The sequence below is a fragment of the Hylobates moloch genome, unplaced genomic scaffold (assembly GCF_009828535.3).
Source record: "Hylobates moloch isolate HMO894 unplaced genomic scaffold, HMol_V3 SCAFFOLD_1, whole genome shotgun sequence".
Lineage (NCBI taxonomy): Eukaryota > Metazoa > Chordata > Mammalia > Primates > Hylobatidae > Hylobates > Hylobates moloch.
Window position 1 is genome coordinate 186,191,316 of NW_026652276.1, and position 130,953 is coordinate 186,322,268.

Consider the following 130,953-nt stretch of genomic DNA (forward strand, 5'->3'; position numbering starts at 1 on the left):
GCCTGGGCGACAGAGCGAGACTCCGTCTCAAAAAAAAAAAAAGAAGAATCAGGGCAAAGGAGAGGGAGGAGGGGGAGTAAAGCAATATATATATTTGCTTATAAAATAACAGTTATGCTTTCTAAATAACAAAGTTACCAATTGCATGGACTTATTTTTATGCGTAAAACACAGGCAGTCACCCTGGCACAGTGGCTCATGCCTGTGATCCCAGCACTTTAGGAGGCCAAGGCGGGAGGATTACTTGAGGTCAGAAGTTCAAGACCAGCCCGGCCAACATGATGAAACCCCATCTCTACTAAAAATACAAAAAAAAAAAAAAATTATCCAGGTGTGGTGGCAGTGCACGCCTGTAATCCCAGCTACTTGAGAGGCTGAGGCAGGAGAATCGCTTGAACCCAGGAGGCAGGAAGTTGCAGTGAACCAAGATGGCGCCACTGCACTCCAGCCTGGACATCAGAGCGAGACTCCATCTCAATAAATAATAATGATAATGATAATAGGGTTGGGGACGGTGGCTCACGCCTGTAATCCCAGCACTTTGGGAGGCCGAGGCCGGTGGATCATGAGGTCAGGAGATCGAGACCATCCTGGCTAACATGATGAAACCCCATCTCTGCTAAAAATACAAAAAATTAGCTGGGCATGGTGGCGGGCGCCTGTAGTCCCAGCTACTCAGGAGGCTGAGGCAGGAGAATCGCGTGAACCCGGAAGGCAGAGCTTGCAGTGAGCTGAGATGGCACCACTGCGCTCCAGCCTGGGCAACAGAGCGAGACTCCATCTCAAAACAAAACAAAACAAAGATAATAATGATAATAAAACACAGGCAACCAAAGTAAAAATTGACAAATAGGATCACATCAAATTAAAACGCTTCGGTACAACAAAGGAAACACAGACAAAAAAGTGAAGAGACAACCCAGAGAATGGGAGAAAATATTATCCCATCTGACAAGGGATTAATAACAAGAGTATATGAGGAGTTCAAACACTCAATAGGGAAAAATCTAATAAGCTGATTAAAAAATGAGCAAAAGATCTGAAAAGACATTTCTCACAAGAAAACATACAAATGGCCAACAGGTATTCGAAAAGATGCTTAACATAATTGATCATCAGAGAAATGCAAATCAAAACTACAATGAGATATTATCTCACCTCAGTTAAAATGACTTTTGACCAAAAGGCAGGCAATACAAATGCTATTGAGGATGTCGAGAAAGGGGAACCGTTGTACACTGCTGGTGGGAAGGTAAATTAGTATAGCCACCATGAAGAACAATATGGAGATTCTTCAAAAAACCAAAAGTAGGATTACCATATGATCCAGCAATCCCACTGCTGAGTATATACCCAAAAGAAAGGAAGTCAGTACATTGAAGAGATATAAAGTCCCATGTTTATTGCAGCACTGTTCACAATAGCCATGATTTGGAGGCAACCTAAGTGTCCAACAATGTATGAATGGATAAAGAAAACGTGGTACAGCTGTGTGCGGTGGCTCATGCCTGTAATCCAGGCACATTGGGAGGCCGAGGCAAGTGGATCACCTGAGGTCAGGAGTTCGAACCATCCTGGCCAACATGGCGAAACCCCCGTCTCTAGTAAAAATACAAAAATTAGCCCGGCGTGGTGGCAGGCACCTGTAATCCCAGCTACTCAGGGAGGCTGAGGCACGAGAATCACTTGAACCTGGGAGGCAGAGGTTGCAGTGAGCCAAGATCGCACCATACACTCCAGCCTGGGCGACAGAGCAAGACTCTGTCTCTAAATAAATAAATAAATAAATAAATAAATAAATAAATAAATAAATAAATAAGAGCTTGTCATTTGCAGCAACATGGAGGGAACCGAAGGTCATCATGTTTTATTTATTTATTTATTTACTGATTTATGAGACAGAGTCTCGCTCTGTCGCCAGGCTGGAGATGTCGGCTCACTGCAACCTCTGCCTCCCAGGTTCAAGCGATTCTCCTGCCTCAGCCTCCCTGAGTAGCGAGGACTACAGGCATGTGCCACCACACCCAGCTAATTTTTGTATTTTTAGTAGAGACGGTGTTTCACCACGTTGGTCAGGATGGTCTTGAACTCGTAACCTCAGGTGGTCCACCTGCCTCGGCCTCCCAATGTGCTGGGATTACAGGCTTAAGCCACTATGCCTGGCCAGGTCATCATGTTAAGTAAAGTAAGCCAGGCAAGGCTGGGCGCGGTGGCTCGCACCAGTAATCCCAACACTTTGGGAGGCCGAGGTGGGTGGATCACCTGAGGTCAGGAGTTCAAGACCAGTCTAGTCAACACGGGGGAACCCCATCTCTCCTAAAAATATGAAAAAATTAGCTGGGCCTGGTGGTGGGTGCCTGTAATCCCAGCTACTGGGGAGGGTGAGGCAGAAGAATCGCTTGAACCCAGTAAGCAGAAGTTGCAGTGAGCTGAGGTCACTCCACTGCACTCCAGCCTGAGCAACAAGAGCAAAACTCCACCTCAGAAAAAAAAAGAAATAAGCCAGGCACAGAAAGGCAATCTTTGCATGTTCTCACTCATTTGTGGAACCTAAAAGTTAAAACAATGAAACTCATGGAGATAGAGAATAGAAAGATGGCTACCAGAGGCTGCAAAGGTTAGTGGGGAGGGGGGAGTAAGGGTGGTTACTGGGTACAAAAATATAGTTAAAGATCTAGTACTTCATAGCACCACAGGGTGATTACAGTTAACAATAATTTGTTGTACATTTTAGAATAACTGAGAGAGAACAATTGGAATGTTCATAACACAAAGAAGTGATGAATGTTTGACGTGATGGATACCACATTTATCTTGATGTGATTATTACACATTGTATGTCTGTATCAAAATATCTCATGTATACCATAAATATATACATCCAACACATACCCATAAAAATTAAAAATTAACAAAAATTAAACTTATTTTTATATACTACAGTACTTGTTAGGTGTGCCTTTCTTCTGATTTTAAAAGTAATACAACTTATTGAGATTCCATTTACAGAGTAGTTAAAACAATCCACAAAACAGACTTTTTCATTGACAAAATTTTGAGGAAGCAGATATACTTAGCTATGAAATACAAATAAATTTATTTATTTATTTTCTTTTATTATTATTTTTTTGAGACGGAGTCTCACTCTGTCCCCCAGGTTGGAGCAACCGCTACCTCCTGGGTTCAAGTGATTCTCCTGCCTCAGCCTACCTAGCAGCTGGGATTACAGGCGTGTGCCACCACACCCAGATAAAAATAAATTTATTTTTGAATCTCTGGTGTGTAAGGCATATTTTGTGACTCATCACTCATGGACTTATAGCGAATGGATGTCTCTTCTCATGCAGTATTTATTACTGGAGAGGAAGTAAACATGCTGTGAAGTCTTCATGCAAAGTGATACAGGTTCTTTCTATGTCTGACTTCTCAGACATTTCTTCAGTTCTCATTCTCTCCCTCTCTTTTCCCTTTCCTGTATAATGCTAAATGTATAGTCCCCCAATACCTAAGGAGTCTGGTTCTCGCAAGTTGGGTATTGCCTCAGTTGCCTTTTGGTGTAAAAACAAACAAACAAAATTAATAGCTTAAGACAAAAGTGGTTTATTGTTTCTCACAATTCTGTGTTACGTTGATTCTCTGGGAGGTTTTTCTTCTGGTCTTAAGAGCTCAACCATCTTGCTGCATCCATCGGATGGGTCGGCTGAAGCTGGTGGTGTAAGAAAGCCTCATCCATATATCTGGGGGTTTGGCAGGACTGAATGGAAAGGTGGGCCCTCTCTGGCCATGTGGTCTTTCATCATTAAATCATCTGTCTGAGCTTCTTTAAATTTCAGTTCCCAAGAGAGTGGAGGCACAAGCTTTTGCAGGGTCTAGAACTCACAAAATGTTACTTCGACAATACTCTTCTTCTTCTTCTTTTTTTTTTAAAGAAGGGTAATGCTCTGTTGCCCAGGCTGGAGTGCAGTGGTGCAATCTTGGTGCACTGCAGCCTTGACCTCCTAGGCTCAAGTGATCCTCCCACTTCAGCCTCCCAAGTAGCTGGGACCACAGCAGAGTGCTGCCACACCATGCTAATTTTTCATTTTTTTTGAAAAACAGGGTCTTGCCATGTTGCCCAGGCTGGTCTTGAACTCCTGGCCTCAAGTAATCCTCCCACTTCAGCCCCTCAAAGTGCTGGGATTACAGGCATGAGCCACTGTGCCCAACCCTACAATATTCTGTTGGTTTAAGCAAACCCTAAAGCCAGATTCCCTTCAATAAGCAACCACACAAAGATGTGAATTCAGGGAGGTGTGATTCATTGGGATCATTTTACAACAATCCACCACGTGTGCGTATATATATATACACATATGTATACATATGCGTATATACGTATATATACACATACGTGTATATATACATATATATGTATATATATGTGTGGATATATATGTGTGTGCGTGTATATGTATATATAGGAATATATATATTCCTGCTGGACCTCATCTGAAGCTTGCTTCCCAATGCATCTATGTCTGTATGAGGTCAGCGAGTCAACAGATTTTTTTGAACAATCACAAGAAACTAAGTAATATAATAGAAATACATATTACATTTATTTATTTTTAAAATTTATTATAATGATCATTACTTTGAGACAGAATCTCTCTCTGTCACCCAGCCTGGAGTGCAGTGGCATGATCTCAGCTCACTGCAGCCTCAAAGTGATCCTCCCACCTCAGTGTCCTGAGTAGCTGGGACCACAAGTGTGCACCACCACACCCAGCTAATTTTTTTTTTTTTTGGTAGGGACAGGATCTCCCTGTGTTGCCCAGGCTAGTCTCAAACTCCTGGGCTCAAGCAATCCTGCTTTGGCCTTCCAAAGTGTTGAGATTACAGGAATGAGCCTCCTCGCTCAGCCAAGAATATTTTCAAATCCATTTTTTTGTATTGTCTCAAAATCAAAATAAGTAATAAGGAATAAGTAAGGTTGTCTGTTCCCATTTGCAGTAGACAGGAGAGCTAGGACATATACAATCCTTTTGCTCAACATACACTTCTTTTTGCACATAGATCCCTCTGAAAAAAATTATTTCATGAATCATAAGTACAAAGTATGAGTTATTTAAATGAGTTGTGCCATCTAAAGAAGCTCAAATAAACTACCTAATTGATGAAAGACAATTAAATCTATGACCAAAAGAAAACCGTTGAAGAGTGAGCGTTCTCGTGACAGCCATATCAGCAGGCAGATTCTCCAGCTGCAGTAGAAATTTCTGGAGAGAATCAAAGCTCTTGTATCCCAGTCCAAAGTTCCAAAGAGAAATTTGAGTTGATAGTGATATGTTTACATATATGCACATATAGCACCACTAAAAATGAGGTATTTAGGCTATCTGAAAACAAACTGAACATCATGACAGCAAACTTAGCTGCTAATAGTTCCTGGCAAACATTAAAATCAAGTCAGAGGCCGGGCGCAGTGGCTCACACCTGTAATCCCACCACTTTGGGAGGCTGAGGCGGGCGGATCGCCTGAGGTCAGGAGTTCGAGAACAACCTGGCCAACATGGTGGAACCCCTTCTCTAGTAAAAATACAGAAAAATTAGCCAGGCATGATGGCAGGCACCTGTAATCTCAGCTACTTGTGAGGCTGAGGCAGAAGAATTGCTTGAACCCAGGAAGCGGAGGTTGCCGTGAGCTGTGATTGTGCCACTGTGCTCCAGCCTGGGCGACGGAGCAAGATTCCATATTAAAAAATAAAAATAGACCGGGGGCGATGGCTCACACCTGTAATCCCAGCACTTTGTGAGGCCGAGGCGGGCGGATCACGAGGTCAGGAGATCAAGACCATCGTGGCTAACACGGTGAAACCCCGTCTCTACTAAAAATACAAAAAAATTAGCCGGGCGTAGTGGCGTGTGCCTGTAGTCCCAGCTACTGGGGAGGCTGGGGCAGGAGAATGGCGTGAACTTGGGAGGCGGAGCTTGCAGTGAGCCGAGATTGCGCCACTGCACTCCAGCCTGGGCGACAGAGCCAGACTCCGTCTCAAAAAATAAATAAATAAATAAACAAACAAACAAATAAATAAAATTAGCCGGCTGTGGTGGTGTGCGCCTATAGTCCCAGCTACTCGGGAGGCTGAGGCAGGAGAATCGCTTGAACATGGGAAGTGGAGCTTGAAGTGAGCTGACATCACGCTACTGCATTCTAGCCTGAGCGACAGAGCGAGACTCTGTCTAAAATAAATAAATAAAATAGATTTAGACATGATGGAAGTGTCCAGAAAATGAGTTAGCTGAGAAATGTAAAAGAAACAAAAAAAGCTTACCAAACACATTTTTAGTGGCATAAAGTCTGAAAATAGACCGATGTCTTCTAAAAGAACAAATAGGACTCCTTCACTGACCAGTGACAATTACAGAGTAACATCCTGAACTTTAACTTCTGTGGTACTTCCGGAGTCCCCTCACTTGCAGCACCTTGGACAGAGATGCGACTGGTTCATTTGCCTCAGCAGCTCTTAATAAAGATTCTATCATAGACCCTATGTGTCTATGAACATGCTCCTCCACTTTCTCATCAAACTGTCTTCTTCATAGTTTTTCCTCTGGATCACTTTGTTTGACAACTTAAAATTGTTGTTTTTTGAAATGCAAACATATAATCCAAGAAAAAAAAAGGTAGAAAGATTTCCACATTTGAGGCACAGGATTAGTATAATCACTTTCACTGGTTAACTAACCTCCTGATATCCAGCCTCTCCTTACTACAAATTTCCTACGCTACTCTTAATAACACTACAGCCAGACACTTTCCTCATTCCCTGCTTCAGACTTCTCACTGCTAATCACAGCCTTCTAGACACTTCCCATAATCCTTATAGGAAGAAAAGCTGATTTGCTCTTATTTATCCCGAGCCAGGCTTACGTTTACTTCCTTTCTTCCTTTGTCATTTATCAGTTCCAAACCAACTCCTTCCAGTAGCAGATGTCGTTGGATATCTACCCAGAAACCATTTTCCTCTTGCTCCATGCTGGCAGAGCTCTAGTTTTGGCTACATTTTCAATGGTCTAAGCCAGTGGTTCTCTAACTTTTGGTCTCAGGGCCTCTTGACACTCTTAAAAATGGATAAGAACCTCAAAGAATTTTTGTGGGCTATGCACAGTGGCTCATGCCTGTAATCCCAGCAATTTACGAGGTCAACATGGATCACTTGATTCCAGGAGTTTTAGACCAGCCTGAAAAACATAGTGAGACCCTGTCTCTACAAAAAATAAAAAAATTAGCCAGAGGTGGTGGCACATACCTGGAGACCCAGCTATTCAGGAGACTGAGGTGTGAGGATCACCTGAGCCCAGGAAGTCAAGGCTGCAGTGAGCCATGATTGTACCACTGCACTCCAGCCTGGATGACAGAGTGAGACCGTTTCTCAAAAATAACAACAACAACAAAAAAATGCAAAAACCAGTGGCGGAGCTGAGGGGAAATAAATGAAACAAAATTGGTCATAAGTGGATCAGATTGTTGAAGCTAAGTAAGGGGTACCTAGGGGCTTAGTTTTTGTTTTTGTATTTGTTTTACGGACAGAGTCTCACTCTGTCACCCAGGTTGATGTGCAGTGGTGTGATCATAGCTCACTGCAACCTCAAACTCTTGAGCTCAAGCAACCCTCCCTCCTCGGCCTCCTGAGTAGTTAAGACTACAGATGTGCACCACTGGGCTAATTTATTTAAAACTTTTTTGGGGGAGGGGGCTGGGTGCGGTGGCTCATACCTGTAATCGAAACACTCTGGGAGGCCGAGATGGACAGATTGTTGGAGCTTAGGAGTCCCAGGTCAGCCTGGATAACATTGCAAAACTCTGTCTCTACAAAAAGTACAAAAATTAGCTGGCCATGGTGGTGCACGCCTGTAGTCCCAGCTACTCAGGAGGATCATGAGCCTGGGAGGCAGAGGTTGCAGTGAGCCAAGATCCTGGGAGGCAGAGGCTGCACCCTGCCACTGCACTCCAGCTTGGGTGACAGAGTGATACCATGTTTCAAAAAAAAAAAGAAACACAAAATTTGTATATATATTTTTCTGTAGAGGCAGGGTCTGGCTATGTTGATCAGGCTGGTCTGAAACTTCTTGGCTTAAGCAATCTTCCTGCCTTGGCCTCCCAAGGTGCTGGGATTACAGGCATGAACAACTACACACAGATTTCAGGATTTAAAAAAAATTATTCTTTTGGCTGGGCATGGTGGCTCACACCTGTAATCCCAGCACTTTGGAAGGCCAAGGCAGGAGGATCACCTGAGGTTGGGAGTTCGAGACCAGCCTGACCAACATGGAGAAACCCGTCTCTACTAAAAATACAAAATTAGCTGGGCTTGGTGGTAGGTGCCTGTAGTCCCAGCTACTTGAGAGGCTGAGGCAGGAGAATCGCTTCAACCTGGGAGGCAGAGGTTGGGGTGAGCCAAGATGATGACATCACACTCCAGCATGGGCAACAAGAGTGAAACTTCGTCTCAAAAATAAAATAATTCTTTTGCATATGTTTAAGATTTCTCATATGAAACAGTTAAAAAATTATCTTAAAAACTGGCCAGGCTTAGTGGCTCACACCTATAATCTGAGCACTTTGGGAGGCCAAGGTGGGCAGATTACTTGAGGTCAGGAGTTCAAGATCAGCCTGGTCAACATGGTGAAACTCCGTCTCTACTAAAAATACAAAATATTAGTCAGGTGTCGTGGCATGCACCTGTAATCCCAGTTACTCGGGACGCTGAGGAAGGAGAATTGCTTGAGCCTAGGAGGCAGAGGTTGCAGTGAGCCTGGGTGACAGAGCAAGACTCTGTCTCAAAAAGAAAAATAAAAAAATTACCTGAGGTTAACATCTTTTTTTTTTGTTTTTGAGACGGAATCTTGCTCTGTCGCCCAGGCTGGAGTGCAGTGGCGTGATCTTGGCTCACTGCAAGCTCTGCCTCCCGGGCACGCCATTCTCCTGCCTCAGCCTCCAGAGCAGCTGGGACTACAGGCACCCACCACCACATCCGGCTAATTTTTTTTGTATTTTTAGTAGAGACGGGGTTTCACCGTGTTAGCCAGGATGGTCTTGATCTCCTGACCTCATGATCCACCAGCCTCGGCTTCCCAAAGTGCTGAGATTACAGGCATGAGCCACCGCGCCCGGCCACCTGAGGTTAATATCTTAAGAAATTGTCAGACATTAAAACGTAAAAAGAGATTAAATGCTCAAATTACTCTCCACTGCAACAACTTGGCTACAGGCTACAAAATGTGAGCTTTGCTGGGAAGAAAGAACAGAGGAGGCAGAGATTGCATGTGGTGGCCTGATGGCCATATCCAGCCTGGGCAACAGAATGAGACACTGTCTCAGAAAAAATAAAAGCTAAAAAAAAAAATTATCTGGGTATGGTGGTGTGTACCTGCAGTCCCAGCTACTCAGGAGGCTGAGGTGGGAGCATTGCTTGAGCCCAGGGGTTCAAGGCTGCAGTGAGCCATGATTGTGCCACTGCACTCCAGCCTGGGTGACACAGTGAGAGCCCATCTCAAATTTTAAAAAAGGTTATTGGATACAGAGATACAGAAGATAAAAAGACAGAGGGAAGAAGTCCATGTGATAATGGAGTCAGAAACTGGAGTACAGCCAGGGAAGGTTGTTAGCAGCCACCAGAAGCTAGGGAGAGGCAAGGAAGGAGGAAAGATTTTTTTCGAAGGAGTATGGACCTGCTGACACCTTGATTCCAGATTTCTAGCCTCCAGAACTGTCAGGGAATAAATTTCTGTTGTTTAAACCACCCAGTTTGTTAAGGCAGCTCTGGGAAACTAATATAGACCCCCATGATTGGAGAGGTCTTTTGAGTTCCTAAGTTCTGAGAACAAGGAGAAGAAAGACAAACCTCAAGTGTTATCCTTCAGTTTGGTCTTTCAACAATCTACCAGCACAGCTCCTAATTCTTTTTTTTTTTTTTTGAGACAGAGTTTCACTCTTGTTGCCCAGGCTGGAGTGCAGTGGCATGATCTCAGCTCACTGCAACCTCTGCCTCCCGGGTTCAAGAGATTCTCCTGCCTCAGCCTCCTGAGTAGCTGAGATTACAGGTGCACACACCATGTCTGGCTAATTTTTTGTATTTTTAGTAGAGACAGGGTTTCACCATGTTGGCCAGGCTGGTCTCAAACTCCTGACCTCAAGTGATCTTGAGGCCTGCCTCGGCCTCCCAAAGTGCTGGGATTACAGGCGTGAGCCACTGCGCCCAGCCACACAGCTCCTAATTCTATGTTTCATTCTGAGTAACAGCCTCATGACTCCAACCCAGTGAAGCAGACCTTAAGTTGATCAATGCACCATGTGAATGCACACATCCTTGACCAGAGAAACAGCCTAGTGAGCCCACCTCTGGCAAAGCTGCACCACCACTGCCTCGAACTTTCTTAGGCTAGGATATTGAGACACTCTCAAACATCACTGGTGTGGATAACAGCTGAAGAAACTACACAAAAGCTTCACTTCTGCATCCACCTAGAACCTAGGCCAATGCCTCTTACTGAACTGACACCCCGAGACTCATCTCTATGAATAAGTCTTTCCCTATGAAACCTACTCCCTAAAATTGGAAGAGGTAAGATTTCCACCAGATGTGTAGAAATCAATGTAGGGACATGTCAAACATTTAAAAAAGCAAAGAAACATGACACCTCTAAAAGAACACAATATTTCTCCAGTAACACATCCCAATCATAACGCAATACACAAAGTGCCAGAAAAAGAATTCAAAATAGGCTGGGCAGGATGGCTCATGCCTGTAATCCCAGCACTTTGGAAGGCTGAGATGGGTGGATCACTTGAGGTCAGGAGTTCAAGACCAACCTGGCCAACATAGTGAAACTCCCATCTCTACTAAAAATACAAAAATTAGCTGGGCATGGTGGTGCATGCTTGTAGTCTCAGCTACTTGGGAGGTTGAGGTGGGAGGATCACTTGAGCCCAGGAGGTGGAGGTTGCAGTGACCAAGATGAAACCACTGCCCTGTAGCCTGGGCAATAGAGTGAGACTCGATCTCAAAAAAAAAAAAAAAATCAAAATAATAATCTTTAGGAAGCTCAGCAAGATACAAGAGAATAAAGATAGGTAATTCAATGAAATCAGGAAAATAATTTATTATTTGAATGAGAAATTCAACAAAGAGATAGATGTAAAAAAGAACCAGCCAGGTGTGGTGGCTGGTGCCTGTAATCCCAGCATTTTGGAAGGCCGAGGTGGGCGGATCACCTGAGGTCAGGAGTTCGAGACCAGCCTGGCCAACATGGTGAAACCTTGCCTCTACTAAAAATACAAAAATTAGCTGGGCATGGTGACACACGCCTGCAATCCTTGCTACTCGGGAGGCTGAGGCAGCAGAATCCCTTGAACCCGGGAGGTGGAGGTTGCAGTGAGCCGAGATCATGCCACTGCGTTTCAGCCTGGGCAACAGAGCAAGACTCCGTCTAAAAAAACAAAAACAAAACAAAACAAAACAAAAAAAAACAAAGAGAACTCTTAGAGGTGAGAAGTTCAATTAAAATGAAAAAAAAAAAAATGCAATTGAGAGCTTCAACAACACACTAGACCAAGCAGAAGAAATAATTTCTAAACTTGAACACAGGTCTTTTGAAATAACATAGGAAGAAAAAAAAAAAAATAAATAAATAATAAAATTAAGGCTGGGTGCAGTGACCTGTAATCTCGGCACTTTGGGAAGCTGAGGCAGGCAGATCACTTGAGGTCAGGAGTTTGAGACCAGCCTGGCTAACATAGTGAAACCCTGTCTATACAAAAAATACAAAAATTAACCAGGCGTGGTGGCGTGTGCCTGTAGTCCCAGATACTCAGGAGACTGAGGCAGGATAATTGATTGAACCTGGGAGGTGGAGGTTGCAGTGATCAGAGATCTTGCCACTGCACTCCAGCCTAGGAGACTGAGCGAGACTCTCTCAATAAATAAATTAATTAAAATAAAAGTAAGAATTAAAAAGAAAGGGCCAGGTGTGGTGGCTCACGCCTGTAATCCCAGCACTTTGGGAGGCCGAGGCGGGTGGATCACGAGGTCAGGAAGTTCGAGACCAGCCTGGCTAAGACGGTGAAGCCCCGTCTCTACTAAAAGTACAAAAATTAGTTGGGTACAGTTTCGGGCGCCTGTAATCCCAGCTACTTGGGAAGCTGAGGCAGAAGAATCACTTGAACCCGGGAGGCGGAGGTTGCAGTGAGCCGAGATCACACCACTGCACTCTAGCCTGGGCAACAGAGCAAGACTCCATCTCAAAAAAATAAAAATAAAAAAGAATGAAGAAAGGTTCAGGATTTATGGGACAGGATACTGTTAAGTGAACAAATATTCACATTATGAACATTGCAGAAGAAAAAGAGAAGGAAAAAAGATATAACAAACACATTTAATGAAATAATAGCTGAAAATTTCCCAAGTCTTGAGAGAGAGATGAACATCCAGATAAAGAAAGCTCAAAGTGGCCAGGTGTGGTGGTTCATGCCTGTAATCCCAGCACTTTGGGAGGCCGAGGCAGGCGGATCACTTGAGGTCAGGAGTTCAAGACCAGCCTGGCCGACATGGTGAAACACGCCTCTACTGAAAATAGAAAAATTAGCCGGGCATGGTGGCACACGCTTGTAGTCCCAGCTACTCGGGAGGCTGAGGCAGAAGAATCGCTTGAATCCAGGAGACGGAGGTTGCAGTGAGCCAAGATCATGCCACTGCACCCCAGCCTGGGTGACAGAGCGAGACTCCATCTGAAAAAAAGAGAAGTAGAAATAAAAAGGAGAACAGCAGATACTAGGGGCTGGGAATGGTCGGGGAAAGGTGGAAGAGGGAGGGACTTGTTAAAGGATACAAAATTACAGCTGGATAGGAGGAATAAATTCTAGTATTCTACACCACTTTAGGATGAGTATAGTTAACAATAATATATTACATATTTTCAAATAGTTAGAAGGAGGATATTGAAGGAGGATATTTCCTAATACAAAGAAATGATGTTTGAGATGATGGACATGCTAATCACATTGATCACTATATATTATATGTTTCAAAACATCATTATGTATCTCATAAATATATACAATTTTTTTTTTGGTTGTGTTTTCTTTTGTTTCTTTTTTTTTTTTTTCTTTTCTTTTTTTTTTTTTTGAGACGGAGTCTTTCTCTGTTACCAGGCTGGAGTGCAGTGGTGCGATCTCAGCTCATTGCAACCTCCGCCTCCCAGGTTCAAGCGATTCTCCTGCCTCAGCCTCCAGAGTAGCTGGGCGTATAGGCGTGTGCCACCATGTCTGGCTAATTTTTTGTATTTTTAGTTGAGACGGGGTTTCCCTGTGTTAGCCAGGATGGTCTCGATCTCCTGACCCCGTGATCCACCTGCCTTGGCCTCCCATAGTGCTGGGATTACAGCCATGAGCCACCGCTCCCGGCCCTTCTTTTGTTTCTTTAATACAGAGTCTCATTCTGTCACCCAGGCTAAATTGTGGTGGTGCAATCACTGCAGCCTCGAACTCCTGGGCTTAAGGGATTCTCCTGCCTCAGCCTCCAGAGTACTTGCGACTACAGGCATATGCCACACACCTGACTAATTTAAAAACTTTTTCTTTTTTGTATATACGGGGGAGGGTCTCACTATGCTGCTCAGGCTGGTCTTGAACTCTTGGCCTCAAGCGATCCTCCCACCTTGACCTCTGAAAGTTCTGAGATTACAGGTATGAGCAACCATGCCTGGCTTTAAATATGTACAATTTTTACATGTCAATTAAAATGAAATAAAATGAATTTAATTTTTTAAATTTCTCTTTTCCTTATTCTAAGTGTGAAAAAATGAATTTTTAAGAGTAAATAAATACAAAATATAATTATGAGGAAGGTATCATTTCAGCAAACATTGAATTTAACAATGTGTCAGAAATCTTACCTGTGTAAAAGGCCCACTGACGCCCCATCCCAGCTGTCATTTCCCAGCAGGGACTGTGAACAAGTATTTTAATCTTTCTAGATCTTAGTCTCCCCCTCTGCAACATGAAAATGACATCACTTGTTTTCCGGGGTTTTTGTGGTTTTGTAAAGAATAGAGCTGATATATGATAGGCACCTAGTACAGTGCCTAACACATAGTGTCAATTATAGGAAGTTCTTAATAGCAGTAATAACAAAAATTCAACTAGTTTAGAGACAAGATAAGATGTAACATTCTTGGGCCATACAGCTGAGGTGGGAGGATCGCTTGAGTCCAGGAGTTCAAGACCAGCCTGGGCAACATGGCAAGACCCCAACTCTATTAAAAAAAAAAAAAAAGGAACATTTTTAAAGTGCCATACACATTTAGAACAACTATTTATTTATTTATATTTGAGAGAGGGTCTGGCTCCGTCACCTAGGTTGGAGTGCAGTGGTGCGATCTCCAAGCTATCCTCCTACTTTGGACTCCTGAGTAGCTAGGACTACAGGCACACACCACCATGCCCAGCTACTATTTTTGTATTTTTAGTAGAGACAGGGTTTTGCCATGTTGTCAAGGCTAGTCTCAAACTCCTGAGCCCTAGCAATTGACCAACTTGGACTCCCGAAGTGCTAGGGTTATAGGTGTGAGGCCACTGCACCCCAAAATAATAATTTATTTAGCTAGGACTTCTAACCTAGCTAGACTTTTTTTTTTTCCCTGACAGTGGCATGAAGGACTTTACATAAAATACTTGCCATGACTTTACCTTGAAAGGGTGGGAATATTTATACATTATAAGTTTGGGATCTATAGTTAATTTCCCTGTGTTTCTCACAAATTTATAAAAAGTTTGAATCATTATACCATCCCTGCTAGTAATATGTTCCATAAATGTGGCTGTTTGTAAAGTAGCCTTCTGGTCTTTTAGCCCTAAAGGAACTCTACCAAGATACAAAATTTTCTTTCATTCTAATATGTCACTAAAATAAATACAAAATGATATATTTAAGCAAAAAAAAAAAAAGCAAACTCAAAGGCAAAATAACAGTAAGCTCAGAAGTTGATAAACTATTTCAGTACATTTAATTAAATTGAACATTTTGAGGATTTTAAAACAATAGTTGGAGCAAGAAGAGATGTTCAAATAGTAGTTAAATAATTGCCATTTTAAATAATGAATAACTTTAAGCTTTGTTAGAAACATTTATAATTATGTACACTAAAAAGGTAAGGATAAGGGATACAACACCAAAAGCACAGTCCAAAAAAGAATACAGGATAAGTTAAACATCATGGAAATGTAGATCATGTGCTCTTCACAATTCACTGATAAGACAGTGAAAAGACTGGCTGAAAGTGGTGGCTCATACTTGTAATCCCAACATTTTGGAAGGCTGAGGCAGGTGGATTGCTTGATGCCAGGGGTTCCTGACTAGACTGGCCAACATGGCAAAACCCCATTTCTACTAAAAATTCAAAAAACTAGCTGGGTGTGGTGGCACATGCCTGTAATCCCAGGGGACTGAAGAATAAGAATCTCTTGAACCCGGGAGGTAGAGGTTGCAATGAGCCAAGATTGGGCCACTGCACTCCAGCCTGGGCGAAAGAGCAAAACTCCATCTCAAAACAACAAAAAAACATTAAAATCATGTGTATAAAGAAAACTCTGGCCAGGCACGGTGGCTCACGGCTGTAATCCCAGCACTTCAGGAGGCTGAGGCAGGTGGATCACTTGAGGTCAGGAGTTGGAGACCTGTCTGGCCAACATGCGAAACCCTGTCTCTACTGCAAATACAAAAATTAGTCGGGCATGGTGGTGGACGCCTATAATCCCAGCTACCAGGAAGGCTACGGGAGGAGAATCTCTTGAGCTTGGGAGGTGGAGGTGGAGGTTGCAGTGAGCTGAGATCGTGCCACTGTACTCCAGCCTGGTTGACAGAGTGAGACTCCGTCTCCAATAAGTAAATAAATAAATAAGTAAATAAAAGAAAACTCAAGCTGGGCATGGTGGCTCACACTTGTAGTCTCAGCACTTTAGGAGGCTGAGGTGGGAGGATCACTTTAGGCCAGGAGTTCAAGACCAGCCTGTGCAACATAGGGAGACCCCCACTGCTACAAAAAGTAAATAAAAATAATTAGCTGGGTACGGTAGTATGTGCCTGTAGTCCCAGCTACTTAGCAGGCTGAGACAGGAGGATTACTAGAGTTCAGGAATTTGAGGCTGCAGTATGCTAAGATTGTGCCACCACACTTGTCTCAAAAAACAAAACAATAAAATAGACGTGTATGAGTCCATTTTCACACTGCTATAAAGAATACCGGGTGTGGTGGCTCACGCCTGTAATCCCAGCACTTTGGGAGCCCGAGGCAGGTGGATCATAAGGTCAGGAGATCAAGATCATCCTGGCTAACACAGTGAAACCCCATCTCTACTAAAAATACAAAAAGTTAGCCGGGCGTGGTGGTGGGCGCCTGTAGTCCCAGCTACTCGGGAGGCTGAGGTGGGAGAATGGCCTGAACCCAGGAGGCAGACCTTGTAGTGAGCCGAGATTGCACCACTGCACTCCAGCCTAGGTGAGGAAGTGAGACTCCATAAAAAAAAAAAAAAAAAAAAAGAATACCTGAGACTGAGTAATTTATAAATGAAAGAGGTTTAATTGACTCAGAGTTCCACATGGCTGGGGAGGCCTCAGTAAACTTACAATCAAGGCAGAAGAAGGGAAAGCAAGGTGTCTTAACATGGCAGCAGGAGAAAGAGAGTGTAGAGGAAACAGCCACTTTCAAAACGATCAGATCTCGTGAGAACTCCCTCACTATCAGAACAGCATGGGGGAAACTGCCCCATGATCCAATCACCTCCCACCAGGTCCTTCCCTCCACATGTGGGGATTACAATTCAAGATGACATTTGGGTGGGGACCCTGAGCCAAACCATATCAAGACATTTTTACAATTCTGAGAGGCATATACATTTTCCTTCCCTCCCTCCCTTCCTTCCTTTCTTTTCTTTCTATCTTTCCTTCCTTACTTCCTTCCTTTCTTTTCTTTCTCTTTATCTTTCCTTCCTTCTTTCCTTTCCTTCCTTCTTTCCTTCCTTCCTTCTTTCTTTTTCTTTCTCCTTCCTTCCTTCCTTCTTTCTTCTTCCTTCCTTCCTTCCTTCCTTCCTTCCTTCCTTCCTTCCTTCCTTCCTTCCTTCCTTCCTCTCTTCCTCCCCTCCTCCCCTCCTCCCCTCCTCCCCTCCCCTCCCTTCCCTTCCTTCTTTTTTTGACAGGGTCTCCCTCTGCAGGCTGGAGCGCTGCAGTGGCACAATCACAACTCACTACAGGCTCTACCTTCCCGGGCTCAGGCGATCCTCCCACCTCAGTCTCACCACTCCCAGCTAATTTTTGTACTTTTTGGAGAGATGATGTCTCCCTGTGTTGCTCAGGCTGGTCTCAAATTTCTGGGCTAAAGCAATCTGCCTGCCTCAGCCTCCCAAAGTGCTGGGATTACAAGTATATACCACCACACCTGGCTGTCAGGATATACATTTTATGATACGTAACATATATACATCTGTACTTTTATAATATATAATACATATCTACATATATAATTCTTTTTAAAAAATTTTATTTATTTATTTATTTTGAGACGGAGTCTCACTCTGTTGCCCAGGCTGGTGTGCAGTGGCATGATCTTGGCTCACTACAAGCTCCGCCTCCTGGGTTCACGCCATTCTCCTGCCTCAGCCTCTGGAGTAGCTGGGACTACAGGCACCCACAACCACATCCAGCTAATTTTTTGTATTTTTAGTAGAGACAGGGTTTCACCATGTTAGCCAGTATGGTCTCGATCTCCTGATCTCCTGATCCACCTGCCTCGGCCTCCCAAAGTGCTGGGATTACAGGCGTGAGCCACCGCGCCTGGCCTACATATATAATTCTTAGAGGGATAAAGCATTTTAACCAGCATTGAGGTGGGAATGTTTGTTATTTACAGTCATGGAAAAAACTATAAATTGAGAATATTTGAATGAATGCTAATATTATATAGGACATCTAAAAATACCTGCCCTTCTTTAACCAAAGAAACATATAGGCCGGGCATGGTAGCTCACGCTCGTGTTCCCAGCACTTTGGGAGGCCGAGGCAGGTGGACCACAAGGTCAGGAGTTTGAGACCAGCCTGGCCAACATGGTGAAACCCTGTTTCTACTAAAAATACAAAAATTAGCCAGACATGGTGGCACATGCCTGTAATCCCAGCTACTCAGGAGGCTGAGGCAGGAGAATCGCTTGTACCTGGGAGGTGGAGGTTGCAGTGAGCTGAGATCGTGCCACTGTACTCCAGCCTGGTTGACAAAGTGAGACTCCGTCTCCAAAAAATAAATAAATAAATAAGTAAATAAAAGAAAGCTCAAGCTGGGCATGGTGGCTCACACTTGTAGTCTCAGCACTTTAGGAGGCTGAGGAAGGTGGATTACTTTAGGTCAGGAGTTCAAGACCAGCCTGGGCAACACAGGGAGACCCGTCTTTACAAAAAGGAAAAAAAAATTAGCCAGGCATGGTGGTGCGTACCTGTGGTCCTAGTTACATGGGAGGCTGAGGCAGGGGAATTGCTCGAACCCAGGAGTTCAAGGCTGCAGTGAGCTATGACCTTGCCACTCCAGCTTGGGTAACGGAGCAAGAGCGAGACTCTTGTCTGTTAAAAAATATATATATATTTTTTTGAGACAGAGTCTCACTCTGTTGCCTAGGCTGGAGTGCAGTTGTGCCATCTCAGCTCACTGTAACCTCCGAGCTGAGGTTCAAGTGATTCTCCCAGGTTCAAATGATTCTCCCACCTCAACCTTCTGAGCAGCTGGGAGTACAGGCGCCTGCCACCACGCCCCAGTAATTTTTGTATTATTAGTAGAGACAGGGTTTCACCATGTTACCCAGGCTGTTCTTGAACTCCTGGCCTCAAGTGATCCACCTTCCTCAGCCTTACGAAGTCCTGGGATTACAGGTGTGAGACATCTCACCTAGCCAAAAAAAAAAAAAAAAAAGAAAAATTTTTTGATGCCCATATCCAGGATCTATGAATCAGCAAACTTTTTTTTGTAAAGGGGCAGGTTTGTTTGTGTTTTTCACAATCCTGAAAAATGTAAAAACCATTTTTTTTTTTTTTTTTGAGACGGAGTCTCGCTCTGTCACCCAGGCTGGAGTGCTGTGGCGCGATCTCAGCTCACTGCAAGCTCCGCCTCCCAGGTTCACGCCATTCTCCTGCCTCAGCCTGCCGAGTAACTGGGACTACAGGCGCCCGCCACCACACCCAGCTAATTTTTTGTATTTTTAGTAGAGACGGGATTTCACCGTGTTAGCCAGGATGGTCTCGATCTCCTGACCTCGTGATCCACCCGCCTCAGCCTCCCAAAGTGCTGGGATTACAGGCGTGAGCCACAGTGCCCGGCCAAAAACCATTCTTAACTTAGGTTATGCCAAAACAGGCCAGTGACTGAAGTTGGCCTTTGGTCTACAGTTTGCTCACCCCATCCTAGGGAAAATCACTTTCTTTGACTCATCATTATTGATTAAAGACCTAGATTTTGAAGTACATGTAAAATTGTAGATTTTTGTCCAATAGAGGTAAAAATAATTTTTGTCTGGAAGAAGTATAATACCAAAGTTTATTGTCACATATTAACCAGTTTTGTCTGTAACTGAACACTCTGTTTTTTGTTGTTGTTGTTTTGTTTTCGTTTTTGTTTTTTGTTTTTGAGACAGAGTTTCACTCTTGTTGCCCAGGCTGGAGTGCAATGCTGCGATCTTAGCTCACTGCAACCTCTACCTCCCAGGTGCAAGCGATTCTCCTGCCTCAGCCTCCTGAGTAGCTGGGATTACAGGCGCCTGCCACAAAGCCTGGCTAATGTTTTGTATTTTTAGTAGAGACAGGGTTTCACCATGTTGGCCAGGCTGGTCTCGAACTCCTGACCTCAGGTGATCCACCGGCCTCGGCCTCCCAAAGTGCTGGGATTACAGGCGTGAGCCACCAGTTCCGTCCAACAGTCTGTTTTTTTAAATTAAACCTTTAGGCCAGGCATGGTGGCTGATGCCTGTAACCCAAGCACTTTGGGAGGCTGAGTCAGGAGGATCACCTGAGGTCAGGAGTTCAAGACCAGCCTGGCCAACATGGCAAAACCTTATCTCTACTAAATATTCAAAAATTAGCTGGACATGGTGGCAGGCACCTGTAGTGCCAGCTACACAGGAAGCTGAGGCAAGAGAATCGCTTGAACCTGGGAGGCACAGGTTGCAGTGAGCTGAGATTGCATCACTGCACTCCAGCCTGGGTGACAGAGCGAGACTCCATTTCAAAAAAAAAAAAAATTAATTGGCCGGATGCAGTGGCTCACGCCTGTAATCCCAGCACTTTGGGAAGCCAAGGCAGGTGGATCACGAGGTCAGGAGTTCGAGACCAGCCTGGCCAAAATGGTGAGACCCCCATCTCTACTAAAAATACAAAAATGAACTGGTTGTGGTGGCACATGCCTGTAATCCCAGCTACTTGGGAGGCTGAGGCAGGAGAACTGTTTGAACCCAGGAGGTGGAGGTTGCAGTGAGCCAAGATTGTGTCACTGCACTTCAGCCTGGGCAACAGAGCAAGACTGTCTCAAAAATAATAATTATAATAATACTTAAACTTTTAATTTTGAGATTTTTATAGTTTTACATTCAGCTGCAAGAAATAATAATGAGGCTAGGTGCAGTGGCTCACGCCTGTAATCCCAACACTTTCAGAGGCCGAGGCGGGTGGATCACTTGAGCCCATGAATTTGAGACCAGAGTGGCCAACATAGTGAAACCCCTTCTCTACATAAAATACAAAAAATAGCCAGGTGCAGTGGTGCACGCCTGTAGTCCCAGCTACTTGGGAGGCTGAGGTGAGAGGATCACTTGAGCCTGAGATGTCAAGGCTGCAGTGAGCCAAGATTGCACCACAGCACTCCAGCCTGGGCAAAAGGATGAGACCCTATCTCATAAGAAGAAGAAAAATAAGAAAAAAGAGAAAGATAAAGAATCTTACTTAAAATTTCCCTTTTTTTTTTTTTTTTTCAGACGAAGTCTCACTCTGTTGCCAGGCTGGAGTGCAGTGGCACGATCTCAGCTCACTGCAACCCCGCCCCCCAGGTTCAAGCAATTCTCCTGCCTCAGCCTCCCAAGTAGCTGGGACTACAGGCACGTGCCACCACACTCAGCTAATTTTTGTATTTTTAGTAGAGACAGGGTTTCACCATGTTGGTCAGAATGTCTTGATCTCTTGACCTCGTGATCTGCCCACCTTGGTCTCTCTAAGTGCTGGGATTACAGGCGTGAGCCACCGAGCCCAGTCTAAAATTTCTCTTTTTCAGGAAAATACTCATTTTGTCAAATACCCTTTGAACTGGCTTTATTATCTTGTTGTTTCTTCATTAATAAGTTGAGAAAACATCTTTGACATGTGCACATTTTCATTGGTGAGCCATATTTTTAACTATTTGAAAATAATATTGTCATAATTATTTAGCCCACAGATAATTTGTTCCTACAGTTAGTTTCCAGTTTCGCTTAGTTTTTTATTTAGAAAATTGTATCTAGTTAGGAAAGATCAGACCAACTTTTCTCTTCCCCAATCAAAAGAAATGTAATTCACTTTATTTGAGTTTCACAGTGATGATAACATGTTCTCCCTTCAGTGGCAGGTTACTTCTGTGAGATATTTTGGGTGAGATAAGAAGAAAGAAGTTTTAAAATAGCAGATACCACTGGCTCTTTTTTCTTTTTCCTTTTTTAAATGTGAGATGGGGGCTGGGTGTGGTGGCTCACGCCTATAATCCCAGCAATTTGGGAGGCCAAGGTGGGAGGATGGTTTGAGCCTAGAAGTTCAAGACCAGCCTACATAACATAGTGAGACCTTGTCTCTACAAAAAATGAAAAAATTGGCTGGGCGCGGTGGCTCACGCCTGTAATCCCAGCACTTTGGGAGGCCGAGGCGGGTGAATCACGAGGTCAGGAGATCAAGACCATCCTGGCTAACATGGTGAAACCCCGTCTCTACTAAAAATACAAAAAAATTAGCCAGGCGTGGTGATGGGCGCCTGTAGTCCCAGCTACTCGGGAGGCTGAGGCAGGAGAATGGCGTGAACCCGGGAGGAAGCGCTTGCAGTGAGCCGAGATTGTGCCACTGCACTCTAGCCTGGGTGACAGAGCGAGACTCTGTCTCAAAAAAAAAAAAAAAAAAGAAAAAGAAAAAATTAGCTGGGTGTGTGCTGTGCACCTGTAGTTCCAGCTACTGGGGAGGAGGAAGTGGGAGGATCGGTTGAGCCAGGGATGTCGAGGTTGCAGTGAGCTGTAATCACACCACTGCACTCCAGCCTGGGTGACAGAGCAAGACCCTTTCTCAAAAAAAAAAAAAAAAAAAAAAAAAAAAAGATGGAGCATTGCTATGTTGCCCAGGCTGGAGTGCAGCATCTATTCACAGGTGCAATCCCACCACTGATCAGCATGGGAGTTTTGACCTGCCCATTTCCAACCTGAGCCGGGTCACCCCTCCATAGGCAAGGCTCTTTTTCATTTTTAAAGTAATTATTCTGTCTGGGTGAGATAGCTCACGCCTGTAATCTCAGCACTTTGGGAGGCCGAGGCGGGAGGATTCCTTGAGCCCAGGAGTTCAAGACCAGCCTGGGCAACAAAGCAAGACCCTATCTCTACAAAAAATAAAAAAAGTTAGCCAGGTGTGATGGTGTGCACCTGTAATCCCAGCTACTCAGGAGGATGAGGTGGGAGGATTGCTTGAACCTGGGAGGTCAAGGCTGCAGTGAGCTGTGATTGCATCACTGTGCTACAGCCTAAGTAACAGAGCGAGACACTGCCTCAAAAAATAAACAAACAAATAAATAATGATTCCAACAGTATATCAGCATAAGTGTTTATGAGTAATTGGAAAAAAACCCTAAATGTCCTTCAGACTTCAGTTTTTTGCTTCTAGTGAGAAGCAGGTGGTTAATAATAGAAATCATCACCTAACAGAAAAGGTATGTTTTCTCAGATGGAAAGGTTAGACTAAAAGTCATTTAGTCTAGTACACTGTTTCTGAGCATGACTAGAATAAACCTTTTAAAAAAAAACTATAAGACAATGGGGCACGGTGGCTCACACCTGTAATCCTAGCAGTTTGGGAGCTGAGGCGGGTGGATCACTTGAGGTCAGGAGTTTGAGACCAGCCTGGCCAACATGGTAAAGCCCCATCCCTACTAAAAATAAAAAAATTAGCCGGGCATGGTGGTGGGTGCCTGTAATCCCAGCTACTCAGGAGGCTGAGGCCACAGAATCGCTTGCACCTGGGAAGTGGAGGTTGCAGTGAGCCGAGATCGCATCACCGCACTCCAGCCTGGGCAAAAAGAGCAGATCTCTGTCTCAAAAACCAAACAAAACAAAAAAGCCATAAAACAAAATTTTATTACATGAATCTCAACATACACATAAACAAAGACAATACTATAACAAACCCCATGTAACCACCATTTAAATCCTGTATTAGCAATATTTGGCAAATCTCGTTTCATCCATATCCATTATTTCCCGTAACTTGGCAAATGCCAGATATCTTAGAATTTCATCATTAAATACTTCAGTCTGTATGTGTAAGAGATACTGCTATGGTCTGAATGTTTGTGTCCCCCCAGAAATTCGTATCTTGAAGACTAATCAGCCGAGCGCAATGGTGTGCACCTGTAATCCCAGCACTTTGGGAGGCTGAGGCTGGGGGATCGCTTGAGTCCGGGAGTTTGAGGTTGCAGCGAGCAGTAATCATGCCACTGCACTCCAGCTTAAGTACAGAGCAAGACCCTCTCTCAAAAAAAGAAAAAAAAGAAATCTAATCACCAATGTGATGGTATATATTAGTCAGGGTTCTCTAGAGGGAAATAGGATAGATGTACATATGAAAGGGAGTTTATTTTATTTTATTTTTATTTATTTATTGATTATTATTTTTTTGAGACGGGGTCTCCCTCTTGTTGCCCAGGCTGGAGTGCCCTGGCGCGATCTTGGCTCACTGCAAGCTCCGTCTCCCAGGTTCACGCCAATCTCTCATCTCAGCCTCCCGAGTAGCTGGGACTACAGGCGCCCGCCACCAAGCCCGGCTAAATATTTTTTGTATTTTTAGTACAGACGGGGTTTCAAAGTGTTAGCCAGGATGGTCTCAATCTCCTGACCTCGTGATCCACCCGCCTCGGACTAACAAAGTGCTGGGATTACAGGCGTGAACCACTGCGCCCGATCATGAAAGGGAGTTTATTAAGGAGTATTGACTCACACGATCACCAGGTGAAGTCCCACAATAGATTGTCTGCAAGGTGAGCAAGGAAGCCAGCAGTGGTTCAGTCTGAATCCCCAAATCTCAAAAGTATGGAAGACCACAGTGCAGCCTTCATCTGTGGCCAAAGGTCCGAGAGCCCCTGGCAAACCACTGGTGTAATTCCAAGAGTCCAAAAGCCAAAGAACTTGGAGTCTAATGTTCAAGGGAAGAAGGCATCCAGCATGGAAAAAAGATGAACGCCGGAAGACTCAGGAAGTCAGCTCATTCCACCTTCTTCTGCCTGCTTTTTCTAGTAGTGCTGGCAGCTGATTGGATGGTGCCCACCCAGATTGAGGATGGGTCTGCCTCTCTCTGTCCACTAACTCAAATGTTAAGCTCCTCTGGCAACATCGCCACAGACACACCCAGAAACAATACTTTGCATCCCTCAATCCAATCAAGTTAACACTTAATATTAACCACACATGGTATTAGAAGATAGAGCCTATGGGAGGTGATTAGTACCTGAGGACTTCACCCTCATGAGTGGGGCTAGCCTCCTTATTAAAAAAAGGTCCCAGAGGCTGGGTAAAATGGGTTACACCTGTAATCCCAGCACTTTGGGAGGCTGAGACAGGAGAATCACTTGACCCAGGAGTTTGAGACCAGCCTGGGCAACAAAAATTAAGCAGGATGGTGTACATGCCTATAGTCCCAGCTACTCAGGAGGCTGAGGTGGGAGGATCACTTGAGCCCAGGAGGTCAGGACTGTAGTGATCATGCCACTGCATGCCAGCCTGGGTGACAGAGTGAGACTATCTCAAAAACAAAACAAATCAAAACCCAAAAAACCCAGAGAGCTACTTTCCCTCTTTCCCTCTTCCACAACATGAGGATACAGGGAGAAGGTACCTTTTTTTTTTTTTTTTGATACGGAGTCTCGCTCTGTCGCCCAGGCTGGAGTGCAGTGGCGCAATCTCGGCTCACTGCAAACTCTGCCTCCAGGGTTCACGCCATTCTCCTGCCTCAGCCTCCCAAGTAGCTGGGACTACAGGCACCCACCACCATGCCAGGCTACTTTTTTCTATTTTTAGTAAAGACGGGTTTTCACCAAGTTAGCCAGGATGATCTCGATCTCCTGACCTCGTGATCTGCCTGCCTCGGCCTCCCAAAGTGCTGGGATTACAGGTATGAGCCACCATGCCCGGCCCAAAAGATATTTCTTAAATAATGAGACTTGAGGCCAGCACCGTGGCTCACGCCTATAATCCCAGCACTTTGGGAGGCTGGGCCAGGCAGATCACCTAAGGTCAGGAGTTTGAGACCAGCCTGGCCAACATGGTGAAACCCTGTCTCTACTAAAGATAGAAAAATTAGCCGGGCATGGTGGCGGGTACCGATAATCCCAGCTACTCGGGAGGCTGAGGCAGGAGAATTACTTGAACCTGGGAGGCAGAGATTGCAGTGAGTCGAGATCATGCCGTTATACTCTAGCCTGGGAGACAGGGCGAGACTCCATCTCAAAGTAAATAAATAAAATAATAGTAAGAATAATGAAACTTGAAAGTCAAAGTTACTCCTTGATCCATGGGCCACAGAATGTATGTTATATTAGCAGGCATGATAATGCGTTTACATGTAAATTTCCACTAGAGTTCCTGGGTGACCAGGTGCATTGTCAATGAGTGATAATACTTTGAAAGGAATCTTTTTTTTTTTTTTTTTGAGTAGTAGGTCTCAAGCAGTTGGCATAAAATATTCAGTAAATCATGCTGTAAACAGATGTGCTGTCATCCAGGCTTTGTTGTTCTACTTATAGAGCACAGGCAGATCAGATTTAGCATAATGCTTAGGATTAAAAGCCCTAGGATTTTCAGAATGGTGAATGAGCATTGGCTTCAGCTTAAGGTCACCAGCTGCATTAGGCCCTATCGAGAGAGTCAGCCTGCCTTTTGACGCCTTGAAGCCAGGCACTGATTTCTCCTCTCTAGCTAGGAAAGTCCTAGATGGCATCTTCTTCCAAAAGGAAGCTGTTTGTCTACATTGAAAGTCTGCTTAATGTAGTCATTTTCAGCTGGGGTGCAGTGGCTCACGCCTGTAATCCCAGCACTTTGGGAGGCCGAGGTGGGCGAATCATGAGGTCAGGAGTTTGAGACCAGCCTGGCCAACATGGTGAAACCCCATTTCTACTAAAAATACAAAAAATTATCTGAGTGTAGTGGCAGACCTGTAATCCCAGCTACTCAGGGGGCTGAGGCAGGAGAATCACTTGAACCCGGGAGGCAGAGGGTGCAGTGAGCTGAGATCATGCCACTGCACTCCAGCCCAGGTGACAGTGTGAGGCTCCATTTCAAAAAAAAAAAAAAAATGTAGTCATCTTCATCAGTGATCTTCATTACGTCTTCTGGATAACTTGCTGCAGCTTCTACTTGTTTCACCTTGTATTTTCACTATGTAGATAGATGCCTTCTTTCCTTAAACCGCATGAACCATCCTCTGCCAGCTTCAAACTTTTCTAGCTTCCTTACCTCTCACAGTCTTCACAGAATTGGAGAGAGTGGCTGGGTGTGGTGGCTCGTGCCTGTAATCCCAACGCTTTGGGGCACTGATGTGGGCAGATAGCTTGAGCCCAGGAGTTTGAGACCAGCCTGAGCAACATAGTAAAACCTTGTCTCTAGTTTAAATTATTAAAAAAAAAAAAAAGTATTGGCCTTGCTCTGGATTAGGTTTTGGCTTATGAGAACATTGTGGCTGGTTTGGTCTTCTGTTTGGACCACTCAGGCTTTCTCCATTTCAGCAATAAGGCTGTTTTGCTTTAGGATTCATGTGCTTACTGGAGTAGCAATATTAACTTCTTTCAACAACTTTTCCTTTGCATTCACAATTTGGCTGTGTAATGCCAGGGGCCTAGCTTTTGGCCTATCTCAGCTTTCGACATGCCTTTCTCACTAAGATTAATCATTTCTAGCTTTTGATTTAAAGTGAGAGGCATGTGACTCTTTTTACTTGAACACTTAGGGGCCACTGTGGTGTTATTAACTGGCCTAATTTCAATATCGTTGTGTCTCAGGGAATAGGGAAGTCCAAGTAGAGAAACAGAGATGGGGGAATGGCCAGTTGGTGGAACAGTCAGACCACACACAACATTTATTGATTAAGTTCAGTGGCTTATGTGGTGCAGTTCATGGTGCCTCAAAACAATTACAATAGTAACATGAAAGATCACTGGTCACAGATTACCATGCAGCATTAATAATACTGAAAAGCTTAACATATTATGAGAATTACCAAAATGTGACATAGAGACATGAAGTGAGCACATGCTGTTGGAAAAATGGCACTGATCAACTTCCTTAATGGAGGGTTGCCACAAACCTTCAATTTGCAAAAAATACAATATGTCTGCTGTCTGAGGAACATAGTGAGACCCCATCCCTAAAAAGCAAAACAAAATAAGTCATATAATGTCTGCAAAGTACAATAAAGCAAAGTGCAATAAAATTAGGTATGCCGATATCATAAAACAGAAATAAAGGAAATATAGTGGTTACCAGAGGCTTGGAAGAGTAAGGGAAGGGGAAATAGGAAGAGAATGGTTAATGGATGCAAAATTACAGTTAGAAGGGAGGAATAGGCCAGGTGCGGTGGCTCACACCTGTATTCCCAGTACTTTGGGAGGCCAAGGTGAGTGGATCACCTGAGGTCAGGAGTTCAAGACCAGCCTGGCCAACATGGCGAAAACCCATCTCTACTAAAAAATACAAAAATTAGCTCGGTTTGGTGGTGCACACCTGTATTTCCAGCTACTCAGGAGGCTGAGGCAGGAGAATCGCTTGAACTCAGGAGGTGGAGGTTGCAGTGAGCTGAGATCACCCCATTGTACTCCCAGCCTGGGCAACAGAGTGAGACTCCATCTCAAAAAAAAGAAAAGGAGGAACAAACTCTAGCATCCTATAGCACAGCTGGGTGACTATAGTTAACAACATTGTTTTTGTGTATATATATTATTTACTTATTTACTTATTTATTTACTTATTTATTTATTTATTTATTTATTTATTTATTTATTTATTTTTGAGACAGAGTCTCACTCTGTTACCCAGGCTAGAGTACAATGGTTCGATCTCAGCCCACTGCAACCTCTGCCTCCTGGGCTCAAGCGATTCTCCTGCCTCAGCCTCTTGAGTAGCTGGGATTACGGGTGTGCACTACCATGCCCAGCTAATTTTTGTATTTTGAGTAGAGACGGGGTTTCACCACGTTGGTCATGCTGGTCTTGAACTCCTGACCTTGTGATCCACCTGTTTCAGCCTCCCAAAGTGCTGGGATTACAGGCGTGAGCCACCATGCCTGGCCGTATATTTTTAAATAGCTACAAGAGAGAAATTTGAATGTTCCCAACACAGCAATATGATCAATGTTGAAGGTGATGGATATCCCAGTTACCTCAATTTGACCACTAAACATATGCATATATTGAAATATCACATGGGCCGGGCGCGGTGGCTCACGCCTGTAATCCCAGCACTTTGGGAGGCCGAGGCGGGTGGATCACGAGGTCGGGAGATCGAGACCACGGTGAAACTCCGTCTCTACTAAAAATACAAAAAATTAGCTGAGCTCGGTGGCGGGCGCCTGTAGTCCCAGCTACTCGGAAGGCTGAGGCAGGAGAATGGCGTGAACCCGGGAGGCGGAGCTTACAGTGAGCCGAGATCGCGCCACTGCACTCCAGCCTGGGCGACAGCGAGACTCTGTCTCAAAAAAACTAAAAATAAATAAATAAATAAATAAAAATGAAATATCACATGTATCCCCATAAGTTTGTACAATTATGTATCAATTAAATTTTTTTAATCTTTAAAAAAGGAAATAAGCATTTCAATATGTACATATCAAGATATGACTATGCAAGAAGGCTTAATGAAATAATCAGATACTTGTGTCTTCACATAGCATCATAGTAAATATGCCAGCTACAGGCACAGAGTAATACAGGTGTATTGTATAGTAATGAGTCAATTATCCCACATGGTAGTGATATAGATGTTATGATTGTCTGCAATGGTAGAAAACCCTTGGTAAATTTCAAGACATCATAAAGTCAAAACCTCCTTTCGTATATATAATTGTATTCTTGGAAAAATCAGAGTATGTTAACAATGTGCCAAAGGTACTTGTGTCCCTGTATTACAGATGTCTTTTTTTTTTTTTTTGAGTCATGGTCTCTCTCTGTCACCCAGGCTGTAGTGCAATGGTGTGATCACAGTTCCCTGTAACCTTGACCTCCCAGACTCAAGTGATCCTCCTCACTCAGCTTTCTGAGTAGCTAGGACTACAGGTGCATGCCACCACACCCGACTAATTTTTTATATTTATTTTTATTTGTAGATGAGGTCTCCCTCTGTTGCCCAGGCTGGTCTTCAACTTCTGGGCTCAAGCAATCCTCCCACCTCAGCCTCCCAAAGTGCTGGGATTAAAAGTGTGAGCCACCATGCCCTGCCTGCAGATGTCTTACACATTTGATTTCTCCCCATTAAAATGACAGTAGTGCTGACCAATAATACTCTCTCCCACCACATTTTCTTCTTCTTTTTCTTTCTTTTTTTTTTTTTTTTAGATGGAGTCTCACGTCTCACTCTGTCACCCAGGCTGGAGTGCAGTGGCACGATCTCAGCTCACTGCAACCTCTGCTTCCTGGGTTCAAGCGATTCTCCTGCCTCAGCCTCCTGAGTAGCTGGAATTACAGGTGTGCACCACTATGCCCAACTAATTTTTGTATTTTTAGTAGAGACGGGGTTTCACCATGTTGGTCAGGCTGGTCTCGAACTCCTGACCTTGTGATCCACCTGCCTTGGTCTCACAAAGTGCTGGGATTACAGGCATGAGCCACTGCATCCAGCCCCAACCACATTTTCAAAATGCTGAGAGTGCAGTTAGAACCTAGGTAGAGAGGAAAGAATTAGAACCTAGGTAGAGAGGAAAGACAGGAGACAGCTGCTCACTCTAGCCCAATCACTTTACTGTTCTGGGTTTCATTTCGCTCATCTGAAAAATGTAGAACTTGGTCTGTGTAATCACTAAGATCTATGTGATGCTTACATGTACACTGATAGACTATATATATATATTTTTGTTTGTTTGTTTGTTTTTTGAGAAATAGAGATGATGTCTCCCTATGTTGCCCAGGCTGGTGTTGAACTTCTGGGCTCAAGCAATCCTCCTGCCTTGGCCTCACACAGTGCTGGGATTACAGGTGTAAGCCATGGCGCCTGGCCCTATATCTTTCTTATTGCTAGTTGATGAAACAATAACTGCTAAAAGGTATACAGCCATATCTCCCTCTGCTGGCTGAGTGACATGTCATAAATGCAAACATAAGATTTTTAATGTTAGGCCGGGCGCGGTGGCTCAAGCCTGTAATCCCAGCACTTTGGGAGGCCGAGGCGGGCGGATCACGAGGTCAGGAGATCGAGACCATCCTGGCTAACACGGTGAAACCCCGTCTCTACTAAAAATACAAAAAATTAGCCGGGCGTGTTGGCGGGCACCTGTAGTCCCAGCTACTCGGGAGGCTGAGGCAGGAGAATGGCGTGAACCCGGGAGGCGGAGCTTGCAGTGAGCCGAGATCGCGCCACTGCACTCTAGCCTGGGCGACAGAGCGAGACTCTGTCTCAAAAAAAAAAAAAAAAAAAAAAAAAAAAAAGATTTTTAATGTTTTCAGTGCAAGAGCTGTCATCTTTTAGGATTTATTGACCAACACATCATGTTGCCAAGTGATACATGTAGACAGCATTTGTTTCAAAGCTTGGATACCATCTTCATTTTCACAAATAGATATATATCTATCACAACAAAGTCTCTATATTCAGGTACTCACTATCTAAATTAAATTTGGAAATGCAGATCAGACTGCACATGAAACTGACATACTGTGTTGATCAAGGGCTTTTGGCTGGAATTATTTGGCTCATTCCCTCAGCCATCTCCAGGGGATAATTATCTCCAAAGAGGGAATTTCTTGTTGGAGTTAACGGACTTTCAAGAAGTATTCGGCAGATCATTAATCTTTTAATGGCTAAACTGTGAAAAAAATCAGTTACATATTAAATAGTTTTAAAATACTAATGTTACCCCAGCTTCAGAATTCCTACAGTGTGCTATGGACTGAATGCTTGTGTCCTCCCAAATTCTTATGTTGCAATCCTAATCCCCAATGTAATGGCGTTTGGAGATGGGGCCTTTGGGAGGTAATTAGGTCATGAGGATGCAGCCCACATGATGGGGCTGGTGCCCTTAATAAGAAGAGCCATGAGAGAGCTTGCTTTCTCCCTCTCTGCCATCTGAGCACACAGTAAGAAGATGGCCACCTGGGCCAGGCACAGTGGCTCACTTCTGTAATCCCAGCACTTTGGGTGGCTGAGGCGGGTGGATCAACTGAGGCCAGGAGTTCGAGAGCAGCCTGGCCAACATGGAGAAACCCTGTTTGTATTAAAAATACAAAAATTAGGCGTGGTGGCGTGTGCCTGTAATTCCAGCTACTCTGGAGGCTGAGGCAGGAGAATCACTTGAACCCAGGGTGTGGAGGTTGCAGTGAGCCAAGATTGTGCCACTTCACTCCAGCCTGGGTGACAAAGCGACACTCTGTCTCAAAAACAAACAAAACTAAACCAAACAAAAAAACAAACAAAAAGAGATCACCATCTCCAAACCAGAAAGAGGGCCTTTACCAGGACCGGACTGTGCTGGCACTCGGATTTTGAGCTTTCTCCGGACTGTGAGATGTAAATTTCTGTTGTTTAAGCCACCCAGTCTATGGTATTGTTATAGCAGCCCAAACTGATGAAGACAAATACGTTTCCCTCTTTCCTGAATTAGTCTAATTATTACTATTATTATTATGGTTTCTATTTTTGTAAGGTACTTTAATTGTTTTGGGAAAAAAATAAGATATGTGTGTATATATATATAAATTTAATTTAATTTAATTTAATTTTATTTTTGAGACAGAATCTTGCTCTGTCGCCCAGGCTGGAGTGCAGTGGCGTGATCTCGGCTCACTGCAAGCTCCGCCTCCCAGGTTCACGCCATTCTCCTGCCGCAGCCTCCCGAGTAGCTGTGACTACAGGTGCCCACCACCACACCTGGCTAATTTTTTGTATTTTTAGTAGAGACAGGGTTTCACCGTGTTAGCCAAGATGGTCTTGATCTCCTGACCTTATGATCTGCCCGTCTCGGCCTCCCAAAGTGCTGGGATTACAGGCATGAGCCACCGCCCCCGGCCTTATTTTTATTTTTTGAGACAGAGTCTCGCTCTGTCACCCAGGCTGGAGTGCAGTGGTGCAATCTCAGCTTACCGCAACCTCTGCCTCCTGGCTTCAAGTGAGTCTCCTGCCTCAGCCTCCTGAGTAGCTGGGACGACAGGTGTGTGCCACCATGCCCAGCTAATTTTTGTATTTTGAGTAGAGACAAGGTTTCATCATGTTGGCCAGGCTGGTCTTGAACTCCTGACCTCAAGTGGTCCAACCGCCTCGGTCTCTCAAAGTGCTAGGATTACAGGCATGAGCAACCGTGCCCGGCCAAGTTCTATATTATTTTAGAGCTATTTTAAAATTACAGTTATCCATGCAACGTTAAAAAAAAAAGGGGGGTAGAAAGAACTCAAGTCACACTGAGGTGCAGAAATGAAAAATGAAAGTCTCTTCTCCCCCCACACATTGCCAGTCCACATCCAGAATCAATCACCATTCATAGTTTCTGGTTTTAATTCATAATCATCGTAATAATAAATATTATCCTTTCTTGGCATTACTTTTTTTTTTTTTTTTTTTTTTGAGACGGACTCTCGCTCTGTCGCCCAGGCTGGAGTGCAGTGGCGCAATCTCGGCTCACTGCAAGCTCCGCCTCCTGGGTTCACGCCATTCTCCTGCCTCAGCCTCTCCGAGTAGCTGGGACTACAGGCACCCGCCACCACGCCCGGCTAATTTTTTGTATTTTTAGTAGAGATGGGGTTTCACCGTGGTCTCGATCTCCTGACCTCATGATCCGCCCGCCTTGGCCTCCCAAAGTGCTGGGATTACAAGCGTGAGCCACCGCGCCCGGTGTTGGCATTACTTTTGTATGCTAATTTATCAAGTTTGGGCACTGTATTTTTTACAAATTATTATTAAAGAATCCACTTGTACAACAGTAATGAAGCCCAGGCTGAGTTTGGGCATAAGTACACCCCATTCAGGATTTTCTAGTTATAATCCCTGTCTTCTCTCTAGACCTCAACTGAAAACCCAGACTCATGAGGCCTCAATCCCTGATGAGCCTAGGTTTTCAGTTGAGGCCGTCCTGTACTTGGTACATGCCAAAGGCAACCACACAGGAGGCTTTTTCAGAGAAAACAACTTTGTCTTCCCAGAAGACAAACCCTCCCCTTTGCTTTATGAGGCAGAGAGCAACCCCAAACCACGGACAGGTTGGGGCCTACACAGCCCTCAATTAACTTACCAGCTTTGGACTGTATTTTTCACTTCCTGCCATATAAGATAAACGATTTATTACACTTGTAATATATCCCCTTAATTCTTTCCATAGACCTCCCAGTGATTCTAGTTGGCTCCTATTTTACTTCTAATGGTTGCCTTTTTTTGCCTTTAAATATTTTATCATATCAACTATTTCTTTTCTTTTCTTTTTTCTTTCTTTTTTTTTTTTATTTTTGAGATGGAGTTTCGCTCTTGTCGCTCAGGCTGGAGTGCAGTGGCGCCATCTCAGCACACTGCAATATCTCCCTCCTGGGTTCAAGTGATTCTCCTGCCTCAACCTCCTGAGTACCTGGGATTACAGATGCCCGTCACCATGCCTGGCTAATTTTTTTTTTTTTTTTTTCGGAGTCTCGCTCTGTCTCCCAGGCTGGAGTGCAGTGGCGCAATCTCAGCTCACTGCAAGCTCTGCCTCCCGGGTTCACGCCATTCTCCCGCCTCAGCCTCTCCGAATAGCTGGGACTACAGGCGCCCGCCACCACGCCCAGCTAATTTTTTTTTTTTTTTTTGTATTTTTAGTAGAGACGGGGTTTCACCGTGGTCTCGATCTCCTGACCTCGTGATCCGCCCGCCTCGGCCTCCCAAAGTTCTGGGATTACAAGCGTGAGCCACCGCGCCCGGCTAATTTTTTGTATTTTTAATAGAGATGGGATTTCGCCATGTTGGGCAGGCTGGTCTCAAATTCCTGACTTGAGGTGATCCACCCACCTCGGCCTCCCAAAGTGCTGGGATTACAGGCGTGAGCCCCCTCGCCCAGCTAAGTTAATGCATTTATTCTTTTCTTTTCTTGTCTTGTCTTTTCTACACAGGGTCTTATACTGTTACCCAGGCTGGAGTGCAGCAGCATGATTGCAGCTCACTGCAGCCTCAACCACTTGGGCTCAAGCCATCCTCCCATCTCAAACTCTGGAGTAGCTGGGACTACAGGCATGTGCCACCATGCTCAGCTTATTTTTTATCTGTTGTAGAGATGGGTTCTCACTATGTTTCCAGGTTGGTCTCGAATTCTTGGGCTCAAGCAATCTACCTACCTCTGCCTCCTAAAGTGTTGGGATTACAGGCGTGAGCCACTGTACCTGGCCTGTCTGTATTATTTTTGCCTCCTCCACATTTTTGCTAGTTAAAATATTATCTTACTTTGTCAAGACATCATATTTATATGCTGTATTTATACTTCTGTCTAAAGTTACATTTTCTCTTTGCTACTGCAAGCCATGCATGTTTCTGCCTCAGGACCTTTCCATTTGCTCTTCATGGCTTACTCTTGATTCAGATCTCAGCTCAGACGCCACCTTGCTAAGCAAGTTATCTAAAAAGGCAACTCTTCCTCTCCACCCCATTCATTCCCTTACTGTTTAATTTTCTTTACAGCATTTATCAAGATTTAATATTATATGTTCATGATACAATTAATTATAATTTAAAAAAATTTGGCCAGGCGTGGTGGCTCATACCTGCAATCCCAGCATTTTGGCACTCCAAGGCAGGCAGATCACTCGAGGCCAGGAATTCGAGACCAGCCTGGCCAACGTGGCGAAACCCCGTCTCTACAAAAAATACAAAAATTACCTGGGTGCAGTGGCTCAGGCCTGTAATCCCAAAACTTTGGGAGGCCAAGGCGGGCAGATCACAAGATCAGGAGTTCGAGACCAGTCTGGCCAACATAGCGAAACCCTGTCTCTACTAAAAATATGAAAAATTAGCCAGGTGTGGTGGTGTGTGCCTGTAATCCCACTTACTCAGGAGGCTGAAGCAGGAGAATCATGTGAACCTGGAAGGCGGAGGTTGCAGTGAGCCGAGATCGTACCATTGCACTCCAGCCAGGGCTACGGTGCGAGACTCCATCTCAAAAATATATATATATAAAATAAAATAAAGGCTGGGAGCGGTGGCTCATGCCTGTAATCCCAGCACTTTGGGAACCCGAGGCAGGTGGATCATGAGGTCAGGAGTTTGAGACCAGCCTGGCCAATATAACCTGTCACAAAGGCTGGTGACACTCGTCTCTACTAAAAATACAAAAACTAGCTGGGCATGGTGGCACCCCGTGCCCGTAGTCCCAGCTACTTGGGAGGCCAAGGCAGAAGAATCGCTTGAAACTGGGAGGTAGGGGTTGCAGTGAGCCGAGATCGAACCACTGCACTCCAGCCTGGGCAACAGAGTGAGACCCTGTCTCAAAAAAAAAAAAAAATTAGCTGGGCATGGTGTCCCTCACCTGTAGTCCCAGCTCCTTGGGAGGCTGAGGCAGGAGAATTGCTTGAACCTGGGAGGCAGAGGTTGCAGTGAACCAAGATCTTGCCACTGCACTCAAGCCTGGGTGACTGGGCCTGGGCAACTGAGAAAGACTCCATCACACACACGAATAAAACCACACCAATAATAATAATAATAAATAAATATATACATATATATGTGTATATATATATATATATTTTTTTTTTTTTTTTTTGAGACAGAATCTTGCTCTGTCACCCAGGCTGGAGTCTCGCTCTGTTGCCCAGGCTGGAGTGCAGTGGCGTGATCTCAGCTCACTGCAAGCTCCATCTCCCCGGTTCATGCTATTCTCCTGCCTCAGCCTCCCAAGTAGCTGGGACTACAGGTGCCCGCCACCATGCCTGGCTAATTTTTTGTATTTTTAGTAGAGACGGGGTTTCATCATGTTAGCCAGGATGGTCTTGATCTCCTGAGCTCATGATCCACCCACCTCAGCCTCCCAAAGTGCTGGGATTACAGGCATGAGCTACCGTGCCCAGCCCAATAATAATACTTTTTAAAAATTGGTCTTCATCACACATTCCTGGCACAGCACTCCTAAAACCTATAAAATTTCCTTGGTGGGCCGGGTGCAGTGGCTCACGCCTGTAATCCCAGCACTTTAGGAGGCCAAGGCGGGTGGATCACGAGGTCAGGAGATCGAGACCATCCTGGCCAATACTTTGAAACCCCATCTCTACTAAAAATACAAACAAAAAAAAATTAGCCAGGCATGGTGGTGGGCGCCTGTAGTCCCAGCTACTTGGGAGGCTGAGGCAGGAGAATGGCGTGAACCTGGGAGGCAGAGCTTGTAGTTAGCCGAGATAGCGCCACTGCACTCCAGCCTGGGCAACAGAGCAAGACTCAGTCTCAAAAAAAAAATTTTTCCTTAGTGAAAAGAGGTAAAAAGAGTGTCTTTGGTAATTCATAAGAAGCCCCTTTCAACTACGTCTGAATTTAAGCAAATGAAGTGACTTTGGACAGCCCCTAGATAATCCCAGGATGTGTGCCGGCTGCCAGGGGAACCAGTTATGTGACTTAAAGGCTGAAACTTTCAGCACGCCCCACCCTATACCCAAAGGAGAGGAGCCAATGATTTAATCAATCATGCTCCATGAAACCCCAAAAGTATTGAATTCTGAAAGCTTCTGAGCCGGTGAACACATTGAGATGCTGGGAAGGTGTTCTGCCTGGAGGGGGCATGGAACACCTTCCCCCCGAGTCTTGCCCTATGCATTTCTTTAGTCAGCTGTTTCTGAGTTGCACCTTTTATAATAAACTGGTAAATGTAAGTAAAGTGTTTCCCTGAGTTCTGCAAGCCATTCTAGCAAATTGTCAAACCCATGGATGTCATAGGAAGCTGTGATGTGTAGCAAGTTGGTCAGAAGTGTGGGAGGTCTGGACTTGCCATTAGCATCTGAAATCGGGGCAGTTTTGTGAGACGGAACTCTTTAATTTGTGGGTTCTGACATTAACTACAGGTGAATAGGCCGGGTGCGGTGGCTCACGCCTGTAATCCCAGCACTTTGGGAGGCCGAGGCAGGTGGATCACGAGGTCAAGAGATCGAGACCATCCTGGCCAACATAGTGAAACCCCGTCTCTACTAAAAATACAAAAATTAGCTGGGCGTGGTGGTGGGCACCTGTAGTCCCAGCTACTTGGGAGGCTGAGGTAGGAGAATCACTTGAACCCGGGAGGTGGAGGTTGCAGTGAGCTGAGATTGCGCTACTGCACTCTGGCCTGGCAACAGAGTGAGACTCCATCTCAAAAAACAACAACAACAACAAAAACTACCGGTGGATAGAGTCAGAATTGCATTACATTGGAGGACAGCCAGCTGGTCAGAGATTGGTCGGTGTTGGAAAAAACCCACACATTTGATGTCAGGAGTGTTGTGTACATTTAGGGAAATAGTGTTTCCCCAGAATATTTAAATGTTATCATAGTTTCCTCACTAGAAAGTAAGTCCATGAGGGAGGTTTTGCTGTGTTCACTGAGTGTTCCCATTCCCAAGAACAGTTCCTAGCATGCAATAGGTGCTGAGCAAACATTTGTTGAATGAATGAATAAATCCTAAAAGAGGAAAACCAAAGAAATATCATAAAAACTGTGAATATGCAAACATTATTGTTACAGAACTAGTGTACTGGAACCAATTAAAATATACATATCTAACCCTAGTTTATATTTTTTTGACATCCTGATTCACAAAACCTTAGTTCATGAATAGTTGGGCAATCAAAGGAGAACCTTCCTAATACCAATATCGAACGTATCCTTTTTTATTTCCATCATTAATCATATTGTACTGTACTTTAATTACTCTTTTCTTTCTTTTTTTTTGAAACAGAATTTCACTCTGTCGCCCAGGCTGGAGTGCAGTGCGTGATCTCAGCCCACTGCAACCTCTGCTTCCTGGGTTCAAGTGATTCTCCTGCCTCATCCTCCCGAGTAGCTGGAATTACAGTTGGGTGCCACCACACCTGGCTAATTTTTCTATTTTTAGTAAAGACGGGGTTGGCCAGGCTGGTCTCAAACTCCTGACCTCAGGTGATCTGCCCATCTCAGCCTCCCAAAGTGCTGGGATTACAGGTGTGAGCCACCACACCTAGCCTTTTCTTCTTTTTTTTTTCCCTGAGACAATGTTGATAGGATTTGGCTATGTCCCCACCCAAATTTAATTTTAAATTGTAGTTGCTATAATCCCCATGTGTCGCGGGAGGGAACCAGTAGGAGGTAATTGAATCATGGGTGTGGTTACTCCCATGCTGCTGTTCTCATGACAGTGAGTGAGTTTTCACAAGATCTGATTTTTTTTTTTTTTTTTTTTGAGACAGAGTCTTGCTCTGTTGCCCAGGCTGGAGTGCAGTCATGCGATCTCAGCTCATTGCAACCTCTGCCTCCTAGGTTCAAGCAATTTTCCTGCCTCAGCCTCCCAAGTAGCTGGGATTACAGGCATACACCACCATTTCCGGCTAATTTTTTTGTATTTTTAGTAGAGACGAGGTTTCACCATGTTGGTCAGTCTGGTCTCAAACTCCTGACCTCAAATTATCCACTCACCTCAGCCTCCCAAAGTGGTGGGACCATAGGTGTGAGCCACCATGCCCGGCTGATCTGATGGTTTTATAAGGGGCTTTTCCCTCTTTTGCTTGGCACTTCTCCTTCCTGCCATCATGTGAAGAAAGACATGTTTGCTTCCCCTTCTGCCATGATTGTACGTTTCCTGGGCCTCCCCAGCCATGTGGAATGGTGAGTCAATTAAACTTCTTTCCTCTATCAATTACCCAGTCTTGGGCAGTTCTTTATAGCAGCGTAAGAACAGATTAATACAAGGGTCTGGCTCTGTCACTCAGGCTGGAGGATTGCAGTGGCATGATCTCGGCCCACTGCAGCCTTAACCTCCTGGGCTCAAGGATCCTCCCCCCTCAGCCTCCGAAGTAACTGGGACTACAGACATGTGCCACTGTGCCTATGTTGTCCAGGTTGGTCTCAAACTCCTGGGCTCAAGCGATCCTCCCACCTCAGCCTCCCAAAATGTTGGGATTACGGATGTGAGCCACTGTGCCTGGCCCTATACTTCAATTTCTAGTTGCTACTCCCATGTCATCTTCCTTTTTGGGATTTGTTTAGATTTTTTTTTTTTTTTTTTTTTTCAGAAAATCCCCTCAAAAAATTTCTCATGAAGGATTAGGCTTTTTTGAATATCTTTATGTCTGAAAATATCTTTATTTTATCTTCACTTTTGATGGATGCCTTAGTTAAGTACAACATTTTAGGTCTAACACTTTTCTCCTCCATCTTTGAAGATGTTTTTCCAATTCCTTCCAGCACTTGGTGATGAGAAATCTGAAAGCAGTCTGAATTTGGATATTTTGCAAGTGACATGGTTTTTCAACTCCCACCAGTGAAGACTTTTGGATTTCTGAAATCTCACTAGAATGTGTGGATGTTTTTAATTAGTCCTGTTTGATACTTGGTGGGTTATTTTTGCCTGAGTTAGGGGAAATTTTATTTTGTTATTTATTTTCCCACTCTCTTGTCTCTGTTCTCTCCTCCTTTACCTTAAGATATCTTCCCTCTGCTGTCTTTCTGATTTATGTTCTGAGAGACTTCCTCTACTGTGTCGTCCCAATTACTTGGTTCACAGCTAATCCCCTTGATCATTTTCCCAATCCTTTACAGTATTTTGGCAATCACTCATTCAGTTATCTGATTAATGTCCTTTCACTGAAGACTTTTTGCACTATGCCATGTATCTTAACACTAATACATGGCATAGCGCATTTGCATTCTGCCATAGTATACCATATACACTAATTAGGACAATTTGAAATTCTCTTGTTTTCAGAGGTATTGCTATTTCTGATGGGGGTCTGTTATTCGGTTAGTTCATCTTGGTCCTTTGTTTTTGTTTTTGTTTTGTTTTGTGGTTGTTTGTTTGTTTTTGTTTTTGTTTTGTTTTGTTTTGTTTGAGACGAAGTCTTTCTGTCCCCCAGGCTGGAGTGCAGTGGTGCGCCATCTCGGCTCACTGCAAGCTCCGCCTCCTGGGTTCACGCCATTCTCCTGCCTCAGCCTCCCAAGTAGCTGGGACTACAGGCGCCCGCCAACATGCCCGGCTAATTTTTTTTTGTATTTTTAGTAGAGACGGGGTTTCACCGTGTTAGCCAGGATGGTCTCGATCTCCTGACCTTGTGATCTGCCCACCTCGGCCTCCCAAAGTGCTGGGATTACAGGCTTGAGCCACCGCGCCCGGCCAAGGTTGTTTGTTTTTTTGAGACAGGGTCTCACTTCTGCTGCCCAGGCTGAAGTGCAGTGGTGTGAACACAGCTCACAGCAGCCTGGACTTCCCAGGCTCAGATGATTCTCCCACCTCAGCCTCCCGAGTAGCTGGGACCACAGACATGCGCCACTATACTTGCCCTATTTTTTTTTTTTTTTGGTATTTTTAGTAGAGACAAGGTTTCACCCTGTTGGCCAGGCTGGTCTTGAACTCCTGGGCTCAAGAGCTCCACCTGCCTCAGCCTCCCAAAGTGAGCCATCAGGCCTACCCGGTCCTTTTCCTCCATGCTTCTGTGGCCTTTCCTCCTCTTTAGCGAGCTCTGACATTCACTCATAGGTAGGAGCAAAGCCCACCATTGGTTAGTCTGGGCTGAGGTGGGCGTGTGTGTTTCTGTATCAGTGATCTGTTTTCCGGCAGGCCTCTCCCTGAGGGGAGAGCTGGCAGCTTCCATGTAAGTGGCAGGGCATACTTCACTAAATAAAAGATGTGTGGGTGAGCAGTCTGGGGAACCCCACGATTGCTAAATTCAGGAGGGTTGTATTTCCAATGGAACAGGTTTTGTGTGTTTCTTTCCTAGGCAGAGCTGCCTGTCCTGCTCCCCACCCACGTCTGCTATGGAGTTCTAAAGGCAGCGCAAGCTCTGCTCTCCTTCACCTGGGCATGAAGCACTTCAGTGGGTGCCCTCCTTGGGCTGCCTGTCCACTTGCTTTAGAAAACTGTTCATGCACTTTATCCTGAGGTCAAAACACTCAAAACAGTGCCTAGTGCTTTGCAATGTGCTCAACAAATACTCGTTGAATGAATCATGCTGGAAGAGGAGAAGAGGAGGTAGCTGATAGTCCCTGTAATTCCAAGCATGCTTTCTTAATGAATTACCCTAAAGATGGCTTCCTGGCACAGCCCTGCTCTTTTTGTTGACCGTGGGTTTGCCAGTTGCCAGGATTTCCATCATTACATACCATGTTTTGGGCTAAGTGCGACTTCCTCTTCTTTTTCTCCATGGATAGGATTCCACCTGCTGGCTCTTTCCTATAATTCCATAATTCATTGAGACCTTGAGAAGGAAAGAAGATGGAGGTGTGTGTTTAGTCTGCCAACTTTTTCTTTTTCTTTTTGAGATGGAGTCTCGCTCTGTCTCCAGGCTGGAGTGCAGTGGCGTGATCTCGGCTCACTGCAACCTCTGCCTCCTGGGTTCAAGCAATTCTCCTGCCTCAGCCTCCAATATAGCTGGGGTTGCAGGAACACACCACTGCTCCCAGCTAATTTTTGCATTTTTAGTAGAGACAGAGTTTCGCCATGCTGGCCAGGCTGGTCTTGAAGTCCTGACCTCCGGTGATCTACCTGCCTCGGCCTCCCAAAGTGCTGAGATTGCAGGTGTGAGCCACTGCGCGTGGCCTAGTCTGCCATCTTGAATCAGAAATATATGTGAAAGTGTAGCTACCAAAAAAATGAAAAATTTTTTTTTTTTTTGAGACGGAGTTTCGCTCTTGTTGCCCAGGCTAGAGTGCAATGGTGTGATCTCGGCTCGCTGCAACCTCCGCCTCCCGGGTTCCAGTGATTCTCCTGCCTCAGCCTCCCGAGTAGCTGGGATTACAGGCATGCACCACCACGCCTGGCTAATTTTGCATTTTTAGCAGAGACAGGGTTTCTCCATGTTGGTCAGGCTGGTCTCGAACTCCTGACCTCAGGTGATCCGCCAGCTTGGTCTCCCAAAGTGCTGGGATTACAGGCATGAGCCACCACGCCCGGCCCCCAAAACATGTATTTTAAAACATCTGTTGGCTGGGTGCGGTGGCTCACACCTGTAATCCCAGCAGTTCAGGAGCCTGAGGCGGGCGGATCACCTGAGATCAGGAGTTCGAGACCAGTCTGGCCAACATGTTGAAACCCTGTCACCGCTAAAAATACAAAAATTAGCCAGGCACGGCTAATTTTTAGCATGGTGGCGGAGGCCTCTACTCCCAGCTACTCGAGAGGCTGAGGTATGAGAATCACTTGAATATGGGAGGCGGAGGTTGCAGTGAGCCAAGATCGCGCCACTGCACTCCAACCTGGGAGACAGAGACTCTGTCTCAAGAACAAAAACAAAAACATCTCTTGAACCTTCAAAAGATTTTTTTATTATCTGTTAATATTTTATATAGGAATTAGAAAAATAATGACATAAGTTAATCGAATACTTCCTCAGGCAATTAGTGGGAAATGAGTTAAAGATTTATTTGCCTGTGTTTTAAATAGAATCACAAATTTTCTCTTTTTTTCAAGGACAGGGTCTCACTCTGTTGCCGAGGCTGGAATGCAGTGGCACAATCATAGCTTACTGCAGCCTTACCCTCCTAGGCTCAAGTGATCCTCCAGACTCAGTCTCCTGAGTAGGTGAGACTACAGGCATGTGCCACCATGCCTGGCTGTCTGGCTTATTTATGTATTTTTGTATTTATTTGTTTATTTATTAGAGACAGGGTCTTGCCATGTTGCTCAGGCAGGTCTTGAACTCCTGGCCTTACGTGATCCTCCCACCTTGGCCTCCCAGAGTGCTAAGATTACAGGTGTACACCACCATGACTGTCCTAGAATCACAGTTTTTTTTTTTTTTTTTCTTTTGAGACAGAGTCTCGCTCTGTCACCCAGGCTGGAGTGCAGTAGTGGCAATAATGGCTCACTGCAGCCTCCACCTCCCAGGTTCCAGCGATTCTCCTGCCTCAGCCTCCCAAGTAGCTGGGATTACAGGCGTGTGCCACCATGCCTGGCTAATTCTTGTATTTTTAGTGAAGACAGAGTTTCACCATGTTGGCCAGGCTGGTCTCAAAATCCTGACCTCACGTGATCCGCCTGCCTCGGCCTTCCAAAGTGCTGGGATTACAGGCGTGAGCCACCATGCCTGTCCATACAAAATTTTATTTATAGATTCAAAGAGTCATCAATATTTATTGAAGAAAATTAGTAATTATGAATAGATGAAATTTCAAGATTACTGAGGAAAAATAGTTTCGTCACTTGAATGTAAACTTCATTTGAAATAAATCTAGCTTTTATTTTATTTAATTAATTAATTTTTTTTGGAGACGGAGTCTCTCTCTGTCACCCAGGCTGGAGTGCAGTGACGCAATCTCGGCTCACTGCAACCTTCACCTCTCGGGGTTCAAGCAATTCTCCTGCCTCAGCCTCCCGACTAGCTGGGACTACAGGCACCCACCACCACGCTCACCTAATTTTTTTGTATTTTAGTAGAGACGGGGCTTTCACCATGTTGCCCAGGCTGGTCACAATTTCCTGAACTCAGGCAATCTGGCTGTCTCAGCCTCCCAAAGCCAAAGTGCTGGGATTATAGGCATGAGCCACCATGCCCGGCCTTTATTTTATTTTATTTTTATTTTTATTTTTATTTTTATTTTTTTTGAGACGGAGTCTCTCTTTGTCACCCGGGCTAGAGTGCAGTGGTGTGATCTCGGCCCACTGCAACTGGCACCGATTCTTCTGCCTCAGCCTGCTGAGTAGCTGGGATGACAGGTGCGCACCATACCGTGCTAATTTTCTTACTTTTTTTCTTCTTTTTTTGGAGGAAGTCTTGCTCTGTAGCCCAGGCTGGAGTGCAATGGCGCAATCTCGTCTCACTGCAACCTCCACTTCCTGGGTTCAAGTGAGTCTCCTGCCTCAGCCTCATGAGTAGCTGGGATTACAGGCACGCACCACTACACCTGGCTAATTTTTTTTTTAATTTCTAGTACAGACGGGGTTTCACCATGTTGGCCAGGTTGGTGTCAAACTTCTGGCCCCAGTGATCCACCTGCCTCGGCCTCCCAAAGTGCTGGGATTACAGGCATGAGCCACTGCACCTGCCCTAAATTTAGCTTTTAAAGGAAAAGACAGTATAGAGAATATTAAATGCAAAAAGAAGTTATAGCATAGCATTATACACACATCACACCCATGTAAAAAATGTATATGTGGATTTATACACACACATACATACAGATATGTATATATGTGCACACATAGATCTATAGATATATATACATATCTATATATGTGTGTATGTATATATATATATTAATATATATACAGAAACACATAAACATAGAGAAAAAATTAGAAATCACATCAAACTCTTGACAAGGTATTTTAGGTTTAGGATTACTATAATGGTGACTGAAAAGCATTAGCATTATGACATTTATTCCAATTAGAAGAGACTAATTATATATAATTACATATATATTTGAAAAAAAATACATTCCAGTTTCATTTCTGACATGCAAAGAGCTTAGAATTTGTCACTCATCTCCTTTCAGTAAGAAAGCTGAAAAACTGAAAATCAATGACTTTAATAATTTTTCTTGGACCCATGAGAGAGTTGAGGTTGCAGGGCAAAGCATCACCTCAAAATCTGGAGAGACAGGAGAATAAAGAGAATCACAGATGAGGTCAGTTTACCTGGAGCAGTCATACACTGGCAGGAATACTTACATGGTAACTGATGAATGGCTAAAGGCTGGGTGTGGACCAGCATAAGAGTGGGAAACTCCTGCAGTGGCTCACGCCTGTAATCCCAGCACTTTTGGAGGCCGAGGTAGGCAGATCACTTGAGGTCAGGAGTTTGAGACCAGCCTGGCCAACATGGTGAAACCCCATCTCTACTGAAAAATTTTTAAAAAATTAGCCGGGCATGGTGGTGAGCGCCTGTAATCCCAGCTACTCTGGAGGCTGAGGCAGGAGAATCGCTTGAACTTAGGAGGCAGAGGTTGCAGTGAGTAGAGATCACGCCACTGTACTCCAGCCTGGGCGACAGAGTGAGACTCCGTCTCAAAAAAAAAAAAAAAAAAAAAAAAAGAGTGAGAAACTCCTGTAGGTTGGAGTCTTAGTGGGTTTTACTTCTAGGAACCCAACCAGATTCTTACTATAAAGAGTCAGGAAGGAACACTTGTTTCTGGTAGTGTAAGAGGAAAATTAACCATTCGAAAATATGTCACAGTATTCTCTATATCACAGGCCTAGTCAGCAGGGCAAAAACGTTATCAGAGCCTTATCTGACCTGGGGAGGTTACCCAAATTCAGCCCCACTAGCCGTTCTGTCTCACCTAAGGAGGAAAAAAGTCACAGTCCAGAGATACAAGCCTGAGCTTTATTTATTTTTTTAAAATTATTATTATTATTATTATTTTTGAGACAGAGTCTCACTCTGTTGCCAGGCTGGAGTGCAGTGGCTTGATCTCGGCTCACTGCAACCTCTGCCTCCCGGGTTCAAGCGATTCTCCTCCCTCAGCCCCCCTAGAAGCTGAGACTATAGGCGCCTGCCACCATGTCCGGCTCATTTTTGTATTTTTAGTAGAGATGGGGTTTCACCATGTTGGCCAGGATGGTCTCGATCTCTTGACCTTGTGATCTGCCCGCTTTGGCCTCCCGAAGTGCTGGAATTACAGGCGTGAGCCACTGCTCTCGGCCATGCCTGAGCATTAATAATAGAATTATAGAATGATTTGTTTTTTTTTTTTTTTTGACGGAGTCTCGCTCTGTCGCCCAGGCTGGAGTGCAGTGGCGCAATCTTGGCTCACTGCAAGCTCCGCCTCCCGGGTTCACGCCATTCTCCTGCCTCAGCCTCTCCGAGTAGCTGGGACTACAGGCGCCCGCCACCACGCCCGGCTAATTTTTTGTATTTTTAGTAGAGACGGGGTTTCACCGTGGTCTCGATCTCCTGACCTCGTGATCCGCCCGCCTCGGCCTCCCAAAGTGCTGGGATTACAAGCGTGAGCCACCGCGCCGGCCAGAATGATTTGTATTTCCCTTGTGTACCTTACCACCACATCAACATGGCTCCAGTATAACAATGAATTACAGCTGAAGGAGCTGTGATTGCCGTATAATAACAATGGATTACAGCTGAAGGAGCTGCAAGGTAACGATTCCATTTAAGGAGTTTTTAGAGAAACACAAAGACAACTGGGGAGACAAAAACTAGGACACTAGGGAATTAAAGCCTCCAACACCTATAGCAACAAATTTAAACGCAGTCCAACTCCTAGCCAGATTAACACAAAACCTCACACTATCTGCCTACTTATCTCAGTTCCTCTTACCTGATAAATAATGCCCATATTTCTACACAAAAATCACATGGCATGCTATGTTTTAAACAAGAAAAAAAAACAAAGCAAGCATCAGACCAGACTCAGCTAGGTGTCACAGATTTTGGAACTGAGAATAACTATGATTAATATGTTAAGGGCTCTCATGGAAAAAGTAGATTACATGCAAGAACAGATGCATAATGTATGCAGAGAGATGGAAACTCTAAGAAATAATAAAGGGAAATGCTAGAAATTTTAAAAATATCACCATAACAGAAATGAGGAATGTCCGTGGACTGGACACAATCAGTGAGCCTGCAGATATGTTAACTGAAACTTCCAAATTGAAATACAAAGAGAAAAAATAATGAAAAAATAAAACAAGAAAACCCGAATGGAATGTCCAAGAACTGTGGGACAGTATGAAAAAGTGTAACATACATGTTTTGGAAAACCAGAAGAATAGAGAACAGAAGAAATATTTGAATAATGACTACAAATTTTCCCAAAATTAATGACAGACATCAAATCACATCCAGTGTCTTAGTCATTTTTGTGCGGCTATAAAAGAGTATCTAGCCGGGCGCGGTGGCTCACGCTTGTAATTCCAGCACTTTGGGAGGCCGAGGCGGGCGGATCACGAGGTCAGGAGATCGAGACCACGGTGAAACCCCGTCTCTACTAAAAATACAAAAAATTAGCCGGGCGTGGTGGCGGGCGCCTGTAGTCCCAGCTACTCGGAGAGGCTGAGGCAGGAGAATGGCGTGAACCCGGGAGGCGGAGCTTGCAGTGAGCCGAGATTGCGCCACTGCACTCCAGCCTGGGCGACAGAGCGAGACTCCATCTCAAAAAAAAAAAAAAAAAAAAAAAAAAAAAAAAAAAAAAGAGTATCTGAGATTGTTTAATTTATAATGGATATAAATTTATTTCTCACAGTTTTGGAGGCTGGGACGTTCAAGAACAAAGAGCTGGCAACTGGCAAGGGCCTTCTTATTATGTTATCCCATGGCAGAAGGTGGGAGGGCAAGAGAGGATGAGAGACAGAGAGAATGCAAGAGAAACCCAGACTCCTCTTTTTATAAAGGAATTCACTCTGGTGGTAACAAACCCACTCCCCAGATAATGGCCCTGACCTCGTGACCTAACCACCTCTTAAAAGTTAAAGTCCCACCTCCCAACACTGCCACATTGGGGATCAAGTTTCCAATACATGAATTTTGGGGGACCCATTCAAACCATTGTATCCAGAATCCTCAGAGAGCACTAAGCAGGATAAATATTATAAAAACTATATTTTAGCAATATCATATTCAAATTGCAGGAAATCAAAGATAAAATCTTTTTTTTTTTTTTTTTTGAGGTGGAGTCTCGCTCTGTCACCCAGGCTGGAGTGCAGTGGAAAGATCTCAGCTCACTGCAAGCTCCGCCTCCTGGGTTCACGCCATTCTCCTGCCTCAGCCTCCCGAGTAGCTGGGACTACAGGCTCCCGCCACCACGCCCGGCTACTTTTTTTGCATTTTTAGTAGAGACAGGGTTTCACTGTGTTAGCCAGGATGGTCTCGATCTCCTGACCTTGTGATCCGCCCGCCTTGGCCTCCCAAAGTGCTGGGATTACAGGTGTGAGCCACAGCGCCCGGCCCAAAGATAAAATCTTGAAAGAAGCCAGGAAAAAACAACTTACCCATAGAGGAACAAGCATAAGAATTATATTGGTCTTGTCATCAGAAACCATGAAAATATAGAGAGTGGAGTGAAATATTTAAAGTGTTGAAAGAAAAAACCCACCAACTTAGAATTCTCTACATCCAGTGAAATTATCTTGCAAAAGTGAAGGAGAAAGAGACTTTTTCAAAAAACAAAAACTGAGGGAATTTATTGCCAGCAGACCTGCCTTGCAAAAGGTGTTAAAAGAAGTTCCTCAATGAAAAGGAAAATGATATAGGTCAGAAACTCTCATGCACATCAAGAAAGGACGAGAATCAGAGAAGGAATAAAAATAACCTTTTACTTTTCTTTTTTTTTTTTTTTTTTTTTTTTTTTGAGACGGAGTCTTGCTCTGTCGCCCAGGCTGGAGTGCAGTGGCGCGATCTCGGCTCACTGCAACCTCCGCCTCCCGGGCTCACGCCATTCTCCTGCCTCAGCCTCTCCGAGTAGCTGGGACTACAGGCGCCCGCCACCACGCCCGGCTAATTTTTTGTATTTTTGGTAGAGACGGGGTTTCACCGTGGTCTCGATCTCCTGACCTCGTGATCCGCCCGCCTCGGCCTCCCAAAGTGCTGGGATTACAAGCGTGAGCCACCGCGCCCGGCCCACCTTTTACTTTTCTTATTAACTGATCTAATAGATGACCATTCAAAATAATAATAGCAAGAAGGAATTGCATGATTATAGCATGGAAATGTGAAATCAATGAAAGCCATGTTTCTTTGCTTTAGAAAGCAGTAGAGAGGAGTTGCAAATACTGTTTTTTTGTTTGTTTGTTTTTAGTTTTTGTTTTTTAGACAGCGTCTCACTCTGTCATCCAGGCTGGAGTACAACGATGCAACCCCAACTTGGGATGCCTCTGGAGTAGCAGGGATTACAGGTGCCTGGCACTGTACCCGGCTAATTTTTGTATTTTAGTAGAGATGAGGTTTCACTATGTCGGCCAGGCTGGTCTTGAACTCCTGACCTCACGTGATCCGCTCATCTTGACCTCCCAAAGTGCTGGGACTATAAGCATGAGCCACCGCGCCTGGCCAGCAAATACTGTTATAAAGTGTCTGTACTATCCATGAAGGACCCGTACTGCTCATGAAGCAGTATGGTGTTATTTGAAAGTGGACTTGATTATGAATGTATACTGCAATTTTTTTTTTCTGAGATGGAGTCTTGCTCTGTTGCCCAGGCTGGAGTACATTGGCACAATCTCGGCTCATTGCAACCTCCGCCTTCCAGGTTCAAGCAATTCTCCTGCCTCAGCCTCTCAAGTAGCTGGGACTACAGGCACCCGCCACCACGACCGGCTAATTTTTATATTTTTAGTAGAGACGGGGTTTCACCATATTGGCCAGGCTGGTCTCAAATTCCTGACCTCAGGTGATCCATCTGCTTTGGCCTCCCAAAGTGGTGGGATTACAGGCGTGAGCCACTGTGCCTGGCCAGCAATTTTTTTTTTTTTTTGAGACAGAGTCTCGCTCTGTCGCCCAGGCTGGAGTGCAGTGGTGCTATGTCGGCTCACTGCAAGCTCTGCCTCCCGGGTTCACGCCATTCTCCTGCCTCAGCCTCCCAAGTAGCTGGGACTACAGACACCTGCCACCACGCCTGGCTAATTTTTTGTATTTTTAGTAGAGACGAGGTTTCACCATGTCAGCCAGGATGGTCTTGATCTCCTGACCTCATGATCCACCCGCCTCGGCCTCCCAAAGTGCTGGGATTACAGGCGTGAGCCACCACGCCCAGCCAGCAATTTTTCAAAGTAGTGAAAAATTCACACGCTAAGAGAGGAGAGAAAATGAGTTATTGCTCCAAGCACAGATGACAACTCCTGGAAGACCGGGCCCAAGTTCTGGAGGGAAGATGATTCTACTTGGCATCACTTTGTCTTCCTACCTCTGTGAACAGACAATCCCACCCAGATGGGACCACGTACAGGCTTCTTCCTTAGCCTGCAACAGTGGGAATGATGGTGCTGTGATGGGTCCACAAGGAGACATGTGCAATGGCGTTGATGACAATGTTGTTTAGGGTGATGAGGAGTTAGAGGTAATCTGATGTCCATCCCTGGAGCTCCGTGTCGTCCACATGTGATGGGTGCACTCCATGGAGTACTCTGCAACAGTTAGCATTGAGGGATTCTCTGGAGAAAGCTGAGGTCCAGAGGAGGGATGTGGATCTCTGAAGGTCTCTGAGCAACAGTCAGTGGTAGGGCCAGGACTTCAGCCTGTGCATTTTGACTCCTGGTTTGATGTCCTTTCCTCCTTACCACAGCAGCCTCTAGTGCTTTATTTAATTTTGGATTTTCACTGTTTGGAGTTATCCATATCATGACTTCCTCCTAATTAATGTGCAGGGGTCCCAAGAAACCAGGATGGCACAGGAAAGAAACAGACTTTAGCTCCACTTTATTAGACAGTTATTATTAGTAGAAAAAAGGATCAACTAAGACTCTATCATCTTTCCAAAGGGATAAGCTAATGGAAGGTGGCTAACTCGTTAAGTGGAATGACTCTGTGTCAACTTGACGAGCAAGTTTTTTGGTAGTGAAACATTTCTGTCTAGGCCAAAACAGGTAGTAAGATCTTCTATGTTGAAAATTAATTTTGTAAACAGGAAGAGAGAAATGTAGAAAACAGGATGAATGTGGCTAGTAAAGAACAGACGTGGGTGCTGGGCTAAGGAGAGTTATGTTCCGCATTTGGAGCTCTCAGAGGGTGCAGGTAGAGTTGAACTGAGCTGAAACAAAAGCGCTCCCAAGTGCGCGTAAGTGGTTTTTGCTGTTGTTGTTTGTTTTGAGACAGAGTCTTGCTCTGTCACCTAGGCTGGATTGCAGTGGTGAGATCTTGGCTCACTGCAACCTCTGCCTCCCGGGTTCAAGCAATTCTCGTGCCTCAGCCTCGTAAGTAGCTGGGATTATAGGCGCCCGCCACCACGCCCGGCTAATTTTTGTATTTTTAGTAGAGACAGGGTTTCACCATGTTGGCCAGACTGGTCTTCAACTCCTGACCTCAAGTGATCTGCCTGCCTAGGCCTCCCAAAATGCTGGGATTACACATGTGAGCCACTGCGCCTGGCAGTGCCTATTTTCATCCTGTAAAGTTGTGGTTGTGAATTCTTGTGCTTAACGCTGAGCCTTCCCTGTCATGAAAATCCATTTGCAGATTGTTACTGTGGACACTATAGCAATCTATGGACACCATAGGAACTTAGTTTACAAACAAAATCTCAATAAAAAATATCTCCTACAGCCTTTAAAACACAACCCTCAGCCGGGCGTGGTGGCTTACGCCTGTAATCCCAGCACTTTGGGAGGCTAAGGCAGGCGGATCACGAGGTCAAGAGATCGAGACCATCCCGGCCAACATGGTGAAATCCTGTCTCTACTAAAAATACAAAAATTAGGTGGGTGTGGTGGCATGTGCCTGTGGTCTCAGCTACTCGGGAGGCTGAGGCAGGAGAATCGCTTGAACCCGGGACGGGGAGGTTGCAGTGAGCCAAAATCACGCCACTGCACTCCAGCCTGGTGACAGAGCAAGACTCTGTCTCAAAAAACAAAACAAAACAAAAACCCAACCCTCAAGAAAGTAAAGATAGGCCAGGCTCAGTGGCTCAGGCCTGTAATCCCAGCACTCTAGGAGGCTGAGGCAGACAGATGGCTTGAGCTCAGGAGTTCAAGACCAGCCTGGGCAACATGGTGAAACCCCATCTCTACCAAAAATACAAAAACTAGCCTGTAGTGGTGTGTGCCTGTAGTCCCAGCTACTTTTGAGCCTGGGAGGTTGAGGCCTCAGTGATCCGTGATCGTGTTACTACAGTCCAGCCTGAGCAACAGTGAGATCTTGTCTCAAAAAAAAAAAAAAGAAAGTAGCCCATGGAATGGGAGAAAATATTTTCCAATCATATACCTGATAAAGGATTTGTACCTAGAACATACAAAGAACTCTAGATCTCAACAACATAAAGAAAAATAACACCCCACAAATGGGCAAAAGATCTCAATAGACATTTCTCCAAAGAATAGACAAATGGCCAATAAGCATACGCAAAATATTCCACATAGTCATCAGGGAAATGCAAATCAAAACCATAGTGAGAAACCACTTGATTTTCATTTGTTTAAATTTATTTTTATTTTTGTTTTTGAGATAGAGTCTTGCTCTCTCGCCCAGGCTGGAGTGCAGTGACGCAATCTTGACTCACTGCAACCTCTGCCTCCTGGATTCAACAGTTCTACTGTCTCAGCCTCCCAAATAGCTGGGACTACACGTGTCTGCCACTATGTCTGGCTGAGTTTTGTATTTTTAGTAGAGATGGGGTTTTACCATGTTGACCAGGCTGGTCTTGAACTCCTGACCTCAAGTGATCTGCCCGACTTGACCTCCTAAAGTGCTGGGATTACAGGCGTGAGCCACCATGCCCAGCTAAGAAATCTCTTTATACCCAAAAGGATGGCTACAATCACAAAGACAGATAACAACAAGTGTTGACGAGGATGTGGAGAAAGTGGAACTGTCATACACTCCTAATGGGAATGTAACATGGTGCAGCTACTTAGGAAAATCTCTGACAGTTCTTCAAAGATTAAACACAGTTATCGCATGACACAGAAATTCCACTCCTAGCTTGATACTCAAGAGAAATGGAGACATATGACCGTACAAAAACTCATACCAAAATGTTTATAACAGCGTTATTCATAAAAGCTAGAAGGTGGAAACAACCCAAACGTCTATCAATTGATGAACATAAATAAAATGTGGTATATTCATAGATGGAGTATTATTTGCCTAAAAAAGGAATAAAGTACTTTTACATCACAAACTGGATAAACCTTGAAAACATTATGCTAAGTGAAAGTCAGTACCGCATATTGTATAATTTCATTTATATCAAATGACTAGAACAGACCAATCAACAGAGATTGAAAGTAGCAGTTGCCAGGGGCTGGGGCTGAGATGATAATAGGAAGTCAATGCTAATACGTTTGAAGTTTCTTTTCGAGATGATAAAAAAATGGGCCGGGTGCAGTGGCTCATGCCTGTAATCCCAGCACTTTGGGACATAGAGGCAGGCGGATCACGAGGTCAGGAGTTCAAGACCAGCCTGGCCAATATGGTGAAACCCCGTCTCTACTAAAAATACAAAAATTAGCTGGGCATGGTGGCACGCACCTGTAGTCCCAGTTACTTGGGAGGCTAAGGCAGGACAGCCACTTGAACCTGGGAGGCAGAGGTTGTGGTGAGCTGAGATCGTGCCACTCCAGCCTGGGCAACAGAGCCAGACTCCGTCTCAAAAAAAAAAGTAAAAATGATTGTGATAATGGTTGCACAATTCCAAATATACTAAAATCCTTTGTATACTTAAATGAGTGCATTTGTAAATTATACCTCAATAAAGCTATCATTAATAAAAGCCAAAACAAAACCTCAGCCCTGCCTAATCACCTTGCCATCCTGTACAACCTAAGTTCTTAGCTTCATGTGCTGTTTTCACAATTTTTTTTCACTTCTGACTCTATCCTTATTCTCACCTCCCAAACTTCAATTTATATCCCATGAACATGGAATTTAAAATCTAAATAGAAGACTGGGCACAGTGGCTTACGCCTGTAATCCTAGCTACTTGGGAGGCTACAGCACGAGAATCGCTTGAACCTGGGAGGCAGAGGTTGCAGTGAGCCGAGATCACACCACTGCACTCCCGCCTGGGCAACAGAGCGAGACCCTGTCTCAAAAATAAATAAATATATAATAAAATAAAATCTAAATAGAGGCTGCACTGAGGATTAGCTTTTCATTATTTATAGGTGAAGGAAAATTGTACTGGAATTGCTTGGAAAATTTCAAACACTCTGATAATATTTTAGAACTAATAACAACCATGTTTGTTATGTGCTCCCATAGCAAAAGTATTTACTCCCAATCAGTATAAAACTTAACAATCCAGTAAACATTTCAAAATCATATTTAACTAGCTGTGCTTCCAACCTACATATTCCCAATTTAAAAAATCAAACCTTAATACTCAAATTTACCATTATACTGGTGACATGCAACAAAGAACAAGTGATCTTTCTGAAGACTCAACGTCCAGTGTGGTAGCCGTTGGCCACAAGTGGCTATTGAGCACTAAAAATACAGCTAGTCCAAATTGATAAATATTTTAAGTGTAAAATACACACTGGCTTTTTAAGACTTAGAACAAAAAAGAGAATATAAAATATTGAGTTTTTTATATTACTTATAAGTTGAAACGATATTTTGGATATGTTGCTTTATAGAAACTACATCATTAATTGTACTTGTTTCTTTTCATTTTCTTAATAAGGCTACCAGAAAATTTCAATTACATACGTGGCTCACATTATATTTGTATTGGACAAAGCTGCTCTAAAGATCCACGTAGGGCTTTCGAGGGGACTGTAAATATGCATTAGGAGACAGGGGCTTTGAATAATTTCTCCCATCATAGTTTCCTGTTGTCATCTCTTTTTACATACTGGGTACTTTCCAGGAGTCTAGCACAGCTGGATAAGCCGTAACAGAAAATCAACACAGTATACCCGAAGGACAACACAATAATATGGGCTCTCTGGCCATTCCTGCTTTTTGCAGCTGCTGCTTTCATAAGATGCTACAGCCAAGGAGTTTTTAATTACAACAATTATGGCTTTTTTGGGGGGTGGAAGGTAAATTTTCTGTATGGAGTAACAAGGCCACAGTGCCTTAAGAATGGTTTGATGGAACCTTTGGACAAGGGTAGCAAAGAAAGAAAAGGCGGGGAGCAGTGACCCACGCCTGTAATCCCAGCACTTTGGGAGGCTGAGACGGGTGGATCACTTGAGCCCAGGAGTTTGAGACCCACCTGGCCAACATGGCGAAACTTCTTCTCTACCAAAAATACAAAAACACTAGTCAGATATGGTGACACGTGCTTGTGGTCCCAGCTACTTGGAAGGCTGAGGTGGGAGGATGGTTTGAACCCAGGAGGCAGGGGCTGCAGTGAGCTGAGATCCCGCCACTGCACTCCAGCCTGTGTGACAGAGTGAGATTCTGTCTCAAACAAACAAACAAGTAAAAAAGAATTATTAGTGATCCTGGAGGAAGCCAAAAAATAAGAAGCATGGAAGCGAGTTTAAGGAAGGCTCTTAGCGATCTCAAGTGTGAAATCTTAGATCATCAATATGAGCCTTGGATCTAATTACAATGTAATCCCTTTTGCACATATATTCATTGTTTGCCTGTAATCATCAGCATCACCAGGTGTTGATAGATGCAGGAGGAAGATACGGGGGAGGATCCCAGGAGAATCTTGGACCAGCCTGAGCACTGGGAGAACAGGATGGAGCCACGGAAGTTCACGCTGCTTGTAGGGGGAAGGAGCCTGCATTTTTCAGTTCCTGTGTATGGCCTGGAATCAATCTGTGAGGTGGGGCCTGTTAGCAGAAACCCCTCTCGCTTTGCTGAGAGTTTTTTTTCTTTTGCCCATTTTGACCAATAAATTCCGTTCCCCTCACCCTTCGATGTGTCTGCATGCGTAACTTTTCCTGGTCATGACATAAGAACCTGGATTTAGCTGAACTAAGGAGCAGAAATTCTGCAACATTTGCAACTGTATTACTTTTTTTTTTTTTTTTCAGATGGAGTTTCCCTCTGTTGCCTAGGCTGGAGTTCAATGGTGTGATCTTGGCTCACTGCAACCTCTGCCTCCTGGGTTCAAGCAATTCTGCCTCAGCCTCCCAAGTAGCTGGAATTACAGGCATTTGCCACCATGCCTGGCTGATTTTTGTATTTTTAGTAGAGATGGTGTTTCACCATGTTGGCCAGGCTGGTCTTGAACTCCTGACCTCAGGTGATCCGCCCGCCTTGGCCTCCTAAAATGCCAGGATTACAGGCATGGGCTGCAGCCTGCAACAGTATCACATCTGATCAGTATAGACTTTCCTTTGCATCTCAGGTGATTGATTTATTAACTGGGTCAGTGCTGTACACCACAGAGCCACTAGCCACACATTTGGCTATGGAGCAGTTGAAACTGTGACTGAGGAGCTTAAGTCAAGTTTAAGTAGCTACATGGCTAGTGGCTGCTGTGTTGGCCGGTACAGGTCTGGAGCCTGGCTGCTTCGTGTGTAACAGCAGCACATGTAGGGAGTTGGTTAGAAATGCAGTATTTCATATTCTACCTGGACTTCCTGAAATACATCCTGCAGTTTAAGAAGATCACCAGGTGACTCTTAAGTACATTAAAGGTTGGAAAGCACTTTAGGACCTAGAGTAGGGGGTCTTATTGAATACATTGAAGCCCCTAAAATTGTATTAAAAGTTCGCATGAATTTGTCACACACACACACACACATATGGATACACTTCCCCGCTTTCCTTCTCCTGGAAGCAATGTCTATACTTCTCCCTCAGATTTTCCAAGGTATTCATGATCCAAAACTAAGTTCTACCCTACACTAAGTGGAAAAGCAGATTTCATTGAACAAAGAAAGCCTTAAAGTTATCCTTTGCTAAGCAAGTAAATGCTTTTGAATTTACAAAGATGAGAAGCTGGCCATACTCAGCTTTGTCATTCTTCCAGTGTGGTTTCATTTCTTCATATGTCTGAAATAAAAAACTACATGTACACTCCAGGTCTGCTTTGGTTTCAAAAAGGCACATGCACATCAATGCACATTGGTAGCTATAAAACATTTATATGTATTCTATTTTGTATTATACACACACATCCTTATTTTTTTAAGTGCAAATTGACCACAAAATGCATTCCAGTGCAAATACCAGTCGATGTTAATTCATACAGCCTGGAGCAACTGGTGAAGTTTTAAGTACTGAGGTACTATTGCAGCTGTTACCAATTTTTTGGTTGATTCAGGAATCAACCAGAAATTTTTAAAACTGGTATAATGGCTGTCTACTTATTACCTACAACATGAAATCATGAAGATTCAGGAAGCAATCAGGATTTTTTTTTGTTAGTATAATAGCAGTCTGGTTATTATCTACAACATGAAACCATGAATAAAAATATTGGAAAGAACAATCTTGATTATTTAGCTTCCTTTCCTGTTACAGAATAGTGTTGGTTTTACATTACAATAAAAATAATGATCCTTTATTATTTCTCTTAGGCAAAAATTTAGGAAGCAATGATACTTTTATGTTGAGGATGAGGTTGCTTTCAGGCTTTGTAAATTTGTCTAAGAGAAACTTCCTCCCTTTCTGAACAACAAAAAATGTTCTGAATTCTATGCTAAAGCAATAATTTATTTCAGGTTGACTAAGTCCCTAGAGTTAGGTGGTGTGCCCCGAGTCTCAAAACAGCTTGAAGAATCCGCCTTGAATCATTATTTATCCACTGGTGTTTATGAAGAAACATGTACAAACCGGCACTAGCTAACGCAGCCAGGAAAATTAACGATAGATCCGTATTTCCCAGATGAAGAAAACACAAGTTTAGCTTCACTTTTGTTTTGGAATGCAAATTTATACTGGTCGAGCATCCCAAATCTGAAAATCCAAAATCCAAAACTTGCTCACTGGAGCATTTTGGATTTTTGGATTCCAACCAGTAAGTTGAAGTACAAATCTAAAAAAAAATTGAAAATCCAAAACACTTCTAGTCCCAGGCATTTTGTGTAAGGGATACTCAACCTGTAAATGCAGAACTGCTGAATGCAATTGCAATAGAAAGACTTAGATCCCTTCATAAATAATTTTCTGTCAGATGAAGGACAACTCCAGCTATTACTGGAAGGTACAGGCAGGACTACTATACATTTAATACACATTTGGCTTTTGTAAGACAAAATATATATATTTATATACATATTTGAGACAGGGTCTCACTATGTTGCCCAGGCTGGTCTCAAGCTCCTGGGCTCAGGCAATCCTCCCACCTTGGTCTCCCAAAGTGTACAGGTGTGAGCCACCGTGCCTGACCTAGGACAAAATATTCTTTCAAAACTAGCTAGCTAAAAGGATAATTTACTGGGCTGGGCATGGTGGCTCACGTCTGTAATCCCAGCACTTTGGGAGGTAGCAGTGGGCAGATCACTTTAGGCCAGGAGTTTGAGACCAGCCTAGCTAACATGGCGAAACTCCGCATCTACTAAAAATACAAAATTAGCCAGGCCTGGCAGCAGTGCCTGTAATCCCAGCTACTTAGGAGGCTGAGGCACGAGAGTCACTTGAACCCGGTAGTGTGAGGTTGCAGAGAGCCAGGATCACGCCACTGCACTCCAGCCTGGGTGACAGAGCAACACTGTCTCAAAAAAAAAAAAAAAAAAATATATATATATATATATACATATATATATATATATGTATATATATATATATAATTTACCATGCTATTTCCAATCTTTTTTAAGCCTCAGCAGTGTGGTGGTGATGGATGTCATTAAAGCAAAATGGCTGAAAAACAGTTCTCAATCTCGTTTCTACTACCAGATACAAGACAAATGTCATTCACATTCCCGTGGTGCGATGCTCCTGGTATGGTAGCTCTTTTCCATTCCTTTCTTTTCTACTCCATAAAGCACACTGGAAGGTGAGTGAGTGATTCCAATAACCTGGAGTCCAGTCCAACACAGTCAATTATTCATAGCATTTGACTCAGTTTATCCTCATACTTCACAGATGATCACAACACATTTTGGTGTCAACACCATTTCTGATGAGGACCCCTCATTCCTTTAGTTCCTTACCTTTAGTCAAGGTCAAGATTCTTATCTGCACTCATTTTGATATAGTTATTTGATTTATTTACATAAACAGTAGAAAGGAGATTTTAAAAATATTTACTACATTTGTTTCTAGAAATCATAGAAAATAAAAATTGATACAATTATGATATACAACTTTAGAAAGGCGTATTTATCCTTTCACACCAGAGAAGTTTATGCAATGCCAGACATGGAAATACCAAAGCCATTGGTGACAAAGGGTAAATGCTACTGATAGAAGAAGGCCTTGTCCATTTTTATAGTTTTCTTCTCTAACATTATTTATTTTTGAGCAAATACAAGTCCAGTGGAAAGAGTTCTGAACATAAAAGGCACCTAGAGTAAAAATTAGACCTTAACTAATAAAACAGCTGTACACGTTTACATCAAGAAAAAAAATCCAGCCAGCACAGCTCACGCCTGTAATCCCAGGAGTTAGCCTCAGCAACACGGCAAAACCCCCGTCTCTACAAAAAATACAAAAATCAGCTAGGCGTGGTGGTGCCCGTCTGTACTCCCAGCTACTTAGGAGGCTGAGGTGGGAGAGTCACTGGAGCCTGGGAGGTCGAGGCTGCAGTGCAAGATTGAGAATTGCAGGATTGCACTGCAATCCAGCCTGGGCTACAGAGTGAGACCCTGTCTCGAAAAAAAAAAGAAGAAAATAAAATGGGTCTATCAATGCAACATTCCTGCAAGGCATTGATAATATAAATGCAAAAGCCACTGCAACTAAGAAGTCTATAATGCTTCCCTGAATCTAGTACATAAGCAGGATAATGACAATCACTTTTTGTTTATAAATTTGTAGATGTCCTAATATTTCAATCAGCATGAGTACTGTATTTATATTTGTGGGTGGCAGCTCTCAAATTATCCATAGTCCAGATTTGTTTTGTTGCATTTGCTCTTAAAATGCATTGTTGTATACTCCATCACAGATGTGTCAAATACTCCTGCTGTCTTTTGAGAATGTAGCAAAACCTAAACCTGCTACTTTAAACCAAAGTCCTTTTTTTATTATTGTAAAGCTGACATTTTACTCTGATTTCAGCACCTGAAGTATATTTTGACTAATTTATATTCTGAGCTAAAATTAAGAACCTCAGGATTTGTGTACATGTACAAATATTGCAAATTATTTCTTTAAGCTAATAAAAACTTAAAAAAACAAATAATTTTTTATTACAAAGATTTGAAATCCATATATGAGTCTGAACTAAGACAAAAATGCACAGGGAGCCAGGAAGCAAACACTTGTGTGCATTTTCTAATCTGTGGACAAGGTACTGCTCAGCGAAGCCAGGTTGTATTCAGCTGCGTCTGGTTCTTGATACTGGTATCCATTTTTAGCACTTCTCGAATAGCCATGGTGGCGTAAGTAGAAGGGGGTAGAGAAAAATCCATTTTCAGAGCCCTGTATTTGCCTTCTGCAAGGCAAGAAAGAAAACAGTCAGAAAATGAAGGCAGCTGCAGACAGACCAGCGAGAGTCACATAATCTCTAAGCAAATACAAAGAACTATGCTGCTTTCCTTAGACTCCACTTCCCAGGGGGCCTCGGAGAATGAGACCATGGAAGTAAGAGATCTGTGAGTGTGAACCTGCTGAATGGTTACAGAAATTCTGCCCAGGAACTTTCACAAAAAGGCAGATGACAGAAGAACACAAAAGAGAAACGCATGTAAAGTTAAAGAAATAATAATAAATTATGGCCTGGGAAAAAACAGAACAAGAATTTGATGATGAGAATGCCAATTTAATTAATTAATTAATTAATTTTTTTGAGACAGAGTCTTGCTATGTTGCCCAGACTGGAGTGCTGTGGCGTTATCTCGGCTCACTGCAGCCTCCACCTTCCGGGTTGAAGGGATTCTCCTGCCTCAGCCTCTGGAGCAGCTGGGATTACAGGTGCCCACCACCACACCCAGCTAATTTTTTTTTGTATTTTCAGTAGAGATGGGGTTTTGTCATGTTGGCCAGGCTGGTCTGGAACTCCTGACCTCAAGTGATCCACTTGTCTCGGTCTCCCAAACTGCTGGGATTACAGGTGTGAGCCACCATGCCCGGCCACCAATTTAATTTTTTTTTTTTTTTTTTTTGAGATGGAGTCTTGCTTTGTCGCCCAGGCTGGAGTGCAGTGGCGCAATCTCGGCTCACTACAAGCTCCACCTCCCGGGTTCACACCATTCTCCTGTCTCAGCCTCTCCGAGTAGCTGGGACTACAGGCGCCCGCCACCACGCCCGGCTAATTTTTCGTATTTTTAGTAGAGACAGGGTTTCACCGTGGTCTCGATCTCCTGACCTCGTGATCCACCCGCCTCGGCCTCCCAAAGTGCTGGGATTACAAGCGTAAGCCACCGCGTGCGGCCAACCAATTTAATTTTTTAGACTCTTCCTGAATTTTCACTCACCTTTGGTAAGTCTCTGTGGGGGATGGGGAGAAATACTCCATCACCTAATATCACAACCATCTATAACATGCACTTATTTTCAGGAGGATTTACTGGTTTTAATTACTAACTTCCAGCCATAATTGCGAAAGTAAAGTCATAAAACACAACAATGAAATCATGGGTGGTGGTAGTGCTTGTAAGAGCAGTTTTCAAAAAAAAATTATGTTTTTGTTTAACAAAACATTTCAAAGTCAACACAGAACTGATGACTGAGTAAACTTACCAGAAGCAAAAACTGGTGGTGGCTTCCCTTCTAGGTTGTCAACATCTGTGTTGAAAAGTGGAATTTTGGGATCATCATACGCAACGACTTCCCTTCAAAACATATGAATAAAGATAAGTGTGAATGTGAACTTTCATAAAAGGTACTAAGCCACTCATCATCATTTATTTAGCAAGAAAAACACGTAAGTTTACTGTAAATAATTATAGTTAGGAATCTTGAATAACAGAGCAGGGCCAGATTTTATACCTAAGTTTTGCTTATATTTATAATTTTTTTTTTTTTTTGAGATGGAGTCTCAACTCTGTCACCTAGGCTGGAGTGCAGTGGTGTGATCTTGGCTCACTGCAACCTCTGCCTCCTGGGTTCAATCGATTCTCCTGCCTCAGTCTCGCAAGTAGCTGGGACTATAGGTGTGTGCCACCATGCCTGGCTAATTTTTGTATTTTTAGTAGAGATGGGGCTTCACCATGTTGGCCAGGGAGGTCTCAAACTCCTGACCTCAGGTGATCCACCCGCCACAGTCTCCCAAAGTGCTGGGATTATAATGTGAGCCACTGTGCCCAACTCAATCCAATTATATTCTATTAGTTATTTAAAAATGTACAACTGGGGCCAGGCATGGTGGCTCATGCCTCTAATCCCAACACTTTGGGCGGCCGAGGTGGGATGACTGACTAAGCCCAGGAGTTCAAGACCAGCGTGGGCAACATGGTGAAACCCCATCTCTTTATATTAATAATTAAAATTTTAAAAATGTACAACTGACAGACCTTTTTTTTTTAGACGAAGTCTCGCTCTGTCGCCCAGGCTGGAGTGCAATGGTGAGATCTTGGCTCACTGCAAGTTCCGCCTCCTGAGTTCATGCCATTCTCCTGCCTCAGCCTGCCGAGTAACTGGGACTACAGGCACCCGCCACCACACCCAGCTAATTTTTTATATTTTTAGTAGAGACAGCCGTTCACCGTGTTAGCCAGGATGGTCTCGATCTCCTGACCTCGTGATCCGCCCGCCTCGGCCTCCCAAAGTGCTGGGATTACAGGCGTGAGCCACTGCGCCCAGCCGACAATTCTTTTTAAATGAAGTTGAGAGGCAATAAACTTCACTTTGCACAGCTGTGATCAAATTACTTATGGCATTTACATTTTCTCCAGAGTGGGTGCAACAACCAAGAACAGCTTGTTACTAAGAAGGAACAGTTCTCTGGAGTGCAGAAGACAAAGTCCAACCATGTGGACCTCTTGCCTATAATCCAGAGAGAAGGAGGTAAGAGAGATGGAGAAGAGAAGGAAATAGGGAATGAAATAATTTCCTGGCAATAGGCAACTAGTTCAGGATTTCATTTTAAAATTATCAAATAAAGCTTTAGATAATACTGGGTATTAAAATTTGTTTCTGAGACAGGGTTTTGTTTTGTCACTCAGGTTGGAGGGCAGTGGCACGATCACAGCTTACTGTAGCCTCGACCTTCCAGGCTCAAGCAATCCTCCCACATCGGCCTCCCAAACAGCTGGGACTACAGGTGTGCACCATCACAGCAGACTAATTTTTGTAATTTTTTGTAGAGATGGTCTTGCTATGTTGTGGAGGCAGGTCTCAAGCTCCTAGGCTCAAGTGATCCTCCCACCTTGGGCTTCCAACAAAGTATTTTTAAACGAACTAATACAAGTATCTTTTCCTCTCTAGAAACATGATATTAAAACAACCAGAGCAGTGTTTGGAACTCACAGCTAATTCTAAGTAAGGTAATTTGCTCAGGGATAGCTCTGTAAGCAAATCTAAGTTTTCAGAAATAGGAAAAAAGTTCACTCTGTACACATTTCTTCAATAATTCAGTGATGCCAACAAAATGTAAATGAACTCACTTCCCATAACTGTTTACATTCAAAACAGCTTCTCTATTTCTTTTCTTTTTTTAGAGACAGGGTCTCACTATATTGCCCAGGCTCGTCTCAAACTCCTGACCTCAAGCAATCCTCCCGCTTCAGCCTCTCGAGTCTCCGGGCTTACTTATGAGACATTGTGCCCGGCTTAGCTTCACTTACTTCTTGATGATTTGAAAAATACAAAGTAGTAGAAGTAGTGGTAACAACAGTAATAATAACAATTAATAACTAACACTTATGAAACACTTATATGCTGGGTTGTAAGTACCGAAAAATACAGTCATGCACTGCTTAACAACAGGGACATGTTCTAACCCTTGTCAGGCATTTCATCACCGTGTAAACATCACAGAATGTACTTACACAAACACAGACGGTATAGCCTACTACACGCCTTGGTTATAGAGTATAGCCTATTGCTCCTAGGCTACAAACCTATACAGCATGTTACTGTACTGAATACTGGAGGCAACTGTAACACAATGGTAAGTACTTGTGCATCTAAACATAGCAAAGGCACAGGCTGGACGTGGTGGCTCATGCCCATAATCCCAATACTTTGGGAGGCCGAGGTGGGAGGATTGCTTGAGCCCAGGAGTTTGAGGCTGCAGCAAGCCATGATTATGCCACTGCATAAAAAAAAAAAAGAAAAGAAAGAAAAGACAGAAAAAGAAAAGGAAAAGAAAAAGAAAAGGAAAAGATAAAAGAGAAAAAAGAAAAGAAAAAAGGTAAGGCCAGGTGTGGTGGCTCGTGCCTGTAATCCCAGCACTTTGGGAGGCCGGGGCAGGAGGATCACCTGAAGTCAGGAGTTTGATGCCAGCCTGGCCAATATGGTGAAACCCTGCCTCTATTAAAAATACAAAAATTATCCAGGTGTGGTGGCAGGTGCCTATAATCCTAGCTACTCTGGAAGCTGAGGCAGGAGAATCGCTTGAACCTGGGAGGCAGAAGTTGCAGCGAGCCAAGATCATGCTATTGCGCTCCAGCCTGGGTGACTAGTGAAACTCCGTCTCAAAAAAAACAAAAGGTAAGTAAAAATATGGTGTTATAATCTTATGATACCACCATCATATAAGCAATCTGTCACTGACTGAAAATTCTTGTGCAGTACATGACTCTATATAAAGTGAAGCAAAAGCTTACAACTTATATGGTAATTCGGTTCTATTTCATTCTAGATGATTACTCACCAGCTAACATTCTGAGGACGAATAATGATCTTTCGGTAGGCCCCTGACAAGGAATAATCTCGAATTTTGTGTCTCATGTTGTCAATATCAAGATTGTCAGCTGTGAGCATTTCCCTGTAGGCTTCTTGAACTAATATAAAATACAAAAAGTTAGTTGAAATGCAGCTTGTCAGTCAAGTTATCCTGAACTAGATTATAAACAGAGTAACATGTAAGTTCAGTTAGACTGCCCTAATAAAATTAGTCACCTTAATTTATAATCCAAAATCTGTTCCCTGGAATCAAAATTTAGTGACTTAGTAACTAGGACTATGGTACTGAGCTTTGGTTTGGCCAATTTGTAAGTTATTTTTGCAACCAGTCACAGTACCTGTGGTGTAAGGTTCCCAAGCCAACTACAAAAGGCCATTTCATCCAAAGTTGCTAAACTACATTTTATATGGGCTGAGAGTTGGAAGACACCATATACAGAGGCTTCAAACTCTCTCTGGAAGAGGCAGTTATAAATAAATGTATAAAAATAAGAGACCTTGGAAAACCATCTGGCTCACCCGCGCACCTGATGTACAGTCTTTTTTATAGCACTCAAGAGAGACAGTTTTCCAGCCTTCGCTTGCACAGTCATTAATGGGGAAATACTTCGTGAGGCATGCAATTATTAGAAAGTCCTTCCTATTCCAAGCTGAAATCCATTTTCTTATAACTTCTGTTGACGCTTTGGAACAAAGTGGATTAACTGTCCTCTTCCACATATAGTCATAAGTACTGGATCTTTCAGCCATATCTTCTCTAGACCAAACAATGCTTCCCTTAGCTGTCCCTCCTTTAACATTTCTGTATTTCCCACCAAACCTTTATCTGCCCCAGGATAACAGGCTCACATACAACAATAACTCCAGATATTTTAAGCTTTTTATCCAAACTACTATCAAACTAGGCCTTTTCTATCGGCATTTGATCACTGGGCATAAATGTGGGAATTTACATTTATTCCTATTAAATACATTCTGCAGTTTTTTTTTTTAACATCTTACTAAATTATTTATTGCAAACTTGCCCCTCTATTACAACTTGTGCTAGCCTTCTACTCATTCAGTAACTAATATAAGACATTAAATATGAGGTGTCATACATATTAGATAAAATAATGGATGGATAAATGCAAATACATTGAAATTGTGTTTTTAAAATGAATACTGCAATAGAATATTATGCAATTCTTAATACTTATTTTTCATATAATTAATATTAACTATTTTGCACAATTTGCAAATATAACAAGCAAATTTCTTTGTTCAAGTTACTCAAAAAATATTGACTAGAACAAGTCCCTCACCACACACTAAGGACAATAGGGATCCCTCAGTCAAGCCCTGTCAGGTACCAGGTATGCATGTGTTACATACCCAGAAACCTGAAATATCACCCATCCAGTCTACAAATGGCCATCCTGGCTACAAGGTTTTCATGAACGGCTTTGTCAAAGGCTTTGCTGAATTTATGTTCTAATTGGTACTGGCAAAGTTCCTGATCCCAAAAGGTTTAAGAGAGAAGAGGAAAATAATGTGTTCTTTCTTATGATAGTTGATTTTGGGTGTCAACTTGACTGGGGTAAGGGAGACCCCAACAGCTAGTAAAACATGATTTATTTTCACTGCTTCAGTGGGCACTGAGCTCAGCCTTCTCAGAGGGAAATCCAGGTGGTTTGGCATTTGATTAGAGTGACCGGACTGTGCCGGCTGTTTCGGTGAGGGTGTTTCTAGGGAAGACTGGCATGTGAGTTGGTGGGCAGAGTGGGGAAGATCTGCCCTCAAGGTGGGTGCACACCTCCAATCAGCTGGGGGCCTGGATGGAACATAAAGGCAGAGGAAGGCTGAATTCTCTCTCTCTCCTTCCCAGAGCCAGATGCCCTTCTTCGCCTGTCTCTGGATGTCAACTCTAGGTTCTCTGGCCTACGGACTCTGGAACTTATACCAGTGGTTCCCCAGGTCTCAAATCTTTGACCTCCAACTGAGAGTTATATCATTGGCTTCCCTGGTTCTGAGGCCTTCACACTTGGACTAAACCATGCTGCTGGCTTTCCCAGTTCTCCCATTTGCAGATGGCCTGTTGTGGGACTTCTCAACTCCACAATCAAGTAGGCCAATTTCCCTAACAAATCCCCCCCCTCCTCCTACCTTTTTTTTTTCCTGAGACAGAGTCTTGCTCTGTCACTGAGGCTGGGGTGCAGTGGCATGATCGCAGCACACCGCAACCTTTGCCTCCTGGGCTCAAGACATCCTTCTACCTCAGCCTCCCAAGTAGCTGGAACCACAGGTGCGCACTACCAGGCCCGGCTAATTTTTGTATTTTTAGTAGAGACGGGGTTTTGCCAGGTTGCCCAGGCTGGTCTCGAATTCCAGAGCTCAAGCGATCCACCCATCTCAGCCTCCCAAAGTGTTGGGATTACAGGCGTGAGCCACCGCGCCTGGCCTATTTATTTTATTTTATAATTTCAACTTTCATTTTAGATTCAGAGGTAGAGTTTCTTAATTTAAATTACCCATGTGAATGCATCCCTTTCTGGGAGACTGTCATAAATAACCAAAGTTAATATATGCTTGAAATAGTAGCTTCATTATGTTAAACTTGTTTTAACTATTTTCCCCATACAGGGAACTTACTTTTATGCTTTGGGTAGGTAACATCGAAACCAGGCAAGGGCATTACCACATCATGGATAGAGTAATTATTAATATCATCTTCCTCAATATAGGTGGCTGTAGCTGTAAATTCACAAGTGAACAATAAATTAAGAAAATAGGCAATATTGTTATGAACTCAATCTTCTAAAATTATACACATCTAAGCAAGTCAGAAGTACAAGTTGGTACAGGTTCAGTGCCTTGAAAGCTTAAATTATGCCAGGCACGGTGGCTCACGCCTATAATCCCAGCACTTTGGGAGGCCAAGGCAGGTGGATCACCCAAGGTCGGGAGTTCGAGACCAGCCTGACCAACATGGAGAAACCCCATGTTTCTAAAAATACTAAAATTAGACATGCATGGTGGCACATGCCTGTAATCCCAGCTACTCGGGAGGCTGAGGCAGGAGAATTGCTTGAACCCGGGAGGCAGTGGTTGTGGTGAGCTGAGATCATGCCATTGCATTCCAGCCTGTGTGACAAGAGTGAAACTCTTCTCAAAAAAAAAAAAAAAGAAAGAAAAAAAGGAAAAAGAAAGTAAGCTGGGGCCAGGAGCAGTGGCTCACGCCTGTAATCCCAGAACTCTGGGATGCTGAGGTGGGTAGACTGCTTGAGCCCAGGAGTTCCAGACCAGCCTGGACAACATGGCGAAACCCCATCTCTACAAAAAATATAAAAATTAGCTAGGTGTGGTGGCAAACACCTGTAGTCCCAGCTACTTGGGAGGCTAACACAGGAGGAGCACCTGAGCCTGGCAGGTTGAGGCTGCAGTGAGATGTGACTGCACCACTGTGCTCTAGCCTGCGTGCTGGAGTGAGACCCTGTCTCAAAGGAAAAAAAAAAAAAATTAAGTTTGGATATATATCCTTCTGTCTTTTCTACTCTACCCAAGAAATAAAAATCAAGGACTTAGAAAAAGTAAACGAAATTCTTTTTTGTTTTTTGAGACAGGGTCTTGCTCTGCCACTCAGGCCAGAGTACAGTGGTGTGATTAAGGTTCACTGCAGCCTCAACCTCCTGGGCTCAAGTGATCCTCCTGCCTAACCCTCTCGAGAAGCTGGGACTGTAAGTGCGTGCTACTACGCCTGGTTAGTTTTTTAATTTTTTGTAGAGATGAGTCTTCGTTGCCCTGGCTAGTCTTGAACTCCTGGACTCAAGTGATTCTGCTGCCCTGGCCTCCCAAAGTACTGAGATTACATGTGTGAGCTACTGCACCAAATCTAAAGTAAAATTTTCAATGAAAAATTTAAAAACAATTATCTCTCAGCTGCATCCACATTTTTTTGAATGCCTACTATTTAAAATCAGTTCCTCTATCTTTCTTAAATAAAATAACACAAGAAAACACTGTGAAAAGCCACCATACTACAAAACCGTATTTGCAGTGGAATCATAAATGCTGGGGGGAAAAAAAAACAGTTAAAAAAAAACGGAATGTACTTAAGAGGATGAAACATAGCGGCACCCAGGACATTAAAATACACTGGATGTGACCAACATGGCATGAGGAAAAAAAGCTAAATCAGGAAAAATAATTTAAAATTTCTGAACAGTTAGAACCTTAGTGGGTTTATGGGGTCCGCCTGCAGATGAGCAGACCATGTATTCGGCTAATAGATGGTAGCCTAGTATGGCAGAGACACACATGGAGTTTGTAATCAGATAGATTGAACTCTGAATCCCAGTTTTTTCTGTTTTTAACTAGCTGTGGAACTTTGGGCAAGTGACTAAACCTCACCTGAAAAAACAGAGAAAATACTTCACAGTAACACTGGGGCTTTAAGCTAAAAGACACAGGTACAGGGCTTAGTGCCAAGGCCTGGCACACAGAACAGGCTCCATGGAAGATGGGATATTAGGACTGTCTTGGGAACATTTTGGGCACAGCATATACTAAACGCCCATTCTATCTGAGTTTGAAGAAACTCTTCTTTTTTTTTTTTTTTTGAGACAGTCTCCCACTGTTGCCCAGGCTGGAATGCAGTGGTGTGATCTCGGCTCACTGCAAGCTCCGCCTCCCGGGTTCACGCCATTCTCCTGCCTCAGCTTCCTAAGTAACTGGGACTACAGGCGCCTGCCACCATGCCCAGCTAATTTTTTGTATTTTTAGTAGAGACGGCGTTTCACCGTGTTAGCCAGGATGGTCTCGATCTCCTGACCTCGTGATCTGCCCGCCTCAGCCTCCCAAAGTGCTGGGATTACAGGTGTGAGCCACTGTGCCCAGTGACTTGAAGAAACTCTTTAAGGTTGGCTAACAAGACACATCCAGAGGTGTATTTATTTGCTAGACCTAGATCGAAGTTTCGAAAGAGATTTCAGCCATCACTTAGCCCAAATCCTATTTGAGTTGAGAAAAGGGAGGCCCAGAGAGAGGTGCTCACTCAGGCTGGGCACAGTGGCTCACACTTGTAATCCCAGCACTTTGGGAGGTCAAGGCAGGCGGATCACCCAAGGTGGGGAGTTCAAGATCGAGGTGCTTACTCAAACCAGATATATATTTTTTCTTTAAAGATACAGATACAAACTAACCAGTGTAAGTTTGCGTGGTCCCCTCATCTCAAACTTACTAGACATCTCTCTTTTTTTTTTTTTTGAGATGGCATCTCACTGTGTCACCTAGGCTGGAGTGCAGTGGCACTATCTTGGCTCACTGCAATATCCGCCTCCTGGGTTCAAGCGATTATCCTGCCTCAGCCTCCTGAGTAGCTGGGATTACAGGCATGTACCATCACATCCAGCTAATTTTTGTATTTTCAGTAGAAACAGGGTTTCTTCATATTGGCCAGGCTGGTCTTGACCTCCTGACCTCAGGTGATCCACCCACCTTGGCCACCCAAAGTGTCAGGATTATGGGCATGTGCCACCATGCCTCGCCACATCTCTCTTTCTTAATTAGTAGGCAGGATGGATTTTAAAGCCACTAGTGGCAACTAACTGAACCCTAACTTAGTTGAGTAACAAAGACATCTGCCTTACCTCCTTTGAGAACGAGGTCCCCTGGAACAGGTTTCAGTCCATAGTCTTCTATCCTCTTGCTTACCATGTTATTCCACACATAGCTTTGGTAGCTATGAATATACATTAAGCGATTATTTCTGGGTATCTGGAGGGAAGGAAAAAAATAGGCAAGAAAACATATTCTAAATATAAAAAGTGCTGTACTTTTTTTTTTTTTTTTGAGATGGGGTCTCGCTCTGTTGCCCAGGCTGGAGTGCAGTGGTGCGATCTAGGCTCATTGCAGCCTCCACCTCCTGGGTTCAAGCAATTCTCCCACCTCAGCCTCCCGAGTAGCTGGGATTACAGGGGTGCACCACCATGCCTGTCTAATTTTTGTATTTTTAGTAGAGACGGGGTTTCACCATGTTGGCCAGGCTGGTCTCGAACTCCTGACCTCAGGTGATCCGCCCACCTTGGCCTCCCAAAGTGTTGGAATTACAGGCATGAGCCACCATGCCCAGCCAAAAAGTGCTGTACTTTCTAAGACACTTTGCTTGTTAGTGGTAATCCTAGTAACAAGAAACTTCCACTGTATTCATTTATTTACTTTTATGTATTTATTTTTGAGACAGGTTTTCATTCTGTCACCCAGGCTGGAGTGCAGTGGCGTGATCATGGCTCTCTGTAGCCTCAAACTCTCAGGCTCAGGTGACTCTCCCACCGCAACCTCTCAAGTAGCTGCGACTACAGGCGTGCACCATCATGCCAGGCTAGTTCTTTGAATTTTCTTTCTAGAGACAGGGTTTTGCTATGTTGCCCAGGCTGGTCACAAACTCCTAGGTTCAAGCAATCCACCAGCCTCAGCCTCCCCAAGTGCCGGGATTACAGGCATGAGCCACTGTGCCCAGCCAAAACTTCTACTTTAATCTCTCATTTTTTCTTTTTAATCTCTCAGTTTTCTTTTTTCCTTCTACTTTAATCTCTCATTTTTTTTTTTTTTGATACAAGGTCTCACTCTGTCACCTAGGCTGGAGTGCAATGACACCATCTCAGCTCACTGCAACTTCCGCCTCCCAGGTTCAAGTGATTCTCCCACCTCAGCCTTCTGAGTAGCTGAGACTACAGGTGCACACCACCATGTCCAGATAATCGTTTTATTTATTTATTTTGAAACGGAGTCTCACTTCGTTGCCCAGGCTGGAGTGCAATGGCACGATCCCGGCTGAATGCAACCTCTGCCTCTTGGGTTCAAGCAATTCTCCTGCCTCAGCCTCTCAAGTAGCTGGGATTACAGGCGTCTGCCACCACGCTTGGCTATTTTTTGTATTTTTCATAGAGGCAGGGTTTCACCATGCTGACCAGGCTGGTCTTGAACTCCAGACCTCAGGAGATCCACCTGCATTGGCCTCCCAAAGTGTTGGAATTACAGGCATGAGCCACTGGGCGGGCCTGTTTTGTATTTTTAGTAGAGACAGGGTTTCACCACATTGGCCAGGCTGGTCTCGAACTCCTAACCTCAAGTCATCTGCCCGCTTTGGGCTCCCAAAGCGCTGGGATTACAGGCATGAGCCACCATGCTCGGCCATAATGTTTTAGGAAAAGTTTACAAATTTGTGTGGGGCCACATTCAAAGCTGTCCTGGGCTGCATGTGGCCTGCAGGCTGCAGGTTGGACAAGCCTGCCTTACATCAATGGCACAGTCTTCAAACTTAAGGAATTTACACACCAATTTTCAAGCTAATAGTGCTTTTTCTTCCATAATTCCACGGTTAAAGAGAGAACCTAAATGATTGAACTGACAACTAATTCCATGCAGCAAGAATTCTGCTTTCTTTGTGCATCCAGGAAAAGTAAGACTTAGGCTTAAGGGTTAAACTTTAACATTTGTTAACTTTAACTTTGTTGCTCAGGCTGGAGTGCATGGAGTCCTGGATTATACATATCCAGTACTGGCACAGGCTACTTTTGAATCACCATGATGAAACCAGACTAAAATGCAACTATAGACTGCTTACTGCTCAACCCTTTTACTAAGGCAGTTTACAGTTCTGGTAACAGAATGATCAAGAAATGACTATACAATAGATTCTGAATTTCTCAAATACCAAGAGACTTAATTTACATAGAATTTCCACTGAAGATTATGTTTTCCACATTGACACTTTTCTTGTGCCCTCAATAAGTAATGCCCGCATCCACCACCTCATCACCACTCAGGGTCCGAACAAAGATTACTCAGGTGAAACACCTCAGAGATCACCTAAGGATCCTTATTTACCTTCTGCTCTTTCAAAATTTAGTAAAATCTTTCAAGATGAAATTTAAAAAGCATTAAAACACCTTGAGCCATTGCCTGACTTCACAAATTGCACTCACTATGCCAAATGCAGAGACTATATTCTTCATTCCATATTTTGAAAGTCCTCGAAGCAGCTGCCCTTCCACACACCTTTTGACAGGTAGTTTTCTGAGGGCAGCAGTTGGGTCTTTGGTCTTTGCCCATTCTTCTCTGCATTTAACCAAGTAGCCCTTTTCAGCTGTGGGGGAAAAAAGCTAGGGTTAAATGACTTACCCAATAGACAGACTTCCATAACTTAAAGTACACTTCACAGAGAACACAAAATTAGAAAATGCTACTTGAAATACAGGTGCTGTTTATAGCTTCCACTCATCTGAGGAAGCGCAAAGATGGGAAATGTAGAAAGTTTACAGAACTATTTGGCTTTGTCAACATACGATCACCCTCAGGTCAAAAGTAAAAGCTATTTAACTGTTCATTATCACAGCTGATTCAACATGACAAAAACATGGTAGTACTTTCTTCCTTCTCTCTTTTTCCATTGTAATGTCAAGTTTAACGGGTTACTTTCGTTAAAATTAGATAATTTTATCTTTTTATAGTTTGCAAATGAATTACACAAAATAAGCATAATTATTTTGACAATCAGTAGTTTAATCCTTTTCATTCAAGATGATTTTAGAGATACTTTTTGGAAAGTTTTTGGTGACTTCTTCACACTGCAAATCCTCCAGGTGTTTTTGCCAAGTTTTTATATTCCATTACACTATGTTTTAACAAAATAACCACAAGTGAAATGTTTTAGATTCTTATACACTCAGATTTAGTAGTGAGTGAAGAAAAACATATATTCATTTTTAAAATATATTTATATTCAGTTATGAATTAATACACTGAACAAGCTAAAGAGCTAAAATAGAGGCTGGGTGTGGTGCTCACGCCTGTAATCCTAACACTCTGGGAGACTGAGGTGGGCGGATCACCTGAGGTCAGGAGTTCGAAACCAGCCTGGCTGGTTTCGAGACCAGCCAGCAACATTATGGCCAAGCATGGTGGCTCATGCCTATAATCCCAGCACTTTGGGAGGCCAAGGCAAGCCGATCATTTGAGGCCAGGAGTTCGAGACCAGCCTGGCCAATATGGTAAAACCCTGCCTCTACTAAAAATACAAAATGACCCAGGCATGGTGATGCATGCCTGTAATCCCAGGTACTCAGGAGGCTGAGGCAGGAGAATCCCTTGAACCCAGGAGGTGGAGGGTGCAGTGAGCTGAGATCATGCCATCGCACTCCAGCCTGGGAAACAAGACTAAAACTCCTTATCAAAAAAAAAAGCTAAAATAGGATATAAATTATAAATCTTAAATATACATATAAAACTGTTGAAAAATATAAACTTATGCTTTTATTGTAAAAACAAAATACTGAAATATCGACCTCAATTTGCACAAAAGCTTTTATTCAAAGCAATTTCATGAATACCTAGCCATACATTCTATTTATTTTCTTAACATGAATTTTATTCTCACCTCCAGAGCGGGGTTTCAATATTAAATCCATGACTTCTGTCCAGGAATTTTGTAGTATAGCTCTAAAATTAAACAACATTTATTTTACTAAATTTTGCATGAAGATAAAACTTTATATGCACAAATCTTTGAAGAGTCAACAAATTGTATTAACTATACACTGAAGCCTTGACCTCCCAGGCTCTAGTCTAGTGATTCTCCCACCTCAGCTTTCCCACCATCCTGACAGTAGCTGGGACTACAGATGCACACCACCATACCTGGCCAAGTTTTAAATTTATTGTAGAGATGGGGTCTCACTATTGGTCTTAAACTTTTGGGCTCAAGTGATCTTCCTACCTTGGTCTCCCAAAGTGTTGGGATTACAGGTGTTAGCCATTACACCTGGTCCTACATTATCTCATTAAACTTAAAAGTAAGCAGAAAATCTAATATGATACAGATTTCAAATGTAAAAGAACTTCAAGTGCCAAAAGAACTTTTAAAAAAGAATAAAATGGAAAACATAATGCTTACCTGTAACATTTAATATCATTTTAGTTTAAAAATGTGATAATAGTATAAATACTACATAGTCATGCTTTAAGTAGTTACACATGGTATTATTTATTTATTTATTTATTTTTTGAGGTGGAGTTTCGCTCTGTTGCCCAGGCTGGAGTGCAATGGTGCGATCTCGGCTCACTGCAACCTCTGCCTCCCGGTTTCACACCATTCTCCTGCCTCAGCCTCCTGAGTAGCTGGGACTACAGGCACCCACCACCATGCCCAGCTATTTTTTTTTTTTTTTAGTAGAGATGGGGTTTCACCATATTGGTCAGGCTGGTCTCGAACTCCTGACCTTGTGACCCACCAGCCTTGGCCTCTCAAAGTGCTGGGATTACAGGCATAAGCCCCCATGCCTGGCCCACATGGTATTATTTATATAAATCACAGTTAAGTCTTTACGTGTGAAAACTTGTTTGAAACTTCTCAAAAGATTTCTCCATGTTAATACCTTCTTGCCTAGGCAAATAGATAGAATAAATACGATTTACTCTTCTTTATCATTCTTGTCAAAATGGAAATATCTACATATTTGATGATTATAAAGGTTATATGCTTTTTAAAACATTTTTATTTGTTGAGACAGTCTCCCTCTGTCGTCTAGGCTGGAATGCAGTGGCATGATCTTGGCTCGCTGCAACCTCTGCCTCTTGGGCTTAAGCAATCCTCCTGCATCATCCTCCTGCACAGCTGGGACTACAGGCTGAGTCAGCACGCCTGCCTAAATTTTTTTTTTTTTTTTTTTTTTTTTTTGAGATGGACTCTCATTCTCCTGCCCAGGCTGGAGTGCAGTGGCACAATCTCAGCTCACTGCAACTTCTGCCTCCCGGGTTCAAGCGATTCTTGTGCCGCAGTCTCCCAAGTAGCTCAGATTACAGGCTTGCGCCACCATGCCTAGCCAATTTTTGTATTTTTAGTAGAGATGGGGTTGTGCCATGTTGGCCAGACTGGTCTTGAATTCTTGGCCTCACGTGGTCCACCTGCCTCGGCCTCCTAAAGTGCTGGGATTACAGGCACGTACCACTGTGCCCGGCCAATTTTTGTATTTTTAGTAGAGACAAGGTTTCACCGTGTTGGCCAGGCTGGTCTCGAACTCCTAGCCTCAAGTGATCAGCCCGCCTTGGCCTCCCAAAGTGCAGGGATTATAGGCATGAGCCACCATGCCTGGCCTATATATGCTTTCAAAAAACTGAACGGTACATAAGAAAGGTTATGTATTATTCAATCTCTAAGAAATTAAGCACTGTTAACACTTTAGAGCATATTTTTGTTGGCAAATCTGTAAGTGTATGTAATTCTTCCTTTAACTTTTACTATAGTATTGCTGTACAGAAATCATATTTTGTGTATTATTTCTGAAAACTTTCCATTAAGATTTCTCATCTTGGAGTCATGTTTAGAAAGACCCTTCCCCATCAAAAGAATATAGGAATCCCCTTCTATTAACTTTCCTGTTTTTCCAGTTAATTATGGTTCTTTATTTTCACACTGAAGTTACGGGCATGGGCCACTGTGCCTGGTCACTTTCTTTTTTTCAAAGTTTTTATTGAGTTATTCAATAATTCACATAACATAATTCACTCATGTAAGTGTACAATTCAATGGCTTTTAGTTTTTTTTTTTTTTTTGAGACAGAGTCTCGCTCTGTCGCCCAGGCTGGAGTGCAGTGGCGCAATCTCGGCTCACTGCAAGCTCTGCCTCCCGGGTTCACGCCATTCTCCTGCCTCAGCCTCCCAAGTAGCTGGGACTAAAGGCGCCCACCACCACGCCCGACTAATTTTTTGTATTTTTAGTAGAGACAGGGTTTCACTGTGTTAGCCAGGATGGTCTCGATCTCCTGACCTCGTGATCCGCCCGCCTTGGCCTCCCAAAGTGCTGGGATTACAGGCGTGAGCCACCGTGCTCAGCTGGCTTTTAGTATTTTTAAAGAACTGTGGAGCATTACACAATTTTAGAACATTTTTATTATCCCCCCCCAAAAAAATCCTGTCCCATTGGTAGTCACTCCCCATTGGTCCTGTTCCAGCTCTTTTTCTATAGATTTGCTCACATTGGAAATTTCATAGGAACTGATTCATTCATTCATTCACAGGCAGGGTCTTGCTCTGTCCTCTAGGCTATAGTGCAGTGGTGGTAGACTGTTCACTGCATCCTCAAACTCCTGGGCTTCAGTGATCCTCCTGCCTCAGCCTCCTGAGTAGCTAGGACCAAAGCCAGGCAGCACCACACTCAGCTAATTTTTTAAAAATTTTATTTTGTAGAGATGGAGCCTTGCTATGGTGCCCAGGCTGGTCTTGAACTCCTGGCCTCAAGTGATCCTGCCGCCTTGGCCTCTTAAATTGTTGGGATTACAGGCATGAGCCACTGTGCCCTGCCTACTTAGCAATGTTTTCAAGGTTCATTCATGTTGCAGAATGTATCAGTACTTCATTCCTTTTTATTGCTAAGTAATATTCCACTGTATATTATTGTGTATTACATTGTATATTTTGTTTATCCATTCATCAGTAGGTGGACATTTGGGTTGTTTCCAGTCTTTTGGCTGCTATGAACATCTGTATAAACTTTTGTGTGAACATACGATTTTCAGTTGTCCTCAGTATATACCTAGTAATGCCTGGGTCATAGGCTAACTTTATAACCTTTTGAGGAACTGTCAGGGTATTTTCCAAAATGGTTACACCATTTTACATTTCCACCAGGAATGTATAACGGTTCCAATTTCTCTAATCCTAACACTTGTTATTCTCTGCCTTTTTTATTTTAGCCATCCTAGTGGGTAAGAAGTGGCATCTCACTTTGGTTTTGATTTGCATTTCCTAAAGATTAGTGATAAGCATCTTTTTGTGTGCTTATTGGCCATTTGTTTACATTACTTAAAGAAAGGTCTGTTCAGACCCTTTGCTAAGTTTTAGAATGCGTTGTCTTTCTGTTCTTGAGTTGTAAGAGCTTTTAATATTTTGGATACAAGTCATTTTTCCATCTATACAATATAAACTGAAAGTCTGTTTTTTCCCTTAGGAAATTCTATGGTGTTAACAGTGGGTTACTTTGAAAGCAGGAAATATTCTTATGTTGTGAAAATGAATGATTTGGAATTTTGAGCTGACCATACTGATCTTTGGTCACGCTATGTAATTTTTGTTGTGGGATAAATTTGACCTAATTTTAATTACTTATATTTATTTACACTACCTTTGACACACACAACATATAGGATTCCATGGCTGTCCTTCTGCCAAATTAATTACAAATTTATAGGTTGATACAGCTCTCCCTTATTCTGTCCCATAACACAATTAGCATTTTTACTATTTTATCAATGTCCTCTGACCATTAGCAAGGTTGAAAACATATTAGCAATCACTATATTCTAGGCATAAAAATAGATTTAGCATAAACATCATCTCACTTCATTTTCACCACCCTGTGAATTGGTATTATTATCTCCATTCTACAGATGAGTAATTTAAGCCTCAGAACTCAAAGTCTGTTTTCACCTCCTCAAAGAGGGAGAGGAAATATAGATTTTTATCATTTTGCGCTTTTAAAATCACAAAAATGAATGCAACTTCATAGTTTAGAGGCTGAAACAATGGACTGGAAGCCCAGAAAACTATTCCCAAACTACAGCCAAGCAACTGATGAGTTCAGGCAGACCTCTCTAAGCCTAAGTTTGCTAACATGAAAAGTCTGAAAGTCAAGGAAGAACATGAACGCTCAGATAACTTCCAGCTTGTAACTACCACAATTCTAACTCCCACGTGAATAATTAGTTTATGTAACAGAGTCTCTTCTCTGCTGGGTAACAGGTTTCCAGAAGTAGATTTAGGAAACCAACTATTTATTGATGGGATTCCCACTGTAGGTTACCCTAGGGGGGTTCTTAATTGTTTAAAAGTAAATGACAATTCTTAAATTCCATAACACTAATTTTATCATTTATTACTTTCTTTAAAGAGTGAGGGAAGGGGCCCAGGCACAGTGGCTAATGCCTGTAATCCCAGCACTTAGGGAGGCCAAGGCGGGCAGATCAGTGGAGGTCAGGAGTTCGAGACCAGCCTGGCCAACATGGCAAAACCTCGGCTCTACTAAAAATACAAAAATTAGCTGGGTGAGGTGGTGCATGCCTGTAATCCCAGTTACTCGGGAGGCTGAGGCAGGAGAATCACTTGAACCTGGGAGGCGGAGGTTGCAGTGAGCGGAGATGGTGCCACTGCACTCCAGCCTGGGTGACACAGTGAGACTTCATCTCAAAAAATAAAAATAAAAAATAAAATTAAATTAAGCGTGAGGGAAGGGCAGATCAAAGTTTAATAAACATGTTAACACAGATTAGAAAATGTAACATCTCTGTCTGGCTACTCTGCGTCTGAGTTACCCAACAGATTACTGTTGAATCACTTACTGAGCCAAGACTTACCTGTTACAAAATAAAAATAAACATAGGGCTGGGCACAGTGGCTCACACCTGTAATCCCAACACTTTGGGAGGCTGAGGTGGGCGGATCATTTGAGGTCAGGAGTTCAAGACCAGCCTGGCCAACATGGTGAAATTCCTATCACTACTAAAAATACAACAAAGTTAGCTGGATGTGGTGGCAAGAGCCTGCAATCCCAGCTACTCGGGATGCTGAGGCAGGAGAATTGCTTGAACCTGGGAGGTGGAGATTGCATTGAGCCAACATCGCACCACTGCACTTCAGCCTGAACAACAGAGAAAGATTCCATCTCAAAAAAATAAAAAATAGCCGGGCGTGGAGGCTCATGCCTGTAATCCCAGCACTTTGGGAGGCTGAGGTCAGGGGATCACCTGAGGTTGGGAGTTCAAGACCAGCCTGACCAACATGGAGAAACCCCATCTCTACTAAAAATACAAAATTAGCCAGTCATGATGGCGCATGCCTGTAAACCCAGCTACTCAGGAGGCTGAGGCAGGAGAATCACTTGAACCTGGGAGGCGGAAGATGCGGTGAGCCGAGATAGCACTATTGCACTCCAGCCTGGGCAACAAGGGCAAAACCCCGCCTCAAAAAAAATAAATATATAAAATAAAATTAAAAAATAAAAATAGAACCCCTGGATGGGTTACCAAGAGTGGCAGGAGAGCTCACTTTTCAGGTCATATCCTTTTGAACTCTGATTTTTTATCTTGTGCATTCATTACCTTAAAACAAAAATCATGAGACTGTGGTTCATTTGCCCCAGACATGGGAGAACGTAGAAATAATTAAAAACACCACCACCAACAAACCCTGCTTTTTTTATGAGAAAGCTATTTTTGATAAAAGAAATTAAATACCAACCTTCCAACCTGATACGTAGGGACAGCTGTGGTTCCAAATCTTTGCATTCCATAGTAGTTAATAAATCCAATCTCTTTGAGAGAGTTCATAGCTTGCTGTACTTGGTCATCAGTTCCTGTTATATTTCTACAGGGACACAAATTATCCAGAAAAAAAAAAGTTACAGTCAAATACTCAGGGATGCAGATTATAAATGACTATGGCCTGGCTTCCAAGTCTTTTGTTCACTCTCCTGCGGCTTTCTCTCTACCTCCCAAGGGCTCTTTCTTTCTTTAAATTGTGGTAAGATATTTATAATGTCAAATTTACTATTTTAGCTATTTTTAAGTGTGCAATTTGGCAGTATTAACCCATTTATGGCAGAGGTTGCAATTTTTTGAATTTTTGCAATCAGACCTTGGCGATGACCTTGAGCAGTAGGATATAAATAATTCCTACATGCTTAGTGTTCCAATAATGGAACACTAGCATAAATGGGTTAATTACATGCAAAATGTTGGACAATCTTCACCACTATCTACTTAACCAATTTTTTCCTGTTCCCAAAATGAAACTCTGTACCCCTAAACAGTAACTTTCCATTACCCCATCCCTTTCCCCAGTAACCACTATTCTACTTTCTATGTCCATGGATTTGCCTATTCTAGGCGCTTTAAGTGGAAACACAGGCTCGGTGTCTTTTTTTTTTTTTTGAGATGGAATCTCACTCTGTCGCCCAGTCTGGAGTGCAGTGGAGCAATCTTGGCTCACTGCAAGTTCTGCCTCCTGGGTTCATGCCATTCTCCTGCCTCAGCCTCCCGAGTAGCTGGGACTACAGGTGCCCGCCACCACGCCCGGCTAATTTTTTGTATTTTTAGTAGAGACAGGGTTTCACCGTGTTAGCCAGGATGGTCTCGATCTCCTGACCTCGTGATCGGCCCGCCTCAGCCTCCCAAAGTGCTGGGATTACAGGCGTGAGCCACTGTGCCCGGCCGGCTCGGTGTCTTTTACCACAGTATTTGAAGGAGATGGTGTCTTTCCAAAGGCTGCGCTAGGTTTTCAAGGGGCAAGGTGTCCACACAAATCCTACAGAGGTATTTGCTCTCACAGAGGTATTTGCTCTCCCAGCCCTGCCAGGCCCTGCTCTGCCCTTCCTTGCTGCCACTCTTGTTCTGTTAGTACCAGCTCACCAGGACCTTACGACCAACTGTGAGTAACATACTCAAGATGCCCTGGCCAGACCCTCTGGTCTGCATTCCCACCTGCAGTTCTTTACCTGAGAACAACAGTGAAGTGGTTTCCTTGCAGCTCTCCCAATTTCAGAGGGTTTTTCTGATAGCTGAAATTCCCTAGCTTAAAGTTCATCAAGCACTTATTCAGGTGGGCAAGTCTTTGTGCAGTTATTCTTTAAAAAAAAAAAAAAAAAGCAACAAAACAAAAAAGAGTAGAAAGAGGATCATGAGATACTGATTGTCTGCCTGGAACAGTACAGAAAACAAGATACAGCACACCTATGACCCCCCGAAAGGAAAAGGCACTGCAGCAGGTGAGGTGGGCGTGTCCTTCTCTCTGCATTTTTCCTTCAGTGTAAATGGTACGTGCTCCTGTTGAAATTGCATACTCCTGGCCATATTTTATATACTCAAAGCCTCTTGTTATTTATATGCTGATGAGTAACAGAACAGTAATATCTGTGGAATTTTCTACTTTTTGTGGGGAGAGGGGTGAGAAAAGGGATGGGGACAGAGACAAATCCCATAGAAAGAATGGTATCAAGCTTTTAAAAAAAGGTCATTATTTTTATCAATCAGAAAAATATTGTAAATTCATTACAGAAAACTTGGAAAATACAAAAAAGAGAAAAGGAAAAGAAATTCATACTTTCATTGCCTGAAAAAAATTTCCACTGACATCTAACTTTTTATTTCCTCCGTTTCTTTTTTAAAAGACATGTTATATATAGCTGGAATTCTACCCAAATCTGTACCATGCTGCTATCATTTAATATATAGAAATTTTCATTAGAAATTCCTTGCCTTCTTCAATAGGAAATGTATATAGAGAAACAGAGTACTGAAAAGCCTTTCTCCCCTTTTTATCTCTAGTGTTACCACTAACAGCCAATGCTTTTTTTTTTGTTTTGTTTTGTTTTTCTTTTGAGACAGTCTCTCTCTCTGTTGCCCAGACTGGAGTGCATGGCATGATCTTGGCTCACTCTGCCTCCCAGGCTCAAGTGAATGTCCTGCCTCAGCCTCCCAAGTAGCTGGGATTACAGGCGCACACCACCATGCCCGGCTAATTTTTGTAGTTTTAGTACAGATGGGGTTTCACCATGTTGGCCAGACTGGTCTTGAACTCCTGACCTCAGGTGATCCGCCCACATTGGCCTCGCACAGTGCTGCGATTACAGGCGTGAGATAAGTTTGAGAGATTCTTCTGCCTCAGCCTCCCGAGTAGCTGAGAATACAGATACACGCCACCACACCTGGCTATGTTCTTTTGTATTTTCAGTAGAGACAGAGTTTCACCATGTTGGTCAGGCTGGTCTCGATCTCCTGGCCTCAAGTGATCCACGCACCTCAGCTTCCCAAAGTGTTGGGATTACAGCCATGAGCCAGTGCACCTGGCCGTCTTTTTGTTTTTTAGGTTGCCAAGATCCAATTGAGGATCACACATTGCAGTCGTGATGTCTGTTTGGTTTCCACTAAGTGATCTGTCTAGCCTTGTTTTTCATGATATCTGGCCCTTAGAAGAATCCAGGCCAGCGCTTTTACACGTCTTTCAATGTGGATTTGTCTGACTGTTTCCTCATGCTGAGACTCAGGTAAACATTTTGGTAGACATATTACTGAGGTGATATGGCCCTTTTCAATGCATCACATCAAAAGGCAGTGATTGAGTTTGTCCATCATTGATAATAACTTTAATCATTTAATTAGGATAGTATTTACTAGATTTTTACACTCTAAGAGTCTCTTTGTCTTTGTTTTTAATTAGTAATCAGTGGGGAAATACTTTTGAAATTGTGTAAAAATCCTGTTCTCCCCAAAGTCTTTTACCCAATTATTTAGGTACCCAAGCATGACTGTTGACTGAATTGATTATTACTGTGTTGGCTGAAACTGTTTCTATATTTGTTGGCATTCTTCTGTAAATAAAAACTATGTAGGGGCCAGGCACAGTGGTTTATGCCTGTAACCCCAGTACTTTAGGAGGCCTAGACGGGCAGATAGCTTGAGCCCAGGAGTTAGAGACCAGCCTGGCCAACACAGCAAGATCCCATCTCTAAAATTAAAACAAACAACTATATACAGAAATTTTAGTTAAATTCATGAATCTCTTTTTCTTAAAAAAAAAAAAAAAAAAAAAAAAAAAAAAACAGCTCTGGGGCCGGGCACGGTGCTTCATGCCTGTAATCCCAGCACTTTGGGAGGCAGAGGCGGGCAGATTACCTGAGGTCAGGAATTCGAGACCAGCCTGGCCAATACGGTGAAACCCCGTCTCTACTAAAAATACAAAAATAAGCCGGGCATGGTGGCACACGCCTGTAATCCCAGCTACTTGGGAGGCTGAGGCAGGAGAACTGCTTGAGCCCAGGAGGCAGAGGTTGCAGTGAGCTGAGATCGTGCCACGGCACTCCAGCTTGGCTGTCAGAAAAAAAAAAAAAAAAGCTCTGAGATTTAAGTCATACTTAGGATGTCGCCAGTCAGAGATTTTTTTTTTTTTTTTAAGATGGAGTCTTGCTCTGTGTTGCCCAGGCTGGAGTGCAGTGGCATGATCTCAGCTCACTGCCACCTCTGGCTCCTGAAATCAAGGAATTATCCTGCCTTGGCTTCCTGAGTAGCTGGGGCTACAGGCACACACCACCATGCCTGGCAAATTTTTGTATTTTTAGCAGAAATGGCGTTTCACCAGGTTGGCCAGGCTGGTCTCAAACTCCTGGCCTCAAGTGATCTGCCCGCCTCGGCCTCCCAAAGTGCTGGGATTACATGGGTCAGCCAACACACCTGGTCAGAGATTCTTTTTTTTTTTAATCTCAAATGTAAGTGGAGTACTGTTTTTTTGTTCTTGTTGTTGTTGTTGTTGTTTTGAGACGGAGTTTTGCTCTTGTTGCCCAGGCTGGAATGCAATGGTGCAATCTCGGCTCACTGCAACCTCCGCTTCCTGGGTTCAAGCGATTCTCCTGTCTTGGCCTCCCGAGTAGCTGGGATTACAGGCATGCGGCACCATGCCTGGCTAATTTTGTATTTTTAGTAGAGACAGGGTTTCTGCATGTTGGTCAGGCTGGTCTTGAACTCCCGACCTTAAGCGATCCGCCCGCCCCAGCCTCCCAAAGTGCTGGAATTACAGGCGTGAGCCACCGCGCCTGGCCTAAGTAGAGTCCTTTTAAAGTTGCATTTTAATGTTCAAATTTATGATCCACCTGGAATTTATTTAGCAAAGGGAAATGAGGTAGGGGAGCCACACTTACGGTTTTTTAGATGGTTACTCAGTTATCCAACATTTTTTGAATCAACCATTATTTTCTCCACTTATTTTAAATGATACTTTGAATACGTACTAAATCCTTGGGTGTATCTGGGTCTAGGATTACTCTATTCTACCTAGTCATGTTCCAGTATGAAATTGCTTTAAGTGCTATATCTCTTTTTTGTTTTTGAGACAGAGTCTCTGTCGCCCAGGTTGGAGTGCAGTGGTGCGATCTAAGCTTACTGCAACCTCTGCTTCCTGGGCTTACAAAGTCTCCAGCCTTAGCCTCCTGAGAAGCTGGGACTACAGGCATGCACCACTATGCCCGCCCACCCTGGCCTCCCAAAGTGCTGGGATTACCAGCGTGAGCCAGTGCACCTATCCAGGTGCTATATTTATTTTTCTTTCTTTCTTTTTTTGTTTTTGAGACAGAGTCTTGCTCTGTCACCCAGGCTGGAGTGCACTGGTGTGATCTAGGCTTACTGCAACCTCTGCCTCTTGGTTCAAGCAATTCTCCTGCCCCCAGCCTCTCAAGTAGCTGGGATTACAGGCACCTGCCACCAAGCCCAACTAATTTTTGTAATTTTAGCAGAGATGGGGTTTCACCATGCTGGCAAGGTTGGTCTGGAACTCCTGACCTCAAGTAATCTGCCCACCTTAGCCTCCTAAAGTGCTGGGATTACAGGCATGAGCCACCGCACTCGGCTGTGTATATTGATTTTTGTATATTTTCTTACCTTATATAACTTTTTCTTTCTTTTTTAGAGACAGGGAATTGCTCTGCCACCCAGGTTGGAGTGCAGTGGTGCAATCATAGCTCACTGTAACCTTGAATTCCTGGACTATGTATGGGGGCAATGGTAGAACCCAAGAGCACGAATTAACCCAGGGATTGTATCCCAAGGAATCTAGAAGCGGAGGATCAGTATGAACAGAGTGAGGAACAGGGGGACAGAACTCCTCTTCAGCCAGTAACTACTACTGTAGAAACTGACAGAACAATTCAGGGTCAGGAGCTGTCCTAGAGAGAGTGTTCCGAAGACTGCTTCCTGATGGTGCCACAGAAGTGCCTGACAGTTCTGTTCTTTTTTTTTAAGTTGAGATAAAGTTAACATAAGATAAAATTCACAAGGTTGGGCATGGTGGCTCATGCCTGTAATCCCAGCACTTTGGGAGGCCAAAGTGGCTGAATTGCTTGAGATGAGGAGTTTGAGACCAGCCTGGCCATCCTGGTGAAACCCTGTGTCTACTAAAAATACAAAAATTAGCAGGGCATGGTGGTGCATGCCTGTAATCCCAGCTACTTGGGAAGCTGAGGCAGGAGGATTACTTGAACCTCAGAGGCTGAGGTTGCAGTGAGCTGAGATTGTGCCACTGCACTCCAGCCTGGATGACAGAACGAGACCCCGTATCAAATAAATAAATAAATAAATAAATAAATAAATAAATATATACACATATATAATTCACCATTTTAACTGTTATAAAGTGTATACGTCAGTGATTTTTAGTATATTCACAACAATGTGAAATCATCACCACTATATACTACAAGAGAGTTTCCATCACCTGAAAAAGAAACCCTGTACCTATTCAGCAGTCACTCCCATTTCCTCTCCCTGCAGACCTTGGCAACCATTAATCTACTTTCTGCCTCTATAGATTTTCCTATTTCGTATACATCATATAAACAGAATCACACAATATCTGGCCTTGTGCCCCTGACTTCTTAGTGGAATGTTTTTAAGGTTTATCCAAGTATTTTGTTTCATTCTTTTTTGTGGCTGAATAGTGTATAAATTCTTGAATACACGACAGACATCTATCTCTAAATTCCATTGGCACAGCAAAAAGCAAGAACTATACTCAGTTCTGGTTGGTGTGGGTGCTCCCTGAGAAATGGAATGAAGCTGACAATGTCTTCATGATACTATTCACAGTTTTAATTATGATGATCCCAGATCAAGGTCTTTGGTTGTAAATTTACAGCAAATTCAGTGAGTAACTGGGGAACATAAAAATCTTGCTTTTAGACATCAGGAACCAATTAAGCAACATGTTGCACAGAAAACCTTACTGAACAAAGCCAGAGAAATACTGGCCCAAGTTCAGAAAGGAGACTGGCAGTAACAGGCAGGAAAAGAAACAAATCATTCTGAATGAGACTGTTCCTGCCTGAGACCCTGCTAAAATTACTAGGTGGCTTTAGAGTTTCATGAAGCTGAAAAGACATGCTGCTTATCCCCAGGACTGATCAATCCAGCAGTCATTCAAATGCTTGTGTGGCAGAGTGGGTTTCTCCTGTTCACAAGTTCCCACGGGAAAGGCCAATCTGCCTGGCCCCATGTATCCATTAAACAAACTAAGGGTGTAGCCTGTATCCGTGAGATAAGTGCTGTGTGCTTTCAGAGGGCCAACATTTAGGTGTCTAACACAGTTTCTTACTAAGTCAACAGGAAGATGATAAAGGCAGCAAAAATCTGAGGACAGAGCAGTGTCCTGATGAAGTGTGACATCTGCTGGCTGACCAAGAAAAAAAGAAATATTCTCGGTCTTCAACTATTCTAAGACTTCACATCAGAAAACCCAAAATAAAATAAGAAGATGCCATTTTTTGACCCTCAAATTAGCAAATGACTCCCTGCCCCCATCATAACACCATACTGAGGAAGAGTCTAGGGAACTAGAATAAAGGTGGTAAATTGGTACCACTTTTTTGCAGGATAATTAGGCTTTGCTATTAAAAAAAAGAGAGAGAGAATTTCTCTGTGTTTTGACCAGCAGATGGAAAGAAAAAAGACAAACCACGTTAAAATGTCATATTCCCTTTAAGTCAGTAATCTCACTGCTAAGTTTATCTTAATGAACTTATCACAGATGTATGCCAAGATTTAGCTACCAATATGTCTGTCATGGACTGGGTTATAATAGCAAGAAACGAGAAACAATGTAACATTCAAAAATAGAGTAATAGTTTAAATTAGGATATATCCATACATTCAAACATATTTTGCTATACACCTACAGGAAATAAGGTACACCACCTATTGTTCAAAATAATACATAAGTATTGTTGTTTAAAAAGGAAAAAAAGTCCCTCAAAAAATATATACCATGTTGTGAATAAGGTGATCTCGGAGGAAGTACAGTTATGGTAGGCCTTTCATTTTCTACCTAGTTCTTTCTGTGTTGAAAACAAAACAGGCAGGGCCCGGTGGCTCACGCCTGTAATCCCAGCACTTTGGGAGGCCGAGGCGGGTGGATCACGAGGTCAGGAGATCAAGACCATCCTGGCTAACATGGTGAAACCCCGTCTCTACTAAAAATACAAAAAAATTAGCTGGGCGTGGTGGCAGGTGCCTGTAGTCCCAGCTATTCAGGACGCTGAGGCAGGAGAATGGCATGAACCCGGAAGGCAGAGCTTGTAGTGAGCCGAGATCCCACCACTGCACTCCAGCCTGGGCAACAGAGCGAGACTCCATCTCAAAAAAAAAAAAAAAAAAAAGAAAGAAAGAAAGAAAAGAAAAAGAAACAAAATAAACCAACTTATTTTTTGATCAGAAACAAAATTCACAGAGCCAGCTAGAAATCATAGGAGGTGACTAGGTATTTTAGATACCAAAGAGAAGGAAAAAACCTTCTGCTGTGACCTCTATCCACAGAGGATGAGAAAGCCTGAGCCTTCAAACCCCTGTCCCCCTACCCCCATTCTTCTGAGTTTCTGGGAAGCCCCTGGCCCATTACCCACAGAGGTTATTTCAAATCTCCACTCTCTTTCAAGCTCCCTTACCCACTCCTGCTCCTTCACTCTGAGCAAATAACTCCACATTCTATATGCCACAAGGAGAGAATGAAACCAGGCCACCAGATAGGAACACTATCATCTTCATGTATTTACTCCTGCTCTCTTTCAAATGCTTCCATATTTGTACACACCACCAGTAAAAGCAATGGTGAGATGACTGCTTTTATGACATCATGCTACTGTCCCAAGGACAAGGAAGAAAAAGAACTGGAATAAACATTATGATGCAACCGGTTCAACAACTACATTATTTAAGGGGAATCAGAAAAGTAGTGGGAAAGAAGCCCAATTATAGGGGATTATGGGGTAAAGAGGAGATAACACCATAAATTCTTCATAAAAAGATGAGGAAATTCAAAATAAACATCTGGGCTGGGCGTGGTGGCTGGTGCCTGTAATCCCAACACTTTGGGATGCTGAGGTGGGTGGATCACCTGAGGTCAGGAGTTCAAGACCAGCCTGGCCAACATGGCGAAACTCCATCTCTACTAAAAATATAAAAATTAGTCAGGTGCACTAGTGCATGCCCGTAATCCCAGCTACTTGGGAGGCTGAGGCAGGAGAATCACTTGAACCGGGGAGGTGGAGGTTGCAGTGAGCCAAGATCCCACCATTGCACTCTAGCCTGGGCGACAGAGCAACACTGTTTAAAAAAAAAAAAAAAAATCCGAGAAACCAAAATAAATACATGTATTTAAGTAGAAGTAGCAAACATAGCATACTTTATTTTTAATTGCAGTATGACTAACATAAACTGTACATATTTAAAATGTACAAGTGTTGACATATGTATAAGTCCCTGAAACCATTACCATATTAAAGACAATGCATCCATCACCCCCAGAAGTTTCCTTGCCCCTATGTTATTTCTCTCTCCCACCATTCCTTGCCTCTGGAGTTATACTAATATGACAGCCTAAATGTGTCTGACACAGTACAGCTATTAAATTCATCCTTTCTCTTTTACCTTCATTGTGAGTAACTGGGTTCAGACCCTTATTCTCCCTCCCCAGAATATGTCAATAGCCCTGGTCTCTAGTTTCGCGCGTCTTACTCCACCCGCGATCCGTAATCCAGCCTCTATACACCACTCCCCGTTTAGATTAAAGTTGAGGCAAAGACCCTCAACCTGACCTAACAGGCCCTTCAGGATCTACATCCTGCCTTACTCCTAGATCCTTATTTCTCGCAATGCTCCTCAAAAACTAAAGTACGTGCCAGGTACCAAATATGTTTTCCAACGTCTTTTCTTAACCTGCTTTTCTGATTTGGAAAAAACAACACTAAATCCTACCCAGCCCCAGGAAATCTCTACTCATCCTTCTAGAATCTAGACCAGTGGTTCCCAATCAGGGGCAATTCTGGCCCTCAGGGAATACCTGACAATGCCTAGAGACATTCTTTGCTATCATAAGTGGGCAAGGAGTTGCTACTGCTACATAGTGGGTAGAGACTAGGGATGCTGCAAAACATCCTGCAATGCACAGGACAGTCCCCACAACAAAGAATCACCCAGCCCCGAAGAGCAACAGTGCAGAGGCTGAGAAGCCTTGAACTAAATTAAAACTCAGCATCCCACTTTCTATGAAAGCTTTCCTGTGTTCCCTCCACATCAACTCCCATGCTTGTTGACAGGCATACATTAACATCCAAAGTATATCTCTATTTCAGCATTTATCTCACTGCAGGAGAAGTTCTGATTTTCATGTCCGTCTATTCCACTAATTATAATTACTTCAAAAACACAAACTATCGTTTTTATCTGTAGATCTCGGGTGTACAACAAAACAGCATGTCCACCGTCTTGTAATTTTAAATAACATATTTAACAATGAATGAAAAAAAGAGAGAAAGAAGCATTTATTCTCTTGACTTTACCAAAAAAATTCTTTAAAAATTACACAAATAATACACGTGTCATAGATAAGAAGAAGAAAAAAACAGAATGAAAAGTAATTTTTAAATAGACAGAAGCACCATCTAAAGCTGAAAGAGAGAAACCCCCAAAGTAAATTTGAGAATTCTGAAAAGCAGTGCCAGGATTTTTACAGTATAAATCCTGTTATGTGCTCTCTACTTACTTGAGAACAGCAATCTCTTGAACTGTTATAGCCCTTTTATCTTTGGTTCCCATGTAGGAGAATATATTTGGCTTGACTCTGGTAAAAGAGAAACAAGATCATCTGAAGTCACATACCGTAATATTATAAGGAAATCCTAATTCTCATAATTTAAGTTTTAATATAAACATACTTAAAATCATAACACAGTAAGAGAATGAGGAGAAACTTTATTTTAACATAAATCCAGTGAGGCTGGGCACAGTGGCTCACTTCTATAATCCCAGCACTTGGGAAGCCAAGACTGGTGGATCACCTGAGGTCAGGAGTTCAAGACCAGCCTGGCCAATATGATGAAACCCCAGCTCTAGTAAAAATACAAAAATTAGCTGGGTGTGGTGGTGTGTGCCTGTAGTCCCAGCTACTTGAGAGGCTGAGGCATGAGAACCGCTTGAACCCAGGAGGTGGAGGGTACAGTGAGTCGACATCATGTACTGCTCTCCAGCCTGGGTGACATAGAAAAACTCCGTGTCAAAAACAAACAAACAAAAAAACACTGGGTGTGGTGGCTCACGCCTGTAATCCCCAGCACTTTGAGAGGCCAAGGCAGGTGGATCACCTGAGGTCAAGAGTTCGAAACCAGCCTAACCAATATGGTGAGACCCTATCTCTACTAAAAATACAAAAATTAGCTGGGCGTGGTAGTGTGTGCCTGTAGTCCCAGCTACTCAGAAGGCTGAGACAGGGGAATTGCTTGAACTCAGGAGGCTGAGGTTGCAGTGAGCTGAGACCACGCTGCTGCACTCCGGCCTGGGCCACAGAGTGAGACTCCATCTCAAAAAAAAAAAAAAATCTATGAAAACAACATAAATTCATATGCAAACTAGAAAAGTAAATGATAGCCAGGTGTGGTGGCATGCACCTACAGTCCCAGTTACTGGGGAGGCCTGAGGCTGGAGGACTGTCTGCGCTCAGGAGTTCGAGGCTGCAGTGCGCTATGATGGTGGTGCCTGTGAACAGCCACTGCACACTACACTCCTGACTGGGTGACATAGTGAGACCTGCTCTCTTTAAAAAGAAACAAAAAATGTAAATGATGGCCAAACAATTCTTCGCTTTTTTTTTTTTGAGACGGAGTCTCTGTCACCCAGGCTGGAGTGCAGGGGCACAATCTCGGCTCACTGCAACCTCTGCCTCCTGGATTCAAGCAATTCTCCTGCCTCAGCCTCCCAAGTAGCTGGGATTACAGGCATGCACCACCACATCTGGCTAATTTTTTGTATTTTTAATAGAGATGAGGTTTCGCTATGTTGGCCAGGCTGGTCTTGAATGCCCGACCTCAGGTGATCCACCCACCTTGGCCTCCCAAAGTGCTAGGATTACAGGGGTGAGCCACTGCGCCCAGTCAATAATTCCTTTCTTGGCAGTGTAAACATTTGTGGCTATTAGTAAATAACTGATGTTGTTCAAAGACTTGGCTAGCCAGCAACAAAAAAGGCAACAATGCACTTCCTACCCATTACCTGCAATTCATTACATTACATAAGACAGTGAAAGCAAAGAAAAATGCATTCTAGAGATAAAATGTACCACTATGAAAATTTATCTTCTATTTTTAAAAAGCTATTGTGTGAATTTTCCTAAAATGCTGCTATTGATTTGTATTAAAAAATGAAAAAAGCCAAACGAAATGCTGAAACTGGGATCTGAATAGTTTTGATAGGAAGATAATAAGTAACCTAGTTAACTAAAAGGTATTTTATAAACTTAAACATTCCATATGAGAAGGAAAAAGCCAGGAAGGATTTCTTAAACCCTGAGCAATCCTCAACTCCCGATCTTGGAGGAACTCCCTCCCCACCCACCTATTCCTGTCAAGAATAGTCTGTTCTCTCTGGCTCAGGTACAGGCATAGTATCACAGACTCTCTCCCAGGGAGTTAATAAATAGAGCAAAATAAATGTTACTTAATTAGGTACCGTGTATTATGGGCTGAACTGTGTCTCCCCCAAAATTAGTATGTTGAAGCTCTGACCCCCCAGGACCTCAGAATGTGACTGTATTTGGAGATAGGGCCTTCAAAGAGGTGATTCAGTTAAAATGAGGCCATTTAGGGTGGGCCCTAATCCAATCTGACTGGTGTCCTCATAAGAGGAAATGGAGACACACACAGAGATACCAGGTGTGTGCGTGCACAGGGAAAATGCCACATGAGGACACAACGAGAAGGCAGCCATCTGCGAGCCAAGGAGAGACACTTCCGGAAAACAAACAAACTTGCCGACACCTTCAGCTTGGGACTGCTAGCCTCTAGAAGCATATATGAATATTAATTTCTGTTAAGCCACCTGGTCTGTGGTATTTTGTTATGGACGTCCTAGAAAATTAATACACTGTTTCCATATTTAAAATGAGTTAAATATATATTGGAAACCAAATTTCCACAGCATACAGACTTGCTGTGGTGCGTAGTCACTTCCATTTTTAAGAAAAGCTTTGGCACCTTGCCGATCCCCAGAGATCCAGTCTCTGCTATATTTACATTCCTGTTAGGAAATCAGACCGGTCTCAGGTTTAGTCAGTTTCCAGGAAGTGGGAGCTCCCAGTCTGGCAAAACCAACATCTGCAGCCACGTCAAAGGGTAAGTATAGGCTTTCAAAAGAGAAAGTTAAGTTTTATTTTCAACCACCCAGATTGGTAACTCTCAACTGCATGCGAATCATTTACTTATGGAATTTTCATCTTGAATTATTGGCACTATGTATGTGGGGGTCAAAAAAATCAATTCATCCATTGCCTAAGAAAACTATCCTCATGGCCTGGCACAGTGGCTCACGCCTAGAAGAAACAATGCATTTCCTATCCATGATAGGTGATTTTTTTTTTTTTTTTCTGAGACGGAGTCTTGCTCTGTTGCCAGGCTGGAGTGCAGTGGCACAATCTCGGCTCACCGCAACCTCTGCTTCCCGGGTTCAAGCAATTCTCCTGCCTCAGCCTCCTGAGCAGCTAATACTACAGGCGCATGCCACCATGCCCAGCTAATTTTTGTATTTTTAGTGGAGATGGGTTTTCACCATGTTGGCCAGGATGGTCTCGATCTCTTGACCTCGTGATCTGCCCTCCTCGGCCTCCCAAAGTGCTGGAATTACAGGTATGAGCCACCGTGCCAGGCCGATCAGCAATGCTTAATCCCAGCACTTAGGGAGGCTGAAGTGTGAAGACTGCTTGAGCACAGGAGTTCGAGACCAGCCTGGGCAATATGGTGAGACTCTGTCTCTAAAACCTAATAAAATTAGCCTGGCATTGTGGCACAGGCCTGTAATCCCAGCTACTCAGGAGGCTAAGGTGGGAGGAATGCCTGAGCCCAGGAAGTCAAGGCTGCAGTGAGCCTGATCATACCATCATTCACTCCAGCCTGTGTGATAGACTGAGACTCCGTCTAAAAAAAAAAAAAGAAAGAAAGAAAACTATCATTGGGAGGAGCATTTACTATCTGTAATCTGTGCTCCTCCTGCATGGAAAAAGGAATACACATTTCTGTTGCTTTGATTTTGTATAGGCATAACAACAGTAACTCACCTTAAGTATTTGGAGAGTACATTAATAGCATCCATGGTGTCTTTGTTTTCCTTATATAGTACAAAGTGGCAGTAACTTCCCCTAGATTTTGGCCAAGAATGTTTTCTTGGATCTTGAAAGCAAAAAAATTAACATTATATATACCATAATAAAAGTTATAGATGTAAGAGCTCATTTTTCGCTATAGAACCTTTGAGTGGAAAATCAGTTCTAGTCCGATAAAGAAATATAGGTTAAGTGGTTATAGCTGTGTGGACTAGAGGTATTACATTTCCTGTAATTGGACACTTATCTATCCATATTAAAAATAAAAAGTTAAAATGTGGCTGGGCACGGTGGCTCACACCTGTAATCTCAGGACTTTGGGAGGCCAACGTGGGCAGATGGCTTGAGCTCAGTTCATGACTGGCCCGGGCAACATGGCAAGACCCATCTCCACTAAAAATAGCCAGGCATGGTGGTGCACACCTATGGTCCCAACTACTCAGATGGCTGAGGTGGGAGGATCACATGAACACGTGGGGTGGAGGTTGTAGTGAACCGAGATCATGCTACTGCACTCCAGCCTGGGTGACAGAGCAAAACCCTGTCTCAAAAAATAAATAAAAGAAAAATATTTTTAATTAAAAAAAAACATAAAAAAATTAAGCCAGGTTAAATGTTAACTTCTGAGCAGCTAGTGTTACTTTAGTTGTGCAACCCTGTGTTAAAAAAATGTAAGATTTAGGTCAAGTGTGGTGGCTCATGCCTGTAATCCCAGCACTTTGGGAGGCTGAGACGGGCAGATCACCTGAGGTCAGGAGTTTGAGACAAGCCTGGCCAACATGGTGAAACCCCATCTCTACTAAAAATACAAAAATTAGCTGGGCGTTGTGGCAAGTGCCTGTAATTCCAGCTACTTGGGAGGCTGAGGCAACGGAATTGCTTGAACCCGGGAGGCAGAGGTTACAGTGAGCCAAGATCGTGCCATTGCATTCCAGCCTGGGAAACGAGAGCGAGACTCCATCAAAAAAAAAAAAAAAAAAAAAAAAGTGTGTGTGTGTGTGTATATATATATATAGAGAGAGAGAGAGAGAGACATACATATATATTATATAGATTTAAGCTGCTCAAAGTGTTGTTTTTTTTTTCAAGTACTTTGGGAAAAACATGTAAGCCCAAATTGCACTTTACAGACGCTGTACAATAACATTCATGAGTCCTGTGTGGCACAGAGCTGCAGTTGTTACTTAAACAACACATCTAGTTCATTTGATTACTGTAACTCCATGAAAGAAAAACTGAAAAAATGTTTCATACAATTCCTAGAAAGAGTCCTCTTCTTTTAAAAATAATCCTTTTTCATGAACTCATGAATCCCTTATCTTCAGAGACTTAAGATACTGCTGGTACTGAAGTTGGTACTTGGATACCTGGCTTTGTCAAGGCAAAGGCACTGTTTGGTAAGTTAGTGATAAGCTACAATGAAAAGAACAAAAGACTCCATAAACCATTTCAGAAAACTGCCATAGCATGTATGCCTAGTGAATCACCCTTCCTTCTTGATAAATATGTGAGTTTTTTCTGTCTTGGACAGAAAAGTATTACAAGTATTTCTTTAGTCCTTGGTGTGAATTCCTCACAAGTTCTTCAGAAAACTGTTGAGTAGGAATATCATTTTCGGTTTTCCTTCCAGCTATCAGTTAAGCAAATTGTCTATACTTAGCACTTGTGACAAAATCTTTGGCATTTCACTTTATCTACATGAAATGCCAAATGCTCTTACCTGCTGCAGTTCTGACCTCTGTCCAAATGCACAGCATAAAGAGCACAAAAGAGCAATGTTTAATTTATAATATTAAAGTGCTTTAGAGGTGAACATGCAAATGATCGCATGGTAAGTTTACACTGAGGACTTCTACAGCACCCGGTAGTTATGCGGTGGGTTAACAGCCATTTAGACATTAACAATGGAATGTTTTAGAGGCAAACAGTGAACAAGTAGAAAACTCTTCTACAGGTGAAGCCTCCTTGTCTCAATCCCTTCACAATGGGCATGTTAGTTCATGCTCAAAGCTGCACTGTCTGTACCCATGGGATGAAGCAAAAGGTTTAAGGATAGTAAATGCTTCCCCAAAAAGAGATCTGTTTTCTTAAATATGGGAGGACATGTACCAAAATGCTATTTGTGATTATCTTTTTTTTGATAGTGAGAATACAAGTAATTATTGCTTTGCTTTGTACTTTTCTGCGTTTCACGAATTTCTTGCATTGAATTATAAAGACTTTTAAATTTGAAAAATGTTAAATATTATAGAAAACAGCTAAGTTCTTTATAGATTAAAAAAGATTTAAGAGATGACTTAAGAGGCTTATCAATGAGAGCAATGTTCTGACCTTGTTTTTATCATTCTTTGAACAAGCCATCTGTATATAAAAAAGACATTTTTGAGATACAGCAAAACCAAATATGCAATAGGTATGTGATAGGAAGAAATTATTGTTGATGTTTTTGGATGCGATAATAGTTTGGGGTTTCAGTCCTCATCTGGCAAATACATACTGAAATATTTATGAGTGAAAAGCCATGCTATGTAGAATTTCCTTTAAAATGCTCCAGCAAGAAAAAAAAAGGAGGAAGGATAGATCAATAAAACAACAGAATGCTGATAATCTTAAAGATGGTTTATGGGTACATAGATTCCATATACTATTTCCTCTATTTGACTGCAAGTTTGAAAATGTCCATGATAAAAACTTTAAAAACGCTTGTGATAAAAGTTGATGAAGTGTAGCTACATTTTTCTCAACTACCCCTTTGGAGTATTCATAATTAAGTATAATGGCAAGAAATAAATGAAGCTACAAGACTCAAAAACTAAATGCTGCTATACCTTAAGAGAAACCATGACAACAGAGTATGAGTTTTGGCTCACAAGCATGCATCTTCTATTTAGCAAATCCAAGCACTGAGCATGCATACAATTATCTCCTTTGCAAACAACAGATACAAGTATGCATTCTTTTTCTAAGTACACTCAATATACAAAATAGTAAGTATATGCATTGATTAACTAGGAATATTTTAAGTAACAGAAAATCAGTAAGTCTCCATTTATTTTGGGCAATTTGTGTGACTTTATAAAACTCCACCCCCAAGAATGCTAAGAAGCATATACTTAACTTTATAATTTGAGTGAATTTAAAATAACTTTCAGACATTTTTGAGACACTGATTTATACTGCAAATGCACAGAATTCCCAGGCTGGGTAATATGGTTCCTATTTGAAGAAGGCTGCTTCCAGCTTCTGAGGGCCTAACAAGGCAGTCCCAGTCTAGTAGAAATGGAAACCAGATAAAAGGGAAACCAGGTTCAGGAAGTTTCATTTATTGAGCACAGAGATCTCCATGAATAAGGAAGGAAAAATGTTTCTAGCTGAGAAAGATGAAAAGATGGGGTAGCATGCGGAACATTCTTTCCTTCTTATTCAAGGTCATTCCCACCATCGCACCCCTGCACACCAACCTTCAGCTTTTTCAGGGATCCTACTCCATTATCTTTATTTTGTTATTCGCCTTCCTGAATTTTCACCTTCTCTCTCCACTGTCTCTTTCCTTTTTGAAAATATATATTTTTCTTTTTATAGAGATGACGTTTTGCCATGTTGGCCAGGCAGGTCTGGAACTCCAGGCCTCAAGTGATCTGCCCGCCTCGGCCTCTCAAAGTGCTGAGATTACAGGCGTGAGCCACTGCGCCTGGCCCTCCATTGTCTCCCTTGCATATATAAATAACTCACAGCTCTTCCATCTTAAAAGCCTAACCTATGTTCCCCTCTCCTTAATTATGTTCGCTTCTTCTCCTCTTTGCAAGTTATTCAAAAAAGCAGTCAGTATATACTACCTTCCATCTCAACCTACTGTGTAAACTGGTTTCCAACCTCATCATTCCACTAGAATGCTCTGGTGAAAAGACACCAACAACTTCCATGTTGCTAAACTGATAGACAGGTTTCAGAGTAATTATCTTGCTGGACCTATCTGTAGCATTTTCCATTGCCACAGGAATGGAAGCAATGGTAGTCCATTGACCACTCTGATTATTGGGATTCCCTATTCCTGTGGATTCCATAACACCAGTCTTTCCCAGAGAGCTTCTTTGTACCTGTCTAGCTCTTCCTCCTGAGTCTCTATGGATTCCTACATAAAGGGATCCCTCCTGGGGACCATTCATTTCAGAAAGTATACAGAACCTGTACATACCACATGGCAGAATTTTCTTTTTTTACATAAGTCTTTAAAAACTATGTTCTTAGAGGCATTTGGAATGTATACTGTCTCAAAATATAAATTAATTTATCAGTAATGTTATGATAGTTTGGATGGTATTTTCAAAAAAATATCACATACACATTTTGGTAGGTAAAGCAATGTGCCCTATCAGACTGGCTTAACACATAAAATAATGTCTGAGTTTAAATAGTTGGTAATTTGTGGTGTTTGGGCACCATGATTTAGAATCTACCACATCTATGTTTTAGGATGCACAGTGCTATCTGAGAAAAGTTCAGGTTAAGAATATTGTGAATCTGCTAGATAATGCATAATAACAATTTCTATCAGGATCTGGTAGTAATACAGCTAAAAAAAATTGTAAATTACAAAGCTTTGTAATGATACTTTAAAAGCTAAATTATTCAAATGCTAGGCAAGATGGCTCAAGAGGACAAGCTGTCACTGGTAGAGGGCCACGAACAATAATCTTTGGATACCAGCTCTTCCTCCTTTCCTAGGGGTGTTCACTTTAGGCCACTCTCAGCTTGGGGAGAGTGGGGTCTATAAAAATGAACACAGGCTCCTAAGTGCCCATTTGGGCCAGGGGTGGCCTTCCATGAGGAGGTGGGAGAGATGGCAGAGATTTAGTCCGTCTTTGAATAGATGCCACAACACCACAAGCCCAAGAAGTGTGGTTCTCTATACAAGAGGGGGTTGATCCAATCTGACTTCCTTCTTGCTTATTTTTAAAGTGAGAAATTCCTTTCTTACTGAAGGTGTCCAAAGGAAAATGCGGAAGGGTGGTTCACATCACACAGCTCAGTACTTCACTTGTAAAATCTTAAGGAAACTTCGTAACAACAACAAAAAAACGAAAGGCGGGTGTCGCATAAGCAGAGAAAATGTGGATAAAAACACAACATGAGAGACCTGGCACTGTGTTTAATGAAGGGGATGGGTAGAAAGACTGTAATGGCTGCTTTGGCCTGCAAATGCCCTACACCCTCTCACAAAACCCAGCATCCTAAGAAATGATTATCACTTCCAAGAAGCCACCAGTCAAAAAAACAGTTTTTGCTTTTTCCAACCTGCTTCCTCATGACCACACCAAGCAGAATAAGACCTTGCCTTGTCTTCTCGCCTTCATAATGGGCAGCACTGCTCACCAACGTGGGCTGTTTCTTGACAGAAAATAACTCCCTAGCAGCCTTCTCAACTGGGTTCCCTGAGAGAATTAGGACCAAGTGCCCCAAGGCATGGGTGTCTGTAGAAGTCACCTCTCCTCTCCATCTATGGTAGTTACTAGCTACACACTATCCTTAGGAGAACTGAACCAACAGTGGCTCATATCACTTTCCACTGGGCTTACTCTTCTTTGAGCAACCTTGGCCGAAAAAAGGCTGCTCGGGTGATATTTTATACCACGACCCAGACATTAAAGAAACATACAGCAACCCACCATTCGTTTGTGGAGTAAAAAGTAATTCAGAACTCATGCCCCAAGCAGTTCCAGGACACATCATCTGGCTTTTCTTTTCAGTGTTCACTGAAAACTGGCCTCTGATTTTCACCTCTTCCTCTGAAACTGCTCAGGTATCTCATCTCTATAGCACTATCCAGACTTGCTGCCTTGACTAGATTATTTCCTCAGGCACAGCTAAGCTTTCCTCCTGTTCTCTTTTTTGTTATACCCTCTCATTTCACTAGAAACATGGTTATAAGCAATTAAGGCTTCATCCATCACAGTATTATCTTTTGAATTAACCTAAAAGAATACTGAAAGAGCCCTAATAAATAAAGTTTTTTGTTATATGGTCTTAGAATTTTGCCCCAACAAATGTGTCTAGGAATAACTGTTCATTAATACAGGCCACTGCTAGTAGGAGAGGAGGGTGAGGAAATAACTTTTTCTTGTTGTAATTTTCATTTAAATTTTATCTGTCAATTTGGTAGGTAAAAAAAAAAATTACCTAATTTTCCTGAAAGGTTATATGCAAATAGAAACTTTTGTGGCTGTAGAAAACACATTAGAACATAAATATCAGTGACTCACTGGGAATACGCCCATTTCAAATGAATGATACACAACAAAAGATGGGCTGAGACACAAGGGTGTCTTTCTCTATATTCTGTATTTTTTATGTGTGACTGAAGGAGATACAGTTGGAAAGCAAAAGCTCTTTCAATATAGGGGCCTGGCAAAAAATACGCCTCCTTCAATATAGAGGTCTTGGCCAGGTGCAGTGGCTTACGCCTGTAATCCTAGCACTTTGGGAGGCCAAGACGGGCGGATCACGAGGTCAGGAGATCAAGACCATCCTGGCTAACAAGGTGAAACCCCGTCTCTACTAAAAATACAAACAATTAGCCAGGCGTGGTGGCAGGTGCCTGTAGTCTCAGGTACTCAGGAGGCTGAGGCAGGAGAATGGCATGAACCTGGGAGGCGGAGCTTGCAGTGAGCCGAGATCGTGCCACTGCACTCCAGCCTGGGCGGCAGGGCGAGACTCTGTCTCAAAAAAAAAAAAAAAAAAAAATAATAAAATAAATAAATAAATATATATATATATATATAGGGGCCTTGCAAAAAAATGTGCCACTGGGACAGGTGACAAGTGTTTTTTGTTCATCTGAAAGCTTTCTTTCCTCCATGAAGAACACAGAATGAGCAATAATCCTTCTATTTTCTTCTTGAATTGCCACTCAGTATGCTCTGCTCTTCAGGGAACATATCAAATCCCTAAGACTCTCTCTCAGGCACTACTGTAATTTCAGCAAATCTTTACTCACATAAAAGACCTAATGCCCCTTGCCAGGCAGGCCGCAGGACTGCGCTGGCATCTTAAGTGACAATACTCACCCTCTCTGAAGGAGGGACATGATAAATATTGTTCTCTGAGCAGCACTACAGTAGCCCTTGAACATGAACAGGCAAGGCTAACGAGAAGCGGGGCCTGCTGCTCACAGCTGCCTGGCAGGAGGAAGCCGCTCACAGACACCTACTTGCCAAAGCCTTTTTCCCAGCTGCGTGGTAGGCTACAATGTATTTCTTCCCCTCCCTATCCTCTGTTTTTGTCTCTAATCCTGGAAACAGAGATTTGATAGCCTGATGGATGACGGTTCTTTTCTCTTTGGTGTCCTCGATAACCTATTAAAAAAAAACAGATAGCAATACCACTAAGTTAACAAACATTAAATAGGGAAGTAATACAGTGAATTAGTAAAAACACTGCTCACCTTGTTAACTATGCAAAATAACAAAAGTGCCTGCATACGATTTCAAAAATCTTTTATTTTTATTTTTTAGACAGAGTCTCGCTCTGTTGCTCAAGCTGGAGTACAGTGGAGTGATCTCAGCTCACTGCAACCTCCACCTCCCGGGTTCAAGGGATTCTCCTGCCCCAGCCTCCTGAGTAGCTGGGATTACAGGCTCGTGACACCATGCCTGGCTAGTTTTTGTATTTTTAGTAGAGATGGGGTTTCACCACGTTGGCCAGGCTACTCTCAAACTCCTGGCCTCAAGTGATCCATCTGCCTTGGCCTTCCAAAGTGCTGAGATTACAGGCGTGAGCCACCATGCCCAGTCTCAGAAATATTTCAGAGCTTCCCAATATTGCAAATCCCAGGAGCCTGTTGATGGAGCACATCCATCTGCCAGACACTGTACAAAGCACTATGGTCATCATTTTATTTAATCCTTTGTAATCTCTCCATCATAACACCATTATATCTATTTAAAAGTGAGCAATTGTGTCTACGGTTATACAGCTGGAAGGTGGTAGAGCTGGATTTAAAATCCAGGCTGTCAAACCCAGGGGCTACCAACCCAGATGCTCCTTCTCGGGGTCTCTGCTGGACAGACACCTTAGGGCTCCTATGTGAAAATGCAGGCAAAGCTAGGCCTTTTGGTATGTGAGAAGCTCAGTCCTTTGAACAATCCAACCTACAGCTGCTTCTTATTGAATTATATTCTAAATTATTTTATAATGAGGTTCCAGCACATGGGTTCACAGTAAAGAAAAATCATGATATAAACTCACTAGTTACATGATATTTTCAGTTTGTGAGTGCATCTCATACTGAGAATTTTCCCTCCCTCTTTACTCAATATAACCACAAATGTGTGTATATATGCCTCGTTTTAAGAATCGAAAAAAAATTCACAAAACAAGATTCATACTTACTATTTGCAATGCACAAATATTTTCTATGTTATCGCTATTATTATATATATTTTTTGAGACACAGTCTGGCTCTGTCACCCAGGCTGGAGTGCAGTGATGTGACCTTGGCTCACTGCAACCTCTGCCTCCCAGGCTCAAGCCATCCTCCTATCTCAGCCTCTCAAGTAGCTGGGACTACAGGCATGCGCCTCCATGCCCAGCTAATTTTTTAATGTTTTGTAGAGATGGCATTTAGCCATGTTGCCCAGGCTGGTCTTGATCTCCTGAATTCAAGCGATCTGCCCACCTCAGCTTCCCAAAGTACTGGAATTCCACGCCTGAGCCACCGTGCCCAGCCCTTATTTTATTCCATTTTTTAAAAATGCTGGTTGAGATCCCCTACTAAACTGATTTCATGACCCATTAATGAGTTGTAACCTGCAAGCTGAAAACATCGAGATACACTGCAACTGCTACTGGCTAAACTTGATGATACTTTTTTTTTGAGACGCAGTTTCACTCTTGTTACCCAGGCTGGAGTGCAATGGGACAATCTCGACTCACTGCAACCTCCACCTCCCAGGTTCAAGTGATTCTCTTGCCTCAGCCTCCTGAGTAGCTGGGATTACAGGCGCCCACTACCACACCCAGCTAATTTTTTGTATTTTTAGTAGAGATGGGGTTTCTCCATGTTGGTCAGGCTGGTCTCGAACTCCTGACCTTAGGTGATCCACCCACCTTGGCCTCCCAAAGTGCTGGGATTACAGGTGTGAGCCACCGCACCCGGCAACTTGATGATACTTCAACAAAATAAAAAATGAAAAAAATCCACCAAACTACATTACGATTACAGGTAAATGACTTCTTCATAGCAAAAAGTGAGTCTAGATCTGAAATTACTGATAGCAAGGAGAATGACAGTTTGTGTATATGAATACATGTTTAGACCTCAAAAACTCAGAAAGTCCTTCATCTTCATTTTACAAATGAGGAAACTTGCCCATAGTTTATGCCTCTTAAATGTAAAGACTTTCAGTAGACGGGAAAACCTCAGTTTTTAAGACAATAGTAAATTTTACCACATGTATACGAAAATACATATTATAAGCCTAAGATAAACCTCGGCATTGTACAAGCAAAGGAAACTTGGACCATCCTTCTGGATTGCTCTAGAAATCTGCCAGGAACTTTCTTCTTGGCATTGCCAAAGGTTTTGTCTAAAGATTTTGTCAGTAACTGAAGATTTCTAACATTGCAATACCACACACTTTTGGGAAGCTCAGGTAGGGAGGGAGACAAGGGGCAGATAATGAATTCTGAAAAGTTGTAGTACACTTATTAACAAGAGTGATGGGAGGGGGAGTTTCAGACAACCAAAAACTCCATAGCTCATTAAAATGTAGTACAAAATTAATTTAACATAATTTTTTTTTTTTTTTTATATAGAGTCTCGCTCTGTCGCCCAGGCTGGAGTGCTGTGGTGCGATCTCCACTCACTGCAACCTCTGTCTCCTAGGTTCAAGTGATTCTCTTGCCTCAGCCTCCCAAGTAGATGGGACTACAGGCCTGCGCTACCACGCTTGGCTAATTTTTTTGTATTTTTAGTAGAGACGGGGTTTTGCCATGTTGGCCAGGCTGGTCTCGAACTCCTGACCTCTAGTGATCTGCCCATCTTGGCCTCCCAAAGTGCTGGGATTACAGGTGTAAGCCACCATGCCTGGCGAACAAAAGCTTTAACAACAGCATTTACTATTCTACTTAGCAGCTGAGCTCACCTTTTCTTCAATAGCAGAATCGACCCAGGATGAGCAAATAAATGCTCCTCTACTTCCTTTCCCCATTTCCTTCCCTTCCCAGAGTCCCAACTGAGACCAAGAAGCTGCTGAAGCCAGAATCTGACCTGGGTCACATACCTGACAGGCAGCAAATGGTGGTCCTGTTACAACAGACATTGTGGTTTAATTGTTACTCCGTGATTCTAAACAACATATGTCGTTGTTAACTTGTGGTCCCTAAATTTTTTTTTCAGAGATGATGTCTCACTATGTTGTCTAGGCTAGTCTCCAATTCCTGGGCTCAAGTAAACCTCTGGCTTCAGCCTTCGGAGTAGCTAGGACTTTGGAATAGCATGTAACACTGTACCCAAATAAAAATGTTTTTAAACAAAAATGTAACTTTTGGGGGGCTATAGTTTATCTGGGATACTAGTTATCTGCCCCAGTAAAAAATTTTTTTAGTGTAATATCTTTTAGATCCAATACAACAAAGTCACCCTTTGTTAACCATTGTAATTTTTTCCATAAACACTTAACATCCACCCAAAAAGCAACTAAAACCCTAAAAAATTTTTCATATATTTTTGCATTATTTACCTCAATGGCAACACTGGTTTCCTTATTTTTGAAGAGCTGGAGCTCTTCCAATCGCTGCTTTTCTTCAGCTGTCAAAACTGTAAATATGTCTTCTGAAGGGTCCTTTAAAATAACCATGAGAACTCACAGTGAATCATACATAGAATTCAAATTTAATAAAGCTCTATATTTCTAAATCTCTAGGAAATGCTATTTTTTTTTTTGGAGACGGAGTCTCGCTCTGTCGCCCAGGCTGGAGTGCAGTGGCGAAATCTCGGCTCACTGCAAGCTCCGCCTCCCAGGTTCACGCCATTCTCCTGCCTCAGCCTCTCCGAGTAGCTAGGACTACAGGCGCCCGCCACCACGCCCGGCTAATTTTTTGTACTTTTAGTAGAGACGGGGTTTCACTGTGGTCTCGATCTCTTGACCTCGTGATCCGCCCGCCTCGGCCTCCCAAAGTGCTGGGATTACAAGCGTGAGCCACCGCGCCCGGCCGGAAATGCTATTTTTATACAGAAGGTGACATTTGCTAAAGAGCTACTTCTACCTCTTCATCCACTGGAATGGACAAGTCATTCAAATGGCTGATCCGTCCATCTTTTCCTATTTCATGAACAACGAAGTCGGAGTATCTGATGAAAGAAAACATGAACTTTCAGATAATTAACATCCTGTTTTCTATTAATTTTAGGATAAAGTTGAGCAACAGTAAGCCTTACTATTGTGCAAAACAAGGAATTTTAAAAAATCTTCAGTGCAAAATCACATGGAGTTATTTTTTCTGGTTTTTTTTTTTTTTTGAGATGGAGTCTTGCTCTGTTGCCCAGGCTGGAGTGCAGTGGCTCAATCTCTGCTCATTGCAACCTCCACCTCCTGGGTTCAAGTGATTCTCCTGCCTCGGCCTCCCGAGCAGCTGGGATTACAGGCATGTGCCACCACGCCCAGATAATTTTTGTATTTTTTGTAGAGATGGGGTTTCACCATTTTGGCCAGGCTGGTCTCGAACTCCTGACCTCAAGTGATCCGCCCATCTTGGCCTCCCAAAGTGCTGGGATTACAGGCGTAAATCACCACACCCAGCCTTTTCTGGTTTCTTAATGAATGCTGAGCCATACCTTGGCTCAAGTTTTAGATGAGAACTTAAAGAAAAGACCCTCTTAGCTTCTAGAATATTCTTCCAGAGAAATGCAAAAACAAAAGCTTATTAACATTACCCTATGACGATTCAGACAGCCCACACTAAATTAAATCACAAAATATGGTATATGGTTAATTGAATCAGAACCCAGTAAGTCTACCATGAACTAGCCTGAAGCTTACCTTTATGTTAAATATTTTACATGCATTATTCAAAATCCTCAACAACCCCAATGTGGTAATATGATCCATTTTTAAATTTTATTTTATTACTATTTTTTTTTTTTGAGACAGAATCTTGCTCTGTTGCCCAGGCTGGAGTGTAGCAGCTTGATCTTGGCTCACTGCAACCTCCGCCTCCTGGGTTCAAGTGATTCTCTTGCCTCAGCCTACCGCGTAGCTGGGATTACAGGCACGTGCCACCACGCCAGGCTAATTTTTGTATTATTAGTAGAGATGGGGTTTCGCCATGTTGCCCAGGCTGGTCTCAAACTCCTGACCTCAAGTGATCTGCCCGCCTCGGCCTCCCAAAGTGCTGGGATCACAGGTGTTAGCCACCGTGTCTGGCCTGATCCATTTTTTAAATGAGGATGCTGAGGTTCAGAGAGGCTAAGTAACTACTAAGTAGCGAACTTCACACTGGGATCCACCTGGCTCCAAAGACTACCTTCTTCTACCATAGTTGTGGCACATTCAAATGAAAAAAGAGTTTAAGATTATAAAACAAACTCAGGAGAAAACCTGAAACCATTTAAATGAATTTATTCATTTACTTATTTTTTGACACAGAGTCTTGCTCTGTCACCCAGGCTGGAATGCAGTGGTGCAATCTCGGCTCACTGCAACCTCCACCTCCCAGGTTCAAGCTATTCTCCTGCCTCAGCCTCCCGAGTAGCTGGGATTACAGGTGCCCATCACCACGCCAGGCTAATTTTCGTATTTTTAGTATAGATGTGCTTTCACCATGTTGGCCAGGCTAGTCTCAAACTCCTGACCTCAAGTGATCCGCCCACCTCGGCCTCCCAAAGTGCTGGGGTAACAGGCGTAAGCCACTGTGCCTGGTGAATGAATTTATTTGAGGCATGATCATGCCACTGCATGCCAGCCTGAGTGACACAGTGAGACCCTCTCTCAAACAAAGGGAAAAAATTAATTAATTAAAATTTAAAAATCCAAGGCTATTTATTCAGGCAGGTTTCCTTCATCCTATTTCTTTTGATCAGTAGTATAAACAATCCTTGGAGATAGAAAGCTAAGCGGAAGAATATAAAGCTAATTTCTTTCTAAAGAAACCTAATACAATCAAAATAACTTTATACATAAACTAAATGTACCTTTCTTTTAAGATTCCCGAGAACCCTTGATGAGAACTCACAAACTTGGTGATGCCTACGTCAGCCTCAGTGAGTCCATGCTTCATCATGTCTGCAAAACTCTCTGATTCCTCCTCCTCGCACTCCTCTGAAAGTCCATCTTCCTCCTCCTCTTCTTCATCTTCCAACTGAGCCTCAGAATTCTTTCCACCTTTCCCAGTACTAACAATGTCAGGAGGCCCAGGAACGTCTTCACTGATGGACAGAAAGTCATTCTGTAGCCCATCTTGACCTTTGGTTAGACTGCATTCCGACAGCTTCTGTTTTTTTGTCTCCTCAGCTGGTACTCCACTGTCATTATCTTCTACAACCAGTGCCCCACGTTTCAGTGACACACCAGTCATTTCTGTCATCTCCATCTTTAAGGTTCGAAGAAAACATTTAAGAAAACCTGTTAGGAAAGAGTAGAAAGTAAAAATCACCTATATAAAAGCTGGTTTCAGGCCGGGCACGGTGGCTCACACCTGTAATCCCAGCACTTTGGAGGAGGTTAAGGCAGGCAGATCACTTGAGGTCAGGAGTTCAAGACCAGCCTGGCCAACATGGTGAAACTTTGTCTACTAAAAATTAGTTGGGCGTGGTGGCAGGCGCCTATAGTCCCAGCTGCTTGGGAGGCTGAGGCAGGGGAATTGCTTGAACCTGGGAGGCAGAGGTTGCAGTGAGCCGAGATCATGCCACTGCACTCCAGCCTGGGTGACAGAGTGAGACATCGTCTTAAAAAAAAAAGCCGGACACGGTGGCTCACGCTTATAATCCCAGCACTTTGGGAGGCCGAGGCGGGCGGATCACAAGGTCAGGAGACCGAGACCACGGTGAAACCCTGTCTCTACTAAAAATACAAAAAAAAAAAAAAATTAGCCGGGCATGGTGGCGGGCGCCTGTAGTCCCCACTACTCAGACAGGCTGAGGCAGGAGAATGGCGTGAACCCGGGAGGCGGAGCTTGCAGTGAGCGGAGATCGTGCCACTGCACTCCAGCCTGGGTGAGAGAAAAAAAAAAAAAAAGGCGGGCACGGTGGCTCATCCTGTAACCACACTTTGGAGGGGCAGATTAGACAATTACCTCAAAAAAAAAAAGGAAAGAAGCTGGTTTCAGCAGATAAAGGCATAGTTAATGTTGTTCATAGGATCCTAAAAATCATTTATAGAAATAATTCTTCCTGATGTTGGCATACACTTTTTGTGGGACAGAATACCAGCATAATACTTCCACATGGAATTTGACAGTGTGCATCATAAGCCTTAAAAATATGTATGTTCTTTGACCCACTAATACTACTTTTAGGAATTTATCTTAAGAAAATAATTAAGAAATAATAAAGTTTTAGCTCTAAGGATATTCATCTCCATACTTTCTTCTTTTTTTCAGTGACAAAGTCTGGCTCTTTCACCCAGTCTGGTGTGCAGTGGCATGATCACAGCTCACTGCAAACTCCAACTGCTGGGCTCAAGCAATCCTCCTGCCTCAGCCTCCCCAGTAGCTGGGACTACAGCAGCATGCCACCAAGCCTGGCTAGTTTTTTTATTTTTATTTTTCTGTAAAGACTAGGTCTCGCTATTATTGCTCAGTCTGGTCTTGAACTCCTGCGCTCAAGCAATGCTCTCACTTTGGCTTCCCAAAGTGTTGGGAATATAGGTATGAGCCACCCTGCCTGGCCACAGTGCTTTTATATTAGCAAAACATTAAGAGCAATGAAACTTGGGTACATAAACTGAACAATATGTAGCAACATTGACAAGAAACTGGGAAAGGTGGTTACCTCTAGAAGAGGGTCTAGAAGTGGTGACTGGGGACGGAGGTGGGAAATTTGTTGTTCTCACTCAATCACATGGTTGTAATCATTTGAAGCTTGTTTGATGTATATTATCCTTTCAAAAAACTCATTAAATATTGTGGCTGGGATTGGTGGCTCACACCTGTAATCCTAATACTTGGGAGGCTGAGGCAGGCAGATTACCTGAGGTCAGGAGTTTGAGACCAGCCTGATCAACGTGGAGAAATTCCATCTCTACTAAAAATATAAAATTAGCCGGGCATGGTGGCACATGCCTGTAATCCCAGCTACTCGGGAGACTGAGGAAGGAGAATCACTTGAAAACAGGAGATGGGGAGGCCGGGCGCGGTGGCTCACGCTTGTAATCCCAGCACTTTGGGAGGCCGAGGCGGGTGGATCACGAGGTCAGGAGATCGAGATCACGGTGAAACCCTGTCTCTATTAAAAATACAAAAAATTAGCCGGGCGTGGTGGCGGGCGCCTGTAGTCCCAGCTACTCGGAGAGGCTGAGGCAGGAGAATGGCATGAACCTGGGAGGCGGAGCTTGCGCCACTGCACTCCAGCCTGGGCGACAGAGCGAGACTCCGTCTCAAAAAAAAAAAAAAAAAGAAAAAGAAAACAGGAGATGGAGGTGTGGTGAGCCAAAATTGCGCCTTTGCACTCCAGCCTGGACAACAAGAGCAAAACTCCATCTCAAAAAAAATTATAATACTAAAATAAAATATTGTATAACCACGCTTACTGACATGAAAGCCATACCTATGCCATACCACATTAAAAAAAAGGAATGGGGAGGTGTCATACAGGGGGTATAGAGATATAGTTCTGCAAGATGAAAAGTTCTGGATAGTGATTGCCTAACAATGTGAATACACTTAACACTACTGAACTGTACATGTGGTTAAAATGGCAAATTTTAATTTTTTTTGAGACAGGGTCTCACTCTGCTGCCCAGGCTTCAGAGCAGTAGCACGATCTCGGCTCACTGCAACCTCCACCTCCTGGGCTCAAGCCATCCTCCTACCTCAGCCTCCCGGGTAGCTGGGGCACAGGAGTGTACCACCACGCCTGGCTAATTTTTGTAATTTTTGGTAGAGACAGGGGTTCACCATGTTGGCCAGGCTGCTCTCGAACTCCTGACCTCAAGTGATCTCCCCACACTGGGCTCCCAAAGTGCTGGGATTTCAGGCATGAGCCACCATGTCTGGCCTAATTTGATGCTCCTGGTAAAATAAGGATAAAAACTTTTTCTATGTTAATTATATAGAAGATGCTGAAGGTAACATACTGATGAACCTAGTAAACATATCCATAAATAAACCAAATGAGCAGAAAATAAATATGTTAGTTCTCCAAGGCATGGTTAACAAGAAAGCCACCTATATAAGCATCTACAGCAAAATAATAATGATGATTAACTAAATTTTATTTATTATTTTTATTTTTTATTTTTAGACGGAGTCTCGCTCTATCGCCCAGACTGGAGTGCACGGGCATGATGTCAACTCACTGCACGCTCCACCTCCTGGGTTCATGCCATTCTCCTGCCTCCGCCTCCTGAGTAGCTTGGACTACAGGTGCCTGCCACCATGCCTGGCTAATTTTTTGTATTTTTTAGTAGAGATGGGGTTTCACCGTGTTGGCCAGGATGGTCTCAATATCCTGACCTTGTGATCTGCCCACCATGGCCTCCCAAAGTGCTGGGATTACAGGCGTGAGCCACCACGCCCAGCCGATTAACTAAATTTTAAGAATCCATATTTGATATTACCCTGTTGTCCAAAATCAAGAACAAAAAGAAAATCAAAAAACAAGTACATGCAAAAGAGTAAAAGCAAAAAAGGATTATGACGGGAGGGCAAGTGAGCTGGGACCACAGGGACAGTGTGCTTGCGTGGCTCACAGGTGTCAAGGAACCCCTAAAATAGTTCAGGAAGTGGCCAAGGAGATGGACAAGGAAGGTAAGGCTTTCAAATAGAATAAAAGAGGAGTAGAAGAAACTCCCTGGGCTAAAAGCGACAGGGAAGGGCCCCCTGGTCACAGGTGGTATTAAGAAATCCAGCAAAAAGCCAGCCGTTCCTTGTACTTGAGGCAAAGGTGACCCTTGGTTCCGCTCCTTTTTTTTTTGAGGTGGAGTCTCACTCTGTCACCTAGGCCTGGAGTGCAGTGGTGGCGCAGTCTCGGCTTAACTGCAACCTCCGCCTCCAGGGTTCAAGATATTCTCCTGCCTCAGCCTCCCGAGTAGCTGGGATTACAGGCACCCACCACTATGCCCAGCTTATTTTTTGTATTTTTAGTAGAGACGGGGTTTCACCATGTTGGCCAGGCTGGTCTCGAACTCCTGACCACATGATTCGCCCGCCTCGGCCTCCCAAAGTGCTGAGATTACAGGCGTGAGCCACTGCGCCTGGCCCCATTCCTGTTTAAACATCTGTACTCCCTGCCATAACATCTTTTGCCACCTATAGCTACTTGAAGTATGGTCTTGGAGCCTGTTGTACATTTAAGAATAAGTTTTCATTAAAAAAAAAAAAAAAAAAGTGGTTGGGCACTGTGGCTCAGGCCAGGCACATGGCTCACGCCTGAAATCTCAGCACTTTGGGAGGCTGAGGTGGGTGGATCACCTGAGGTCAGAAGTTCAAGACCAGCCTGGCCAACATGGTGAAACCCCTCTCTAGTAAAAATACAAAGATTAGCTGGGTGTGAGGGCACACATCTGTAATCTCAGCCGCTTGAGAGGCTAAGGCAGGAGAATAGTTTGAACCCAGGAGGCAGAGGTTGCACTGAGTCAAGATCACGCCACTGCACTCCAGCCTAGGCGACAGAACGACTCTCCATCTCGAACAAAACAAAACGAACAAAACAAAACAAAAAAGTATTATGACAGCTACAAAAATTAGGAGAGAAGGGATTGAAAAAAATGTCAGTTAAAATAATTGCTGGTGGCCGGGTGCAGTGGTTCACGCCTGTAATCCCAACACTCTAGGAGGCTGAGGCGGGTGGATCACAAGGTCAGGAGTTCGAGACCAGCCTGACCAACATGGTAAAACCCCATCTCTACTAAAAATACAAAAAATTAGCCAGACGTGGTGGCAGGTGCCTGTAATCCCAGCTACTCAGGAGGCTGAGGCAGGAGAATCACTTGAACCTGGGAGGCGGAGGTTGCAGTGAGTTGGGATTGCACCACTGCACTCCAGCCTGGGTGACAGACAGAGATTCCGTCTCAAAAACAAACAAACAAAAATTCCTTTGAAAGACAAGAAATTAAATACAGAAAATGGAAGAAACTGAAACTGGAATAGAAGTAGACCGCAACTATAGTTACAGAAAAGTATCCCTTATTCAAAGAAGAAAGCACTTACTCTTTGTCCTGAACAGGTGTAGTCAAAAAAAGAATGCTGGTTTATGAAATGCTGATACGATTTCACTCTCACCTTACAGCAACAAAACTACCCTCAGAGGTTTTGTACAAATGAAGGAGATAAAAATGGACCAGGGCTTACACAAGGACCGAGAGAACATGGCAAAGACAAAACCTAACAAAAGACTACAATGCCTGGGCCAAATTTTGTGGCATGAGGAAGAGGAAGGAAAAGCAGGAGAAGGGCATTTGTGGTCACAGGTACAGCATGTGCAAAGGCATGGGGGCGTGGGAGCTCACAGAGTGCTGGAAGAGCAAAAGAACTCATCGCCCACTGTGGGGGTTAGACATACAAGGAGTCTGGGGTTACAGCTCGGGAGGGGGCGGAGGCCACATGAGGCTACAAGGAGGGAGTCACATCCTGAAAACCAGACCAGCACCGAATTTGTAATTTAGAAAGATTCTGTGGCACCCCTTTGAAGAGAAACTGGGGTTAGGCTGGAAGACCAGGTAAGAGGGTACAGCTGTAATCTCGGCAAGAAATTAATATAATCTGATCTAAGGCTGAAGCAAGGGAGATAGAAAAAAGCAACTTTCAAGAACATTTAGGAAGTAGTAGCAGGGACAGGAGAAGGTGACAAATGTGGGAGGAAAGGGGAAATACTTCAGGATGACTCGAGTTTCCATCCCTGGGGAACTGAGAGGACAGTGGTGGTCTTCCTGATATGAGGGCCCCAGAAAGAAGAGCAGGTGTTGAAAGAAGATGAGCCCACCCATAGTCCTGTGGTGTTGCAGGTACCTGGGGAGACATCCCAGTGGAGATGACCTGTGGGCAGTCATCACATTGTGTCACACATGCCCTTACCAAAAACCTACAATGGCTCCCCAGTGACCATACAAGCTTCCCAGCTGGCATCACAGCTCTACCGGGAGATCCTGATGCCCTTCCAGAGGCCAGAACGCTCAGTAAGGAAGAAAGAGTGGCCAATAACAGCCATTCACACACCTTGTCACAGGGACTTCACAGTTAGCAAAATATTCACCTCCTCTCCTTATGCAGAAAGAACATCAGGCCTCCCCCTCTCAACAATCTTGGAGCTAGATCTAGGTTTTGCCATTTACTAAGTGGGTTATCTCGAACCTGTTTCTTTCTCTGTAAAATATGATGACTTGGCCAAAGGTCTGTAATAGCTCCTCTTATTCAACTGTTAGTCCTTAATAGTTACTAGGGATGGGCTGGGCGCGGTGGCTCATGCCTGTAATCCCAGCACTTTGGGAGGCCAAGGCAGGCGGATCATGAAGTCAGGAGATCGAGACCACCCTGGCTAACATGGTGAAACCCCGTCTCTACTAAAAAATACAAAAAATTAGCCGGGTGTGGTGGTGGGCGCCTGTAATCCCAGCTACTCGGGAGGCTGAGGCAGGAGAATGGCGTGAACCCGGGAGGCGGAGCTTGCAGTGAGCCGAGATGGCACCACTGCACTCCAGCCTGGGTGACAGAGCGAGACTCTGTCTCAAAAAAAAGAAAAGAAAAGAAACAGAATCTAAAAGCTGTTGGAATCCCCAAAACACTTTTTAAGCCTTGAGAGAGATGTGACTATGATCTGAGTCACATATGGTTACAATTTGTTTCTCAGATTACAGATTAGCTTACTTTCATTTTTCCTGTTCCATATAATAACTAAAAATTCTTTTTTTTTTTTTTTTAAGACAGAGTCTCGCTTTGTGCCCCAGGCTGGAGAGCAGTGGCGCAATCTCGGCTCACTGCAAGCTCCACCTCCTGGGCTCACGCCATTCTCCTGCCTCAGCCTCCGGAGTAGCTGGGACTACAGGCGCCCGCCACCACGCCTGGCTAATTTTTTCTATTTTTAGTTGAGACAGGGTTACACTGTGTTAGCCAGGATGGTCTCGATCTCCTGACCTCATGATCCGCCCACCTCGGCCTCCCAATGTGCTGGGATTACAGGCGTGAGCCACCGCACCCGGCCTACAATGACTAAAAATTCTTAATTAATGACCCTTGTTAGAGAGGAACTTTCCCTTTGGTGTTCTGCTTATGCTTAAACCGTATGACAGAAAACCCATAACTATTACACCTCCCCCAGGGTACTCTCCCCAAAAAGAAACACTGCCTATAACCAATCAAATTGCTGCAATTATGTGCCAACCCTGGATGAAAAATGTTGTAATCTTGCTAAAAACTCCTGTCTCTGCCTATATAAAACCTAAACTTCCCTACTTCAGAACTTTGACTCCATTTTTTTAGAACTGGTGTTTCCAGGTGGGACATCCTCAAACTTTGCACTTGAATAATTTCTCTTTATACTAGATTCTGACGCTTTTGATTATTTTAGGTTGACAACAGGCCTTTAGGTGCCAGTCTTTTTCTTGATATTTGTGGACATTTGTCTGATCTCTTTTTCTTGATATATCTAACTGCAAAGACAACCATTAACTAAACTCACTTTTAAATTTCAAATGAAATTACATTTTTCGTTGTTTAAGTCAATGGCCCTATCATAGACAAATTAATTTTTTTTTTTACACAGAGTCTTGCTGTCACCCAGGCTGGAGTGCAGTGGCACAATCTCTGCTCACTGCAACCTCCAACTCCTGAGTTCAAGCAATTCTCACGCCTCAGCCTCCTGAGTAGCTGGGCCTGGCTATGTTTTGTATTTTATTTTATTTTATTTATTTATTTATTTATTTAGTTTGTTTGTTTATTTATTTATTTTGAGACAGAGTCTCACTCTGTTGCCCAGGCTGGAGTGCAGTGGCGTGTTCTCGGCTCATTGCAACCTCTGCTTCCTGGGTTCAAACGATTCTCCTGCCTCAGCCTCCTGAGTAGCTGGGATTACAGGTGCGTGCCACCAAGCCCAGCTAATTTTTTGTATTTTTACTAGAGACGGGGTTTCACTATGTTGGTCAGGCTGGTCTCGAACTCCTGACCTGGTGATCCGCCCACCTCAGCCTTGTAAAGTGCTGGGATTACAGGCGTGAGCCACCACGCCTGGCCTAATTTTAGTATTTTTAGTAGATACGAGGTTTTACCAGGTTGGCCAGGCTGGTCTGAAACTCCTGGCCTCAAGTGATCCACCCACATTGGCCTCCCAAAGTGCTGCGATTACAGGCGCAAGCCACCACACCCGGCCCAAATTAATTATTAAAGTATATATAGTACCAATGATTTTCAAATCACTTAATATATATTTTTCTAAGTTCTGTCGTATAAGCCTAAAAGCTGAGAGTATATTTACTAGAAGAACTGTTCAAAGTTCTGGACTAGGAAAAGCAAAACTCAAACTAGTGTCATTTTCGCAAGCAGGAACTACGTGAAAGGGAAGCTGAAATGGAATTCTTTTTTTTTTTTTTTTTTTTGAGACAGAGTTTTGCTCTTGTTGCCCAGGCTGGAGTGCAATGGTGCGATCTTGGCTGATCTCGGCTCACAGCAACCTCCACCTCCCAGGTTCAAGTTATTCTCCGGCCTCAGCTTCCTGAGTAGCTGGGATTACAGACGCCCGACACCATGCACATCTAATTTTTGTGTTTTTAGTAGAGACGGAGTTTCACCATGTTGGTCAGGCTGGTCTTGAACTCCTGATCTCAGGTGATCCATCCACCTCGACCTCCCAAAGTGCTGGGATCACAGGCGTGAGCCACCGCGCCCGGACTGGAATATAATTTTTAAATTGAGGGTTGGGGAGAGGAGAGAGAGGTGATCTTATGAACATAGAAGAGGCCTGAGAGAATTAAATTGGAAAGATAAAACAAACCTGACTACCCCAAGGTGAGAGACCCAAGGAAATCAGTTTTGCAGTCAGGAAAGCTCAAGCATTCTACCTTGAATGAAGATATAAAGTTACTAGATGTGAAAAGGGGGGAGAGGGCAGTTTTATGCGTCTTTTGACATATTTAAAAGAAAAAATTTTAAGAAAACATGCTGTACAAATACACTATCCATGATAGTAATGATGGTATCTTAACTGTCAAGTAAAACTCCATAGACCAGAAGCCTGATGTTACAACCAGGAAGAGAATGAACTCCTCTGATACTTTCCCCAAAACTGAAAATCCTTCACATTTCTGGTTTTTTTTTTTTTTGGCGATGGAGTCTTACCCTGTTACCCAGGCTGGAGTACAGTGGCGTGATCTCTGCTCACTGCAACCTCCGCCTCCTGGGTTCAAGTGATCCTCCCGCCTCAGCCTCCCAAGTAGCTGAGAGTACATACAGGCATGCACCACTGCGCCCAGCTAATTTTTGTATTTTTAGTAGAGACGGGTTTTCACCATGTTGGCCAGGCTGGTCTTGAACTCCTGACCTCAGGTGATCTGCCTGCCTCGGCCTCCCAAAGTGCTGGGATCATAGGCATGAGCCACCACGCCCGGCCAATCCTTCACATTTCTTTGGAGGGAATGCTAAAATAATGTTTTCCGTTTCCTCTACACTCCAAATGAGACAACTGAGAATAGAAATATTATAATTTTAACAGTATTTTAAAACCCTTTTCATTAAAATACTAGATTCACCAACTAAGCTTTAAGAAGTACTCTTAGCTGGGCATGTGTGCATGTAGTCCCAGCTAACAGGGCAGCTGAGGCAGGAGGATTGTGTGAGACCAGTTTAAGGCTGTAGTAAGTTATGATCACACCACTGCACTCCAGTCTGGGCAACAGAGGGAGACCTCATCTCTGAAAAAATGCAGGCAGGCAGATGGCTTGAGACCAGGAGTTTGAGACCAGCATGGACAACATAGTGGGACCATGTCTCTGCAAAATATTTAAAAATTAGCCAGGCGGCTGGGTGTGGTGTCTCACGCCTGTAATCCCAGCACTTTGGGAGGCCAAGGTGGGGAGATCACAAGGTCAAGAGTTCGAAACCAGCCTGGCCAGCATGGCGAAACCCCATTTCTACTAAAAATACAAAAATTAGCCATGCATGGTGATGCGCCCCTGTAATCCCAGTTACTCGGGGGGCTGAGACAGGAGAATCGCTTGAACTGGGGAGGTGGAGGTCGCAGTGAGCCGAGATTGCGCCACTGCACTCCAGCCTGGGCGACAGAGGGAGACTCTGTCTCAAAAAATAAATAAAAATAAGCCAGGCAAGGTGGCATGCACCTGTAGTCCCAGCTACTTGCAAGGCTGAGGTGGGAGGATCCATTGCACCCAGGAGGTCGAGTCTGCAGTAAGCCGTGATGGTGCCACTACACTTCAGCCTGGGTGACAGAGAGACCTTGTCTCAAAAAATAAATAAATAAAATCCTTTACACCTATAACAAAAATTAAGTTTAGCATTTTCAAAATTTTAATGTAACACTAACAACAGTCTCGGTTTATTTATTTATTTTTTGAGACAGGGTCTCACTCTGTCACCCAGGCTGGAGTGCAGCGGCGTGATCTCAGTTCAATGCAGCCTCGACCTCCCAGCTCAAGCGATCCTCCCACTTCAGCCACCTGAGTAACTGGGACTACAGGCATGTGCCACCACACCCAGTTAATTTTTGTAGAGACAGGGTTTTGCCATGTTGCCCACTAGTCTCAAACTCCTGAGCTCAAGTGATCCGCCCTGCCTCAGCTGGGATTACAGGTGTGCACCACTGCCCGGGCCAAACAGTCCCTTATTAATTAATTCCTCCAAAATAAACATGAGAAAAACAGCCATTAGTCTTTTTTTAATTATTATTTTTAAATTTTATTTTATATATTTTTTGAGACGGAGTCTCACTCTGTTGCCTAGGCTGGAGTGCAGTGGCGCAGTCTTGGCTCACTGCAACCTCTGCCTCCCGGGTACATGAGATTCTCCTTCCTCAGCCTCCTGAGTAGCTGGGATTACAGGCGCCCGCCACAACGCCAGGCTAATTTTTTGTATTTTTAGTAGAGATGGGCTTTCACCGTGTTATCCAAGATTGTCTCGAACTCCTGACCTCATGATTCACCCGCCTCAGTCTCCCAAAGGGCTGGGATTACAGGCCTGAGCCACTGCGCCCAGCCTACAAAAACAGCCATTAGTCTTAATTCTATCATATTATATTTCAAAACTATACACAACTTTCACTTTTTAAATACATCTTTCCTCCATCCCCTGCAAATTATCAGTAATCTCTACAGCTCTCACAATAGTGAGCATTTTCTTTAGGGCCAGAGCACAGAGAACACAATAAATTTTTTTTATTTTTTTGGAGATGGAGTTTTCCTCTGTCGCCCAGGCTGGAGTGCAGTGGTGCAATCTTGGCTCACTGCAATCTCCACTTCCAGGGTTCCGGCGATTCTCTTACCTCAGCCTCCCGAGTAGCCCGGATTACAGGCATGGGCTAAAATTACCACATCCAGCTAATTTTTGTATTTTTAGTAGAGAGGGGGTTTCGCCATGTTGGCCAGGATGGTCTCGAACTACTGACCTGACCTCAAACGAGCTGCCCGCCTCGGCCTCCCAGAGTGCTGGGATTACAGGGATGATGTCACCGGGCCCGGCAGACACACTGCATTCTAATACGCAAAATCATTAAGTCTATGAGGGTCATTCATTCTGCAAATATTTATTGAGCAAGTGTCCTGTGTGTCTGGCATTGTTGTAGGCACTGGAAGAAAGGGGTAATACCATTTCCTGTCCTCATGTAGCTTACAATGTATTTGAGAATATATCTGAGAACAAAATAAAATTAATCTCAGGACATGCAAGCTCCAAAGAATTAAAGCAGGGTAAGGGGCTGAGAGTAAGAGGGGTGCTCTTCAGTGATGCCTCTTCTAAGGAGGAGACTTCTGAGCAAAGACAAGGAAAAACCAGACAGGAAAAGGTGTGTAAGGAGAGCCCCAGGCAGCCCGAACAGCACGTGTAAAGGACCTGAAACGGGAGCAAACTTAGTCGACAGTATGACCAGCTGGATTGCTCTCTCTCTCTCCTAGGTAAGGAAAAATGCTGTTTCATTAATACAGTACATGCATGCCCCTGCCTCTATCAGAGACATGTTCAAGGCCGGGTGTGGTGGCACACGCCTGTAATCCCAGGACTTCGGGAGGCTGAGGCGGGTGGATCACGTGAAGTCTGAAGTTCAAGACCAGCCCGGCCAACATGGTGAAACCCCATCTCTACTAAAAATACAAAAATTAGCTGGGCTTGGTGGCATGCACGTGTAATCCCAGCTACTCCGGAGGCTGAGGCAGGAGAATCGCTTGAACCTAGGAGGCTGAGGTTGCAGTGAGCCAAGATCGCACCACTGCACTCCAGCCTGGGTGATGGAGCGAGACTCCATCAAAAAAAAATAAATCAATAAATAAAGATATGTTCAAGGCCGAATGTGGTAGCTCAAGCTTGTAATTCCAGCACTTCCGGAGGTCAAAGCAGGAGGATTGCTTAAGGTCAGGAGTTTGAGGCCAGGCTGGGCAACACAGCGAGACCCTGTGTGGTGGCACATGCCTATAGTCCCAGCTACTTGGGAGGCTGAGGTGGGAGGATTGCTTGAGCCCAGGAGTTCAAGGCTGCAGTGAGCCATGATCACGCCACTGCACTCCAGCCGGGGCAACAAGAGCAAAATTCTGTCTCAAAAAAATAAAAAAAATTAAAAAACCAAAAACATGTTCACACGGAGTTGTTAGGTACTCACTGTTGGCTACTTTCCTAATGATTGAACATAATAATTGCCTAACTATCCCCTTTTCAATAGTGTTGTACAGTCTGATTTTCGACAGATCCCTCAATAGCCGAGGCACCCCCAGGCCAATGGGGCATAGTCATTTCATAGATGATTAGAGGCTTGGGGATGTGGGGGGGGGACCTTAGTAACCCTTCATTTTTGGAATAGAAAAAAAAAAGTGGTCTGACGGGACCAAATATTTGAAAAACTAAACTCTTTGCCAACCCTACTCGGCAGGCAACGAAGGTGTGCTTCTAAACCCCTCTGCGCAGGGCTGACGAGGAGGACTCGAATTTCAGCTTGCACAGCAGTACCTCCATCCACTCGTTAAGCATTCACCCAGCTTGAGGGCGGCTGAAGAAAGCACTCTTAGTCTGCAGCCCGTCCACTCCTACTCTGGGAAATGCATACAAAGCAGGCTGTCCCCAGAGGCCGCGTGGCGCCTAGTAGGCTCCCAGTGAGCGGCGACGCAGGACACAGGGGTGGAACGCGTGGGCTGGACCCACAGAAGGCAGGCGCGGCGAAGCAGTGGCACCGTGAAGGGCTTCAGGGCCAGTTTTCCTCTGACGAAGGGACAAGAGTTTAGGGAGCGTCCGGGGCAAAGAAAGGGAGGAGTGGGAAGGGGGCCCCTGGCGGACAGCGCCGCGCGGGGAGGAGGGGAGCGTTCGGGCGCGGCGCCTCCGGACGACGGGCCGGGCAGAGGGGAGCGGAGGCAGAGAGCGGCGCCTGCACTGCCGAAGCGCAGGACCCGCCGGGTTCCAACCGTGCTCCCGCGGGCGCGATCCATAATGGAGGCGCCGCGGGCTCCGACCGCTGCGGGGCCGCCTTCCCAGTCCGCACTGCCTCTTGGGGCGGGGCCCTGGGGCTGGGGCTGGGGCCAGGGCCCGGCCGAGGAGCTGGCCGAGGAGCCCCGGCGGCCGCGGGGAGGCCGCGCACTTACCCGGAGCCTGGGAGCACGGGCGCGGCGTGGGCCCGGCGGCGAGGTGGCCAGCGCTCTGGTTGGGACGCAGGAGGGCGGCGAAGGCCACTTGGATGAGCCAGCAGCTAGGGCGGCCAGGCATAGGCAGCGCGTTCCGCGCCGAGGACCAGATGCGCTCGAGCCGACTCACCGGCTGCCGGGCTCGCACACGTGCGGCGCAGCGACGCGCCGCGGCCCGGCTGGACCCGCCCCGGGGGCGGAGTCCGCTTCCCGCCGCCGGCCCCGCCCCCGGCCCACCCCCTCGGAGCGGCCTGCGAGCCAGGGAGCACCCCAACGCGGACGCCCAGCCTGCGCGCGCTCACCCCGGACCTTCCTCGCGACCGCGCCTGAGTCGCACCTGCGGCAGAGAGCGATTTCACCAAGCATCTAAGAGTTCTTTAGATCTCTAGGAAGTCTAAGGCAGCGATTGCCTCCTTTGGTGTTATATTCTAAGAAGTGTTTCCTTCACATAGTTGTGGCTCTTTCACGTTGCACCGACCACGCAGTTAACAATAATGGAAAGAGAATCACTTTAGGGAGTAAATATTGTTCTACATTTGATCCTGGGAATGTAGTGGATCTAAAAGCACCATCTTCCTACTTCTTACCGCTCTGGCTTGATGGCTTGCCATAGGATCTGCTTCAAGAAACCAGATCATAGGTTTTTTTTGTTTTGTTTTGGTTTGGTTTTGACAGTCTCGCTCTGTCGCACAGGCTGGAGTGCGGTGGCAGGAACACAGTTCACTGCAGCCTCGACCTGCCAGGCTCAAGCAATCCTCCCACTTTAGTATCTCAAGTAGCTGGGACTACAGGTGCATCCCACCGCACCCAGGCTAATTTTTAGGGGATGGAGGGTAGAGACAAGATTTTACTATGTTGCCCAGGCTCTAATAGTTTTTTTGTTTGTTTGTTTGTTTGTTTGTTTGTTTGTTTTTTGAGACGGAGTCTTGCTCTGTCGCCCAGGCTGGAGTGCAATGGCGTGATCGCGGCTCACCGCAACCTCCGCCTCCCGGGTTCAAGCGATTCTCCTGCCTCAGCCTCCCGAGTAGCTGGGATTACTGGCGCACGCCACCATGCCTGGCTTATTTTTTGTGTTTTTAGTAGAGTACGGGGTTTCACTATGTTGGCCAGGCTGGTCTCGAACTCTTGACTTCGTGATCCACCCTCCTCAGCCTCTGTGCTGGGATTACAGGCTTGAGCCACCGCACCCGGCCTCTAATAGTTTTTCTGTTTTGTTTTGTTTTGTTTTGTTTTGTTTGAGAGAGAGTCTTACTCTGTTGCAGGGTTCAAGCGATTCTCCTGCATCAGCCTCCCAAGTAGCTGGGCCTACAAGCGCTTGACAGCATGCAAGACTAATTTTTTTGGCGGAGTTTTTGCCTGTTGGCCTTGAACTCCTGACCTCAAGTGATTTGCCTGCCTAGGCCTCCCAAAGTGCTGAGATTTTAGGCATGAGCCACCACGCCCTGCCCAATTTGTTTTTGTTTTTTTATTTTTTACACAATGAAATATACTATTACCGGCCGGGCGCAGTGGCTCAGGCCTGTAATCCCAGCACTTTGGGAGGCCGAGGTGGGCAGATCACGAGGTCAGCAGTTCGAGACCAGCCTGGCCAACATGGTGAAACCCCGTCTCTACTAAAAATACAAAAAATTACCCAGACGTGGTGGCACGTGCCTGTAATCCCAGCCACTTGGGAGGCTGAGGCAGGAGAATGGCTTGAACCCAGGAGGTGGAGGTTGCAGTGAGCCGAGGTTGCACCATTGTACTCTAGCTGGGCAACAAGATGGAAACTCTGTCTCAAAAAAAAAAAAAAAATATATATATATATATATATAATTACCATACAATTCAGCAATTACACTCCTTGATATTTACCTAAAGGAGTTGAAAACTATGTTCACACAAAAACCTGCACATGTATGTTTATAGCTGCATTATTCGTAATTGCCAAAACTTAAGGACAGGCCGGGTATGGTGGCTCACGCCTGTAACTCCAGCACTTTAGGAGCCCGAGGTGGACAGATCACGATGTCAGGAGTTCAAGACCAGCCTGGCCAAGATGGTGAAACCCCTATCTCTACTAAAAATACAAAAATTAGCCGGGCATGATGGTGGGCGCCTGTAATCCCAGCTACTCGGGAGGCTGAGGCAAAAAATCGCTTGAACCCAGGAAGCAGAGGTTGTGGTGAGCCGAGATCATGCCATTGCACTCCAACCTGGGTGACAGAGTGAATCTCCGTCTCAAAAAAAAAAAAAAAGAAAGACCAAGACGTCCTTCAGTAGCTGAATAAACTGTGCTATATCCAAACAATGGAATATTATTTGGCGCCAAAAAGAAATGATCTTAGCAAGCCATGAAAAGACATGGAGGAAACGTAAATGAATATTTTTTATTTTATTTATTTACTTATTCTGAGATCTAAATAGATAAGGTGATCCACCCACCTCGGCCTCCCAAGGTGCTGGGATTACAGGCGTAAGCCACCTTGCCTGGCCTTAAAGGCATGTTACTAAGTGAAAGAAACCAATCTGGGCCAGACATGGTGACTCAGGCCTGTAATCACAGCATTTTGTGAGGCTGAGGCAGGTGGATCACTTGAGGTCAGGAGTTCGAGACCAGCCTGGCCAACACGGTGAAACCCCGTCTCTGTCAAAAATACAAAAAATTAGCCAGGCATGGTGGCACACACCTGTAATCCCAGCTATGCGGGAGGCTGAGGCAGGAGAATTGCTTGAACCTGGGAGGTGGAGGTTGGGGTGAGTCGGGATCATGCTATTGCACTCCAGCCTGAGCAACAGAGTAAGACTCTGTCTAGAAAAAAACAAAGCAAAAAATAAATAAATAAACAAAAAAAAAAATCTGAAAAGGACACTCACTATATGAATCCAACTAAATGACAAAATAACATTCTAAAAAGGCAAAACTATGTAAGACAGTAATCAAATTAGTGGTTGCCAGGAGTTAGGAGAAAGGGAAGGATGAAATAGGTGGAGCACAGAGGATTTTTAGGGAAGTGAAACTATTCTGTATGATACTGTAATGCTGGTTGCATGTCATGATACATTTGTCCAAGCCCATAAAATCTACAACAGGGGTCCCCAGCCCCCCAAGCCGTGGACCGGTACCGGTCAGTGTGGCCTTTTGGGAACCAGGCTGCACTGCAGCATTCCCGCCTGAGCTCTGCCTCCTGTCAGATCAGCAGTGAGATTAGATTCTGACAGGAGCGAGAACCCTATTGTGAACTGCACATGTGAGGGATCTAGGTTGCGTGTACCTTAAGAGAATCTAATGCCTGACGATCTGAGGTGGAACAGTTCATCCTGAAACCCATTCCTACCCCCTAGTCCAAGGAAAAAATGTCTTCCATGAAACCAGTCCTGGTGCCAAAAAGGTTGGGGACTGCTGATCTATAGCACTAAGAGTAATGTAAACTATGGACTCTGGGTGATAATGTGTCAATGTAGGTTCATCAGTTATAACAAATGTACCACTTTGGTGAGGGAGAGGCTATGCACGTGTGAGGTCAGGAGGTATCTGGGAAATCTCTATACCTTCCTCTCAATTTTGCTGTAAACCTAAAACTGCTCTAAAAAAGTAAAGCCTTAAAAAAAAATCTCGAGAGGCTGGGCGCGGTGGCTCACGCCTGTAATCCCAGCACTTTGGGAGGCCAAGGCGGGCGGATCACGAGGCCAAGAGATCGAGACCATCCTGGCCAACATGGTGAAACCCCATCTCTACTAAAAATACAAAAATTAGCTGGGTGTGGTGGCACGCGCCTATAGTCCCAGCTACTCGCGAGGCTGAGGCAGGAGAATCACTTGAACCTGGGAGACAGAGGTTGCAGTGAGCTGAGATCTCGCCACTGCACTCCAGCCTGGTGAAAGAGCGAGACTCTGTCTCAAAACAAAAAAAAACCAGTCTATGAGAGTGCAGCTCAACTCTTCGTAAACAGATTTAGAGGAAAGATTTTTCACATTTCTTTGGCCATTAGACAAACCTTACTCATTTTGCATTTCAGCCAAAACTGCCTAGGACAAGGTACAAGTGAAATATGCATTTTTAGTTTTCTGTTTTCCAAAATGGGCAACTCTTTATTGGTTTTTTGATTAAAATAACACAAAAGTATTCAAAACCTCTTCCTAGTACCAACTTCTGATAAACATGTAACAGTTGAATGTTCTCTTTGACTTCAAAATTCCATTCTAACATGTCTATTATGTATAACATACAGTATCCTCCTTTTAACTCCACCTCACACTACAGATTGCTAGGTGCCTATCAGACGCACTTTCTCTCTTCTTTCATCCTTGTTATTGCCTGCTATGCTGTCCACTTTGGATGCCTTTCTCCATGCCCCAGATAGTAGTTCACTGTTTTCTGTGTTCCCTCAGTCATTGCCAACATTTTTGTTGTCAAAACTATACATTTAATCTTAAATTATTTATTTCCCTGTTTATTTCCTTTATCAGAAAGTGGATTTTTCAGAAGCCAAAATTTGGGTTTAGGGCATTCTTTTTTCTCCTTTAATTTTATTTTTAATTGTTATCAGAGTTATACATGTTGTAATTTAGAGTCAAATAATTCTGTAGAAACTTTGTAAGGTTTGCAGTGAAGCAGCAGGGACTGTATTCCCACTTCAGCCCTCACCTGTTTCCATCTTCTCAAACGCAGTCATTTAACCTCTTTTTTTTTTTTTTCTTGAGACGGAGACTTGCTCTGCCGGCCAGGCTGGAGTGCAATGGCATGATCTTAGCTCACTGCAACCTCCGCCTCCCACGTTCAAGCTATTCTCCTGCCTCAGCCTCCTGATTAACTGGGACTACAGGTACATGCTACCATGCCTGGCTAATTTTTGTATTTTTAGTAGAGATTGGTTTTCGCTATGTTGGCCAGGCTGGTCTTGAACTCTGGACCTCAGGTGATCCACCCGCCTTGGCCTCCCAAAGTGCTGGGATTACAGGTGTGAGCCACCACGCCTGGCCCATTTCACCTCTTTTAACTAATTATTTTGATATTTACCTTAATCTCTCCATATAATGTGTTTGTATTGTTATTTCTTGATTTTTCACTTTTAGACATTGTTTACTGACTTCACTTAATGGAAAATAAAAATTTAGCTCTCTTTCCTTTCCCTTTCTCCACCAAACTTTCCATCCCTTATACTGTCCTTTTTTTGGATTTATGTTTACTTCATTATGACTAGGTAAAAATCATTCACATTTTAGGCAACTAAGAAACTATGATTACTTCTCTTCTGCACTGCTTTTGTTTTTCCTCTAGTTAATAATTATCTTATTTTAGTTTACTATTCATCACTAGACCAAGCCCAAACTCCTCAATGATTGTGTAAATCTCCCCTTTCCAGAGGTTTAGATGAGGTGTTCTATTTTCATCTTTCTGAAGCAGTCTCTTCTGGAACTTCCTGGCCTATGCCAATCTATGCCTATTGCACAGTTGTTCTCAGGGCCTCTCTGTTCCTGTGTTGAATCTTTCTGTTTCCTATATCCTATGTCGTCTTTATTCTTGGTTTACTCTCTTATTTTAGTGGAGTACAACCTTCAGTAGCTTCCCGAGAAAGGAGAAATAAATGAAAGCTTGCTGGGCGCAGTGACTCACACCTGTGATCCCACTTTGGGAGGCCAAGGCAGGCGGATCACCTGAGGTCAGGAGTTCGAGACCAGCCTCACCACGGCAAAACCCTGTCTCTACTAAAAATACAAAAACTAGCTTGGCATGGTGGTGGGCGCCTGTAATCCCAACTACTCAGGAGGTTGAGGCAGGAGAATTGCTTGAATCTGGGAGGGAGAGGTTGCAGTGAGCCGAGATCATGCCATTGCACTCCAGCCTGGGTGACAGAGTGAGACTCTGTCTCAAATAAATAAATAAATAAATAAATAAATAAATAAATAAATAAAACAAAAGCTAAATTTTTTTAGATCTTTAATGTCTATTTTTATTCTTGACTACAAGAGTGTTAAAAAAAAAACCCCACGTTTTTATTCTAACCTCACATTTGATTCATAGTTCACTAATTAATTACAGAATTCCAGTTTTTGGCTAGGTGTGGTGGCTCACACCTGTAATCCAGCAATTGGGGAGGCTGAGGCAGGCAGATCACTTGAGGTCAGGAGTTTGAGACTAGCCTGGCCAACATGGTGAAACCCCATCTCTACTAAAAATACAAAAGTTAGCCAGGTGTGGTGGCACACGCCTGTAGTCCCAGATACTTGGGAGGCTGAGACAGGAGAAACACTTGAACCTGGGAGGCAGAGGTTGCACGGAGCTAAGATCTTGCCAATAAACTCTGGCCTGGGCGACAGAGTGAGACTCTGTCTCAAAATAAAAACAAACAAACAAAGTGTGGGGAGATAAATGTTGATAAATATTCTAGGAATAAAAAGCAAAAAAAAAAACAAAGAAAAGGCCAGGCGCGGTGGCTCACGCCTAAATCCCAGCACTTTGGGAGGCTGAGGCGGGCAGATCACCTGAGGTCAGGAGTTCAAGACCAGCCTGGCCAATGTGATGAAACCCCATCTCTACTAAAAATACAAAAATTAGCCGGGCACGATGGCGGGCACCTGTAATCCTGGCTACTAGGGAGGCTGAGGCAGAAGAATCACTTGAACCCCAAAGGCGGAGGTTGCAGTGAACTAACATCATGCCACTGCACTCCAGCCTGGGCAACAGAACGAAACTCTGCCTCAAAGAAATAAACAAACAAACAAATAAATAATAAAAGGAGCACTCACTTGTGAAAATGGGGAGGATAAAAATAAATAAATAAAATAAAAAGAGCATTCCGAGACCCAAAAATATGACAGCAGAAATTAAAAGCCTCCTGGGTTCAAGCAATTCTTGTTCCTCAGCCTACTAAGCAGCAGGGACTATAGGTGCACGTGCCACTATGGCCAGCTAATATTTTGTATTTTTTTTGTTTTTTTTGAGACGGAGTCTCGCTCTGTCACCCAGGCTGGAGTGCAGTGGCGCGATCTCGACTCACTGCAAGCTCCGCCTCCCGGGTTCATGTCATTCTCCTGCCTCAGCCTCTCCGAGTAGCTGGGACTACAGGCGCCTGCCACCACGCCCGGCTAATTTTTTGTATTTTTAGTAGAGATAGGGTTTCACCGTGGTCTTGATCTCCTGACCTCGTGATCCGCCCGCCTCGGCCTCTCAAAGTGCTGGGATTACAAGCGTGAGCCACCGCGCCCGGCCTTATTTTGTATTTTTAGTAGAGACCAGGTTTCACCATGTTGGCCAGGCTGGTCTCGAACTCCTGGCCTCAAGTGATCCACCTGCCTTGGCCTCCCAAAGTGTTGGGATTACAGGCGTGAGCCACTGCACTTGGCCTATCTTCCCACTCTTGAAATTTTAATTTCTGCCGTTGTATTTTTTCATCTCTGAATGCTCTTTTTATTTTATTTATTTTTACCCTCCCCATTTACAAGTGAGTGCTCCTTTTATTATTTATTTATTTATTTATTTTTGAGACAGAGTTTTGCTTTGTTGCCCAGCTGGAGTGCAGTGGTGTGATCTCGGCTTGCTGCAACCTCTGCCTCCTAGGTTCAAGAGATTCTCCTGCCTCAGCCTCCTAGGTAGCTGGGATTACAGGCTCCCAACACCACACTCGGCTAATTTTTGTACTTGTAGTAGAGACAGGCTTTCACCATGTTGGCCAGGCTGGTCTTGAGCTCCTGACCTCAGGCAATTTGTTCTGCCTCAGCCTCCCAAAGTGCTGAGATTACAGGCGGGAGCCACGGTGCCCAGCCAATGCTCCTTTTAAATAGTATCCTTTTCTCTCATATGTGCGAGCTAAACATTAAAGAAATTGAATTCATGGAGATAGAGAGTAGAATGATTGTTACCAAAGGCTGAAAGGGTAGCGGGGAGGAAGGCATAAACTGGGAATGGTTAATGGTTTCAAAAATACAGTTAGGGGCCAGGTGCAGTGGCTCATGGCTGTAATCCTAGCACTTTGGGAGGCCAAGACAGGAGAATCGCTTGAGCCCAGGAGTAGAGTCCAGCCTGGGCAACATAGCGAGTCACTGTATCAACAAAAAAAAGTTAGCCAGGCATGGTGGTGCCAGTCTGTAGTCCTAGCTACTCAGGAGGCTGAGGTGGGTGGATCCCTTGAGCCCAGGAGTTCAAGGTTACAGTGGGTTATAACTGCACCACTGCACTCCTGCCTGGGCAACAGAGCGAGAACTCGTCTCAAAAAACAAACAAACAAAAAAACCAAAACCAAAACAAACAACGACAACAACAACAACAATAAAACAGGGTGACTACAGTTAATAATTTATTGCATATTTAAAAATAATTAAAAGAGTGGAATTGGACTGTTCCTAACACAAAGAAATGATAAATTCTCAAGGTGATCAATACCCCAGTTACTCGGATTTGATAGTTAGACATTGTATACCTGCATCAAAACATCACGGGTCAGACGGCTGGGCAGCCATGGCATCCTGTATCAATGAACACGACTGTGAGCCGTTGGACCCGCAAGCAGGAGACTCGAACCAACATGATGCTGGAGCTCCTAAGGTCACTTTTCAATAGGATGGACTTTGAAGACTTGGGGTTGGTAGTAGATTGGGACCACCACCTGCCTCCACCAGCTGCCAAGATTGTGGTTGAGAACCTTCCCAAGACAGTCATCAGAGGCTCTCAGGCTGAGCTCAAGTGCCCCCTGTGTCTTTTGGAATCTGAGGAGGAGGAGACTGCCGTTGAGATGCTTCCCATCACCTTTTCCATTCCAGCTGCATTCTGCCCTGGCTAAGCAAGACAAATTCCTGTCCCTTGTGCTGCCATGAGCTGCCCACTGATGACTACACTTATGAGGAGCACAGACGAGATAAGGCTGGAAAACAGCAGCAGCAGAACCGACTGGAGAACCTCCATGGAGCCATGTACACGTGAGGAGGCTGGGGCTGAGCGCCGGCCCTCTGTGTCTTCCTTACAAACTTTGAATCCTCCTTAAAAGTTTCTTTACCCGTCCCCCGCTCCTCCCCCCTCCAGAAAAAAAGGCCGGGCGCGGTGGCTCACGCCTGTAATCCCAGCACTTTGGAACGCCAAGGCGGGCGGTTCACCCGAGGCCGGGAGTTCGAGACCAGCCTGACTAACGTGGAGAAACATCGTCTCTACTAAAAATACAAAATTAGCCGGGCATGGTGGTGCATGCCTGTAATCCCAGCTACTTGGGAGGCTGAGGCAGGAGAATCGCTTGAACCTGGGAGACGGAGGTTGCTGTGAGCAGAGATAACGCCATTGCACCCCAGCCTGAGCAAAAAAAAACAAAAACAAAAACAAAAACAAAAATCACATGTACACTATAAATATATACGATTATGTTCCCATAATAGATAATTTTAAAAATAGTATCCTTGGCCGGGCGCGGTGGCTCACGCTTGTAATCCCAGCACTTTGGGAGGCCGAGGCGGGTGGGTCACGAAGTCAGATCGAGACCACGGTGAAACCCCGTCTCTACTAAAAATACAAAAAATTAGCCGGGCGTGGTGGCGGGCCCCTGTAGTCCCAGCTACTAGGGAGGCTGAGGTGAGAGAATGGCGTGAACCCAGGAGGCGGAGCTTGCAGTGAGCCGAGATCGCGCCACTGCACTCCAGCCTGGGCGACAGAGCGAGACTCCGTCTCAAAATAAATTAAATAAATAAATAAATAAATAAATAAATAAATAAATA

At 43.8% G+C, this 130,953-nt stretch overlaps 1 protein-coding gene and 1 pseudogene across 2 annotated transcripts; one reads left to right on the forward strand and one right to left on the reverse strand.

Moving 5' to 3' along the window:
• Positions 1-59,325: 59,325 nt before the first annotated feature.
• Positions 59,326-121,456, reverse strand: PUS7 (pseudouridine synthase 7). 2 transcript variants are annotated; one of them, XM_032761333.2, is made up of 17 exons: positions 121,237-121,410; positions 107,496-107,925; positions 105,572-105,656; positions 105,046-105,147; positions 101,514-101,658; positions 96,027-96,044; positions 94,262-94,373; positions 90,704-90,781; positions 81,624-81,752; positions 80,369-80,494; positions 74,517-74,578; positions 73,066-73,226; positions 70,729-70,855; positions 67,733-67,834; positions 65,070-65,199; positions 61,994-62,085; positions 59,326-60,746 (listed from the first exon to the last, which is right to left on the reverse strand). In XM_032761333.2, the coding sequence occupies exons 1-17, from the start codon at positions 121,355-121,357 to the stop codon at positions 60,610-60,612; spliced, it is 2,157 nt and encodes a 718-aa protein (XP_032617224.1). In that variant the 5' UTR covers positions 121,358-121,410; the 3' UTR covers positions 59,326-60,609. The 2 variants fall into 2 exon arrangements, with proteins under 2 accessions (XP_032617224.1, XP_032617225.1); XM_032761334.2 differs by lacking the exon at positions 96,027-96,044 and having other exon boundaries at positions 121,237-121,456.
• An 8,256-nt stretch (positions 121,457-129,712) lies between these two features.
• On the forward strand, positions 129,713-130,174 carry LOC116814211 (E3 ubiquitin-protein ligase RNF181-like; annotated as a pseudogene).
• The last annotated feature ends 779 nt before the right edge of the window (positions 130,175-130,953 follow it).

Coding starts and splice junctions, on each gene's coding strand:
- PUS7 (XM_032761333.2), bottom strand. CDS start 121,357: ATGCCTGGCCGCCCTAGCTGCTGGCTCATCCAAGTGGCCTTCGCCGCC. Junction 105,148..105,571: donor CCATTCCAGTGGATGAAGAG/GTAGAAGTAGCT, acceptor GTTATTTTAAAG/GACCCTTCAGAAGACATATT. Junction 60,747..61,993: donor ACCACCAGTTTTTGCTTCTG/GTAAGTTTACTC, acceptor CTTGCCTTGCAG/AAGGCAAATACAGGGCTCTG.